The following is a 116,875-nucleotide window of genomic DNA, read 5'->3' as shown; positions in this document are numbered from 1 at the left end:
AGAGTCAAATGTAAAACACAAACAATCAGAATAGTCAAGTCTTATATAATAATAATAATAATAATATATAATAGTATTATATATAATAATATAATTCTATTTTTAATAATATAATACTTGTTTTATACAATAGTCTCAGCACCATTGTACTTTGTTGCAATGACAAATAGAGTTCAATTCTATTCCTCTATTTCCTCCAGGCTTCAAAAACACCTGGAAGACTGTTTCCAGTCTAATGTGGTTTATTTGTAACAAGTTAATGAAATAACTGAGTATAAAAAGAGCTCCCTAGAGAAGCAGAGTTTCTCAGGACAGAACAGGAAGTGGTTCATACCCTCTGAGAAAGAAGTTGAGAAGATTCAAGCATAAAGTTTCTGAGCAGATACTTGCAATGATTTTGAAGAGCTTGTCATCCACACTAAATTACATCATGAAAAGATTGTTTAAAAAGAAGCAAAACCAATGGCACTAAACTTTGACCCATCAGGCAAAGCATTAAAACAGGCTGCAGTGGAAATCACTGGGCTCAAAATCACCCCCAAAAACAATGTCTGAGCAAACTTTCAAAATGTGTTTTTATCCACATTTTACACAGCAAGAGTTGTCCTACATCGGATGAGCTCCTGGGGCATATACAAAGTTTCACTCTTTAGATATTGATTGGCTGACTAATTTAGTTTGAAATAATCACAAGTTGCAGATCTTTAATATTTAACCCAGAATCAGATCACACCATATCACCCATTTGAAATTCTGTTTCACAAATTACTTATGGTTGTTATTGATAATGAGATTAAATGCTCTTAAGGGACGATTCCACAACAAAAAACACAGCACAGACAGGGTATTAGCACGAGTTGTTTTCTCATGGAGCTGAAGTATTTCGCTTATAATCTAAGTGTCTGGGTCTGAATCATTTTACATACATATTGATTGATGCTATTGAGATACAAATATAGTTGAGACATTTAACTGAAGATTTTGCTCTCAAGCTAAGTGAAAAGTAAGCATTCAGGATAACCAAACACCAAAACCATTGCAGAAAGAAAAAAATGGCACATTCCAAAATTAGAATCCTAATTTCAAGAAAAGAAATGCCACATGAGAGATCTGCTAAAGTTTTTATATTACAAAAAAAAAAGAAGCTTCAACTGACAAATGTTTGTTCTAAGGCATTGAGAGTGCCTTGGTCGATTCTTTAATAAACTTAAACATTCCATGTTATTATGTCACAAGTTGAGCCAAACTGAAACATATCAACATCAGCTTAACTATGTTTCTTAAGTGAATTACACAGTAGCTTAAGCATTCATTCAGATATTTCAAAGTTCTAAAAAAGAAACTGTACTTGCCTGGCTGGTGGATTCTCCTCCTCAGTGGTTCAGCACTGACTGAAGAAATCAACACAAATGAGTGTTTGTCTTCTCTTATGAGCCACTCCTTAGCCATGGGTCACATGAAGTTGGTATTTTTCTCATCACATGTCTGGTTCTCTTGGCCATCTCCCATTAGCACTGTCTGAGACTCCCTTCACTAACTTCATTAAGCTTCATCATGCATAAGAGCTGTGCAGCAGTCACAGACCACATTTCTTTTTAATGAGTTTCTGGTAACACTGAGACACTTGGTGCTAAAGCTGTGGTACTGTCAGGAATCATTTTTGGACATGAACTAGAAAAAACTCCTTCTCTTCTTTTCCTTGTTCTTCTTGATTTGGTTGGTGGGTGGCAATGAGAACTCATTTTCCAAACACAATTTAATGCTATGCAGTAGGGGGCGCTTTCCCAATTTGTGCACACCTGTACGACTTTTAAACCCCGCCTTCAAAGGAGCTCAGGACTTTACAGCTGTGTTCTCCCAACACATGCAGTACATGACTCAGCAAATTTATATCTGCAGGTTTTTGAAAGGAATCCCAACAGTATCATCCATTCATCTTGAAACTTCTGAGCAGAACATGTTAAAAAAAATCTCAATATCTTAAATATTTCCAAGACACATTCTCAAAGTGAGCTACAAGCAGTTTCTCTTGAAAACAAAGGTTCAAAAAAACAACATCAACAACAACAACAAAAAGCCTGGAATAAAAAGCATTTATACAGAGTAAACAAACCTTGGAGGAATGAAGATATCAATGACTTATGTATACACACACACACACACACACACACACACATGCATATATATATATATATATATATATATATATATATATATATATATATATATATATATATATATATATATATATATATGCATGTGTGTGTGTGTGTGTGTGTGTGTGTGTGTGTGTGTGTGTGTGTGTGTGTGTGTGTGTGTGTGACACCAGTAGTGACCCAACATACGGGAGTGTCACTAGTGAAACCAATAGTCATCATGAATAGTCATGGATCTGCTGAGATCATGCTTTGTGTCTGAGTTGGAGGCTCAATCTCTATTGTATGTCCTGGTCAAGTCTAGTAAAGAATTTACTTCATAATTAACGTGTCCATATGCTTAAACTGATGCAACCAGGAAATTAAACTTAAAAGCAGTTCACAGTAATGCTTAGTACTTAATTGATTTCAAGATATAGCTCTACTATTCTTATGTTGATCTGTGTGATTATCATTATCCTTGTTTTTTCACGTCTAAAGATATCAAAGAACTTTCTTTTTAATCACCAGCTATTTGTAGTTGTGCAATGTTGTGAAAAGTAAACTTAATCAAATTAGTTTTAGGGTGCATCTACAAAAGAAACAACAGTGTGCTTTACATGGAAAATTAGGATAAATTCCTGCATTATTTTTGTTTGTATGAGGTGCTCATTTACTATTTTTTAAATAAATAGAAAAAATATAAAACAGTAGTTCTGTAAAGAAACAAGGTGAACACAGGATGTTAAAATACTGTACCTTTAATGACTTTTTTGTCTTCATGTTGTTAAAATTAGATAGTGATACTGCACTGTAAAAGATGGACCAACATCAATACAGCCCAGACAACAGGTCTTGCTCAAGCCACTAGAGGCTGCCATTGCTCTACCAAAGATGGGTGGCCTTTTACAAAGAGTTCCTCAGATGTATCATGTAGAAATTCAAAAGTTTTTTTAAAACACACATCTTTATAAATGGACATATTTTTGTGTGCAATCAATCATTGTGTATCAAGTCAGAAATATCCAAATGTACACAAACAGAACATCGTCATTGTATAATCATTACTCATGACAGAGAACTGCAAGTACATAAAAAGAAAACACAACCAATGTACTTATTGTCTCCACCATAAAAACCACAACAACCACATTGAACACAACAGCAGTTCACTGACTGTGGTTCCACAAAAAAATTTACAACTCAGCTCATCAGAAGAATCATTTTCAGACTGGCTCAAAATCTCAGGAATATCTAGAAAACCAAAGATCACAAAAATAACAGATCTCTGTTGACTGAAAGTAAGGACACAATTTCAGAAGGTTTTTTTCATATTTCATCAGACACAAGAAAGCTATATCCATGTAGAAAGGCAATTTACAGAATACAGATAAAAATGCATGCCAGTCAAGAAGATGGCATATCAAATCAGTACAATGAGGAAGCCTATGAACAAAAAACAAAACAAAAACAAAGGCTCTGTCGTGACTTTCAATGACATATTACAGACAGATAGTTCTGTCTGAAATGCAAAAACACTCTGCACATTACAGCGCTAGCTATCCACAGAGAGAAATGATAAGAAATGTGAATCCCACATCCTGTGACAAAGATATCCTTTACCCTTTTGTCAATTGCACTTCAAATAATTCTCCTGCAACATTTTAAAGCCCTTTTCTAATACTTCACAATCAAGTCATCTTCTCTCAGCTGAAATGGTAAACAGTTCTTCAAGGACACAGGGATAGCTCTCATCTCTGGACTTAACCTCATACAACTTTTATGCATACGCAATGCTTTGCTAAATGGATGCACAAAGACATGCCGTAAGACCACCACATGGGATTGCTGTGCTTGACATACCAGCCAAGAAACACACCAAGGACTTCTAGGCAAATAAACTCCACACAAACATTAATAAGGTTGTCCTTCCTTGTCCCCATCCTATGTTTGATCCTTAGACCTCATGTTTTCAACAGTTCAGACTTAAAGTCTTTTACGTGGACTCCCTGGGTATTCTTTTGTTGAAGACCACCGACTGCCTCTGCTGAAACTGCTGCTTCCTCCTTTTTTTCTGATCCCAGCGACACATCAGTATCATCTTAAAAGTTGTACGGAAAGTCTTGTTGCACAAGGCATAGCACATAGGGTTGACTGTGCTGTTGACGTAGCAGAGCCAGTACCCTACTGACCACAGGGTGTCTGGTATGCACTCTCGACAGAAGGTATTAATCAGCACCATAATGTTATAAGGTGTCCATGTAATGATGAAAGCAAAGAGGATGGCACTGAGTGTTTGAGCTGCCTTCTTCTCCTTCACTAAGGACATGCGCTTCCTCTTGGTGATTTGTGTCCGAGCTCGAGCGGCAAAACGCTTTGCCATAGCTGCCTCTTTGAAAGACATTGGGACGGAGGGGGACTTAGTAGCAGTGCTGGTGGTGGTACTGTTGGTGGCAGTAGTGATAGTTTTTTGGGGATCATCCAGAGAGCCTTGTTTAGAGTCAGACTGGATGGTAGGCATTGACTGAATCTTGCGTGAGCAGAAGCGTTGGTGATAGTTATTGTCCGAACTGTTAGCTCCTTCACTGTCAGGGGTCTCAGCAGTGGTGTTGGTGGTTAGAGTTGAGAGGCTGTCACGACTATACTCAGCTCCCCTGAGAGGATCCTCCTCTGAGGCCGCATCCAGATCCTCACATGATGTTAGTTGAGAGTTTACCGCAGCTTTTATACCAGGCAGACTAAGAACAATGGAGAAAATAGCGTGACTTTGTGAAATCACCTCTCTGCCCTCATCATCATCTGAAGACCCAGATTGGTCCAGTGAGACTGCTGCATCATTGTTGTTCCAGCTGTCACTGCTGCTCTGATCCGGATCTCGGTCCCCATGCCGGATACTTCCAGGTCGCCAAGAACGTACACCAGGCCAGCAGTGGAAGCGACCAACCAGTTCCCGGCATGTGCTCCTTCTTCTTGACAATCGGGTCAGTTCGTAGCTGTTGCAACTTCTAGAACTTCCTGTCTGGTGGACAAAACGGGCTCGGTCTCCCGCACCATTCCCACTTCTGCTACCTATTCCGTCACGTCCCCCTGAACCCTGCAAACCAGCTAACTCTTTTGACCGGTTCTGGGTCTCCTTGTAAATGCGCCAGTAAAGAACACTCATTATTGTTACAGGCAAATAGAAAGCTGCCATCGCTGTGCAGAAGGTTATAGGAGGATATGAGAGGAACTGAATGTAGCATTCATTGGAGGGTACTGTCCTTTTACCCTCAAAATACTGCCATAGTAGGATGGCTGGAGCCCACAGAACAAGAGAAACGAACCAAGCTAGGCCTATCATTAACCCAGCTCGCTTTGTGGTCCGCTTGGCTCGGTAGGTCAAAGGCCTTGTGATCGAAAAATAGCGGTCAAAGCTGATGACCAGTAGGTTCATAACTGATGCATTGCTGGCCACATAGTCTATAGCTAACCAAAGGTCACAGGCCCAGTTTCCCATGGCCCAGTATCCCATCACAATATAGGTTGTGTAAAGGTTCATGGAGATGACCCCAATGATGAGATCAGCCACAGCCAAGCTCAGCAAGAAGTAGTTATTAACCGTCTTTAGCTGTCGATTCACCTTGAACGAAACCACAACCAGGATGTTGCCAATGATGGTCACCAGTGACAGCATGCCAGTCAGCAAGACAATAAGAACAACCTGCCAGACATGGTAGCCTCTAAAGATATCCACAGTCGTTCCGTTTTGGGATTCTAAGGTCAGATTTAACAGTTGGCTGGTGGAAGAGGAATTATCCTGCCATGGGCTCCCTCCAGTACCTCCTTGGTGAAGACCATTAGATTCAGGGTAGGCTCCGTCTGCTGGGGTCGAGGTGTTTGCAGTCAGGAAGAGACCAGGGTCTGTGCTGTTTGAGCTCATTGTTATGTCCTTGCATATTCTACAGAGAGGACAGAAAGGAAAAAGAGGAGGGTAGGAAAGGGTGGGATTGGGGGGGGGGGGGTTCTTGGCACAAAGGGAGAAAAAGAATGAGGGATAGATGATAGTGTGACAGAAAAATGGAGAAAGGACACATGAATACAAGTACTTGGCATTCCTTTATTTAACCAGTAGGTGAGGCTAGAAAGCTTTGCTACACATCAGTGTGTGTCTGAGAAGGCAAAGATGACTGATTGTCATTTTTCTATCTTGTCAAACAATCCTAACACAATTTGTGAACCATCTCTATCCTCACTGTAAATGCATTGCTGGCCACATAGAAAATTACAACTTGACATTTGAATCAAGAAGGCTAGACAGCTGACACTTTGGCTGAGGGGGGATGACTACAGACTCTTGTTCTTTTGACACCAAACAAATTGCAAAGACATTTCATTTACATATTACAAGTATGGGGACTGCACCTTAAATAGCATCCAGCCATGGACATGGGGGAATTTCACTTGTCAGGCTAGTGGTGGGGTAAGGTGTTGAGGATCTTTACTCAAAGTTTAGCTCCGGTGTGGGTGACAGCTCTGGCTTTAGTTTCTCTGTCAGCTTAATAGATTTTCTGATGTTTGTATTGAAGTTATACAACTTGTATTTTGTTGATTGCTTTTTCAGAGACAACTAATTCTTTCATCCAGCTAAGACTGAAAGAGATCACTGAAAATGTTGCTGTCTAAAGCTAAGATTTATCTTGTTAAATTTGTATCGGAAAATAAAGGAGATTGGTGGACAGAAAGGAAGCAGTTAAGGCCTTGACGAATTTGCTGAGTTTCTTCTCATCAGAGTACAGAAGTTTTTTGGGTATCTTTTTGGTTTGATGTTGCAGATAATCGGTTCAGATATCCAATTGTTGACTGACCAGAGACAAACCCATCATGGAGTCGCAGACCAAGTCCTTCTGCTGGGGCTAAAAGAATGATCTTGTATGAGGTGTTGTTTGTTATGTGATTGGAGATCACTTTTACAAAAACTACAAACAAAACAACCTGCTGTTGTCTTTAACACAGATTTTGATAATTGGATGATAACAGGTGCTGTCATTTTGTAAAGCAGCATGTGCTGTACAATTCAAGTTATGCCATGCAATCATTACTAATTACTGAGAGGGTTTCGTTTGCATGTATATTTGAGTTTGTGCAGATGAAGGAAAAGTTAATAACAAATAAAATAAGATGAAAAATGCATGTCACGAGTTAAAATAATAATTGGAATAAGAAAAATTATTTAACCATGCTGATAGACATAGCTTAGTTAATGATATTCAAATATGACCAAAAAAAAATGTGTACATGACTTTCTTTACAAGATCTGCTTGGAACCATGTCAGGATGTATTTCCAAAAAGTTATTTTTCTGACTGTTTGGTTTTACCTTTAGATATGACAAAAACTGATTAATTTGAGACCTCAGGCTTCCCTTTTATTGTTAAATACATGTATAATGTATTCTACCCTGAAGTGTCAACACAATAGTTTGTTTTGACTTGTCATTAACCTAAGACAGTGTATGTAAAAAGGAATAATGATTTGTAATCATGAATGAAAAGTCAGACTATCTATATGCCATTTACAGAGATATAGTCACCAGTAAATGACCTGACAAAAACCAAGTCGTCATGACAAGAGCAGGGCCAGAAAAACAGCACCTTGGAGGCAAAGGTATTTTAGTGCACCTGTATCAAGAGAATCACAGACCTCCTGCAGAGCTTTTAAAGAACCCTGTTAGCTAGCGGCAGGTTACAGCTGTTTGTGACACACACTGCTACTACTATTACCAGGAGAGCTCTGCTGTGGACACTAAAAAGTGTCTAATAATAATTAATATGAGCCATGTTCACCTGAAATGGGTAAGAAAAAATTACTTGTGAATTATTATTATTTATATTTTGTATATAGGAATAATGTCTCAATAGAAACAACCAAATAATTAAAATTTTCTTGCTCAATTGGCAGGTTTAATACTTTTTTACAAGTAATTCAGGCAGCATCTTTGTCCTCTAATATCTTGAAATGACGTGCATCCTATATCCTGCAGCATTGCCCTGGAAATGTTGAGCTGTAGTTTGCAGCAGACTTAACATGGAGGGTTGTTTTGTCATAAGCGCAACCCCAAACTCAGCACTCACAGACTCTGAGGTAAGTGTGTGAGTGTTTGGTGCTGTCCAGCTGTCACATACTCAGGTGTGTGTGAGGGCTCTGATGTGGATTTTGTAAGGCCAAATGACGCTGTCTCTCTAAGCCTCCATGTCTGAACTGTGGGACTTCTTCAGAGTTTGCTGCAAACTTGGTGACTTGAGGGATGGGAGTGTCAAGCCACTCACTGAACATAAACAAACATTTGAAAATCAAAGCTGTTTTCAGGAAAAAAAAAAGAAGAAAATGTTAACAAAGCAAGCATGAAATAAATGATTTTTAAGTATGTTTCCCAGTTAAATATTCACAGAGGATTAATATGAATGTCTGTTATAAACACTGCACTGAGAGACACAACTGACTGGGAAGGAAAATTGTCTTTTCACTATTTCACCAGGTATCTTAGTTCCTGTCAGTGGTTGATGTCTTGAACTTCTGTCCCATTTCTTATTTATATACCATCTCAGGCCCTCACAAACTCACACACTCATGCACAGTACGCCTGACTTTATTAAAGTGTAGGAGGGCTCAGTGCTTAGGCCTTAGGATTTGGGATTGAGCATCTATGTGATTATCTTCACTTTTAGAACACAGACAAAAGTTCACTAGGTTCTGTAACCGCATATAGAAAAAACTGAGTTAGATTACATCAAAGTATTGTATATGAGAAACAGAACCAGATGTGGACAGCAACGATAAATTAAACAGCACATTGTTTGCAATGACAAAAGCTCACAAGCCTCTGAGGAATACAAAGCCTTGTTTGAACTTTTTAACTTTTGTAGAGCAAATTCTACTGAGCATATGAACCAAAAATGCTGTTTTAATAAGTGTTGAACATTCTCTGATGAGAATGAAACGTGGCTGTGTGAAGATCAGAGCTTCAACAGAAGGGAGGAATTAGTCTTTAATCTGACACAGTGACAAGTTGTCAACATGGTGTGGGGGGGGGGCATTAGGGTTGGAAAATCAAGATATGACAAAAAAAGGAAAAGGAAATTCAAATCAGACAAAGAAAACAGTGAAGTAGTGAGAAGCTCCACTTTGTGATGAAGGTGAAGACGAGTGAAAAAAATCCCCCAGCTGGAGTTTACATTTTAAAGCAAACTGACAAGAAAATGTCAAAATAATGTAAGCAGCACTGATTGGAGAAACAATACCTGTCTTTTCTCACATGCTGCCACACATAGTGTATATGACTTTGTGTAGGTATGTAATGCATGTGCATGCTGTTTATTCATGACTTAATTTTCCAGCACAAGATTGACTTACGCACCAGAGAAAATATTTACATGACACATGGAACAGGGTTGCTTAATGACCATAAATATACATGTGTAGTCCCCTGAGAGCAGAAACTAGCTGCATAGCAGAAGATAGAAGCGTTTGTTTTGTTTATTTCCCCCTTTAATTGAACTGATCAAGACTTTTTTTTCTGATAAAAACTTGTGAAAACATTCTTTTTTTTAGCTGTGGGTGGCCTAGCTCAACCTCTGACAACCAGCTTCTTTACCAGGGAATTCACTGCAGCATCCACCTCTCCCTCTCTCTGTCTGATGGCACATTGAGCTCTGTATCTTCAGTCCAACTCCCAGGCGCTTAGGTGTGATGGTTTCAGATTCAAAGAGAGATCAATAATCGTTTACTGTGTTGCAATACAATGTGTTCACTGACATTTGGAGGCATTTGTCCCAGCAGGGTTGGACAGCACAATTCAAGTTGGGTCCAAGCAGCCGTCTAAATGATTTGGAGCCTAATGTGCGGCCATTCCAGGTTTCTATTTCCAGAAACTCATCTAGAAGAGCAATGATACAAGCAGCTGATGTCCAGCACAGATGATTCATATGATCAGGTGCTTTTAGATATAGGTAATGCTGTTCAAAAATCGGCAACACTCTCCGCTTTAGTGTCACATCATAACCTCATATAAAAGGACAGTTATTCTACAATAGTAGATATACAAGAAAAATGATTAAAAAAAAGACACAAAAAAGTCTCAAACAACTGTCAAAAATATCTGGTCACCCATTGCTCATGTGGTGCTTTGTGCTCTTTAGTGCTGGGGTTGAGTGCAAAAATACATCCAGAGGCAGACAGGTATCTAAGCAGTTTACTATAATAAAGCATTATTGTGAAAAATGACTCAGGCACAAGTAACAAGGCCAACAACACACAACCACAAAGAAGAAACACACTAAAAGGCTGGTAGAGAAGCCGATCCACAAACAAAGCTTCTGTAGAGTTGGCAGATGAAACAGTTTTCAGGATCTGGCAATTCCAAGAGAACAACTACAGACTGGAAACACATATTCGGACAAACCAACAGATGCAGACAATTGGCTTTGTGATTGCAGCCATCAGATGTGCCGGGTTTCTTTGTCCTGCATAGAGCAGATTGCTGCAGTATGGCAAGAGGACAGTATGTGCAGGAGAGAGGAAGAGCCGACGACTGACCATGTGTGAAAACAAACATTTCTTTTAATAATCTCATTAAGATGGTTCATCTAGAGGAAGCAGATTGTCTCTGTGAAGGCTCAAAGCTGAATGATGACGTGATCTGAACTGCTATGAAGAGACAGAGCATGCCTAATTAAGGTCACATATAAAGGTGTAAGGATGCTTGTTCCAGGGTGAGATGTTATCTGCCAAGCAGTGCTGTAACATTCACTGTCCTGCGGACTGCTCATACTAATACTGTGCAGTATGCAGCTTTGAAGAAGTTATGAAGAATTATTGGTTTTAAAAGGAAACTTTCATTATTTTTTATTACCCTAACATTAGAATTTAATTTGATGAACAAAACTAATAAACTTAAATGTAAATGTAATGATGAATTGCAATCCACCATCAGCCTGTTGCAGCAGCTCTCTTTGACTCTTGTCTTTTTTCCGATCTTTTTGGTTATTTTGGTATTTGGAGCTGGTCTTTACTTTTTATCTCTCATTTGTTGGCTGCGAACACCAAACTGGTTGTGTTAGCAGGAGCGTTTTTACTCTCTTTTTTCTACTGCCTGGTGAACCCATGTGTGATTGCGCTTGCATTGTTTACACACAAGATTTCACTGGTTAGCAGCCTGTAGCACGTTGATGCTAACCAGTGAAAGTGATGCTAGTCGGTGCTGGGGCTGGTGTTCTCTGTGAGCTGAGGAGAAGTACGTGTTGGTGCTGCGGAGTGAGTTAAGAAGAGATGACATCAACCTGTCATTGCCTCCATGGTTACGGAGAATGTAAGATCTATCTTCAATAAGATGGGTGAGCTAGCCATGCTAACCCAGCACCAGAATGAATACCAGAGAGCAGAGTAGTATCATGCTATTCACAGACATGGCTAACAGAGCTAACACTAGACACTAGCGCCACATTAGAAGGATTTTGCTTGCTGTAAGTGGACAGGATACAGGAGAGCAAAGACCGGAAAAATAGCACATGCTGACAGTATTTAAACAAGAAAAAAGACGTCTTGAAATCTCTTAAGTCACCTGAAAAGAAGACATATTTAATAAATACAAAACAGCACTAGCTGCAGCTAGCATTTGCTCCATCAAGACTAATGACACCAATGGCATATTCTAGCCTTAAGCAAAGATAACTCAAAGCTAAAAACCATATTTGGAGCAAATTAGCAGCAAAAGATGCTGCTAACTTGCAGATGTATCCTACCTGCCCTGCTTAGTGTTATATCTACCTCTGTCAATGACAGTGAAATATTTTATTACAAATATGAGGATATCTAATATTAGTCCATGCTTATTTGATGGCCCAGTTGCTGGATGAAGACTTTGATGTGAAAAAGGCTGGTCTTTTTTTAATTTCTGTTTACATTTTTTTTTCAGTTCAAACTGAGTATAAAACAATAATATAGCAAATAAATACAACTGTGTACTTAATTCCAGCCTTTCATGCCTTCGACTTTGTATGTATCACCAAGAATAAACATTAAACTGGCATCCGTTGTTTTAAAAGGAAATGCTTATTTTAACTGGAAAACTATTCTCACCAGCATTTTACATGGTAGTTTTTTGTTTTTTTGTTTGTTTTTTTACTGTCTTTTCACTCTCTTTACACCCTGGAAAATATATTTGGAGACCAAGTAGTAGTGCTTTGTGAAAAGACAGTAAAAATACCCCCCCCCCAAAAAAAAAAAAAAAAAAAAAAAACCTTTGATGGAGGCAGAGAGAGAGAGGTGATGGGCTCTTTTTCAGTGATCGGGTTCTTTTGGCATGACTCCCAAACGGCCCCAAATTTAGTATTATTTGTTGCCTTATATTATTACCTAACCTTGCAAGTATGAATAATTTTGTATTGATTAACCCTTTTGCATTCAGAGTTTTCATGAGAAGCCTTATAACAGCCTTGTTTTGGGCATTTTTTTCTGTTATAAAAGCAGACATTCTTACTTTTGTTTAATATTTTGGTCAAACTTATTGGCACAAAAAAAACAAGCCAGAGCCAGATACTGCTTGTTTGTGGGTGTCACTCATATTTGTGTTTTTGTGATGCAACGCTACACTGACTGGACAAACTTGTGAACTTAATATGTTCTAAAAGAGTTTGAACCCTCACCCCCACAGACAGTGTGGCTGTTAGTGAAATTAGTTATTCAGACCTAGTCTGTTTTTTGATCTAGGCTTTAATTATTTTTTTTTTAATGCTGTAAAAGTGTGTGTTTTTGGCTTGGTGTGTCAGCGGTTCCCTGCCTTTCTGCAGCCTCCCAGTGACCCGAGGCATTTAACACTTTTGAATAGGCTTCATTTTCAAACAGGAATTTTCCCCTTGGACAAGAGGCTATACCTGGCTGACTGCCCCCTCTCGGCTATCACATAATGGTATGGTTATATACAATGTTGTGCATGAACAAGTAAAAAAGAGCAGCATTTCATAAATGGTGAGGTGAACTGCTTAGTTTATAACTCATGAGCAGGAACGTGAGCAAAGTTCACTCCTGAGGCAGCGAGCGGCCTCTCACAATCTGTGTGGTACGGAAAGGTGCTGAGAGATAAGGGGAGTTGCTGAGAGGTGACGGGAGGTGCACCGTGATATATGGCAACATAACTCAGATCTACCATCACTGCACTTTCCTTTCAGCATGGCTCATCCTGCAGACAGTTTACAATAAGCTTACTGTTTTTTTGTCTGTGGTGCTATAACAGCATACAAAGATTCAAATATTTGGGGAATTAGAATGAGGGATATGATTAAAGCATAGATGGCTCTACTGAAAAAGAGAACTTTAAGTGAAAAATAGTGAGCGTGAACTGGTCTATGTTTTGCACTATGAAATATAAGTTCAAAATTTTCCAGAATAAACTATGAACGTGAGCTAGTTTATTTAAACTGGTGTGAGCTGAACTTTAAGCTTGCTCACTTTTTGTGTGAGCTGGCACAACACTGATCCTATATCCTCACATGTGATCGGCTGCATGTCTGCCATGCAGTCGATCAAAACAAAGTTCTGCGTCAAGCAGTGCTGAACAACTCTGAGAGCTGAGCAACAAGAGGAGTGGAGGGGCCTCATCTCTCTTGATTTACTACAAAGCATCAGCTGTTATAGCCACAATTTCTGGGCGTGATACATCACTATCAAAGTGGGGTAAAAGAATAAATGTCAAAAACTTATGTTGAATGAAAAATGATGGTGACAACTGTGCCTTTAATGCTTTGTAACGTCAAGGTTGTAGGTGACCAAGAGATAACATGTGGTAGGAATAACTGCCCATAGATTAGGAGATATCTCCTTAAGAAGACATCTGGATAGCAAATACAGCAGGAGTCACACATGCACCAATAGTTAAGACTGACTTTGGTAACCCAAAGAGCAGTCATATGTTTGGGATTTTCTCACCATTTAGGGTTATACTGTTATTCAGCAAAGTGAAGACTTAGTACTTCAAGATGCTCACTGCAGATCCTAAACCTTGTGAAACCCTCTGTCCTAAGACCTTTTTTTTCTTCATACATTATGCATTCTCCAGCTGTACACAGCTCAGGAGGCTGGATGATGAGCTTGTTCCACTCTGCTCTTTTTTCCCACCAGCACCACTACAAACTCTGCAGTGTTGTACAAGGAAACATCTCAAACATTTTCACCACAAGACTCATAAATCTATTTTTTTTCCAGGACCAGATGGTGTAAGTGTTTTCTCTGATGACATTATATATACATTTGAAGAGCTATGTGCATCTTTGTTATTCTAATTTAAACAAAAATCCCCAAAACTCTTTACCACACCACTATTTCGTGACTATGTAAGGATGGGGCCTGATTTCAGAGCCTTGATTTAGTACAAGCAGTGTTACCAGATGCTGATAATCCTGCGATAAGATAGCAGATAAGGCTGGTAATTATGACAACAGATTTCCTTTTTTTAATCTTTTGTAAGATTGTTAAAACATAATCGAATTTATAAAGATACAAGATGCGTTTGACAAAAATATAATCTGAAAGAAAGGTTGTTAATTTTATTTTTCTGTTGTGGAGGGTTAAAAAGCACTTGCCTTGACTCAGAAAAGGAAAAGGCGACTTGGTGGTTGCACAGGATGAAGTAAATCTATCACAAGCTGCTGATGATGGTGTTTGCTGCCAGAAGATGGTGACAAGGGTTGTGAAACAGCACAGGCCATCTGCCAGGTACTCACTGCTGACAGGAACAAACATTTGGAGCCTACTTGGCGGGAGACAGATCTCCTGAAGTCCATGAGTGAGTCTAAGTCAACCCTCAAAGTTCACAGCTCTTAAGGCAGATCTTAAAACACTGTGGTGTTATTGTGTGAGGCCTTAACAGCACCTCCTCCAAACAAAGGCTGTGAAACCTGCAGACGGATGCTACCACAGTCTGTGCCAGTGAGAAATATGAAAAAGCCTGAGATGACTTGCTGGCTAAGATGTCAAGTGAGGGCTGTGTCTGATGGCGGAGGAAGACGATGGTCCTTGATTTTAAGTTTGAAGAGGAGTTGAGGAGGAAGCAGAGGTATCTGCTGCAGCTCTACCTGCCAAGAGGTGCTTAAAGTCAGAGGCTCTTCAGCTTACTGTGGTTTGAGTGCTCACAAACTGAGCATCTTCACTATTAGGCTTACTTTTCACCACAGTTCAAGACAGAAAAAAAATGTCTGTGACCTGAAAAAGCTACTCTGCGTGCAGCTTCATAGGAGACTGTTCTGTTTTACAAGTCACGTTTGACAAAAGGCACTTTTTGCCTCACCTTTACAAACTGTAATGCCTTGTTTTCCCTACAGCCTAGCAGCTCTCAGAACATGGAAGCTAAAAGTCTCTGCATGTTTCTCTAGTCCACCTGCTGGGAGAACATAGTTTCATATATTGCAAAGTCAGAGAAAATTTAGACATATATGAAGTTAAACACATAATTCAGACTAAAATCAACACATCTGTGTTTGTAAAAAGGAAGAAGAAACGGGCCAACAAGAAAAAATAGCAAGAAATATGAGATTTATTATAACTCCCCATCATTCGTGCTTACTGGATCTGAAGAAAATAAGTCTTGTTATTCCTGATACTATTTAGCCTCTGATTTTGTTCTTGTGGTTTTTAGGACAGTTTTAACAATTCAGCTGCGGCGCTGGCTGAAAGAATGAATAAGAAAATAGGATTCTGAGCAATAATGCAATTTGTGAGGCAATTCGTAAGCATATAAACAGAGAGGCTTCTGTCCCTTCAGTACATGTGAACCAGGAACACAACAGCGCTAATAACTGCACCACCAGATTAAAAACAGAGAAACTGCAGATCCTCAACATCTTTAAACAACCTTTAAAGTTTAAATGAAGTCTTTAAAAAGGTGGTATAATCTTCCACTTGGGCTATGGATTTAGATTACCTCCACTTGAAAAAGTATTTAGGAAAATGATGCATTCATTAAAAGTTGAATATTTGCTGGAATATCTGCCGAGCCTTGAGGGTTATGCTTTAACTGATTCATTCAATCAATCAGACACATTTTTTATCAAGCAACTTAAAAAAAAAAAAAAAAAAAAGTTCATTAAGTATTTAGAGCTCATTCCCTTACCGCCTGAATTAATTAACAATTATAAAAATAGATTGTTTTTTTGTGTGTGTTTTTGCATTCTTACAGATGTTAAATTAAGTGGGGATTGTAAATTTGAGTATAGTACACACAATAGTTATAACTAAATTATGTTATATAAAGACATGAGAAGTTCATCCCCTGACTAATATACTGTAACATAGTGGATCTGATACGATCTTTGGTTTGTGTAGAATATGAATCAATAGGTAATAATGAGATACAAAGGTCATTTCAGCTGCATCAAGACCTGACGGGGTATGTCACAAATTTGCAACAATAGTCATCAAGGGTTTAAAAGAAAAAAAAAAAAGGTATCACTTTATATATATAATAAGAGGTTATAAGAGGTTACTCTTAAGACCCAGCATCCACACATGTGGACATAACATTTCTGCCATTCAGACATATGATACTTTTTTTTTTTTAAACTTTGACCAATTAGCCACATTTAGGGGCACTGCCCACATCATCTTTGGGTGAAATCGCAACATTACATCCAAATTGGTGAAAAAAACAACATAATCAAGTACAATAACACAACTAGCAAACAGCTAATAGAGAACTCATACCACAAATAATCAAACTTCCTGTCCCAATGACCAAGTTTAGTTATTATACTTCTTAGGTCTTACTGAGCCCAAAAAGCGAGGTGAATTAAAAATTGCACACCAGACAAAAGCTTGGGTCTTAAGAGGTTAAGGTCCTGTAATAAGCATTAATAAGACCTGTCTAAGTATTTATAAGATGCTTATTCACATTATTATTTGTTTATAAGCCTATATTACTGCTTAACAAGTGTTTAATAAGGTTACTGTAAGGGTTAGGCGTGAGGCCCCACAGGTTAGGTTTAGGCACGGGGCCCCGAATAGTTAGGTTTAGGGGAGGGGCTGGGGTAGGGCTCATGAGAGACAAAAACAGAAGACAAAAAACAAAGAGGGTTAGGGTTAGGCTCCATATACCTTATAGATTAAGTTGTCTCGTATTAACTATTACAATGACCTTATTAAACACTTATTAAACAGTTATATAGTCTTATAAACAAATATGTTAATGAGCATCTTATATGTACTTCCAAAGGTCTTGTTAATGCTTATTACAGCAGGACCTTAATATAAAGCGTTACCAAAAAAAATAAATAAATAAATACAATTATAACCATTTTTTCTATCACCTTATCTTTAAAGCTGGAGAAAGGAATTGGATTTTCTGTTTGTGTTCATTTTAGCACCCTTGTGGACAAAGTAGTGAATCATATCTCTTTGCAGATAATTTCCTGTATGTAAGTATCTCATCATTCTTTCTGTTCACAGAAGTATAAATCACTTTGTACAAATCATTGCTGAAAAACAAACCAAAAACAAACAGTGACAGTTTCTATTAGTTTTTAGTTATCATGTTATCTAACACCTTCCCCACAGCTGTGGTTTCAGTTATTATCAACAATCAAATAGAAAAAAGTAATCCTTGTTCATTTTGCTCTTGTTTGACTTGTAGTTCATAAAGAGGGAGTCAGTGTCAGTTTCAGTCTGTTTCAATGTCAGCCAAACACTCCAGGAGCTTTAAAGGGATAGTTCTGCAGACAGAAGAATGTGACTTTATCTAAGTTAAATGAGAAAAGTCTCTGAGGCATCACCCATGTCTTCTTGATTACATCCATCATATGTCCAATAATTCACATGGACATGATCAAGCGAGAAGAAAAACAAAAGTTTGCTTGAACAGATTTGCTTTGTTCCTAACACTAACATGACATTCAAAGTGGGGAACATCTCCATCTGCTCAAATCGTGCCTGATTCTTAGAGTTGCTGATCCCTACAGCTGTCACTCAAATATTCCTGTCCAAATTTTGGTTGTGGTGTCAACACAGTCCATAAGGTAAAAATGTGAGTTATTTGACAGTAACGGAATGAATAGGTTGGACAGCGCAATGTCTCTGTGCCTTTGCCAATGAGCCAAATTGGGTGATAATCTCTATCTGCATTTAATCCTGTGGTTTTTGGGAGGCATTTTTGTTGTCCTATGTTGAGATAACAAGAAATAATATTAAAATCATACAATAAAAAGAGCTACAGTGGCTATAAAAGAGATATAGATGCAGAAAAACCAAAAGCAAAAATATCTATAACCTCTCTCTGCTTTTATCGCATTATATTAGTGAGGACTTGACAACACCAAACATGAAATAAATGACAGCTAATTTGTTTGTTTCTGCTACTGATGTGAGAAAAGAGTGTGACTAATTTCAGATTTATCTTGCTTCAGTAACTTAAGGGAACAAAATCACAGTTTATTCAAACTAAAAAGTCAGACTCTGACATTTTAAATGTTACTGAAGGTTGAATGAGGTTCCAAGGTTTAGTTCATCAGTAATCAACAACCTGAAGAACAAGGTGTCATTAAAGATTTTATCTCCGGTGCAACAGCTTGGGCAAGATAGTTTTCTTCACCACTGCCTCACAAGTGTAAAAAATATGTACTCACGAAAAGTTATAACGGGAATTGCTCTGTATTATTGGAAAGTATACCAAGTCACTTTTAGCCATTGCTAAAAAAAAAAAATTAATATATGGCTACAAGTGAAGATGTAACGAATGAAGAGAAGCTCAATGTGGAACAGACAGGAGCTAACAGGACTGGTAGAAGCTAACATGTTACTATAACAGTTGATCACAATGACCGAGCTAGCACACCTCACTGCTCCATCTATGGACATTATAATGCAAAGCATTTGTAAGTGAACTGCTCAAAAAGTTTAGCAGTTTAGTCCTGTCAACTCTTATGGTTGACATGGCTAACAAATCTCTAAAAACCAACACTAACTGCAAATTCAGTAAAGATGTATAATTGTGAGTAAATGCATAAGTCTCAACAAATGCAACAGAGTAAACAAGATGAACAAGGAAGAAAACGCAACAAAAAGACAAAAAATATTATATAATAGGCCTAGTGAAAAATAAATTACACACACAAAAAAAAACTCTAACAGAAGTGCTTCAGGCATCAAGAGATGCTGTGCTCATGGGTGGAGTTAAAAAAATAAATAAAGATGTTTGAGTTTCTAACATAGAAAACTACATGTCGCATGTTGTTTATTTTCTTTCTGCACAGCATTATGTGAACAGTGGATTATGAACTTAACTGTAATTTCAGAAGAAGAAGAAGAAGAAGAGATATAAAACTGTTTTTATGGACAATTACACCCCTACCTAAGCATTACAGTCCTTACAATCTATCTTTTAATGCATAATTTCCCATGCATTATTTTTGAATGCTTTTACAAATGCAGGCATTTTACAAAACAAACAAACCTCTGACCTGCTCGGGGCACGAGATGAAAAATGGTTACGTAATCACAGCACACTGATTCAGGTCAGATGTGGAAGTGAATCAAGTTGTAATGGAAAAAATAAAAAGTGCTGTGTATTTATTTATTTATTATTATACATGTTCACACTTCTATGAAAGCCAGCCTAGACAAAGCAATTTACATAAAAAATGTGTAGTGATTTATCACACTTTTAAATGTACATTTCACAGTGGTGTCAAGACAAATGTGAAATATGGTGAAAAGAGAGAATTATTCTTCCATGCATACATGTCATTCATTGACTGTTTAGTTTAGGCTCATGTACATGCGGAAATATCCGTACAATCAGGTACTGCATCTTGTTCTTCAACTGGAAAATGTAAACATGACGTGTGTAAACTCTTGTCTGTAGAGAAAAGCAGGATCTGTGTCTGTACAATGGAAGAACTACTGTAAGTCCCTTAATACCAGGAAGCAGCTCAGTATAATTATTCTGCCTAACCTTGTTTATTCTCCTTTATGACCGTAGGCAGCCAGGAGATCTGCTTTTATTGAGGTGTCTCTTTAGCTGCAATCCAGATTACTGCAGCAGAGTGTCTGAGTCCTGCTTACACTGGCACCAGCAGCCATAAACACAGGGCAGTTTGACTGGAGAGAAGTCTGATATATATTAAAATAAATAAATAAACAAAAACAAGCGAGGGGGATGAATAATAATCAGTGTTAAAGAGCTATGTGGAATGCTAAGGATGGCTGGGCATGGGACACAGCAAAGCCTGAAAAAAAAATCATCATTTCAAGTTAGAGGGTCTGTGCACAAATGTATTTATTTTTTTTATATACTTCTTGGACATTTTCACTCTTACTGATAAGACAGCAAAAGGCAGACAGGAAATTCAGAGAGTAGACGCTGGGGAAAGACAGACAGAAAAGGGTTGTGGCTAGAAGTGGAACTAGCAATGACTGAGGACAGGACTATTGTCTGTTTTGATGCAACACACACTTAAACCCCTAGGCCAATAGCACCCCTGTACCCCACTTTATAGTTGCAAAAGGTCAACTACTACAGAACTTTTTTTGTTGTTTTTATTGATGAGGAAAGAGCAATAGCATGAAGTCTTATTCGCCATTCCTGTTTTTTGGGGCTATGAGTACATTTCGCTCTAAATAGCTAACAGTTCTGTCATAGATTTTGGCATTATTCAATTTTTATCAACACATACAGATAATGCTTGCTGCTCTTTTCTTTTTTTAATGCTATGTTATCTTGTGATAATGACTTATTATCTTGTTATCTCAATATAACAAAGATTGTTTTCTGGTGATATTTTTTTTTCATTATCTTGATATAAAAAACTTCTGATTATGTAATAGCTACATTTTGGGCTGACCATTGTGATGCTGTGCCATGAACCATAATATAAACACACCACATTTTAAAGCACTATAAAATAAATGTTTCCATACGTTTCACATTATATTGTAACGTTAACTTTAGCTTACATTTATGTTAGCTTAGCTTAGCTGGTGTAGCCAGAGAGATAGGAGTTGGTCATGCTCTCATCTGCTAACTGGTAGCCCCTAAATAACTCCAGGCAAGTAAACAAACTAACGTCAAGTGTGGCTTACCAGTAGGCTACAGTGACAACCAGTGGCTGGTTCGTTATTATGAGATAATAATGGAAAAAAAATAGAATAGATAAAAATCCATGTCCATTCTCAGCTTCCATAACTGCTACAGCTGTATGAGCATGCATTTTCTTGTTGTCAACCTCAGCTGGTGCAATATAGTAGTAAGGTGAGAGCAGAAAAAAAAATCCACGTAGAAAGAGAAGTAGGATGTTGTTTTGCTTCAGACCTGCGAGGGCTCAAGGGAATTTCACACACATCCTCACCTCTGCGGTGGGTCTCTGTGCTTTTTGACAGCCTCAGTAACAAGCTGCTGGAACTCTTTAGACATGGCACTCTCAGACACTTAGACATGCCTGTGTATTGTGTGTGTGTGTGTGTGTGTGTGTGTGTGTGTGTGTGTGTGTGTGTGTGTGTGTGTGTGTGTGTGTGTGTGTGTGTGTGTGTGTGTGTGTGTGTGTGTGTGTGTGTGTGAGAGAGAGAGAGAGAGAGAGAGAGAGAGAGAAAGTTAGAGATGGGGAAGAAAAACAGAGAGGCAGAAAGAGAGCGAGGCAGTGGAAGAATGGCTCAGGAATATGTCAGAGCAAAAAGCTGCAGCCACTTGAGGATGACTGCACGGAAAACCCGGGAAGTTATCCTGTCTTTCATTCTCACAGTAAATCTAAACCTGGATGAGGTCCAATGCATACCTGTGTTTTAAAACAACAGCTAAGTTACTGTCATTGATATTAAGCTGAGTTTAGTGGAGAGTGTCAGAGTGGAACTGGGAGCAAACAAACCTCAAGCCTGTGCATTAAATTCACAACTGTGACAGCTCACTCCTAACAATTCCCGCAATCCAAACTATGAAATACCTAGCCTTGGAGAAACACTGTTGTTATGTGTGAGGCTAATTCCAGGCATGACCCTTTGCCTCCGCACTAAAAAACAAGCCTACACAGATGCTACACACATGTACAGTAAGTGATAGGCTATCACGATCAATCCTTAAAAGGAAGAGCAACCATCTGTCCATTGAACAGGCGCTCTGTAGAAGAGAAGAGGGAGAAAAAACACACTCTCTCCACTGTGTAAACATGCTTCAGAATGAGGAGAGGGGTCTTTAAATGTGGATGCAGAGTTGAGGGGTTTTGCAGGGAAGGGTTTTGTAGGGTGGAGGGGCTGGAAATGTGTAAGTAGTGACACCACCTGCCTGGGGAGTAGAGTGGGGGAATATAGTATGTTTATGTGAGAGAGAAGGAACATCTCAGCTCAGGATAGAAGGCTGTCAGGTGATGGAGACCATGTCTACAACTGTCCTTTGTGCTTCTATAATAAATTACATTCATACATGTGCACACTCTTATGCAGCACTGCTTATGCAACAAATGTAAGAGGGGTCACAGCACAAGTATTACAGATGGAGGCAGAACATCAAAGTACACCACTTGAAGGATTCTTTTTAAGTCATTTTGTTTAAAGTGGTAAGCAGAAGTAAATGCCCCGCAGTGATCCAGATTAGTCCTGTCAGGTAAAACAGGCTGTGGATGCATAAACGTGGCACATTTCAAATGCATCCGGGGGAATAATGCTAAATTTAAAGGGTTAAGACTATTTGACAGGAAGATAAACAAGCTTTACTACCATTTAATATTTGTTGCCAAGATGCATCGTTACAACCAAAAAATAAGGAAACATAACTAAATTAGATAGGGACAGTTTTGTAGGTAGACTGTCTGCAGGCAGTATGACACATACATTTTCTGTGTTTCTGTGTCTCCAGTGGAAAGGGGAGTAGGATGCTGTATCTGATCCTTATCATGGACTGCAAAACAAAAAAAAAAAAAAAATGGACGTCATCTTGCTCGATCCAAAGAGAGGTAGCCACAAAAACTGCTCCCCCTGGTGGCCGGCTGCAGTATAAATCAAAAAGTCTGACTCTCCAGTCATTCCAGATGGGCTGTGGTCAAACTTTAAAAAATTAATACACCTCTTAGAAATGCTTCCCATGTCCTATTATTGTGGTGATTTGAAGATATTATTATCCACTCTCTATACAGTCAATGATCCTTATATATTAACTTCATGAAGCTATACATTAAGCTGTGGGCGTGGCTTTAGATGGAATTTACCCCACAGTAAAGCACAAGTGAGGAGGGTCAAAAAATGTAGAATGTAAAATGCAAGCTGCTGATTTGTCAGATTTTCTCTCATAGTTTAATCCAGGGATGGGCAACCTTTTCCATGACTCATGCAACTTGAAATACACTTATGCTCAAAGTGCCGACACTTATTTCCTCCATAAAATCAACAGCAGTCTATAGGAAAGTCTCCTTTATGCATTCCCCATCAGTGAATGGTTTTTCCATGCTTTGCTATGCAGTGAGAAATGGTATAACTTTCCTCTGTTGCCTGAGTTTTAACAGTAAGTTTTCAATGTGTTGCTGTTAAGCATACTTTGCTAATGCTGTTTTCATTCCCAACAAAGCTTCACAATTGATGTCCTACATACCACACTTTTACAGCAAATGGTGCTTATCACCCAGTCTCTGTCAACCTCTGACAAAAAATCCATACTCCTTTGTCCAACTTTGTAGGACAGAACAACTGGAACTTGGTTTTCTTGATAACACCACTAAATGGATGCGATTGCGAGCTAGCAGACTGACCTCCCAAGAGATTTGCGGTGACGCACTTGCAAGACACATTCAAACACTTGTAACGTCGTGATTTAAATTTATAATTGAAAGGTCCCATATTGTGCTCTTTTTCTGCAGTTTAATATGGATCATTGATGTCTTCATGAAATGGTAGTAACATGTTTTGGTCCATTAAGCCAATAAATCAAGCACAGCAGCATTGCTTCCGGGCTCTCATAGCCCCTCTGTTCGGAACGGTCTGATTTAGTGGGCGTGACCTTCATATGTAAATGAGCCACTCTTGATACCACCCCGCTCTTCCATGTCACGAGTGCGGCGCCACTAGCTCCGATTGCACAATGTTTAAAAAATAGCGACGCTCTCTAACCGTAACATTACAGGCTAAAACAACAGGCTTACCGCAGCTAAAGTTAGCATCATGAAGCTAACACGACGACAGGGGGGGCACTGAGGAAAAGCTCTTACATCTGCTCCACAGCACATATCACATTTTGTGGCTGGGAGGAAAGTCACAGACCCACAAATTTCATTAAAAGACTTAGTAAAGTGATTTTTGCATAATATGCAACCTTTAATGTTATTTTTTATTTTTTTACATAAGACCATTTATAATGTACTCATTTTCTTGAGAAGTGTTAAATAGAATACAATTCCATTGTTTTGTCAATATTTATTTGTTCATTTTGCTCTCTGCTGCCCTGTAATTATTCTCTGCGTGCCAACATAAATAGCCTCACGTGCCAGCTGTGGCAACTGTGCCCTGGATTGCCTACCCCTGGTTTAATCCCAGAAATTTGTCACCAGAAGAGGATGATAAGGGCTACTATACTGCAGAAGCAAAAACAAGAGATCAAATTTCATAGATAATTTAATATAAAATAAGAAAACACAGTGAAATAAAAGGACAAGTGAAGTATTTTTTTTAACCCTGCCATGATTATAAAGGCTTGACCAAAGCATGTTCAAACAAACTGTATCACACACTGTTTCTCCTGCACAATACACACTCCCAGAAACCCACATTATCAATTTTGAAAGCTCAACACTCGAGGGGGCACTGAGTCAACAAGGTGATTACAAGAAAGTCTTGAAACTGATCCAAGGACCGTCTCATCACAAAAAGACGAGGCACTGACTGAACTAGTTATAATACAGTCCAAACACTTCTTCTGGAGGATGTCGACAGGCTTACACAGACAGTTAACAAAGCGGCAACTGCATTACAAACATGCACGCAGACACACACACACACACAATCTCACATCTCTGGCTGTCTCCTCTGTCTCATTCACTCAAACATTGCTGGCCTGCAGCTGCCCCACCTCTTCCCGCTCTCTGGCTGCTCCTTTTCCCCAACACACACTAATGAACAAACACACACAGACACACAGTGACCTGGCAGAGGTTGTATTCTATTTCATCCAATAATATCAACCCAGGTGACGCGACTGTACCTGGCACTGGAGACTAAAATAGCTTCTAAATTTGATTCACTGAAGTCTCAGGGGGAGTTTTAGTGGTCTCATCTGTCTTTCTCGGTATCAAAAGCCAGCAGATAAACCAGACCCAGACATGCTGTTCTGGAAAGAAAGGTCAGATTAAAGAAAATGCACTAAAGTATTGATGGTTGAGTTTTACACTTGCGTGCACTCAAGATTTTGAAGCTCATTTCTCGGTAATTAACATCCGCTCGACAATCCAATGAATAAACCTACACTTCAGGTAAAGATATAGCACATTAGAGCTTCTCCTGCACAGAACTGATGAGAAAAAAAATGTTGTTTACCTTGAGATATGGATTGAGTCCAGTCTTATCTGATTGCATTTCACTTCCTTTGATCAATAGTTAATGCCCCTGCCACACAGCACCTCATAGAAAATATTTATCCTGCTTGATTTCCTTTCTTGTGTTTACTCATTTTATAATTCATGTCCTCTCCTCTGACCTTGAAGTATAGACATGTTGTATTTAATTAACTGAGTTCAAAAGCAAATCGGATCGAGAAGTTATAACCTGGAATGATTGAGTTCAAACAGAAGTTAAAGCTGGATCTTTTTATTTATTTATTTTTTTAACAAAATTGGCGGCTCATTGAACAGACTGTTCTTTGAACTGTGGAATGAACGAAAGAAGAGGAACAATATAAAGTAGTCAAAGCTTCGCTATGACGGATGCAAATTTTATCTAGGTCGCTGAGACTGAGTTAAAGGTATCTGTATTCACCTGAGATATGTCACAGTAAAAGAAGTAAATTCAGAGAATTCAAGGTTGAGGATCAAATCATAAGTAAAAGAGAAATAAAAACAGGGGGGAGGATCCTGATCATTCTTACTGCAGTCAGATTCTGTGCTTTTGCATGAGCACACTAACAGGTACGACGGATGCGCTGATTGTTTTGAAAAAAAAAAAACAGATTGTGAAGTCACCTCACCTAAGTAAACATTCGCTCCAAGTTCAGCCTGAAAATGGAAGACAGAAAGGTAAAGTCTGTTATTTGAAAATCAAGAGAAAAGACACCTTTATGAAAATAATTATCAGCCACAGTATTTGGTAATAAAAACTCCTGTGAGAAGCTATTAGCAGGTTATGAGACGCTCAAATGAATGAACTGCCTCTGTATGTCCTTCAAAAGCAAACAAGACCATAAGTGATGGACCTGTTCATTTTGTTTAGTTATTTCCAGTGCCTCTTATCGCTGTCATCTGCTACATGTCAGTTAACGTGACAGGCAGCACGTTGCAGAAACAGCCCTTGTTTACAGTTTTCGTGGTACACTTGACTCTCTGAAAACAACACAAGGACTTCTTTACTTCTAAAACACAACTTACTTCGAGAACCAGATCATTCAAGGGACAGTACAGAGACTTTTGTCCATCAGGGGTCAAGACAAACAGAAAAGTTCATCACAACATTGCTGTAATGAAAAGGTTCAGTCAAAAGATTCATTTGCACAAGCTCAGGGTACAAAGATTTTTAACTGAAAAGGACACAAGGGTGACAAAGTGTTGTGAGTAACAAATTGGGCCTCCCACTCTTCGGACTATCCGAAGAGTGGGGTATTTGAATAGCTGTAGTTATAAATAATCAGATAGCTTATATGGCTATTTTTCTACCTTTAGGGCATATTTTTTCATCATTATTTCTCAGGCCTGGCTGTTAAAGTGGCACAATCCCACTAAAAGCTGTTAGCTCACTACAAAACAAATTAAGTTGAGAGCAGGTAGTCATAAAAACCGGTGTGGTTTTGTGAGATTCAGTACCAAAACCACCGACTGTTGGTTATTTAATGTCTCTGTGAAGAACTTCTTTGACGTAATAAACAAACTATGGTCAAGTGCAAAGTTTGCTTGGCTAAACTGGCATAAAACACCTACCACAACTAAGCACATGGAGCGAGGTGCCCAGCAAAAGGGGCTGTTACTGTAACAAGAGTTTCCATTGACTACTGAACAGTGGAAATGCTGATCTCTTGTAAATGGGGCATGGAACATAGAATGAAACAAAACAAAATAAAACTTTATGAAAAATAAAAAAGTAGGTTTTGAAAATGCACAATCAAATAAAGTAACAATACAAACTTAATAATAACTTGTATTACTGAAATGCAAGCCTGCAGCGTCATATTGAGGGTGAAAACACCCCAAGATTCAGCTCTAGAGCCTGTTCAGCCAGCAGCTGAGAAAAGACACAGTTTAATCGCCCACTATTATAATTTTATTGGGTGCTTGCTGGCTAATGAAGCTTGAATGCTAATGGCGACAAGCGAGTGATGGATCAGCCGCACAGACAATCAAGTTTGCTGCTGAGGCTTGTTGTTATAAGTCTGTCAGAAAACATCCGACACCAAAGGAAGGCATGAAGAAGAATCCTGTCATAGTAAGGAGTCTATTCTGGCAGGATTACAAAGGAGGTGGTAAAAGAAGAAAAAAGATGCATTGTGGAATACAAACTGAACAGCGTAATCCGTTTGACTGCTGTCATCTGTCCAGCCAACAACAAAGCACATACAGAGATTAGCATAACGAGGCAGACCGCTGAGCTAACACACAGCCCGACTAATATCTTGCATAATAAAACTGCCAGCATTTATGGAGGGTGGGGTGCGGGGTGCATCTGGTGAATGATGATCTGTGGCATGTAATAGTTCTCATCCGGCTCTCTGACAGGAACATTATGAGGATGGAGAGTGATGAGGTCCTCATAAGCCTCTGACTCTCTGTATGGAGCCATGCTGAGTGGAAAAAGCCTCTCTTTGACTCCTCTTGCACTTACAACACAGCTAATGTGAGTGGGAGAGACAACACAGACCAGAGCAGGCTCCCAGAATATTACGTGGGTGGTTGGGGTCATAAAAATCATTCTCAGGCTATAAAGGAATAATGCAACCAAATTATGTTTAGGCTATGATGACTGTAGGACTATCCAACTGCTATCGATGTTCCTACTGTTTCAGATATCTTCCCAGGCTTAGAAAATGCAAAATGTTTAATACCATTCTCACTATAAAGGGTAACACAGGCAGGTAGTGTAAATACATTACAAATCATTCAGTAGTCCTGCACTTTTTGTCTCAAATTAACCCAAATCCGAGAACTTCTATCTGTCATAATTACTTAGTACTTCCATATCTAAATGCTGGGAGCCACATAACTGGCTGCACAAACTGTATTCATTGCTATTACACTGCCTGACTCCCATTATGTTGTGATAAAAGCTGTTACATTCTGTCACTGTGTCTACTTTTCTGCAAAGATGCTCTAAAGAACCGGGATGGTTAAATTTCCATTCAATTAGTATATCACTCCACCAGAAAAAAAGTCTTCTTGGAACAAAAAGAATAAACTATTCTGGCTCTTTAGATGACAGCACCAAAAGAGAAGGTTCTGAGGTCCTTAAACTCCTGTAAACAGTGCTGAGAGGGAGCGTATTACTCAGCGCTGAGGACAGAGAAAAAGCCACACAGGTATCTCACTCTTTGGTCCAAAGAGTGACACCAGCCACAGGCCTTAAAGGATGTTAGTTCTTATATGGAAAAATATCATGTGAGAATACAGTTCCTGTTATCATCTCCTCCCCTGTACAAAACTTATAAGCATTAAGAGAGAGAAAAGCACAGAGAATGACAGGAAAGCTGGAGCTAAAAAGATTCAGCAGGAAGGAACATCCCCCAGAGGCCAGGATTGGACAGATATTATTCCACTATCTCATATCATCCCCACAGTGACCTCAACCTATAGAATGTGGGAATTGATGTTGCTGGGGGTTGTCATCTCTGTAAAGCTTCACATAATTCAGCACTTCCTCTTTGTCTGAGTCTGTCTTCATGTGTGTCTTCATGCGGAAATACAAATTACCATATCATACATTATAGACAGACACTCCCTTGTGATTCATGCTGAAAATTTACATCAATAAACCAAAGAAAGAATGCTCTCAAAGAATTCTTATAAAATCACAACCAAAAGTGGTGCCATTTTGGAAGGGTTTCACCTGCTGTCAGTGAACAGGATACAGGAGAGTGAGACTGAACAGACTGGTGAATAGGGATGGGTACCTTTCACATTTGAAACAATACAGTACCGGTACTCAACGGTAGCAACTTTTGGTACTTTTTTGTGTTATGTGGTAAAAAAAAAATATTAATTTGTTTAATAACAAAACTTTTTTTTTAATAAACATATTTATTTTTTAATATATACCCTTAAAATGCTGTTTCCATGCCCAGCATGGCAAATTGCCTACTCTTCCACTCCCTCACAGTCACAAGGATGCATTTAGGTACCTAAACATGGTACCTTTTGATTTTATGTGAATCGGTACCCGCTACTTTTGACAGAATTCGGTCAGTACCTACAAAAGTACCAAATTCTGTACCCATCCCTACTGGTGAAGCAGTCCAGCTCAGTCCTGGACCCTGTGGAGGTGGAGGTTGAGTGAAGAATGATGGCCGAGCTATGAACATTTTTTTTTGTTTGCACTTATAATATTATTCTATTTACTTATTCTTAAAAAAATGTAAAGTACATACTTTCTTGTATTGCTGCTGTGACTCTGAATTTCCTTTTTGGGGATTGATGAAGTACACTCTATTCTATTCTATTCTATTCTATTCTATTCTATTCTATTCTATTCTATCCTACATGAGTAAACGTTGTGGTTAATGTTAACTGGTCTTGGGGTCAGGAAGTAGTGACAGCATCTCTGATAAGGAAAAGTGGAGCAGCATCCTGTCCTGCAATCCAGACATTGACAGTCAAGCTAGTGAGTGAATCGACAAAAGAAAACAATGTCTTTTAGAACTGACATTGTCTTGAGTTAAGATCCATCTTCCCTGAGCATTCAGGTGTAATTATTAGCTGTTAAATCGTCATAAGGTGACATGTGTTTTCCTTCCCTGACAAATGAGGCGTGAATGAGGGGATGACAGCCCGAGCAGACAGCCCTCTGAGTCTGAATCACTGAATGTGATTGATGTTTCTTGGATTAGCTGATCATCCGCTGCTCATTGCACATGACTTACAGTGTATATCCTGGCTGAATTACTTCAACGCTTCATTAACCTTCCTTATCTTTTCTCCCCCCCAAGTCCCAAAATGGCAATAACTTGTTCACTTTACTACTTCAAAACATTTTTTTAACGTAATGTACTCCCCTCATGTGAAAACACTCAGAGGAAAACAGGAACCCCACATACTTTCATCTGTTTTTCACAACACATCATAGGGCTGTTTTTGGAGAGTTGGTCATCCAAATAGAGCGGAAAAATTGGGTCAGAGAAGATAAAAACGTTTTCCTGAGGAATTGTAATTTATGTTTTTACAAGCAGCAGAAGAATATTGAACCTCGGTTGGCGAAGATGTCTTATAAATTTCTTGTTTCACTCGGTGACGGCAGCACTGAAAACCAAAAGCAATAAAAAAGATTGACATTGTGCCGCTTGGTGTCCAGGATATACAGGAGTCGTGAAACAGGAACAGATCAACATCTGGGGTCAGCTGCATTGAAGGATGCATGTTTAACTGCAGACCTGTTTGTCCAAGTGAAACAATCCATGTCTGTCTTTCATGCATCATGTACCTGCAAACAGTAAACTCTCTGTAAACACAGTAGGAATCAAGCACAAGATACAAATCAGGTTCACGTTTGCTAATTGCGCTGTACGGTTGCATAATAAACTGTCCTTTGTTATTCCCTCGGTTATAAACTTCTCCAGCTTTTCTCCTTGTGATGTTAGGGGAAAAAAAACTAATCCGTGCCTTTATGTCATCACGCTCGGATTACCTCAGCTCTGTATTCTCCTGTGAGAGCTCCAGCTCCGTCAGCCCTGGAGGCAGAACCACAGAGGATAAAACACACGAGCTTCTCTGCATCAGAAATTCAAAATGATTTAAGATTGTGCAGTTTTGTAAAGCTCAATGTGCTTCACAGTCAAGTTCAATCATTCTGACCTCATGACAGCGAACATAACCTGGCAGCAAATTTGTTCCCAAATTTGTTTCTTTCTACTTCAAAGTGATATTTTCTGTTGGAGCCCTTTAGAAGCTGGAAAATGTGAAGGTCTAGGTTAACTTTTGAATCACTGATTTTTAAAAAATGTTCTTTAGAGAGAAAAGGTTCTTCACCTTTTTATGTATTTTATTCTGTTGACTTGTTTGTGCTTTTATCTTTGGCTTTTAATGCCCTCTGAGACACCTTTATCTCCAGAGGTAAACACAACCAAACCGAAAAAACTGTCATAACTGTTTCCTGCTCAAACAGAGTCTGTTTAACATATTTATGGAGGTGCAAGTGTTCTCTGGGGAAGAAAAATAACAGAATGTGTAGACCTGATGTTTCTACTTTTTACCATGGAAGTCAGAAAGCAGGAGCCTCTGTAGTTGCAGCCTCTGAGCTGCAGAAAGGAAACACCTTACTGGGGGATTAAACCTATTTAATGAAACACAGATACACCACAGTACTTGTATGGAGTAGTTTCATACAATAATTTTTATTTGACTTAATTTAAATTGTTTAATCATCCAGATGATCTCAGATTTTGGTAATCTGACAGTAAGCATCAAATTTAGTCAAATGAACATCCTCCGCTGTCACAGTAGTGTTAAATTTAGAGCCTGTCGACGTACACTTACCAAAAATACCTTATTGCATTCACTGTCAGCGCTGTTGAAATTTAATGACTGGTTTTAAAGGAGCTCTCGCTGTGGGGGCGGACAGATTGAGGAGATTTTGGAAAAGAACTTGTTGTCGTTGCTGATGTACGACCCATCTAAATTCAAATTGCTGCTCAGGTTTGCCACCTGTACCATGTATTCAGTATGCCAACACGCTAAGACAGAAGCTAACACGCTAAACTTATAATTAGACCACACAAGTGGATTTTGTAGATGTTTGTTCCTGCCGATGAAACCACTTGCATTTACCTAAATGTTTTAAATCAATAGAACAACAATCCAACTATGCTACACTGGATCTAACCGTCTCATTAAGATACACCGAACTTGAAATTCTAAGATAATACAACACATTTTTTCAACAATTTACAAGGGTTAAGAGTTTTTCTTGTCAGATTTATCATTCATTATTTTTTGCTCCTTCGAAGGTAGAAAATTATCCATGGCTAACACACAGAAGACTGAAAATCAGCAGGATTAGAAATCTTCCAAGGAGCTAATTTCAGTCTTCTTTGTCCTGTTTTTATTTAGCCTTGCTATGTGATATGCCTGCTGTCTTGGTTTACTTGTCTGACATTTGGGCGCTTGTGCAGGTTGTGTTGATTGTGTGGAACAAAGAGGGGAACAGTGACAGGTTGCCTTTATGGACAACAAGAGAGACGTAGGCTGGTGTGAAGTGACAGTAATGCTGTTATTTACACTTTCTCACTTCTCACCTTCACTTGAACATGCATATTCTTATTATTAGACTGTTGGTGCTGATCTCCTTCTGTTTGTCAGAAGTTTTGATATTAAGCATCTGAGAGATGGAATAAAATTACAATTTTCTTTGTAAACAAAGAGGTCTCACTCTGGGTGTCATGCAGATGGTGCTGGGCGTGTTTACAGGGTAAAAGCTTGTGCAAATGGATGGAGAAAAAACAAAAGCGGGAAGAAAAGCTTTCCCTGGCTAAAGTCTTTTATGTACTTGGGGTTTTCATTTAGAAGAAACGATAAAATCTAAAAAAAAAAAAAAAACAAAACAAAAAAAAACAGCCATGACAAAGAGTCAAGCACCTACTCCAGTGAAAGAAAAGGAGATATAATTCAGCACTTTGATGCTCTGCAGGTGGTGTTTCTCTGTTTCATGTGGGAAGCTGTCACCTCTGCAAGCAGCCTCCACTCATTGTCAAGGACAACGCTCACACATTCCTACAGTTAACAGTTTACTTTCCTCGCAAACAAACCACATGATTTGCTCCTGGGTTGTTAGAATGATAGGGAAATTTCTTTTCATGTGAGATGTTTATTCTCAGCTTGTTCTTATACATTCACTTTTTGGGAACAGTAATTGGAAAAATAACAAAGATTGTCAGGTTTATGCTCAAGTGACTTTGATGTGATTCATGAATAAGGATTTATAACACATCAGTGGAAAGAAAGAAAGCTGATCTTGTGTAAAGTCTGAGTCTGATGTTAGAGTGTCAGAATTTGAAATTAGCCATCATTTTTTTTCTCCTAGGGGAAGAAGCATCTAACGTAGACATAACATTTGATTTTTCAAACCTAAAGTGAGAACCATTTATCTTTACACCCTTTAATCTACAGTTTATACTCATGTGCAGTAAAAACAATCTACACTTAAGAGAAAGAACTGTAAAGCAGAGATGAGCCCCCCGCCTGAGCTACGCTTTTCTTGGATTGTCTCCAGGAAAATGTGGACTGCTGTGAAATAAAAAACATGTCTTTGGAGGATGGAGACTCGTCCATCAAACAGACATCAGATAAGCCCTTCGGCGTTTGACATTTTGGAGTGTGTGTGTGTGAAGTTACCACTGAAATACGAACCCACACTGGGGGGTCTGGAGAACACATTACGCTCACAGGATGTGATGTAATTAGAGGTCGACCAACACAATGCAGTCGCCTTTAGGTGGTCCTGTGTCATGTTGGCTATCCGTGCCTTTGTGTCCCACAGATTCATGACAGAATTGAAGCTGGAGAAATTCATAAGTGAATTCATCTTTTGTGTTTCTCAGAGCATGACTTCTCTTCATTCCAGTTCACTTCAGTCAAGATTAGCTGCTTAAGTTCTCTTTCTGTGTGTTCAGTTCAGATCCTTCAGTTACCGTGCCAGTGGAATTACACGGTTAGTTTTTTCCTTCCTGAGGGAGAGCATGTTCAAGACTTAACTTAAAAATGTATGAAATATTTCTACTTTCTGCACTCGCTGGTGTGTTCCCTCCTTAGCATGTTTACAAGTAAGTGGGACAACAAAATGAACCCTCAACACTTCACAAGTGGCTTTTCAACTGTCCCAGTCATTATCTTATTATAAACACGATGACTTATCCCATATGACAGACTCCATTTACCTAATCAAAGAAAACAACATCATAGCAAATACTGCTGTGTAAACATAAATTATGTTGTACTGATATTAAATCAATCTAATGTAGTATTTGTTTAGCTTTAAGGGATTATACTAACATCAATAAAATCAGCTCTCATGGTAAGCTAATGAAAGCAGCAATGATTCAAACTGATAATGAGCACATTTAATTATCAGACGGCTCTGTAAGAAGAGGCTTTTCAGTCTTTTATTCAAAGTCAAAGATGTCTTCATGTAACAAAATAACCGTATCCTCACTTCAAAAGATAGGCCAACAAAGTGTCTATCCTGACAGCTTCAAACAGACCCCACAGTTTGTCCCCTCAGGGTTTCTGTAGTACTTCAAGGCTCTGTGCTGACACCTTGCAGTATGGGCAGTCAGGCCCTGGAGGAAAGGAGCTGCTGTGCAAGAGAGCCAGCCTTCAAGGAATCTCTGTGCTGGGACTCATCATCCCATAATCTGTCAGGGGAGTCTGTGGTGGTCGGACAGAAGTTTTTGTCATGTCCTTATGTTAACCTGGGGAAACTAGGCTGTTACACTTCATGTGTTACGTAATGGTGTGTTTTTTTTAAATGACAAAGTATGTCATCCTGCTTGCTCTTCATATTTTAAGTAATCCATAGGCTGTATATAGAATGGACAACATGGCTCCACTTTTTACCATTGTATGGTTTGGAAGACAAAATACCCCCATCTGAGGCATAGCCATCCTGCAGCCAGAGTCTGCACAGTAGAAAATCTGTAGACTGTATAAAACATGGACGTACTCTCTCCAACGTCACCCGTCTGTTTCTGAAACGGAAAATGTAGCACATCGGCTATCGCGGGCATGTTGGTAGTGGCAAGGGCTTCACGTAAAGCTATAGGGCGCCTGTGGGTCATGTGACCCTGAGCTCTGCCTCTGATAGGGTGAGCTCACGATCTTAATATCCACTAAAAGGCCTGAGTGAGAAATAAGATTTGCCCGCCCCACAGTGTGTGCTGATAGTAAAATTAGCGACTCAGAAAGGAGACGTTGTAAAAATGGCTTTTTTTGGCTTGGTGTCTATGTGACTTCCGGTACTTCTGGAGCCAGCCTCAAGCGGACACTCAAGAAACAGCAGATTTTAGCACTTTCCGCATTGTCTCATATTCTTAGACCGGAGGTTGGCGCTTGGTGGAACTGTGTGACAAAAAAAGTATTTTTTCTCCTTCAAGAGTCTAATCTCTCCTAACGTATCTCACTATTCCCGAAATTCAAACATCATTGTATTTACATTTGTATTTACTGAACAAGCTCTGTTACGAGAGAGCAAAGAAAACTCTATGTCAGCAGTTATAGTCTATTCAGGCTCCCTTCATAACTGATGTCAATGTTCCCAAACAGAAATCACAACATGTATTAAAATACCAATCACAAAACTCGAATGAAGCTCGAAATTGAATTTTTTGCTTCAAAAGTATGAAATAGTAAATTGTATTTTTTTTCATTTAGCATAACAAAACAAAGTGAATAGTAAGAACAGAATGTATTTAAGCCTGATTTCCCTGCTGTTATTAACTTTGTGTTTGCTTCGTGCAAAGAATTGATCATAGAAATGTCTGAAACCAAAGTGACAAACCGGATTAAAAGAGCAGATACCTCTTTTAGTCTGAGCTTCAACCCAGGACCTTCATTAAACCACAAATCTCAGGAAACTGCCAAAAGTGTATCAGAAATGAAGATTTTTCTTTTATCATTTTTTGCTTCCTCTCATTATCTTCTCAGCTCAAGTTCTGCATCTAAGGAAGAGTCTGGTGAAAGAAGTAACTAAAGACAGGAGAAGCTCACTTTAATAAAAAGAGCAGGCATTGTAAAGCATTTGTTTAATCCTTTTGTGTCTTTTCTTTTCCTGTCTCTCCATCACTCTCCTCATGTTTCTGTGCGCTCCTCTGACTGACACTCTGTTGCCTTCACTTCAGGGATTTGTGCAGTGATCTTGCTGTTCTTACAGCCGGGTTAGATGGAGGAGAGACATGGTTGGATGAGATTTCATTGATCAGACGCGACTGTCTGGAGTGGATTTGCTTTTATTGGGTCTGGGCTTCAGCTGTGGGCAGTAGAAGCTTTAGTGGCCTGTTTCATTCTGTGTGTTGCATTCAGAATTACATTTATAAAGCGGTTTCCTGACAGCACTCCTACGCCTCCTCCACTATCACAGGCCGTCTGCACAGTGTTTGTTTTGAGTCACAAGTTGGGACAAGGAGTGATATTAAATGTTGTTTGTGCACACAGTAAACATTGCTCAACATTACCAGGATTTATTGCTTTCTGGGTTGTAACTGTTTGATTGTTTTTCTAGTCCAAAAGGCGACGTCAGTGTCCCAAAGTCAGTCTGCTTGGCTGGTTTATTATCCAAACCAGCCAGGCAGACTGACTATAGGACACAGAATCCCTGTTTTAGAGAAAAAAAATATGAAGCGGAAGTCTTATAAACCTCAAAATATATTTAATGCAGTTTGTTTTTTGAACGTCTGTGCTAAATATTAAGTTATGTTATTTGATTTAGTTATATGATCATACATGATCTTATCTTTCCCTGAATGCTCAGAAAAAGTCTTGTAAAGCCAGAGGTTTGGCAGTAACCCAATAAATTTTTAGCATTTTAATTCTGATGTTATTTTACTATTCATGGCGCTACCATTCAGATACATGACAAAAGAAACTATTTTAAGTTTTTAAAGTACAAACCTCTGAAGGTGTCTGTGTGGCAGAGATAAAATCACATGGAAAGAAATAATTAACTTCCACTGACCCCACCACAAAATGAAATGAGGAAGACAAAGTCAGACCAATGCTCAGTGGAGCACAGTCCTAATGTTTCTTAATCATCTTTTATCTATCTGGACAATCAATCCACATCACTGTTTTCTTTCTCTTACAGGGTCTTGTCATGGGTGACAGAGTCTATTCTGATTGACCTCACATCCTCTTCTAACTAACCGCAATTAGGTGAGGGAGAAGTCAATGGACACCAGCAGCAATCTCCTGTTTCTAGCACAACATCCAATAATGGATAGCTTTTGTTTGTTTCAAAATAAAACTAGAGTGACAAGCCTTCCAAAGTGAGGACACAACCCACAGTTTCCTTAAGGAGTTTTCTTATCGAATGGAGAGGGTTTTTTTTCTTTTGGATGGCATGAAAGCTGAAGAGAGACAGGGAATGGAAATAAAAGACAGAAAGAGTGAGGGAAGACATGCAGTAAATACTAGTGGCCAGGAATGGAACCAGTGACCGCTGCAACAACTATAGCCTCTGTACATGGTGCACCACTTAAACCTCAAAAGGCCAAAAGTGTCCCAGTAACAGATCATTAATGCAGGACAGTAGGTTTAAGTGCAAGATTTGCATCAGAATACTGACTCTGTGTCAGCCTATGTATGGTGCAGCAGAATTTTAAAAGGATCCTTAGCTACTCTGATATGTTTGGTGTAGTAAATGTTATTTTGAAAATTGGACTTTGTCCAAAATGTTAAAAGCCACATGAGAAATTCAACAACATCAGCCAAGATTAGTCAAAAATCAGCCTCTGCTCCAGTGCATCTCTCCTCTCTGAATTTGTCTCACTCCAACACACACAGACACACACACAGATAGATGGGTCCCAGCACACAAAAAAACATATTTGGACCTAACATCAAACATTTGATGCCAGATTCAATTGGAGCCAGATGTAGTTTGGTAATCGATGCTGATCAAGTTAACAAACAGATAGGCATCATCCAGCATGTTTGTTCTGATTTGTAGGGAGAGAACATGATGTGAACGTGTAAAACAAATCTGGTTCTTTGACATTTGAAAAACAATCTACCTGCAACTACATAACCTTTATTGATGCCACACAGCTTTTTACAGTCCCATATTCAGTTTCTTTTTCATGAGTTATGAGCTGAATGTTCATTTATGTATGATTTTTTTTTTTTCAATTTATAATCTCAGAGTAGCTCTGATGTAAGTTCACATTTGATTGTTACTAACAAAGACACAATAGCTGATTAAAACGTCCAAGTAGCTGCTTGGAAACCAGTGCTGCACACAACAGTTCAGCAAAGGCAGTAATTCAATATTTTTCATAGTTTTTGTGACGTGATTTAAAAGCACATTTTTCAATCAAATAATAGCACCATGGGAAATCTCGGGGTTCACTTGTCCAAACCATGTCCTTTCTACTGCATTTCCACTGCAATACCTTTGAATGATCCACCAGAGACCATGAATGAGGGAAAAAAAAATTCATGGCAATCCATTTAACAACTGCTGAGTTAATTTTAGTCATATCAGGCTGATAAATTGTCTACTGTTAATTGGAACAATTATTATTATTAATATTTTTTGCGTTATGATACTACAAAAAAAAATGATAAAAATGCTTTAACCTACTTATTTACCTTATTATAATTTAGAAAATAAATTGGCATTCTAATGGTATTAGTCATCATGAACAAGTTATTGGTGAAAATAAACCCACATCATGCATCCCTTTACTACAGACCAACTAACTCTCGCTTTCAGCACATACTTTCCAAAACCCTTTACACCTTATCAGCAACAGAGAGGACTCAGTTGTTCCTGTCCAGGTGAGTTTGCTTCCTGTGGTGGTGTCCTTTGTGTTTTTTAAGAGAATACAACACAAGAATACAAAAAACTGAACTGTGGATTATGTTCAATACAAAGCTACAGAGATCAAGAACAGATGAAGAAGAATAGATCATGTTTTTCTGAAGGTGACATGTATTGCATATTACCAGTATGATTATATAGTTTTGCCATTTGATGTGTGCTTATATAATTAACCTGGACTGGTGATGAAGAGTCCATCAATACTCAGCAGATGACATCAAAGTCAAGTTTGTATTGACTATTTCGTCAATATGAAAAAGCTGTAATGTGATAGAGGCTTGATTACTGCGGGAGGTTATGAACTCGACATCTTTGAAAATAAATAAATAAATAAATAAATAAACAAGGCATGTTTGGATTAGTGAACAATGATTTCTAACTCAGTACACATCATAAAATAGCTGAAACTCTTCTGAGATATCCTTCAGCTGAGGTGGATTCATGTCAGCAGAAAGAAAATAAGACAGCAAGTCTTGTCTTCTTCTATAGTCATCCGAATGCTTATTATTATAATGACTGTAGAAATGTGGAAGTGAAAGATACTTTGGTAAAATTAAATTTGATGATGCCTTCAAGATGATGCAATTTGGATGCAATTCATTTTGAGGTTTTAGTGAACTACACTGGAGAGTCAGATTAAGACGGAGAGGAGAGTTGCCAAATCCTCTTCAGTTGAGAGTCACTGTCATGGATCCAGAAAATCGAACTAAGTTAAGCAAGACTTATTAAATAACGGCTGTAATTTGCGCAGACAATCACGGATAGAAAAAGAAAGACAGAGCTTAGTTTTTATTTCTCGCCCAAGTATTTCAGAGTCAGGATGTTTTTCTTTTTAACCAAACGACAGCATCAGTGCAGTAATTTCCAGTGGCATAATAAATCACCTCTACCCTGGAGACAGACTAACACAGCATGTGTGATGGATAGCCAAGCTGTTAAAATGTGAAAATGTGCAGTTTGGAAGCAGACAATACAGCGCCACAGTTTATGCCAAAAGGCATTTTGCCAATATAAAACTACCCATTATGATGAAGAATAATCTCAAGGGAAAAGGGTGATTTAAAACTATATTGCTGAGGGTGATGACAGTGATAGCTCTGTCGGTGAAAATATCACACAGAAGATGTTGGACTATGTCGTTGGTGTCATAAACACATAAAAAGCAAACTATAGAAAGCCACAGTCGATTTAACCCAACGCCAAGAGGGAAGAAAAATGAATTAAAAGAAAACAGTGGGAAAGTGCAAACAGGTTGCTGCAGCTGCCGACAGAAATATCACCAAAGAGGATGCCAGGGAAAACAAAGGTAACGAGGCATGACATGAGGCGCGAGGCGAGGAAAGGCAGGTCAAGGTAAGGGGCGAAAATAAGTGCGTAAAAAAAGTAGTTGCGACCTGTAATGGAGTGAAGTGATTATGTGGTTGTTGGAGTTGTGATACACTGCGATGCAGGAAGTGGGTGTTGAGGCTGAGTATGGATCATCTCTTCCTCGGGTAAATTGTGTGTGACTGCTTTGCGTGTCCATCATTTCTCTCTCCAGTCTAATTACAGCCGGTTCCACCTGAATACACCGCTGTGTCCTGCTCAGTGCACAATGACCGTAACGTAAGACTGCACTGGGATACAGGAATGGATGCTTGAGCTGGGGAAATTTATGTTGCAGTATTCAGGTTTTTTTTTTCTTATACTCACACTTACGTACCAAAACAATAAAAGTTGAATCAGCAGCTTTGTGTTGTGATTACTTCACAATCTCCAACCATGTTTTTACTTAATCCAGTGGCATAAGTCCTTTGAAACAAAAAGCCGACTACATATCAAAACAAAAAACAAACATCCTCAGCAGCTGTAACGAGCTTTGGTGTTAGTCAAATAAAAAAGGGCTGTGAACGAAAAAGGTTTCTTCTCTGCAAGGAAAGCTTAAATATAAAAGGATCATATGCCAATTAGCTTGTTGCATAATTCAGCATTACCTTAAACACAAAGGAGCTTTTGATAATAGAACATTACTGTATGTAGATACACGGGTTTTATTGTGACTGCATTCACAAGAGAAAATCCTCAGTGTTTCTTCACTACTGTAAGCTGTCAGCAGGAGATAGCAGACAAGTCTTACGCTTCATGGTATCAAATGAGGATATGCCAAAATCAGCATCTATGATACACTCACCAAACGAAGGGGACAACAAAAATCTATTCTTTTTGATAGGCACATCTAAACTTGGTGCTGTACAGTCTCTATATAAGCTGAGCAGCTCACAACTCTCCAACAAGCTAACAAGCTCTTAAATCCTGTAAAGCTTAGCATAGCTGGCGCTAAAATTTGCAAATCAAGCTTCAATTGGTGGTACAGTTGAAACCAGATAAGTCAATTATTCTTTTTGTATATAAAACCTGGGGAGTTACACTCTCATACTGTATTTTCAAGGCCTCTCACCGATCATTGATCTTTAAAAAGCCTGACCTGTCTATACCAATTTGGGACGATTTTATTTTTTACATTTGACAGCATATACTTTCAATGTTCCAATCTCACTTTATTGAAAATCGTTAAATAATACCTGTGAAACAATAAAATCTTTATTTTTTAAATAACCAATAAAGTGTCTTGAGTTTTAGGTCTCAGAGTAAAAAGTGAAAATGGCTGGCTGTCAGACTTTCCTGGAGGTATAGAAGATCAGTTTCATATGTAAAGATGGCCAATCACTGATCCCCAAAAAATTAAGGAAATTGGCCCCGATTGATCGGCTGACCTAATTTGTCTAATTTTCAACATGTCCCAGAGCGCTGTTTCCTTCCAATAATGTGTTTGCAAGTCATCTAATGTTTAAGGGATACAGCCACAACATTTCTGTGTTTATAAAAATATGCGTAAATTTTTCATTTTTTATGCTTTATGGCACTCTTTGGCAATTTATTTAGTTAGTCAAGACCATAGACTGTAAAAAAATGGACTTGCTTGGCCCGAAGTGAGGTCTCCAAAAAAACTGCTCCCCCTGGCGACTCATGGAAATGTTTCTCACATCCAATTGTTGTGGTGAGTTGAATATATCATTTGGCTGACCTGTATTCAAGTCCTCTTTTTTCTGAAAAGTATCTTTTTCATTAGTTATACGAGGTTAAAAATGAGGCTGTACGTGAGGTTTAACGATGATTGACAGCTGCCGTTCTCATGTATTTTTTTCGGGGGTTGTAAAATATGTCAGTAGAGTCAAGAAGTGATTAGACTCTAGAAAGAAAAAAAAAAAAAGTATATTATTTTTGTCACCCAGCTTCACTCAGATTCTCCCAGAATCTCTCATCGTCTCTAATGTGCAGACTCTGGCTGCAATTGCTGCCAATGGTTGCGCCTGTGACGCAAAAATTGGGATATTTGGGTTGTATTGATGTACAGTGAAAGTTCTACCAAAAATAATGACCCTACAGGATGTAAAAATGTAAAGATGTGCTTTAGCAGACTTGGTCTGGTAGGTCATAACAGATTAAATCCAAAGTCACACACCTGTGTTTGACCTGGTATACCGGGGCCATGCTTATTCCCCTGATAAAGTTCATATTGATGTGTTTTTGCCCAACAACAATCTTCGTAGCACCTTTACTTTAATCTGATCAAACTGCATCTGTTTCATACTGTATGAAATGATTTTCAGAGCAAGCAATCCTGAGTGGAGCCAGGACTTTTAGAGCTCCCCATGGTGACTGGCCTCAGTAGAATGAACCTGCCTTCTTTATTATAACAGATGGCACATCTGTAACTACGACATTAAGCACACACCAAAAAAGTTTTTTCCAAAAATGATTCCTGTCATTAGGGATCACGCAGATTTATGTGTAAGCACTCATTTTTTAGTTTTAATTAGATGTATGATGTTAAAAGTATGATTGACTAGTAGCTCTACTGACAAATGTTCATTCCTGCAGTGTTATTAACCCGATTAGCAGAGTAGAGAAAGAGCAGTAACACTGAATTTCTCACAGCCAACACAAGAATCTGTTTTTGCTGTGGGCTGTGCTGACCCGGGGGATCTTTGACATTTTATTGGTGAGTTAAGCGCGTGATTTGGTTTGCAGTGGGGGTGTGACATCAATCTTGTGGCTCCACAAGCCAGGTCAGTTCTGCACAAGCCCTGGCTACACCTGCACCTCAAAGACTTATTTCAAGATATTACATGACAAAAATGACGCCTAAATCACTTCTAAAGAATTAAAAAAAAAAAAATCAGAAAAAGAATCTGCCAATGGGATAGAAAAAATGTACTGATTTAGTTTCTTATGCAAAGACATTCTTATTTCAAGAACAATCTTTTTTGGGCAGATTATTTTTTTCTCCATAGAAGCAACTCAGGAATCATCTTAGATTTCTGGTATCTTGAAAGAAGAAATTTTCCTCAACTTGTTAGGTGAATGTGGCTCATATTGAAACAAATAATACATTTTTTTTTTAAATATAAGACATGCACTTGCTTACATTTTAGTTCTTCCACTGTGGAATATGTTAGTGACTGTTGGGGTGTTACAGAGAGACTGTAGACTGTTAGAGGAGATAATAACCGTTTCTTTTATTGCTGAACATCTAATGGTCTTTTCTAAATCCTTGATGCTGAAATGGCTTGGCTGGGTAACATTTTGATTGGTGAGCAATCTAATTATTGGATTTACTGGCTCTCTCTTTTCACCATAGTACAAAAAGGTGGCAGTTTCCTGGAAAAGGATGAAACTCGGGGGAAACGGATCCAATGCTAATACTAATACAGTTTTATGTGTTAAATCTCTCACTGTCATTATTTTCAGCTGCATCTAGCAGGTATGTGTCAGAATAGTAAGACTGACAGCCTTAGCAGCTTGGACCAACCCTCTAATCTCTGAACGTCCACTAGCTGCTGCTGCTTCACTGGCCATTTTCTTTCAATGAGAGTTATTATCCCAGAACCTGCTTGCAGCACCCACATCAACATCAAGGCTTCTTTTCAAACATGAGCTGCATCCCATGAAACTTCTCAAGATCTAACACAACTGATCCCAGGATGTGCACAATGAACAGTCCCTGTCTTCACCATCTAATGAGAGGAGTACTTTTTTCCTTCTTCTTTCAGAATAATGATGAAGACAGGCCACGAATAGAGCTGTGAGATTTACTTCATCAAGCAACAGATTCTTTCAACTTTGACTTTCTGTTATCATTATCCCCTGAAACTCATTTCAAACCTGTCTATCAAAACGGCTTTAAAAGAAGAATTCACCGTTAGAAAAAGGAGAAGTTGTCCAGGGAAATTAAAAAGGGTGATATCCTTGAGGAGAGGAGAAACAAATATATGAAAAAAAAAGGTTTTGTGAATGCACAGAATTGTTTCCTATCCGGGGACTCTTAAGCATGACCTGCAGAAGCATACAGACAAACAGCAGAGAGAAATGCCTGAACACATTTACACTGTGGAAAATTAGTCATTACAACAGCTTATTATTTTAAGACTTTCAGTCTAATTGCGCAACAGGGGATGATACTCAGAATTACCCTGCCTTTAGTGGGCTCATTAGTCGGAAAAGGATTCATTTCAGTCGTCTATGAAACTCCCTCCACCTCAGTTGAATAGCAAACACATCAAAATGCATGGTGAGTATTAGCTTGACATTACAGAAGCTTTGGCAATCACCCTTCAAAATAATAATCAACTCATTAAGAATCTTAACAAATACGAGCAAGTGTGCTGATTAAAGCAGAGACAGCTGGCTGCCTGTTTGAATCAAGCAACAGCACTAATTTAACAGGACAAGTTTGACTGCACGTGGTACACTTAATAATACCTCTAAAACACTGTCAGTTATCATTTGCAGTATAATAGAGAGATGTAAAGCAAAATGGAGTGCATCCGACAGAGGATATAAATACAGAATGACAAGCATTAGTCCCCCAAGTGTACAGTAACAACCCCAGTGATCTATCAAAGGAAGCAAATGCCAATAAATTTAACAGCATCCTCTTAAAGTCCCAGGCAGCAGCTCAATGAAGAGACAAGATTACTAGCTGAGGCTTACACCCATGTACCTCCAGACACTGTCGTGACAGGAAAGTTTTCAGCTGTCTTCAAAGGTTGTACTGAGTGCCGAACAAAACGACACACCGCGCATCGTTTCACCAATCACAGTCACAGTGGCTCAGGGAGAACAAGAGAGGACTTCCCTGAAAGTAAGGAAGTCTTCACAACACAGTGTCACTTCAAATTCAGGCTGAGAGAGTTTCAAGGCACTGGATTGAGAGCTACTTTCGGAAAATCCTAAAAGATGAAGAGTACTTTCCTCAGAGGACAGTTGAAGAGAACTGAAATGAAATGCCCTTTAATACAGCCGTATATTTTATATTATGTCTTTTATGCTTGCCTACATCCATCACGTGGACTGAGGGTTGGTGTTCAGCTCTTTTTATGCTGACTCATTATAAAATCTATATGAGGTGAACATGCATTTAAAGTGTTGAGGACAGCCAGAGATAAGGTTTATTATGAGGGATGATATAGTGTTGTAACTGGGGGGGGGGGGTGAGACAACAGAATCAAGTATTTTATGACCTGAGCTGCTGGCCTAATGAAATACAGCCATGTGAGACAGTTATTGCTGTAAAACTTAAATTACCCATGGAGCCATTTGGAAGTCAGATTTCCAGCCTGTGTGAGTAAGGACATATTTTATGCTCCTGCTCTTCCACTTCCTCACTAGCGGATTGAATTTTGTGTTATTACACAGCACATATGACCTGTATTTAGTTTGGGAACACACAAATGATGAACTATTTTTGGCTGCTAGGTAGGTCAGGTGTTGGTTACAGTGCTGTCCTGCTGCTGTGATTGTGTTAGCTCACAGGGTGGCTTTATTGTGCGAGTGAATAGTAGCACCAAACCTCACTTGATTATGAAACACCATTCTCATCAGCCACGTCTGAATGCTAGCCGCTAAATCACAAGGCAAGATCATGGCTTGTGTTTGAACTGTAAGAGATTAGATAAATACACTGACACACACTGATAATGTCTGTGATTACTGGGAAAGATTAGAGCTTAGGATAACAAAGTACGCAAACAAATTACACAAACACATCTCAAAACATCAACAAGCTACAAGCTGTAGTCCAGTTTCTCATCATTCTGGACTCGTTCCAGTGCTGTCAGCAGTATGTTAACATGCCACTCTTTGTCTACAGTCACGCAAAGTCTCCAGATTACATGTGACGTGCAAGACGTGACTAGACGTCTACAAACAGTAAGACATTACCATGTCAGTGCAGACCTGTCAGGCACAACATATATCAGTGATTTTGAGCTGATTGTGACTTTTTAGTCTTGGTCTTTTGACAAATGCTGTTAATTCCATCAAATGTGCAGCTGCCTGGTAATGAATTTTTTTTATTCTGTGTCTTTTTTGTCTCAGAGCTTTTGGCAGAAGAGTTGAAACTTTAAAACAGATGGGTATAGATTTCTTTTCAGCTAGCATCCTCTCTGACAGCAGCACTCTCGCTCCTGTTCTTCTCCTTTATCTCATGAACCCACACAGACTGATTGTCAATCTCTCCGTCTTCACTCAAAGATCTCTGTTCTTTTACTTTGCAGTCATCAAGTTTCTCATTTCCGCCCTGAAACTTGTGAAACTCCACAGCTTTGACCCACTTTTTTTCTCTCATCCAGAGAAGCTGACAACAGTTTTAGTGCAATTCACGCTCGACCGCAGACTTACAAATTACTGGGAGCTGATTGCTGAAAAGGGCAGGAATTCTGAATTAAAACACTGACAAGTTGGGGCTGGAAACAAGTGACTCTTATCTCTCTCGACTTCATGTCGTGGATTTGATTAGAGCAGCTGCATGGGTACACATCACGCATAATCAGAGACCGAGGGTTAAATACTGAGAGATGTTTGTCGTTTACATTCCTCTCTGCTACATCTTGCAAGGAACGATTCTTAAGCAGTATTCAGAAGCTTCCCTGTGGCATCGGTTTTTGCATTATGTTGTCCAAGTGAAGCCATTAACATCATGACACCTGATCGTTTCTCTGTCAGCGGCGACTCACAGAGGTGGAAATCGGGATTCACATCAGATCGCATCAGAGCTCATTGTCTCAAACAGCAGCAGCAGGTGCTGCGAGACAAGATTCAATGCTGGTGGTCTCACTGAAACAGAGATTTCCAATCTTGGGTCGACTTGTGCAGAGAGACACATTGCAGTTAAGGCGAGATGAATGCACAGACTTACCAATACAATCTGGAAACTAGGCCAGACAGGAAATCAAGACAGAAATCCATTAGCTGGTAGAGGCGTATGGGGTTGTTTTATTGATACTAAGTTGGATTGATTGCATCTCTGAAGCGAATGTGCTTTGCTGTTGTGTACTTTACAAAGGTGGACATACTTTTGAAAGGCAAACTCTTCTTACTCCTAAGCTTTAACCATCTCCTTCCACAGGTATCTGTCAATACACATCACTTTAATTTATACCTGAAAAAACAGAAACCTACTTCTTTATGGTTACAGATAACACACATGACATCTGAAAATTAAGCTAGCAGAAATTAAGGCAAACTGAGAAAATGTTCACACAGCACCACATGGTCAACGAAGCAGTGATTCCCTAATGAGCTGATAAACCAGGAAAACTCTGCCGGCGAGAGGAAGCCCAGAGCGTTTGTCAGCTGTGAAAAGTGAGTCATCGACCATCCCAGCTATCACATTTTTACTCACAGGATGTTGAATAATCTCTACTGACATATTCAATAAACAAAGCAGAATCTAGAGGCATCAGACAGTACTGAAGTCTTGTCCTGACGTTAATAGGTGGACTGTAAGACTGTAGAATTTTTGAATAAAGACCTGAAAATTACTCTTAAAGACATTTTATTAACAGGAGCTAAAGCCAGGAGCTCTTAACTAACGTGACGTCACAACCAGGGATGGGCCATTCAAGAAAAAGATACTTCTTGTCATCACTGCATATCATTCACTGATTGTTTTAATGGTTCCCAGCTCCCCATGCAGATAGAAGGAATTGAAGTTCCATTTAATGAGTTTGCAAAGCTCTTAGAGACAGTATTGGAAATAATGACGTTATAAATATTGGCATCACTAAGGCTTTCATTGTTTTCCAGTAACAGGTAATCTAATTAATCAGTATTTCAAACGTCATGATGTCCCCGTTACCAGTAGTGAAATGTGGTGCATTATGATGCTCTGATATCTAACAGCTTTTATACGAGCTGGCTCGCTCAGCCAGGCACAGGGCAGGAGCTGCAAATAAAATGTATTTTTTGTTTTTGTTTTTTTTTTCTAACTGTGCTTTTTTGATGAGGGGGGGGGCAACAGACACATAAGTAATAATGTTAGGCTCAGGTAGTTGGGTGTTGTCATGAACCTCGACGCGCCGCAAACAGCCACACAAGAGAGCTAAATGCAACAATGGTGAGTCCAGAGCAGTCCATCGAGTTAAAACAGACACAGCTTCAGAGTCATTGATGTTAAAGGCAAGAACATACATGTGAAGTGTACAGTATGTCTCAGAGTAATATCTGCTCAAAAATCCAAATTCTTTTCAAATTTGAAGGTTTTTTCAAAAAGTAATGCAATAATTAATATCCCTGGTAACTAGTAACATTAATGAAGGAGTAATTTTGCTACAAATTCAATTATTTTCGGGGGAAAGTGACAAGTAACTTTGACTAACTACTTTTTAAAGTAATTTGCCTAACATTGGTAATAGGTGAGTTTGATATTATATACAAACGGAGTGTCTCTGGGTTTTCCCTTCAGTTCTGATTCTCACAGTACAACATCCTGGCACTGATGCCTTCTTATGTAATTTACTGTGTTGTGATGTTTTCATGAAAGCTTTCCGTCATTTAAAGGCAAAAAACAGCTTTCGGATGCCCTACAAGCATCATTTGAGATGGTATTATAACATTACAACCAGGGGCAAGAAAAAGAACTATGAAAAAACATTTTTAGATGAATCTGCATTCTGGCTTCAACACACTGACCTACAAATAGTAACTTGAGCATTTATTGAGCCGATAATTCAGGTGTGGCAAACACGGTTCACCACTTAGGTGCAAAATAATCAATACAAGAAATAGTTAAACTTCACTTGTAAGAATGTGTTGATGTCCAGCAGACAAAAAACGGTTCCCAACCAATGACCTTAACAATTCTTTAGAGTAGTGTTTCGTGGAGTAGTGAGGTATGAAGACCAGTCTGTATACATGTTCCTAAAAATCAACCAATGCAGTATTTATATTAACAGTGAAAACACTGATTTTCTCTTTTTCCAATCCATCATCTTTTCTTTGATAGTTACACTATGAAACATTCCCAAGAGCTCACTCATTTACCATTTTATATTGAGTTGTTTCTGTTGTTTTTTTTAGCCCATAAACTGTCTGTATGCATTCAGTGTACAACAAGAGCATTTGGTAGACCTGAAATACATAATATTTTCTCCAAAATGGGAAGATGTAGAAGAAAAGTGAAGCATAAAAAATTTAAACAAATGCAATAAAAGTTGTAGTCTGATATTTTCCACCTACTGCTGCCAACATAAAATTGTAAAATGGCATGAAAGTTGAAGGAACACCAGGGAGTGAAGTACATCATTTATATAAATGCAGTATTTTTACATCACATTTTCAGCTGCTTGAGGCCCCCTGCAGTAAGAGTCTGTTACAGTGTGTACAGATCGACCCATCAGCACGGTCACGAAAGGGAAGAAAATGCATTTGGGTTGATTCAAGGTGAATCTTTAATGCTCGATGTTATAAGTTTCAAAAGTTAGCAGTTTTATAGCTGAACACTGCTCCAAACTCTCTCCAAAACTCTGTCCTTTATCTCACTCAATCCATACGAGGGCTCTTACTTTCCTCTCAAAAGCCTTCGCCTCTGGCTCTTGCTGCGGGATTCTGTGTCCCCCTGTATTGGATTCAGACCATAACACTGTCCCCTGACTTATACTGCTGATGGAAGGTTTTCTGTGCCTTCTGTCAGCCAGTGCATGTGTAAGGGTTTTTCCTGATTAAATACGGCGTACAGTGTGCAAAAGCATGAGAAAAGACAGGGGAGGAATAGTAACAGGCAGAAAATGGACCACAAAAGAGAGAGCGGCACTGGTGGAGGATAATGATCATTTTTTTCTGAACCCTGCTGCCATTTCTTAAGGTAACAATGGAGAGAATTATCATGGTACTTTATAGGCTGGCTTCAGCCTTCCTACTGAAATCCTCAGGGATAGGAAATAATCCAGCCTGCTATTTAAATCTTGGCTTTCAAACCAAATCATATGAATACTCCTAAATGAGCTGGTAAAAATGAATTCTAATCCAACCCTGACGGTACTTTGAACTAATCATGAATATTCAGATGTCAGCCAGCTTGAACTGACCTCCGTCTCACTGGGTGAAATGAAATGTTGAAAAGCAGACATGTTTGACTGGGCATAAAAATCCACTTTAACACAACAGTAGCTTTTGCAAATAATTCACACAGCACCCTCCTGCAAAAGAGACGGTGAGCACACTCTTGATTAAAGGTGTGTTAAGGTTCATATTTTGGTAAAGCTCTGCCGCTTTTCTTCCCGAGGGAAAATTTAAACTAAGTGCATTAAGCAATAAAAGAAATCTGTGATGGACTTGTGATTCCCCTGGGAGGAATAACCCTCTGGGAGTTTTTCTCTTGCCAAGAGAAATGGACTGAATCAATGGAGTGTCATTAATTGCGGGGCCAGGGTGGTATTCTTGGCTCCGATAATTCACGGAGGAAATGGCTGTGAGTATTATTACACCACACAAATCACACTGGCAGTTAGCTTAGCTTGTGGCCAAGGGAGAGCCTGGCCCAGAGGTCGAGGGAGAGCCTGGCTCACAGGTGCACGAGTGCTGAACAAGAAATCATACTGGAACTGACTCTCTATTAAACTTACATCAGTCTGATTTTATGCCAAAAGTTTGAAAAAAGGACCATGGATCAATCACTCTGTCCTTGTCATTGAAACAGCACAGAAAAAGAAAGGAGGCAGAGGAAAGGCACAAAGACTGAACAAGAGAAGACAATGGAAAGCATTAATTTAAAGTATTGTGCAACCAAAAGTATTATAAAGAGAAGAAGTTTTATTGAAGTCCAACAGAGAGAAAAGAACAAAAACGTCTTTATGTTTTTTTCATCTCTTTGTTAAACTCTTGATATAATGTGAAAAACAAGTCAATTTTAAAAAGTTGTGTACAACGGTTTCTCTATATGGAACCTAAGTGTCATCATTTATTACTTTGCCTGTTTCAAATACATATTGGTCTCAAAAACATCAACTAAAACATGTCCATTGTAATTTTTTTTTTTCACAATCATCCATCTTCAAATATTGGTTTAGTCAATCCAGTGGGTTTATAGTCAATGATCATCATCTTGTTTCAATCAATTCTTAATGATATAACACCAAATACTAACCAAGTTATCCTCTCCACAGAGAGAACAGGTCTGAACCCCCATCTGTATAGCCACGTTTCCACCAAGCAGACCGGTTCGGTTCGTCTCGGCGCGCATTTTGTGGTATTTCCACTGACTTATCCCGGGACAGATCCCCAAACAACCGAAACGAGCCGTCCCACTTTTTGGGACCCTTTCGTATGGGAGCCAGAGTGAACCGATCCACTCTCGGAAGGTGGAGCAACACACTGCAGACCGTTGATTGGTCAAAAGAATCGTCACTTACCCTGACAGCAACTGCATTTCTCCTAGCGGCACACAGACTTCTCTGAACTAAAGCTTGATTGCGTTTTGTATCAAAGAGCTACATGCCAATCACAGAGAGGATGAAATGCAGCATGTCTTCCATCTATGCTCTTTGTTTAATGTGTTGCGTTTTTCTTCTTCGATGGATTTATTAGCGGGTTAAACTGTGTTGCGCTGCTACTGCGTCACACCATTGTTTAACAGCTGCAGCTTTCGGCATCCAGCTTACACGCCGCCCACCACGAGAGGGCACAGTTTTGCTGTGGAAATGCAAACGGGATCAGGCGTAACTGTACCAAATCGTGCCGAACCATACTGAACCGAACCGGACTGCTTGGTGGAAACTCAGCTTATGAAGTTATTTACAGATAGACCAAACACAGACCCACCTCCAGCCAGCCTTTGGCAGTACTTTGCACCAGGGGCACGAAAAACTTTCCCCTGTCAGGCAGAAACCTTGGGTAAAACCAGACTCACAGTGGAAAAACTGTCTGATGTGACACCATGAGCTGTGAAACTACATTCTGCTTACTGTCTCAAAGCTCGCTTGAGCATGTACAATAATGAAGAGCACAGCAGAAGAGCTGCATCATCACACTGATGCAACAAATACATATCAAGCATTCCCATAAAACAGTGCTGCATGCATGAAATAGTTTTCACTACGCTTACAGAGAGTACTGACATAAAGTAAGTGCCACAGTAAAAATGACAAACAGCAAAACTCACAACACTAACTCCAATAACACTACATTAGATGGTGATTAAAGTGTGTCAGAGTCTGAATCAGCACACCACATTCCTCTTGGAAATCAGCATGAAGAAAATATAATATTACTTGGACTTAAAAAATAGCAGAGGGTGAAGCTATGCAAAAAGTAATGTTATGCACTCCACAGCTTCATTCTCAATAATTCACGTTATTTCAAATGAATACCCTTTCAAATTAATAGAAATCCAATTACTTTTCATATTTTTGGATTAACTGCAAATGAAAAGTGAGAATTCAACTAGAGTTATAGTTTGTTTATTTTTTTGCTGCAGCCAACGATGCAAATAGGGACATTCAGGCTCTTAGCTTCTTATCAATGTTTGGAGACAGAGGAATGCTATTCAGCCTGAGTGATTGCTTGGCACCCACCCGCCCACACACACACACACACACACACACATACTGGGTACCTCATAAAGCATGGCGGCTCAACAGCCTATAGCTGCTCAGGCATAACACTTTGCAAGCATACAGTTTGGGGAGGTAATGAGTTGAATTACCTTCTAAATGGAGGGGCCTGGTGCTCTGGAGTGTAACACTGAGCAGAGGTGACCTCAGGAGGCCCTGCACTTTAACTGAGCTCTGCTGATCGGCACCATTCAGCCGGGATGTTATCAGCAAGGTTAAACAGGGTCTATCCCTGAGTGGAGGATTACAGGTAACAGACTGAGCAGGGAGAGTATTATACTGAAATGTCACATGCATTTGCAAGCAACTAAAATATTACAAAGAAATATCCGTAAATACAGCACTTTGGTCCCTAATTTTATTACATAGAAAGAAAAATCATCTGTATGGAGATTTGTATCAGCAGCAGGGAAATAAAAAAGTTATACCAATCACTTAAGTTTCTTTCCCAAGTTACATTAACATAATTGCCTGGAAAATTTTAAATATTATTTCCATTGATGAGTTGATTAAGGAGACAAAATAGAGACAAGAATAAAAGCCAGACTGGGGAGTGGATAATTAAGAGCATTAACTTCATTGGGCCTGAGTTGATGTAAAGAGAGGGAGGATAATGCAATCATTGGCTTTCTGTAAAGTTGAATGCTCTGCGAGTCTGATTTAAACGGCCACATTAGGGATTTAGGAACGGCCGCACAAGATGGATGGAATCTTAAACATGCAAGTGAATTGCTGTTTGCCGTAAAGACAGATGATTCATCAACATAGATCCAGATCACATGACAGTAAACAGGAGACTAATACACCAAATTCCAAAATCAATCAGAACAAGTCTTAAACATGTAGCAAATTGTGTGTGAGTAAGACAGAGGGGCAGCAGGGCTTAATTAGATGATCGGCTATAGCTATATAATGATTGATGACAAATTAGTTAAAACGTTAAACTTGAAGGGTTGTTCACAAGAAAAACTCTGAGGGTGATTATGTTAATGAGAGCACATTTCCTCTCGGCTGATTCAAAGCAGGGTCCACCTATGAGGATGCAAACAACGCAGAAGACGTGTAACAAGCTGGACTGCATGTGTGCTCATTCATCTATCTATACTTGTGTGTGTGTGTGTGTGTGTGTGTGTGTCTGCATATTTCATCAGGGTCTGATCTGAGAGCCTCCAGATGCTAGTGCCATTTGCTCCCCTGCCAATCAAAGGCCGCAGTAGAATGCCAGTCCCTCTGAGCCCTGCTTTACAGGCAGCTTACCTGTACGCCACTATAACTGGATGCATGCAGTGCTACAGCCTGCAGCTGCAAAAACTGACAATGGCGAGATTTTGTGAGGGATAGCCGTATGTTTCCGTAGTTTAAATGCGCTGTGTTCAGTAATTATTGAAAACCTGATCAAAAGAAGATCAATACAGGAGTGGGGGGGGTTTTACTTATCAATAAAGCTATGAGTTCTAACTCTAAATGCTAATGAACAACCGCTTAAGTTAAATTGCACAATGAGGGATCATTTGTTATATATAAATATATATTTATATATTTTTTTAATAATGCTTTACATTTAGTTAGGGGTGGGATTGTAAGCCCACATTTCTAAGATTTTCTCTAGTTTTGTTAGTCTGACTTAAAGAAATGAAAACAAGGGTTCAGCATGTTAAAACTGCTTTGGGCCAAAACCCCTTTCTATCAGCCAGATTAATTTGTCCTTGCAATGATTGTGATGATTTCTAAGCTGTGGGAACATAGGGTCTGATTGTCCGTGGAAAAAAAAAAAAGCCTTCGAAATGTGAAATAGGGTTGACCCTGAATATACACGTTACAGCCCCTCTGTGTGTTCAGGAAGCAGCTCCTCACTATCAACAGATCAATCTTACCACAAAGAATGCAGCCACATGTCTTGTGAGAATCAAACTAAGCAACTTGGAAATAGCTAGCAAGCTTTCCAACAACCATCTGACAAATATTCATAGCACTCGACAAGATGGAGCTTGACCATTTGCTTGAAATAATTTCAGCATTTACTTGCAAATTAACTAGCTTACAAACTAGCTCAATGCGCTCAGTGAGCAGTGAAGACTTTGATGATTTAGACCACGGGTGGTCAACCAGTCAGAGAGCCAAGAGCCACAAAAATGAGCGTGGTACTACGGAAAGCCATGCCACACAAATGGTCGTACAAACACACTTCCTCTCACACATAAACAAAATGACATAAAATGAGAATCATTACATTTCCAATATTCAAAGCGAGGTTTATTGTGTTGTTGTAAATTTGTACTAGAGAAGAAAAACTGAAACTTCAGTATCAGTCCCAACTGATCCCAACGTTGGCATCCATATAGTTTAGATTGATCGGCACACCACTACTCATAACTATATATACATACATTTTTTGAATGGATCGAAGAGCCACACACCAAAAGGCAAAGAGCCACATTCAACTCGCGAGCCACAGGTTGGCCACCCCTGTTTTAGACGGATAGCAGGATTCTCCCAAACTTGGATTAGAGGAGGGAAGAAAAACATAGACATTATCAGTTGTCATTCCATGACTTTCCGTGAGTACAATGTGAGTGTGTATTAATGTGAATCTTAATAAAAACTGCAAACAGCGTTACTAACAATGCAAATCCTATGTTGAGAACTAGATAGTGCTTAAACATTCAAAGCAGAAAGAATGGCAAGCTATAATCAGGTCAACACAGTGGATTTGTTAGGAGTCCAATTTAAGGGTCCAAACCAGGCTGAAACCTTAAGAATCACTTCTATATGAAATATCTTCTTATGCATAAAGAGCAGCACACAGCCTCATATATTCATCACTGTGAGGGTCAAACCAGCCTTTGCAGAGATAATGATTTTTCAAAGGCCTGGCTATTAAATTAAGCGCCAACAGGTTAGGTCCCTCTAACATGACAGGTTAATGGAAAACACAGCCAAAGAACATGGCATCAGCTCCTGGAGCCAGCACTGCCCATGCTTTTTCATCCCAGTGATCTTTCTTACACAACATCCAAAGGTGAAATGAGAAAATGAGAGAGGAGGAGAGACTGACAAAATCTATTGACATTTACACTCATCGAGTTGTGGATGTCTCAGGAAAGGCCACTTGATTGCAGCATCGAAGACATATAAGGCGTCTCTTCACTGGCATTTTTCATCTCTGTGATTACAAATAGCTTGTCTGCAGACCTGCACCCTGACACACGGCCTTTATCAACTTCCATTTTTTTTATTTTTGATGAACTATTTTTTCTTCCTGTGTGATATTTCAAAGGATGTCTCAAAACTTGTGATACATCAAAAGAAAAATTCATGAACTGACAGCAGTGCAATATACAGCCTTTTTATACGTCATGGAGAAATGCTTCCGTCCCAATTGCATTGCTGATTCTGGCACAGATTAGCATAGCCTGTAAAGAATTGCTGACATCACTAAAACAGGCTATACTAATTAAAGCCAGAATCATCAATCCAGATCTTCTGACACCTTGACCTACAGACGAAAGGGAGTTTGGTTCCAAGTGGAGCTAAAGTTGGAAACGAATCAAACGTTAGCGTGAGGAGGTGAGTATGAATGGAGGATAAAAGGAAAGCACATGAGAAAGTGAACGCTCCCCTCGTATGAAAACGACAAAATGTTGAACGTTGAGCTGAATGAGAAAAATGTGCTCTCTCCTGTTGAGGGAATATGGGAATTAAACCTGTGTTGTTTCTCTCCGCGAGCACACATGGTTTATTTCAGTTGAGAGCAGCACAGGTCCACAGCACAGATGTCCCCTTGTTCTATAAGTGGTCTCTATCACACAAAAGCCAAATCTGTGAATTACACCACAATGCATCACGACAAGACTGGCTTCTCCTTGACACTCTGCCTGTAGTAAATGGCCAGTGAAAGAGAAATGAAGGGAGTATGAGGAAGAAAAAGAGAAACGTGTGGTAGATGCAGGTGTGAGACCAGGCAGAGGTAGGAAGGTACAGTTTGGCAGAAAACAAAAGGAAAGCAGAAGCTGTGTTTTGTGATAAGGAAAACATATTTTGCTTCAGGACTCAGTTTAACTCAGACTTGCCCGGTGTGGCCTCGGAATTTGAGGACAAAATTACAAAAAGAGTGTGTCAAAAGCTCCAACATGACGGATGTTTTACCAGCTTTGACTTTCAGTCTTATATCAAAGAAATGATGTACACAGTGTGTGGTTTGGCTTGCCCTTTGAGACATTCGAGAACAGAACACCTGAGTGTATTTTCTTCGTCCAATGGGAAAAATTATCTCTGCGTAGAAGTCTCAATCATTCATCCTCTCTCTACAGGCTAGAGGATGTGGAAGCTGTTAAAAAGTATCATCATAAAAAACAGTTCTAGGATACAAGCTCCAGCAGGTACACTTTGATGATGCATCATCACAACATCATGACGCATGCCCAGATTTCAATCATCAACTTCACAAAGGGAAAAAATTCCTGAGAGGTTGTGCAAACCAAATAACTAAACTGGTATGACAGTGGGTCAGAGACGAGAGCAAGACAGTGTGTTGCCCTTCTTTGATGTTGTGTATGAGGTGCTACTCGTTCATTCGTAACTTGAAAGACGCTGGAGGAAATTTGTAAAGTTGAGAGACATGCCTGGCTGAAAACTGCTCATTTTCCTTTGAGCTTCTCCTTCTTTGGTCTTTTGCCAGAAAACCAATGAAGATGTATGGACCTAATGGAACAAAAAACTTAAATACATCAGCCCAACATGTGAGACCTGCTGCTCCTGATTTGTGTTTCTGAGGTGTGCAGGAGTTTGGTTTTGTTCTAAGACAAAGCTCCCGTGTATTGTACACTGCCTCGGGATAACATTGTGACATTTCTATTAACAAGTATAAAATACTACAGCCATGCAAGAGGCTCTTTGAGACCCAGCAGGGTTCTTTAGGCAAAAATAAAGCCAGCAGAGTCGAAAAAAAATAAGGTTCATCGAAAGGTGAGTACTAAAGCAAGTCATAGACACCTATAAATAAATGACACATCTGAAATCAATATAATTACAGTCAGAGAGAAAAAGGAGTTTGGTGTCTCCAGCTCTTTCCCCACACATTTCACAACACAAGAAAATGAAAGTCGATGATGTCTCAGCAGAGTCGGTGGGCAAAGATTTTTTAAAATAACTATATTGTTCGCAGTGGGATACAAAATCTGAGTTTCATGTGAAAGCACAAACTAGTATGTAATTATCTATCCTGAGCATAGCTTGTTAGCTTCAGTAGATTAACAATTGCAACTGTCTTATTAGCTGCTAAGGATTTAGCCTATAGCTTGTATAACATGAAAACTTAAAGCTCCTGTAAGCCACGGGGGCATTTTGGCTGGTCATAAAATGGACTGAAATGAACACTGATGTTATTTATTATATCTCATTAAAGATATAAAGATGAAAATGTTTTAAACATGTCTGTATAAAGACAAGATCAAAAAAAAAAAAGTTTAAGTTGCCAGTTTGAACACAGGGGGCACAAAAATCAAGAAGGTGACAAACCAAGACGCCATATTTGAAACATAAAATTGTTCACAAACCACTGCCGCTACTTTCAACACACTCTACATCATTGGGCTATTGAGGCAGAATTTCATGAGAGGTGCCATGATCATCATAATCAGCACACTCAAAATGTCCCAATGCTTCTGAGCTGATGTTTACCAATCAAATAAATCTATGCTCACCATTTTAGTTCTACATGCTAATATTAGCCGAGGAAGTGCAATTAGCTCTGCTGCAATTATTAGATTTACTACTATCTTTAACCCTGTAAGACTCAGCTCTTAGTAAATTTTTAGCACTAACTACTGTTGTTGAAGGTTGATGTATATTGTACAGCAATTAATTGTAGTTAATTGGCTAGATAATTCTACATTATTTAAAAAATAAATAAATAAAAGAAAAAAAAATCCTGCACTTAATGGCAGCACCTGCAGCCGAATAACTTGTAGTACTGTTGTCACACTAACTAAGGTTTTCCTTCTGTCTGCATTCTTTCTTGTGTTGTATGTCGCTCTGGATAAAAGTGTCTGCTAAATGAAACTGTAGAACTGTACAACTATAAACAAATGATACATGTCCATATGTAACTTCAGGGCTTTCAACAACATTTTTTATCTGGCGTTGCTAATTTCCCTCACAGTTTTAGAGATGTCTCATTAACGTTGTGTTACAGGAACAAATTCTTTGTACAACCACACTCCCACAGCACATCACAACAGGGGCAGTGAGACTAGATGATTTAGAGTCACAGAAATTCAGAGAGAAAGAAAAAAAAAAAAGGGGACTAATAACCTAAAGCTAGGTACTTTTTGTGTCTCACAATGGCTGCTTTAAAGTCTGTTCTAACAAGAAATGCTACCTTGTTGCAGGCAATAAGTTTTAGTGAGAGAACAAGTAAGCTTAGTAGGAAAAACTCATTATGTGCACATGAATGGTAAGTGGTTGTCCTCAATTTAATGTTCCTTCCTTCAAATGGACTGTTTTAGAATATTTTCTGTTTGTTCCAGTGTGTAGACCTAAACTGAGCTTTTGTCACTGCTTGTTCTTTAAAGTCTGTGTGAGGTCCACAGGGACTATAAAGCATAAGGAACGAGTTGTCAACACTTAAGTTAAATGAAGCAGTAACATAAAGAACCTTGATGATGTTCAGATCCTAGCTGAAATTCTATACAGCTGAAATTCTTTTTGTGCGACCAGTCAAGAAGTATTTTATGTTCTGCTTATATAAAGCTGTGTAAACACTTTTAAAGTTGTAAAGCCGTTATGTAAAAAATATGACACTGTACGGTAGGTATCCATTAAAATTCCTCTAGCGCTCTGAGAGAGGATGTATGTATTGAATATTTTAAAAGAATACAGAGGTTATACTACAGCTCTGTTTCCACCAACGCACCCCAGATATCTACAGGATAACACACCTGCAGGTTTGACAAAGAAGCAGCGTGCATCGAAAAGAAGCCACATGAAAATATATTTATGCCACAGGAGAAAAGTTGGAGAAATACGTCTGGACACTGTCTCAGGCAGGTGTGAGACTGTGTGTTCTGGCAGCTGGAGTAGGAAGGATAATAAAACAGGGGAGTTTTGTGGAAAGGGGGGAAAGGGTGAGGGAAAGTGAGGAGTTGTGGAGAAAAAGTTTTGAAAGATGGCTGCACATGTGTGGGTGTGCAACATGTGAAAAGTAAAGTGCACAACTTTCCTTGAAGGTTTTACTACAAGTCAAATGAAAAGAAACCGATTAAGTAATCACAGCATAGCCTTGGCCTCTTTGACATAATTTAAAAAGTGGTTAAAGCTCAAGTTGCAGGTGGAATCTGGAGGCTTACTTACAGTAAAACCTAGAAAGTAGATCCCAGTTAATGTCCCCCATAGGGTCATTTGCTTTGTAGTTGTTCTTAACCACACAACTGTACAAACATATTACTTTTACCACTGATACTACTCACAACATGGCAAAAGAAGGAAGTACAGTCTGTGTCTGTCTGTCTGTGCTGCAAACAGGAGGTAAAAGTCATTAAGAGAGGCACCAGTGATCTGACAGAGGCAGCACTGCCTAATGGTTTTAACTAGCTTTGTCTTCTTTTTAAGAAAATACTGCCAAACCAGCAACTCGCAAAAAAGAAAGAACAGGCTAAATAAAACCTTCTCATCAGAGCAGGATTCACGTTTAAACAATGCAACCTTCTTAAAATGAACAACTGCTGCCTCTCTTTCCAACAACAAAAGCACATCAAAACTGAGTTTTCATTAGGAACAGTTCTCAAGTTTTTACAATGCTGCTGCATCGCCACCAGCACATTTTTAATCACACATAAAGAAAGACAAAAGAAGAAAAGAAGAAGAAGAAGAAGAAGAAAATAAACATTTCTCTTAGGGATGGGTACCTTTCACATTTAAAACGATACGGTACTGATGCCCAGTACCTGGCAATTGGTACTGGTACTCTGGTACCAATTTTCTGTACTTTTTTGTGTTTATGTAGTAAAAAATATCAATTTGTTTGATAATAAAGCATAAAAGTTTTTCAATTTAACACATTTATTCTTCAATGTATACAATGCTGTGTTTATGTCCAGCATGACAATTTGCCTACTTTTACACTCCCTCACAGTCACAAAAATGCATTTTGGTACCTTAGCATGGTACCTTTGGATTTTATGAGAATTGGTGCCTCGTACTTTTGACAGAACTGGGTTGATACCCATAAAAGTACCTAATTCGGTATCCATCCCTAATTTCTTTTGTCTGTGTCGCATTGATTCAGAGGATGGATTGCCCAAACCAGTCAATGCCCAATCAACGCTCTCTATTTGTTAGTGTATCAGTAAAGACAAATTAAGATCCAGACAAAAATGAGATAAAAGCCCATGAGCAAGAACTAAAAGAAAAAGAAAAATGAATCAATAACCATGCAGGATTACTCTTTCCTTCGAAGTGTTTCACAACAAGGAAAACTGTAAAGGGCCCAGCTCCAGTCGGTGTGATTACTTGCATCAAAATGGTGTGTGGATTATAAAAGAAGCAAAAAGGGGCAGCTCCTACTCCAGCTTATACCTACTGAGATGAAAAGCTGACATCTTCTCTGTGCTGAAAGAGTCATAGGCAGCTGGAGATTAATGTATAAGAATCTGAGATGTTTTAGAGGATAGGTTGTGAGGTTCAATGAGTGGCCTTTGCATTCCAAAGCACTTTAAGACTTCCTGTATCAAGTGTCTGTATCAAACACCTGAAAGGCACAAAAACTGTGGACATTTTTGGACAGGTACACCAAAGGCACGGAAGATTAGCGCTGAGCACAGTGCAAGCATTTCGCAGAAGGATAAAACTCAATCTCGGGATAGGAAGATTGCTGCGGAGCAAACATATTGATGGAAAGAGGCAGCAAATTGAGCCAAAGCTGCCTCTGGACAAAGCAGCCGGTGGATGAGGTGGTAAAGTGCAGGACAGGGACTTGGCCAAAGGGTTGTGCAATATGGCAGTAGACCAAATTAGACTCATTACAGGCAACATAATTTGTGCAATCACCCACCCTAGAGCTCAGTGGATGGGAGAGAGGGTGAAAAAAGGCTGGAGAGTGGTGGAAAAGAGCAAGGCAGGGCATGAAATTTACCAAAAATACTGCTTTAGCTTATTATTACAAACTTTCTTAAATGTTACAAATTATCTTACAAGTTTTAAAAATGGGGGAGCTGTAAAAACTTGCAATGAATCACCTCTTCCATCAGACCCCAGGGCAAAAGAAGTCATCAGTAACACTGTTACAGCTGTGGTTCCTTTCCTCTAAAACCCATGACTTCCTCAGTCTGTCCCCAGAGGCTACACCTTCTACCCATGGGGCCTCTCTGCCTCAGCACTCTCATGTTTGTGAAGTTCACCACTGTCCCCTAAAGCAACCAATACATACGTTCATACATACATACATAAACAGCTCTACGCAGTGAGGAAGGGGCAGGAAAACAACCTGTTCATACACAGGAGGAGAAAAATGTTGCACAAACAGTGGGTGTACAATGTAAAGAAGTATTTGGGGTAAAAGCAAAAAATATCTTTATAAAGCATAAAACAATAAGTTGACAGTGCTCCAATAACAAATTTATGTTTGGTCAGGGTTAACATATCAATCTAAAATTGCCACTTTGGGAATGAAATCACAAATTTGAGCAATTCCAGCAATCCTAGAGATGTACGTGATGAGAGCTCCAACAGAGATATCTTTTTGAAAAATCACTTGTACAAGTCATACAGACACTGCTCAAAATCACATCATTCGCTCATTAAAACCCATTTAAGCTTCTCCAGAGATACAGTTTAAATGAAATGGGCGAGAAGAAAGATAGAGAAAGGTGAAAATGTCGCTCTCCACTTATATCAGTGAGAGTTTTGCAGCACTGTGTTACTGAAGTGCTGCATTTAATATTCAGCATTAAAGACAATCCAAACCTTCCTGTCCCTGCGGACACACTACTTTTAATATATTATGCAATGCAAAGAAATACTGGATCTAAAGATGATATACAAAATAACTGTGAGACTATTTTTACTCAAGAATTTTGCACAATGAATAGGTTTTGTGTGGGTGGGGATATGTGTGGGGACAGAGAAAGGTTGGAGTAAAGTAGAATCACACCACAGATGACTTATTCTAGCATGCATTATTTAGCACAATCAGACCTCTGGACTCATAAAACACTACAAAACAAATTACTTGCATCAGGACTGAGGCTGAAAAAAACATGGTCTGTGAATTCCTAGAAAAAGAACATCTGCTTCCACACGCTAAGCTTTAACTGGGAAATTATTAATGAGTGAGATACTCCTTGAGCACAGATGAGGAGTTTTTAAGGAGCATGAAAACAAACATTCTGCTTTTTTTAAGACACTTATTCCTGCTGCAGTGTTATTAAAAGACTGTGCAGACTCGCAGACTTCAGCAGAGTATGGTTTGTGTGTCTGTGCATTCATGTGTACTTTAATAGACTTGCTAGATCAGAGATTTCTTCACTAAGTCAAGGATTATTCCGTAATTGCAAATTTAAGTACCAAAAACTGCCGATGAATACCAAATGGTACATCTAGTAATATTTGAAATGCCATACAGCTCTCTGAACTGGTCTCTCTTGGTATTTTTCATCTTGTGTTCTGCCAAGTTCCAGTGTGAGATGCTTGATCAGGAAGAGAGGAGCTATAGCGGACATTTAATGATGGAGATTGGATGCATATAATACTTGATGTGCAGTGATAGCAGAGGCAGGGTGCTCAAAGGAAGCCTTTCTAATCCTTAAGAGAGCAGAAAGAAATGATTGTTTTCATTACGGCCTGAAAGCAGCCCAGAATACAAATTCCTTACCTGCTCCACATTTTTGTTTATCTGTTGTCACCATCAGAAATTGAAAAACAAATGGCCAACATGTTTTGTCCTGATTTTCTCTACTCCTATGTTGTAAATCTATTTTATTATAAGATTCTGACAAACACGTTTGAAGCCGCATTGCATCATATTTCCCTTGCTTGTTTGTCTTTTCTATACACAATTACTCTGTACAGATATAGTTTAGGTATCATATTTCAATATCCATTAAACACTGATTTGCAACAGTGTTATTCCCACTATGAGGGCTGGCTACTGAACTTCGGATTTTAATGGCACTGACCAAAACGCAGCAGTAGTACCAAGTATCAAACATGCCTCGTCTTTCAGTGGCAAGTTTTAGTACCAGTTTTGGTTAATTATGTCATTGGTTCTCAAATGGGGGTACGTGTTAGGTTTGTCTGTACTCCTTCCTTTATCAACATTTATTTAATCAATGTTTGAATCCAACATAAGTTTAAGTTCATAAATTTAATATCATATTCAATAGACACTGAGAGTACAGTGCTATGTTCTTGTTTCCATCCAAAACTGCTTTGTGGTTGTTAGGGGGTACTTGGCAGAAAAAAAAATATACATCATAGGGAGTACATGACTGAAAAAAGTTCGAGAACCACTGAATTGTGTGATCAAGATCTGATAATGCCACCGGTGATTGGCTATAAAGTCACACATGGTTGCTGCATGCAGATTGTTGCCAACTTAGCGGCTCTGTTGCTGTATTTATTGACATGTCAGACCTCTCTAGCATCTTTTTTAGTGGGAACAAAAGCGACTACCAACAAACCTAGCGTCTTTGATGGAGTTCAGGGACTGATGTGAAAGCATGTATTCATCCCCAGCACACCCCTACCCTATCCAAAACAGACAGACAATTCCTCCTCACTAATGTAGCAGCACCTCTCAGAGAGCAGTCACACTGGTCTTCCATACCGTTACCAAGCATGCTTTAACCCTACAGTCCACTTTGTTTGGCCAGTGTGACCGCAAGTGTGCCATGCTCAGGCACAGTTCACTTCTCTGATTTGGCACACTTCAGAAAGGTGCACTTTTTAGCGTGGAACACAGCATCTATGATTTATAACGTATGCTGCAGCCCCAGAAGACGTCTGCATGTAAATGAATCATACTTTACACTTGTCTCTTTTAGTTATTTTTGGTGGTTCCGACCCTGGACACAGGAGGAGGATTATTTCGTAAAATTCAGCAGACTAAAGTTCATTTACAATTATAAACTCATTTAAGGTGCACTCATACTGACCTGTCACTTGTTTGCGACTGGTCTTTTGCACAGACAGATATTCGTTAATTTTTTCAAAAGAAAACTGCATGTGTGATATTATTTCCTTTCTGTTAAAATTGACATTATAAATATAATAATGTAAACTGGTACTGAAAACAGTACTTTTTGAGAAACCAACATTGAAAGTTTCTGAGCAATACCCAGCCCTGCCTACTACTTTGTGTACTGTAAGGTTTACAGATTTGCTGGAGTCCATTTTTATGAAATTTCTCACAATATGAAGACATCACTCTCCACTTCGCTGTATATCGTCCTTGATTATTAGTAACAATGCTTGAGGGGACTCTTTCATAAATTATATGTTACCTTGCTTATTATTGACAACAATGTCAATGACAACAATCTGCCTCTAAACATCTTCAACATTCAAACAAATCAACCTGCATGTGACAAAAAGATAAGAAAGATTAAATGTGGGATGAGCACATTACTTTCCACAGGTAATCGTATGCTAAGAAATGAGGTGACAAAAACACTTCTGTGCCCTCCTACACTCACACGCCCAAATGTGCCAGTCCATATCTCTTGTATAACCATGACTGTGCCTGCTGTTACCACGAAGCCAAATTAAATGCACGCTGACTGAGTTCCATCCAATGCTCGAGTGCTTTTAACCATCCTCACTGTTATACCCGCACTCACAGATATGCTGTGAGACTGTCCACCCACTGAACTTTGAGTGGAGAAACAGCACTTACACTGTGCATTTGCACCATTTCTTACATGCGAAATGAGCCTAGTGTGAAGGCAGCTGATGAAAAAAAGATGTTTTTTAGGTGTTTACTTTAATTTAATGTTTATTTGTGTTCATTTTCAGAGACCACATCAATTACTGCCTGAGGCTCTTCACTTTCAAATGGATGAACGTCTGCTATCAATCATCTTTTATGTGCGCTGTCATAGAGCAGCACTCTTGCAAAAAGTTATTAAATGAAGGTTAAATATATATGTATGTATGTTTTATTTAACTCAAAGCACGCTTTAAAATAGATGCATCATAGATATTACTCTGTCCCATAAACTCTACTTAATGTGTGTCGCATTATCTATAAACCATAGATGACATGACAGCACCCAAAAAGTGAGACCAAAACATTTGAGCTACCTCCTGACCAGCTGCTCTACAGGTCATAAACCACTCATCTTCTATGTTAAGAGAGTGAAATCAAACCACATCAATTATTTTTTTTCTTAACACAGTTTCTGTCATTAACGCCATTATTGTTTAACATGCTATTCCTCACAGTATGGTTGACAGCTCTGACAAATACATCCCCTGCAGTGCTGTGCACATCAGATTTGATGACTAGAGACCATAGTACACAGTCACTGGACTTCCTGCAACTGTCTCAAAATGACTCAAAAACCTATCCTGCTGTTGGCTGTGCTGACAAATGGATCTTGTTCTTTTATGTTATACAGATAAGTGTATGCTAAGTGGTGGCATGGCTTTTTTTACAGCAGTTCCACCAACTTATCTCTGATGCTTCATTTCTGGCTCCATAAATGTCATCAGTAAGAATGTCATTTCATATTTTACTAATTATCATCAGGGCATTTGGTTTCATTGATTAAAACAAAGACTAATCTGAATGGAAAAACGTTTATGTGGTACAGTAATGAAGAAAGAACTTCAGGCTAAAAAAAATAAAAAGCATTTCACTACATTCTCTTTATATGTTCTTTTGTCACGTTGCCTTAACCTCCTTGAAATCAGTCTTTGAAACTGTAGCAAGGTTCCCAATTTTTGGCCTGCAGGAGAGCAAATCAAAGAAATACAAGACCTGTCTGCTGCTAGGTCACAAGTGGCAATTCAAAACCCCTGCCTCTCCACTCCTGAATCTAACTCCCATATCTATTTCAGTAGCTGTGAAGCAGTCTGTTCACCTCCTGTGGTGCTAATACTTCTCCAATGACATATCTAGGGTGCTTATTTGAATTCAGACCACTTGTTTCAATCAAACCACACAAATGCAGTTCTGCACAGCTTCCAGTGCACCACATGCTCCCTGTTTTACGGGCAGATCACATTAGTTGTTGTAGTAGAAATGGGGATTTGGTCCTATGGTTGTTGCAGTGATGTTTGTTTATCTTGTTTCATTCTGTCTCACGTGTGCCATTAATTAGTTTCCACAGGTAATGGGTTACAGATGCTTTGGGCCGACCACTGAGGACTGCTGCCCTATATGGGCTGTTACTAATGCTAATAACAAACAGCTTGGAGTCTGCATGAAAATCAACATTTTCATTTGCTTTCATGGATGAAACACACGGCTTATTTTTCTGAGTCCAATTGTTAAAAAAAATAAAAACACTTAAGCCCAGTTATGTTCCACAGTTCTGCACAGAGACTAACAACAATCCAAAGCCTCAAGTATTTTTTTCCAGTGTGTCATTATTTTTGAGATCTCCCCAAAGACGATTGAAAAACACCCATATGCCACCCTATGACATGTTCCCACATAAGTATTAAGTTGGACAATGTTGTTTAATTTAAATCTGTCTTACAAAAAATATTCAGCTGCCAGATAATACATCCAAACTCAAGGCCCACTTGGTCCCAGATAAGGGCTTCACTAAGCACCTGTGGATAACAATGTATATGGAGGAATTTGATTTGGACGTCTTCATAGCAACACATAACTAGTATTGCTCCACCTCAATCCATTCTCTTTAGTTCAAACAACAAACATTAGGTAAACTAAATATGTAACTAATTCACATAACATCAATTTGTCTCAGGCTGTGTGGCATATTTGCCTGCTTCAATACTCTGAAGCAAACCCATAACAAGCAAAGAAGACTGACTAGATGTATATCATTGCTATGTATGAAATTACACCTGCCTGTGTCTCAGTTATTAAATTATGCTCAAACTAAGCATCTGTTGCTGTTAACAGAACAAATAACATTCCATCTCTCATGAGAAAAAGTGCAACACTTTGCATTATACTGACACGCTCCATTCTTCCAGGCAGTTTAAGAACTCAAGCATGGAAATAAATAAAAAAACATATACGTTGTTGCAAATTTTATAAACAAGGCAAACTTTAGCCAAAGTCACCCTAATCTCAATCAAAACACTGAGGATTCACAGATTCTTTGCATAGAGGCTTAAGCTGACAAGCCTTTCAATCAACATAGCTGCTGGCACTACAGTCCTTCCTGTCAGCTGCATTTTGAATTAAATGACATCCAGAAACTGTTGAGCATCAAACACACTACAGCACTCACTTTTACACAATTTTGCCTTACTGTTTTTCATTTGTTTTAGGAAACAGAATAAACACTGCATCTTACACCTGGGTCCTCAGTGTTTCTTTTTTAAGGTCCCCAGTAACACATTTGGCCCTTTTCAGAACTGCTTTTAACAGACAACTCTAACACAAAGAATATTCAGCTGAGCGTGACAAGAAAAAGGAAGTAAATAGAGGTTCAGCTGCTTGCTTAGTGCAGAGTGACAAGAGGAGTGGCTGGGGAAATGTTTGTTTAATAGTCTGCAGCAAAGACGAGTTTCTATACAAATACTAACAAACTAATAAACTCCTGTATGACTTTGCAACTGACTACTGTGTCTGTTAGTATCATTAAAAAGATTTGTTGCCTAGCTGAGTTAAATATTTGATTCGGAGTGGTCAAAATCCCAGAACAACAGTGACAAATTCTCAATAGCAGAAGCAACACCAGGGACATCCTTATATCAAGTCATATCAAGTTAAACCACAGGGTGTATTTTATCTTTGCCTGTTGACACTGTGACAAAAATGTCAGCATTTGTCATATGTAGCATTATGGAAAAAAAGTGGTCTTGAGATTCAGAAAAAAATGACAGTTACTGGGCACAGTGGGGAGAGAACAGCTTGAGGAGCTACAGGGACAAAACCACCATCGCTGATGGTAGGGAAAAATGGATCAGGTCAATGTTCTGCAATCCAGGCAACATCCAGGCTGGTGGATGCATCTTCAAGTTGCAGATTGCTAAAAGTGGACCATTTAAAGCAGGAATGAAAGAAAAAGTGTTTAAAGTTTTGATCTCTGATTTATCTATGATAAAAGATGTGACAACTGCAAAACTCTGCAGTTGTAGAAAGTTGAATGTGTATTGATGTCAACACGTGGGGGTTAATCTATGTAGTAGGGTAGTAGGGAGAAAAACACTTAGTTGCTTTAGATGGAAATGCCTCACCCTGTCAGGGTTTGAAATTGTACTCCTTGCTTTATATAAATGTCAATTAATCAACCCATCAAATATTTGTTTATAAAGCCCTTTTGGTACAAAAAATGTCACACAAAAAGCTTTACAGTCTATTAAAAACAATCCCACATGCCCTTCAACTCATCACCCTTCGCCCTCACAACCATATAACCCACAGTCAACAGTTATATACACACTCATCCAGAGCAGCACGCGCGCGCACACACAAACACACACACACACACACACACACACACACACACACACACACACACACACACACACACACACACACACACACACACACACACACACACACACACACACACTAGTGTACTTAAGGCTGATGACAGATGAACCAGTTGAAAAAGCACCATCAGGGGAGCCGTCTGCACCAGGAGCAGAGAGCCGGCAACAGCCACAGGACACCGACACAGGCCCAGAGGAGAGGTGTAGCAAACACCAACCTCTACCAAGAGCCAATGTGACAAGCCCCTGCAACCACAGTCGATCACTGCTCCAGGTGAAGATGGCTGCCCAGAGGAAACACTGGGGTAAAAGGATAAAAAAATATAAAAACTAAAATACTAAAATATGAATAAGACACAGACTATAAAATAATGAAGGTGTTATGAGAAACCTAAGCTTCAAAAAGAAATTGATATAATAAAGATAAATACTAACGAAAAGCTAAGCTAAATAAGGTGGGTATTGAGCCTCTTCTTAAAAAAATAAATGTTCTCTATGGCTCTGAGGTCCTCTGGCAGGCTATGTCGCAGGTGGAGCCGTAATAGTGGAAAGACACCCTGCCTTGAGTGTGTGTCCTGACTTTGGGAATGACTCAGAGCTGGCTGCCAGAGGAGCGCAGGGTCCGTGAAGGTAAAAAGCGAATCCCCGGCAAAGGTTCTTAAGGTACAAAAATATGCCACAAGAATATTCATTTCATTGCTTTAAAACAGGTTTTGGTTCTGATGGGAGCACATTCAGTTGAAACAGGCAGGGTATGGTAGTGAGAACTTATGGTTTGGTAGTATGCTAGTGTGATAATGTGTATGTAAAGTACTTGAAAAGCCTTCGGAGTGGATATCAAACAAGTTCAAGTTAGGTATGCACATAAACACACACATACAGGCATGAACAGATGTTACATGCGAAGTCTTACTGAACATACTGAAAAAATTTTTGATCAGATATTGTGATTCCTTGAGAAAAAGCCATGCTCTTAATTAAAAAAGAAAGATTTTCTTTTTCCAAAACCAGATTTTGCCTCTTAAGTCAAAGGAGAAAATAGCAACTCAAAAGTATAAATGAACCAATCAGTGCCTCAGAAAGATGAAAAAAATCACACTGAATTTTTTTTTTTCCCTCAAAGTCAGTTTTGACGAAGTCCTGAGAGAAACACATTAGTTGATGTCTTTTGTTCCACAACCCCCCACTCACTGGCATCTTAGAGGACAATGGATTCTCTGAAGCTTAACTCACCACAAGTTTTGGGGAGGTGAAGTGTCTGGAGGTCACCTTTCAGCGGCATGCCTTTTGGTGTCCATGCTGTCTACTGGGGGTGCATGATTATCCTCCTCCAGCTGGATCATGGCGTCTGGGAGTGAGACAGGGATCAAGAGGGCAGAGGGAGAAGGAGAGGACAGGAAAGAATTAGTTTAAGATAATGTGTCCAAATTAGGAAGTGGGGCACCTATAGTTCACTTACTTTTTAACATTAAAAAATGAGACAGGCTTAGACAGATGGGAGTGAAAAGAACACATGGATTAGTAATTTTCACCTAAAAAGGTTACCTTCTCCAGAAAATATACCTTTAAGCACTCAAAGATCTTTTCTCATTAACTAATTAATATTTATTTTCATAAATGTCACTGGCAAACAGCTCATGTTTCTGATCTGGATTACTGTTACAATCTTGCTTTATGCTTTATTTATTCAACGTGTTTTAATCAAGGATCTACTCAAGTGTTTCAGCCACCATTCCCCGCTGGATAATATCTGTCAAAGGGAAGAATGGCATGTCTTCATGTGTAGGGAAGTGTTCATGCCTTATATAGTCTGGGTCTAGTGGAGTTGCTTGCTGCACAGAGCTGAACATAGCCAGGGGCTAGCAGAGGAAGTAGACCTTCAGAGAGCTCATTAAAACAGTCTTCAAGTATTAAGAGACAAATATGATTGTACCATAAAAAAGGAGTTTGTTGTTATAAATAATCAAAGGTAATGGAGGAGTTTCCGGAATGAGGAAGCGTAGGAAGTCAGAGCTGGTTTGGATGGGTAACCTCCTCCATAACCTCATTTAAATTCACAAGAACCTCAAGTTTTGTTGAAAAATAGCCAACTACTCCTCTTTACATGTTGGGCTTACAAATTATACATCAAAGGTCAATGGAAGAGACATTCCTCCTCTAATGGGAAGCTGTGTGACATTTCTAGGCAAGGATGATTCTCTTTGCATTGGCTTCCTTTTTTCTTAACGCTGACATTTTCACTGAAAGCACCCAGACTAAGCAGAGAAACAACACAAATCTAAACTAAATCCACAACTGTTTGTGAGTATTTTATAAAGGGCATGCTTACAAGATGGATTACTTCATCGTAATGGTGATGACCTAAGATGGCTTATCTGCTCCAGATTTTAGCTGAGTCTACAAGACACTTCTCAAGTGGACAATTACCACTTCAGGTTTCCATTTAAAATTTCTAGCAAGATTTGATCTGAGTCTCATTTGCATTAAATACCTGATGAATGAGGGGCCCTTTCCCACAATGATGTGAAATGGTAATTATCAAGATAGTGTGTGAATGTGAATGAATAATAGCTCATTACCAGAAATGTGTTTGGCAGCACATGTGAGCCCTGCTTCCTTACGGCAACAGATAAAAGGTTACGTAATTATACGAGTTTTAGTTGTAAGTTAGAGCAAATTGTTTAGAAAAGTAACATTTCACAGTACTGTCTTAAAAAAAACAGATGTGAGGAATATAATGAAGGAAGCCACGTTTTATCAGAAAAAAAACTTTACTACATCAACTCATCAACTCCCAGTACCATAATACTGTATCATAACTGTGTGGTCAGTGGAGGTAAAAGACCTTTGTAGTTTAATAACTCAGCCCACTTTCAAAACAGGGTCCATTTTCCATTTCATGGCACTGGAGAGATTTTAAATGTTTTGCATAAGCTATTTGCAAATTCACTTGAAAAGTGTAAACATTAAGTTCTCATGACAGCATACAGCTAGCACAGTACTGTGCTAGCTGTATGCTGTCATGAGAAGTAAGATGTAAGATGTCAGTAGTGAAATCTTGCTCCAAAAATTAGTGTTTCCCTTCTCCAAAGATGGTTAACCAAGGAGGAAATGTTTGGAAGACTTGTGGTATTTCTAAAAGCCAAAGATGTAAGGAAACACAAACACAGGGACAATATCTTTTACGATCCTTATTAGTACTGATCTGAAGCAGAAAAGGCTAACAGACAGCTAACAAAAGTATTAAACTTGTCATACTAGATATTAATAGCTAGTTTTGGTGAGGTATACAGACACAAATTTGGGATTATGTAATGACTGGGTGGAATTGTATTACAAGATATGCTTTTTGCTGCAGAGTTGGCACTTCCCAAGCTGTTATGATTGTTCCTAACAGACAGCTAGTACGTATTTGCAAAAGGCTTCACATTGCAGTTTTGCAGCTTAGGGGTAGTACTTTACCTAAAGTCTTACTTAGTCTTAGAACTTATCCAATTTATATTTTACCTCTAAATGATATAATTCAAACATTTAACATAAAATATCTAAGAAATAGCAGCTGTTATCTTCTTGCACTGACTGCTAATAGTGAACTTAGACTCCCTAACCCAGGTCAACTTCTAGCAAAGTTTGGTGCTTAATTTAAATGTCAGGGGGAGAGATCTTAACATCACACATGTTCAGTACAGTCCAGTCAAAACAAATAGATACAGAAAGAGGAGTTTGGGGTTAGCTTAGCAGGCTAAATCACATGACGTTTTCAGAGTACTCAAAGAAATTTCATGAACATCAAAATGGAAAACAAAACTTGCGCGCTCTCAGAACAAACTGTAATCTACTTTACTCTTTTTTAAGACCATCATACCATTGGTTGTGGTTATCAAGCTCCAACAGATTGTAAACAGTGACTACACTCATCTACCTGATGTTTTACTCGTATTACTTTAATACATCATAAATCTTTCTTGTTCAAACAGCATTTTATCAAGTGACAGGGCAGTTGTGTTGACAATGTGTTATTTTATCTCTTTTTAACAAGAGTAAGCTAGCTAACATCACCTCTTTAGTAGATAATGATGTAACGTTCGCAGTACACCTATCACTACTTCTGAGTTATAAATATTCACAACAATTAAAATAAACCTGTCAACAAGTACCCACAATGCAATCTATTTTATTACATGAATGTATAAATGTCTGTGCTTCATGTTAGACTCCTGTTTTACAGAGGGTAAGTAAACCTCTACAGGTATTGGGTAACAGGAAAAACCAGCAGGTGATTTTATGTGTATCAAAGGAGGAACATGGGAGACAGTCTCCTCAGGTCAACAGAGGGGATTGCAAGTGCAGCACACTACCACACATACACATGGCCACACACACACACACAACAGTGGCAACAAATATAACATGATGGGTCGGATGAAATTACACAAGTCAAACCTCATAACACTTCCACTTAGAGTCCGAACACTTTCTGCCTCCCTTGTTTCTTTGAGCTCAGAAACAATTCTCCTAGCGAGGCTCTTTGGATTTATTGCTAAAAAATTAGACAATATCACTTTGCACTGGCTGTTTACTTTATCCTGTGAGCGCAGCAAAGCCAAAACAACTACACAGAGACATGATAAAAACCTTCAGGGATTATGTTACATGAGTTATATACCAAGTGAAGGGTTTATTTATGAGCTGTGAAATTATCTGTGAGATGAAAAATAGAACTGCAACTTTATTAAATGTGTAGTTTACTGAGTTTGCTTCTGATAATAACTATAAGGTAACATTTTGACCTCGCAGAAAACACTTTATCTGACTGTGGTAAATGCTAAGAATGACTCAGTTTCTAAATGGTCGTACAAGAATTTTCAAACACTCTGTGCACTCTTACGAATGTCTCTTTTTTTTTCCTGATGAAGTGAAAGTGGACTGTGGAGGAGTGTATATTGTCTCCAGCTGTAAATCTGTGTACAGGAATGTGTAGGAGCAAGGCGGTTTATGTGTGTGAGGCAGAAAGACAGACACACAGAAAAAGAGACAGAAGGGCAGAAAACTGTGTGGTTCTCAGGATTGAACTGTGGTTCAGCTTCAGCCAAGGTCATCCTCTTACTTATGACATACATGGAGTCAGACTGAGCCTCTCACTTGGACGCTCTCCATCTGCTTCCGCTGATAAGAGCGGCTACTTCATGTGCAGCAGGCAGACACCGTGGCTCAGCATTGTGTGCGGATAAAGTGTGATTAAAAAGCACATTAAGATTCTGCTGGATCACAATTAAGAGGAGGGTTTTCTCACACGTACAGTGAATGCCTTTGTAAAACCCAAGGAGGGCTTCGACAGCTGGTTTAAATGTCATGTTTTACCACATCCACAGGGGGTATAAAACTCAGACTTTTCCGGTGCATATCTTTTAATAATAGCAGGTGCTGCTGTGGCTTAATGAAATGTATGCTGAGGAGCTTTTTTTAAAGTGGGAAGAGCTCATTGTGTTCTCAGTTGGAGTGATAGTGCAGAAGAAATATTCCAGCTATTAAGATGGACACAGATATTCAGTTATGTGCTCATGCATGTCAGCTGGAACCTGTACTGCAGGATTTCAGGTTTTAATGTCAGTTATTACCCCTACCAAGGGAGTAAAATCAAGTTTTCTCTAGTCTTTATTTTCTAATATTTCCAGGTACATATGTGGTATAACAAATACAAATTTGGGGGCATTTAAAGAGCAGGAGAAACACACTTTCTGCATAGTGAGGATTCATTTTCCAAAAAGGACTTCTCCAGTTTGTTCACAGGTTAAAACACTCCAGCATGGAAACTCCATTACAGGATTTCAAAGAGGCCTGAAACAGCTTAACCCAAATAAGACCTTTCTGGACTGTGGGGACTGCCAGCAGTCTTCATGTTTTCCCTCCCTGGCTTAAGTAGCACATGTAAAACAGGGGAGGTTAATAGGTGTAAGAGCACCTTTTTGACCAGTGGGACTGCCCTGCTTCTCTCTGATCAACACTGACTCACCTTCTCTGCCTGCAGGAGTTGCCTTTAAAATTTATGAGAGAGGACTGAAAGATATATTTCTAGCACACAAGTGAGGATTTAAGTTTGGATTTTCTGTAAGCCTTTCTAAACACATAAATTCACAGCTAGGACAGCAGCTCTGACAGAGAACAGAAATATGGGTGACAATAAATACTATACGGGTGAGACATTACTTTTTATAGGGATTAGATAGGCCCCATGCTGGTGCCAGTCGTAAACAAAAGTGTGATGATAGCAACAGATTACACAGTGTTTCAACAAGTGGCAATAAAGTAATGGGGAGTCGTGTTTGCTGTACTGGGAGGATGGTTTGTTTTTTGCAAACATTTACATGCGAATCTGCAATTAAAATGAAGTGACGGTGCCTGAATGCAGATTACAGTCAGCTGTCTGTGCGTGGCTCTCAGCGTGAATATCAAACAGACACCAGGTTCATATCAATAAAGCACCAAAACCTTGACAACAGCCTGACCACAGGCACAGTATTTGCTCATTAAACTCTCACGCTGTTAAAAACAAGTACGTTTGTGAGCCATCTGCTAAAATGTACACCATCTCCCTGTGGTCCTGTGAAGGGCTACATCCAGAACATCAACCACATGGAAAAACTCCAGGAAAGCTTCTGCGATACAGAGAGGATCATCACTACAACTGCAGCTGATGGACTCAACATGTATTGCTTCCTTAAATGAGGCATAGGGCCCATGGAGGTGGACCAATTGGCGGGAAATGAGACCAAATTGATTGGGGAGCAGATGGAAGAGCAGAAGCCACTGTGAGACTCACAGGGCTGTAAAGGAAGAAAAAGATGAGAGACATGAGCTGATGTGAAAAGGCTGGAGTAAAGGCTGGATAAATTGGATTTTGAAACACACTTTTAAAAATGTAAGAATATATATCAGGCATTAATACCAAAAATAGACCCTGTTTCTATCTCAAAAAGCATAACTTCAGACAGAGATAATAAGGGGTTTTTGGCAACACATTCTAAAAGCCTCATATGTTTCACTCTCTAACAGTTATCCATAAAACTTATATTTCCTGTGTACTGTTAAGTAGTCTTTTCAAGAAATAAGATAAAAACACAATGGCCTTGAAAACCTACCAAAATAAAAGCCTTACCATTAAAGTCTTCTACCACAACAGTTTACACAGAGTCAAAGTCCCTTCAGGCACAGCCAATTTCAAGACATATTCAAGATTCATTCAGTCTTTGTTTTCGGACATATGATGACAGAATAGGTCTCTCTGACCGAACAAAAAACCTGCATCAGTGCCAGACAGTTGCTCTATTTCAAAGGCCAAATCCAGTCCAAGGATCCAAATATAAATCCACAGGTCAAACGTCCACATAACTCAAAAGAAAGCTGCTTTTTTCTTATAAGATGACAAATCTTTGTTTTATACTACCTCTAGACAGCAGCTTCATCATAGATATTAATGTTGTCAGGAGCTGTTCTCCATCAACGTTAAGACAAGTTCAGTTCAGCTCATGCTTAAGGTCAAAAGAAAACAATTTGTGAGGTTAAAAATCAAATAAATCTTGTTACTGATGGAGAAACTTTGCAGCTTCCAAGATGCATGATCAAGATCCAAGAGGTGCCTATCAGAAGAAATGGAGAAGAAATTCAAAAGCATTCTTTTCATTGGCAGACAACATGAATTGGTGTGGTTTTTTGTTACCTGAGTAAGATCTCCTCTCTGTAGAGGTCTACAAATCAAACAACATGTTTTCACAGCAGCAGAGAATAAACAAAACCACAGTCCAAAAAAGGAGTTAGAAGAAGCTCGCATGCACATAGTCTGTGTTTCTCACAGGACATTTCACATCCTCAAAAATTAATTTTTCTTAATTGTGTACAAAATTTCTGAGAACTGTAAATTTATAATATAGCAGTTTTTAACAGGTAGTTTGCATATCATATAGAATGAACATTAGTCTGAAACCAGAACATACAAACACCACCTTGGGGGTCTGTGTTGTTCCCTCATTACAATATTCAACTTCATAAAACCATCAAATGGAAGATACCTTTGTGCAAAGAAAATGTCACCATTAAAGAGAAACATCAAAACTGATGTAACAACAACTTGCAACCTCACTGGAAAATGCCATTAACACCTACAGTGGTGTTCCAAACAGCAACCTCCAGTCTTTAAATATAAAGCAAATGCTGAAGTGCTTAAAACTGCAGTTCTTAAAGTATCCACTTGAGACATGCTCTAGAAGCACTGGCAGCCACATATACTGTATATCCATTGAAAAATGCTGATCTTTACATGATTACACCCTGGTTTGTTTCTATTTTATTACTCATACATTTTGAAGGTTAAGTTAGGTTAAGGTTACGAGTTTTGCATTATTAAAGGCACGGCCGACTTAACTGACAGGCAGCCCCATTGTAGTTGTTAGCAAGACGGCACCTCCTTCAATGTTCACAAGAAGTTAGGCAGCCACTGTCATCTGGCTTCAGAGCCTCAGAAACTATTAGGTGATGGTGTTCTGGGGCAGGCGATGCTGGAAGAGAGGGGGCAATGAAGTGCTGAATCATCGAGACTTGGAATTGGTTCATGACCAGTGGAACGAGGATCACAGCCTGTGCATTTGTGCTTCAACCACAGAGCTATATAGGCCTCCTCATTTCCAAGATTTTGGAGGTAAATGACCCTATGATGCACATTTTTTGACTATCACTTTCTTTGGCTGTCACTACTGGACCATAACTTACCATAATGGCCCTGTACAGCGGCTGACACCCATACTAAAACAATAAATAGCACTTGGTACAAACTGTAATGACTACTGGTTTGATAGTACCCTTTCTCTTAATTGCCACTTAAAATAAAAAAAAACTTCATACCAGATGACTTATACACTGCTAATGGATCTCTTGGGTTGACCTTACTAAATTGAGGTTTGTGGATTGTCATCTATCAAATGGGGCCAGAAATTAAATCTCCATACAAATCTCTATAACAGGGTTCAACAGCAAAGTTAAAAATACAAGCACTTAACTTTCAGACATGCAGAGGCTGTTGGGGTATTATATAGCTGCATTGCTGTCCAATACAGAAAGAAAAAGCACGCTGGATTTGAATTAAGAGAACCACTACATTAGACATTATAGAAAAAAAAACAAAGATATAAATCTTGGATAAGATCTCAGTAGCATGCCGCTGCAGCTTGAATTAACCCCATGTCTGAGTGCCACAGGCTACTTCTTAATGTGCTGTCTACCTCATGTCTGTCATCTTGAGAGTCTATAGATCTTGATGAAGTAGACGGTGTCAGATAACGACAGATCCAAGCCATGTCTCTTGAAATCTCTGTCAAATGTATTCAAATGAAGTGCTTTAAATAAACAGGTTGTTCACAGAGTGCAAAGTGCATGAGTCATCAGAGAAGAGATGAGACTGGAATACGGTTAAGGGTTATTATCTGCTCAGAGTGTGAATTAAAAATCCCAGCACGGCTCTAACATCATTAACCCTACGCTCCTACACTGACCTTAGATGTTCATTTGATCTCATCCTGTTTTCTGTGTGAGTGGAAGTGGAATAGGGGTGAGGATACACAGGGGAAGGGGTTGGGGTGCACCCTTTGATGTTGTAATGCAAAATTTCTTTTATCTCCCATGGAGCGTTTGAGAATGAGCCCTGCTGTCCAAAAACTCAATTAGAGCTATTCTGAATGTGAAACCAACAGCATAAGAGGAGGCGTGAGGGAGGGAGGTGTGAGCGATGCAGGGGAAAGAAAAAATACATAAAGGCTTCTATTAGGAACACAAACTGAGCAAAACCAATTCAAAAAGAGCAAATTTTAAAAGAATAATCCAAACCCCTGCTTACAGGTGGCTCAGGATATGAGATAGCAGCTGGTGCACAAATAAGCTTTTCATCTAAGTTCATGTTAAAGGGGCTGTGAGGAGTTTCTTGCAAAAGTCTTTCTTCTCTCTCGATACATTATATGCCTGATTGTAATCCACACTTTAAAATGATATCATCAGCGTCGATATCAAAGGTAACAGGTTATTTTAAAATGCTACTTCTTAGTTTCCCCGATCAGGTCGAGCATGACCGCACTGATTTACAGCACGTCTAGGTTTCTATGTCATCACCACTCCAGCTAACGAAATTTAGTTGTGAGAAGTTACAACCATGTTTTTCTCTGCTGAAAATGATGTCTCTGATTGTTTTTGGTAGTGATGGTGGACACGGGAGCCTAACTGTCAGACAGAAAAAGGACAGAAGAGCAGAAGAAAGCTAAACAGGAGAGTGATACAGCCCGAGCTAAAGGCTAATAGGGTTAAGTTGTTTGTGATAATGTTCATTCTAACCCACATGCAACAGTTATTCTGCAGTGGTCTGTTCAAACTTGAGAGTCTATCAATAAATTGAAGAGTGAGGTTATGTTAGCTTTGCTAAGGGTTGCCAACCGTCCCTTGAAAAACGGAATCGTCCCGTATTTGGACTCAAGCATATGCATCCTGTGCTGGACCGATAAGGGACGCACTTTGTCCCGTATTTCTCTGATGGTCAAACATAAACTGCTATATGGTTTCAATGAAAAGCAGGGCGATTTTTACGAGAAATTACGGTAATTCCATCCCATACCCCTCTCCCGCTCTGTGGCCAATGAGCTGACTGAACACTCACACGTTGCTATGACCTGACCAATGAGCTGACCGAACACTCACACGTTGCTATGACGCCACAGAATGCGGCTCGCCTCATTGGGAGAAGCGCTGTCACTTCGTGTTGTTTGGGAAGAAGATAACACTGCAGCATGGATGTCACAGGCATGGAGGCACAGCTCTTGGATGAGTGTAGCGAGCATAGACTGTATGGTAGCTAGCTTTGCGTGTTAGGTGAACACAGGATTCACTGATGTTACACATTACGGACATGTCTTAGAGCCCTGGGCTGCCAGCTGCACTAAATATAGACAGCTACCAAACTACAAACTAACAGTGTTTACTTGTTTTCACGCTAGCCTACAGATACATCGGAGCACCGGGCTTCTGATGCTGCTAACATATAACCGGCTGCTATGTTTGCTTGATGTTGTTTCAAACAACAGCGCTATGTAACTGTACAGATAAATACCTTACCTTGGCATGTTATATCAAGTAAAAAATTGTATTAACAAAGAAAATTTGTTTCGATCCAATCTCCATTTTATTCCAAAATATACACACACCTTGTTAAAATAAATCTACAAAAGCCTGCTAAGACTCCAGGCCAGAAGATGGTGAGGCAGTCCAATTACAACAGATCCTGCTCATAGCATCTTCAACAGTTAGCACCTGTTTTACCGGGTAATTGAAGGCAGCTTGCTTGACAAATGTTGTGTATCTTTGCTGCACAGAGAAAAAATCCTCTGCCTTTTTAGCCTGCTGCACTCAGGGTCTCATCAACACAAGTACCACAAAGTAGCATAAAAGAATCCCAAAAGCTCAAAGCTCTTAGCGTGCGCATTCAGCCAAATCTGTGTGGGCTGTTTTATGCCTCTGTGAAGTACAGTCTACCTCAGAAACAAGGTGAATGTGCGAGTAGCATCCCCCACTCCTTTTGCATTCCTCCATGTTTGTCAAAAGATGTAGCTGAGGTAAATAAGAAGAAAGCAGTGGGGGTTGAGAGGTGTAGAAGCAGAGGCATTGCTTTTTACATTTGGTCTTTCATCTCTCTCCTGCCATTGGTCATCAGAAACAGGAGAGAAAACCAACTCCCCAACATGACGTATCGTTCCAATCCCATTTAGCTCAAGAACCAGCAGACACAGGAGAATGAAAAACTAAAGGCATTATTACAAAAAATCTAAGTAAAGGGAATTATTCAGGCAGAAAGGAATTTCACTGCATTGTCCCAGCGCCAAGTTAAAGAAAGGAATATTCTTGGTTTTCAAACAAAGATGATCTTCAATCAGGAGAGAGCTATTTGCAAACCTCATCTTACAAGACCACTAATAGTCATGAAATACTTCCTGTGGATGGGGGAGTCCAAAAAAGAAGCCAACAATCCAGGCAAAAGGTCAGAGCTAACTGCATCAGGAGAGGAAACTTCTTAAAGCTTTCTTCTCCCTTTGTTTCATAACTGAGAGTATACTAAACTGTATGTCCCCTCAAACAAACATATGAAGACAACATCTGTTCTCACACTCTAGCCAGACTCACTATATGATTTTTCAATGTCTTATAGGCAAAACAGTACATGCTTAATGCTGAGAAGTGTTTGTGTTTGTGTTTGTAAGGAGTCATATCAGAGGGAATCATACATTTACTAGTGTTGGGAGCGCTTGCCCTCAGGAATCATGGGAACAACATCTCTGGGATATTTGTTTGCCTTCTTCACAAGTTATTTGTCCAGTTTGACCTTTTAACGCTGCACAAACAGAAAATCATAAACAGTGAGGGGCAGAGCCAGGGTTTGCACTGACAGAACATATTGGAAAATGAAAAAGTGATGGAGGGAAGATCAGAGCTGTGTGTGTGCAGTTTATTTAAAGAGAGAGTACAGTTTGAGTACAGTTTTAATGAAATTAGTTAATGCTGTAAAAACATGTGTTGACAGCAGAACTGTTCAAACTAGCTAGATTTTAAACTTTGGTACAATATTCACATGAAAAACGTAAAAACTCTAGGAAATTGTGTGTTATATCAAGTCGACTAAGATATCATTTTCCATATAAAAATTGATAACACATGAAGAAACAAACATGTTAAAACACACTTTGTGTTCCCATTGACTTTGGTACTTAATGTGAAGGATTATGAACAGTAAGCAGATGGCTTTAAATTATTTCCAGTTAGGAAAAGATTGCCTCCCAAAAAATTAGGGATGTCCCGATATTACATTTTCACTTCCGATACAATACCGATACTGCAGCATTGAGTATTGACCGACACCGATATTAATCCGATACGATATCAGCATTAAACATGCATACTTTTTTTACTTATTTTGTAGCATGTCTATCATGTTAGAAAAGGCTTGATTAAGTGATATTATTCAAACAAAGAACAAGAATCAGCAACAGTAGGTATGAGGAAAAACTGACCCATTTATCATTAACCATGGGTAACAGAAATTTTAACATTAAACATAAGATTATACTAGTAATTGAATAAAACAAAGAATAAATTAGAAGACCCAGAAAATAACCTAAATAAATCAAATAAAAACAGCAGGAGCGGGGTCTGGAATGGACTGCTTATATCAGAGATTTTAGATGCATTCCGATACGATACCGATATTTGTTTTTTTGCTGACATGGGACCGATATCCGATATCAATATCGGACCGGGACACCTCTACTAAAAATTGGAAAAGTTTCCAACGCAACGTCTTCAAATCAATGTTTGTCTGATATTTTTTAATGAAGATTGAGCCAACTAGCTGGTGCACTAACTGCCAAATATACTCTGCACCTTCTGAGAGTTTTAGAGTCTTCATATTTGGACTCAATTTGGCCTCCACTTTGGTGTTAGTTGTACATGTGGCACATAGGATGGATTTGTTATGATGGGGAAAAGCATTACATTTTAGACCATTTATAGTAAACTTCAATAAAGTTTGGCATATAGTCCCCGGTAGGAAAAGAAGGGGACACTCACAAGGCCCTACACAGTCGCACATGCTCTTCTAGAAGAAATATGTTGGATTTCCCTAAGAACATGGCTCTCCCATAACCCTGAAAACTGAACGGCAGTGTGTGGACATTTCATCCAGATTCAGGGATACAGATATAGCCCTGTGCGATGTCATCGGTAATAAAACAGCAAACAGGTTTTCGTTGCTTTTTTCCTAAAAAGCAGTGGAGAGCCACGGTTTGTGACAGCTGAAGGGTTATTACCAATTAGGCCAGCTGTGTCTCTCTGTCTGCGTGATAGAGGGGGGACGGGAGGGTGGGGGAGCACAGCTGAGCCTCGGCAACAGGAGGTGACAAAAGAAGGAGTCGCAGCAGTCGACCAGACCTGTTTGACAAATTTCCTCCTCAGGACCACAGAAAGAAAACAGAAACGTGAAGAGGAAAAGATTTAGAGACAGAGCCTTGCTGCTGGTAAAAAAATAACGCTGGCCCCAACCTCCTGACGGGTGTTTAATGGAGCAGCCATCTTCAGAAAAATATGTGGTCACAACTTCAGCAACATTATCGTAATGATAATGTCATGAGATAAGCTTCAAAACACCATCAGCGAACTAAGAGAAACTTTGGCCATTTGAGGGTTTTTGGTGCTTAACAAAAGTGCAAATTTCATTTGCAGCTGTCGAGTGGAATGGTAAAGATGTTATGCAGCTCATAATTTATCATCCAGACAGGAGATAATGGTGTTGAGGTACATGCTAATATCTACATGACAGCTACACTCTGATTTTGGGCATTAATGTCAGATTTCAGACAGATCCCAGACCCAGACCAGGACTCAAACACCCACAATCACTGGGAATCAGTGTCTGAAATATGTTGTACAAATAAAACCTGCTTTTTACCTCAGAATAAGAATATACAGTATGTACATTCTTAACATGTTTGATAGTAAAAATTAAACATCTTGAAAGAGCATAGAGGAAAAACTGGTCTCATGAGAAACTGGCTCTTTAGGTTGACATACACCACACACACCACTGCTACCTTTTTTCACAGGCTTGCAGCAATAAAAATCCATATGATTGACCTGTCAACAGCACAAGTGCCCCTTGGGAAGTCAATGCCCTTTTTTGCAATCGCTCATATATAACCTATTTAGGGTTTGAGCGGCTCTTTGTTATGAAAGGGTAAAAAATATCACCCTCAGAAAAATTCTAGGACCCACCGCAAAGCAGAAACTCATCATCTTCTAAAAGCCTGTCGCCTACATGAACAGGAGGTTGAGGAATAATGAGAGACACTGCAATTATAAGAAATGCAAAACACAATCACAACAACATGCATCCGAGAGAGCAGCATCACAGAATTATTAGAAAATACCAATCCTCTCTCAGCTCTCGAACAAATCCGCGGTTTGTTGTTCGGAAAGAAACAAAAACATCGACAGGCTCACGCTCCTTCATTTCTTTGTTCTTTCACCACTCGGCTGGATCAACAGTTAATTCAGCTCAGTGACTGTGCAGGCTGCAAGTGACAGCGGTATATTAATGATTCATTATGCACAATGTAAGCAAATAGTGAGCCAATACCAGAGGAAAATGGATTTACACACATCCAGGGCCAAGCATGACATCTCCTCAGCTGTTAAAGAAATATCCAGATGCACACGTGGAGGAATCTAAAAGCAGCGCTGCTCTGTAGGGTCAAAAGAGGAGAACATGTCCAAAGTGCTGCTCTGTTTTTCTGAAAACAACTTTTTTAGAAACCTTAAACCTGAAAACAGTCATTATCATTCATTATAAATGTGATATATTGCTTGTTCAGCCTGCAGCTTTCTCCAAATGAAGTTTTCCAATTATTCAGGCCAGTCACTTGAGTCCTTTATCTTTGCCTCGCCATATGTCCAGAAGTTCACGCTGAAGTAAAACTGTAAAATAATATTAAACCTCTGATGAATCTGCAGGGAGCTTGATGCTGCTCTGGACAATGTTAAGATTTAATTCTGGCATGAAAAAAAAGAAAAAAACGCTGTTTGGGTTTATTGAAGGTCCCATATTATGCTCCTTTCTGCAGTTTGATGTGGATCATTGATGTCTTCATGAAATGGTAGTTACATGTTTTGGTCCAAAAAGCCAATAAATCGAGCACAGCAGCATTGTTTCCAGGCTCTCATAGCCCCTCTGCTCAGAACGCTCTGATTTAGTGGGCGTGACCTTCATATGTAAATGAGCCACCGCTGATACCACCCTGCTCTTCCGTGTCACTGAGAGCGGCGCCACAAGCTCCGAGTGCACAATGTTTAGAAAACAGCGAAGCTCGTTAACCGTAACATTACAGACTAAAACAACAGGCTAATGACAGCTACAGTTAGCATCCTGAAGCTAAAACAGAGACAGGGGGGACATTGAGGAAAAACTCTTACATCTGCTTCACAGCACACAGAATTTAAAATACTCATATTTCCAGGGTCCAAGGTTGGTGGCGGATGGTTGGTAATGCGCCTGGATTCAGGACCAGCCCTCTGTTGTACTGTCCAAAAGTTGGAAAAGCAGTCGGCCGTGAAGTAATTAGCACACACATGCACAGTTTTACTGAGTGTAGCTGGCACATTTCCTTGATAAATAAACTCTAGCCTCAAAGACTTGTCTTCTTCCAGGATGGGAAGCTTGTGCATGGAACTATGTGGGTGTTTACAGCTAAAAACAGAGCAGTGATGGCTCTTCAACTTTGGCATTTTCAGCATCTGCTCCGGTGGACCAATCAGGTCAGACTTGCTCCTGATTGGTCAAAAAAAGGAATCGCTGACGTCAGCAAATTCCCAGAATCCAAACAGCTAGTTTTAGGTCAGGATTTTACATTCACAAGCAATACTAAGTACAGATTTGGTCATTAAATATCACATTTTGTGGGCTGGGAGGAAAGCCAATGACCCATAAATTTTACTCAAAGACTTAATAAAGTGATTTTTGCATAATATTGGACCTTTAATGCATAGTACATGTATATTCCATTAAGAGAGGGCACAGACTACTGAGGATGTGCCTTGAGAGAGTGTCTGTCTAACAAATCTGACTACACATTCTGGTGTTCAAAGGAGCTATGAGAGTAACCTTAAAGACTCACACATACAGATCCATTAACAACTTCATCCTCTGTGTCCACAGAGATCACCTTATAGACTGTAAATTCAGCTGAGCAGCACAGATTCAATTCTCGCTTCTCAAATGTCTATTTTCGCAAGTATTTTTTTCAAGTTCACAAATGTTATATCATATCGCCCGCCTACCTTTTCCCATTCCACTTTTCCTCTGTCTTTGTCACGACACAAGTAACTGCGTATCTGAATCTTTAAATTACATCAAAGACTAGTTCAATTAATGTGAAGAAAGTGTGGGATATTAGGAGCTTGAAAAATCCAACTGATGCCCTTTTGGTCTTAAAAGATTAATATCAGTGGTGACACAGCTTCAAAAGATTAAAAAAAATACTTTGACGGAGCCACAAATCGTTTAAACTCCAGACATTTGGATTATAAGATGGATGGTTTTACTTAGACAGGACTTATGAGCAGGTTAAATTTGGAGACCCTGATGTCTGGACATATAGCGAACCATCTGCATATGTCACTGTGATGGATGACGTGGGAGCAGAGATCGAGCGACCTCCCTGCTTGGACAAGCTTTCTACCAGGTCGCTCCCCCCTTCTGTCACTTGTGCTGACTGATGGCTGCATTGAACGTGAACACACCCATACAGTCACAGCGACAAGACTTCAATAATGGCTGTGAGGGATTTTTTTCTGTTCCTGACTGACGGGGGAGGGGGACACTGGAATCAATATGAAGTGGGCTAACATTTTTTTTTTTTTTTTTGTGGATTCGTCAAAAGGAAAAGAAAACAGACAGAATGCAAGTTCTGCAAGTATGTGTTACAGCAAAACTAAAAACTCTGAGAAAAGCGGCCCAGTGGTCCTCCACGGATAAATAAATCCAGAACTATTAAGAGATGAGGGAGTTACTTTTTGTTGTTCCATCACTGTTCTCAGAATTATGTCACAGTAAATTGCTTTTCTCAGAGACATCTGGACTGCTTAAAACAGAATATGTCCCAAAAGACACAAGTGGTTCTTAAAACATCCATTAAAATCTCCTAATAGGGACAAATTTTCAAAGATGATTCATTCACAATATGAGATAATTCAAACTTACTTCCATACTTTCCAGGCTTGCAAAGTCTGTCTTGAATGCCAAGATGTCAGTGCAAGTGCGAAAACTCAAACAACTTCCTTACAATGACAAAACTTTGCAGTTATTTTCTTTGAGGTATTACGTTGTTGCTGCTCAATCAGATTGGACATCTTGATGACAAACTTGTATAACTAAGTAGAAAAAGTCTATTCTTTGGCAACAGCTGTGTGTTTTTGATTTTTTTTTTCTGTTGAAGAAAGGAGAGTGACTGCAGCTCCAAATGGAAATATGTCTGGCACAAAGGCAGCCAACTGCACATGAAAGTGTCATTCTTTTTTTTTCATGCCTCTTTGAACAATTTCAGAATAAAGGGCAAACAGGTTTTATTCTGCCTTTTTGGTCTGACAAGGGTTTGCAGAGTTTGATTTGTGAGGGCCTCTTAGGAATCTGAGGAACCAGTGTTATTGTCTACACACATTTAAGGAAAAAAAAAAATAACTACCACTACTTTTTATTGTATTTCAAACATGGAATCTATTCTGCATGAAGGTTAGGTACAGTGCAAACAAGCATGCTGCTGAGCCAGTTTAACAAGTTCTTACAAGAGGCATCAAAGTGCAATTCCCCTTAATTCTGCAAATCCTATCAAAGCAAAAACACTTACATCACACTGAACTTAAAGAATGAACAGCTACATCATTTCAACAAACAAATACTTTGAGTTAAATAACAGGATAAAAATGCAACTAGGTGTTTTTAGCATTTCGACAGATTTCTCATTTCACCCTTCAGCAGCTCTCAGACATATTTAACAAAGGGACAAATCCATTTTGTACTAAACACCTGGTTCCGCAAAACTGAAAAGAAACAAAGCATAAAAGTGGAGAAATTTCAACTGTCTGGAGTCTGTAGCTCTCATTACTATTCTGGTCTTGTTAATGTAACTGTTCAATGACAAAGCTTTTCATATTTGAGCCAAATAGTGTCAATTCCAAATCCACCAATTATAACAAGCAGATTTGTCTTTCTTCACATTAGCAACACACAGCAGTTGGAACAAACCGTGGAACAAGAAGAAAGTTAAACACTGAAATGTGAGCAGTATAAATAATCTCTGTCTCAACCTGATTATGATATATGGAGAGCACAGTCATGCACTTAAACATGCTGCCAAAGCTGAGACACAATCAAAGGAATCATTACCAAAGCAGGGAAATGACTCACATTTACTTTCACTTACCCTCAAGAGCCACAGAACCATGTTAACTCATTATATCACCTAAGATCCTTGAACTACATGTATAAATAACAAACAGAGACGCGGCCAAGAGGTCACAGGGTTATCCTACTCTCTTGGTGGTTCTCAGCTCAGAGGGATTAAGCAGGAAGTGACTGATGTAATGATAAGAGCTTAAAGAAAATGAGGCAGATATCTACATACTGTAACTGCTCTCCTTCACATCTGTGCTGAAAAGAGATTTAATAAGATTAATCTAAAGAGCTTTAGTAAGACTAATCTGGATCAGAAGAGCAAATAAATATGAACAGAGAAGAAGAGGGGAAAAGGAGGTAGCCCAGCCTGGGAGAAAACTTGGGAGAGTTTTTGCAAATGTCATCAACAACATGTAGAATTTTAAATAAAAGACTGTTTACCATGTTACCAATTGTGTCTGAGAAGAGGGTGTTTTTTCACATTCACATTTGCTCCTGTGTTTAAATAATGCTTCTTTTCTGGTGTTTCAATTAACTTGAAATTTGGAAAACTTAATCATGTTAGTTTTGCAGGTGAGTATTTAGCTAGTGGCTTATTAAACTATCATTTTACAAACTGGTGGCCTCGCTAAATATTATTCCACTCGCTTGTGCTTAATCAAACTATTATTAATTTAGCCGTTGACTTAGCTTAAAATCATGTATTTAGCTGGTTGCTAAGCTACCTATTATTTATTTAGCTGGTGACATAGCTATTATCTATTCATATTGTGACTAAACTAACTTTTTATTTTTATTCATTTATTTTTTTCAGGTTGTGGTGGCTTAGCTAACTATTATCAATTTGTCTCGTGACTAAACTAACTCTTTTTTTTTGACTAAACTAACAACTCTTTTTTTTATTGCCTGGTGGCTTAGCTAACTATTATCTATTTATCTCGTGACTACCTATTATTTGTTAATCGGATGGATTAGCTTACTAACATTTGAATCGCTAATGGTTTCCCTATTTTTTATTTGGCTATTAGCTTAGCTAACAACTACTCATTTAACTGGTGGCTTAGCTAACTATTATTCATTTAGCTGGAGGTTTCCCTGACTATTATTTGTTAAGCTGATGGCTTAGCTAACTATTACTTATTTAGCTGGAGGTTTCCCTGACTATTATTTGTTAATCTGGTGGCTCAGCTTACTAACAGCTGACTAGCTGATGGCGTTGCTAACTATTGTTGGTTTAGCTAGTGGCCTAGCTAACTATTAATTGTCTATCTGGTGGCTTTACTAACTATTGTGTTTGGCTATTGAGTTAGCTTACCATCATCGACTAGCTGGTGGTTTAGCTCACCATCATTCAGCAAGCTTTTGGCTTGACTAACTATCATTTCAATAGCTGTAAGTTTAACTTTAACTGAGCTGGCTTGGCTAAGTTTTATCCGACTGATGGCATGGCTAGCTATCATTTTAGCTGGCTAGTAACCAATGACTAACACAACAGTGGTAGTGAACATGGTAAACACAAAAGTTAGCTTTATGAATTGGATAGTGGAAATAAAGATGGCATCCAATTACAATTTCTGTAATAGAGCACATGCAAAAATATGACTTATAGAGGTGTTGTCACGATACCACTAAAAGATTTTTACACAGGGATGGTTTCTTAACTGTTTGTTACTCAAATCATACCCATGAGTAAAAAGTTTGTGCAAAACTTCAAACTGTTAGCATCATTATTGTGGGTATGCTAGCATTATAACAGTGATAGCTAGTGAAATGCCGCCTTTCCGTTCTGCTGTTCAGTGGATGTAGAGGGATTCGTGTTATAGTATAACACCATGGAGTCAACTTATGTGCATACACTTCTCCAAATATTATCAAGACAACTGACACATTTTGTTTCTGCTGCTGTTTAAAAGCCATGGGCCAGTAATGGATTTATATGATTTAGTGACAAATCTTTCATAGAAGAACAACACACACTTGATAAAAGTAGGTACAGAACAGAGGATAGTTAAAAAGGTATTAGCTGTGCCCTATCACCCTTCACAGTGAAAGTTAAGTTCCTTTGTAGTTATAAACTTAACAAACTAAGTTGGTGTCTTGCTTTGTGTTTCAACCAGCTCTGCCACTGCTCAAAACAAGAGTCTACAGATTGATTTGACAGCATTCAAATAAAGTTCTGCCAGGAAGCTATACTTTTTACAAATTGATCTGATTTTGCCACTGCATTTTCATGTTTACACTAAGCTGACTAAATATTGATAAATAACAATCTCACTGAACTCCACTGAGTTGCCTGTATATGCAATAAATATGCCCAGCCTGGGTTATGATTACATTTCATTGAAACACATAGGGTTCATAGCCAATAAACAGTTTTTTCTTTTCAACATGACGCTGCCAAAACTTTTGTATGGAGACATGCCAGACGATTCCATCCATCCTCTCTTGCTTCTGGCCTGCTTTTTATCCTTTAAGAAAACAGTGTCTGCTCCTCTTCTATATTTTCCTGTTTCTTTAAAACCTCAGAATCTGTTGTGCAACACTAATTTGAAAACAAAGGTGTCCAAAAATGCCTTTAGAACTTTTCTCCTACTGCTCTGTTTGATGAGGCATATGCTGTGTTTTTCTTGATTTCTTTAGGGGTTTACTCAGCTGATACAGGGGAACAAAAAGCAGATGACCAATCCCGACACCTACTCCAATGATTCATGTCATTGCACCCCTCCTGCAAAGCTTTGATGTCATGCCAAGCTACACACATTCCTGCAATGAGCTCCAGATTATTATCACTTTGCTAAGTGGAAGTAATCCTCTGGGAGGTTTTAAAGGTTTACACCGCTCCATCCAAACATGGAGGAGTGAAAATACCATCAAGGGATAGCAGGCATTCCCGGATCATGATCAGGAGAGTGATCTCAACAGACTTCATCAGAAATGTTCTTTTGAATTACTTCTCTTAGGTGTGCCACAAGGTAGTTTTAAAGCTTTAATTCTCATTTTCTTAACTCAACTTTTGGGGTCTGGAATCCCACTCAGCTTGAAATATGCTGCTTAATATGTATTTTTACAGATGTGAGACACAGATGCACAGTGCACCGGGTGGCTGAAATTACAGTAAATTATACACGGAGGAGGAAAGTAACTGAGTGCTTCACTTAACTCATCAAAGAGCCATTCCTTAGATTTTATGCAACCACCTAAGAAGCACTTGAAGAACTCATTAAAAAAAAGGATTTTTGTTCACCTGCTGTTTGGGACTACTTTTTTCAAAAAGTGCCATAAGACAGTTTACCTTTCAATATTAACTGTTATAAACAATCTATCACGTCATCATCATGTGGGTTACTCCAGGGTACCCTGGTCCATATTTATGCTAGGGAACAATGTTGTGCCCTACACTCAAGTCCACATAGCCTTACTGACTGGCGTTCTTCATCCTTCCAATTTAACACTAAACTAGTAAAAACCTAAACTAGGATGCATCTTTCTGTGATTCAACAGCCGTTCAACAACCACTGACACATTCATTCAAAAGTCTTACGTTTACAGGGTTACTCTTTAAACTGTAGCACCCAGAGCTGAGGGATCCATTTCACTATCAGGCTCATAGAAGACAAACATTAACCCTTTATCTCCTAACTGTCGGCGCCAACACATTTGCACAAGCGCACATTGAATGACCATTATTCCTAAATAGTTTGAAAAATTCCAAGAGATTGCAAAAGTTGAGACATTGCTCTTTCAGCAAATCTGTAGTTTTTATGCAAATCTTACTCAGGCATTTCAGAAAGCTAATAGATGAAAAGAATGCACCAACAGGGCCGAGTTTGTCCAAAAAATGCCAAAAAAGAAGATCCTCCTGGGTTATTTAACCTTCACTGAGGTTTCCACATGATTTTGAGACCAAAGAGGTAGCTAAAGGAGAAACTTCATGTGAAAAGAAGTAACATTAGATGGGTTGAATTTTGAGATGAATGAAGCTCCCTCTATCCAGTTCTACTTCTTAAATGAAACTGTATGTGTAGATTGGTGCTTGTATTGTGTGGTGACTTTTATAGAACAGTGAGCAAAGCCTCAGTTGTATGATATGTGCAAAATTTAATGTTGATGATATGAAGTAGCCTTTTTAGAACAGAGCTGTGTTTGTACAGTATGTGCGTCACACACCAAGAAATATCGCACTTGTTTTTTGTGCTATTTTAGAATAGAGCACTAAGTGGTGTGTATGTACTGTGTGTGCATGATTTGAAGCTTGTATTGTGTGCTAACCTTTCTATGTGTCATGCTTTATTTGTACTGCACAGTGTGCGCAACCAGCTCAATATCTTTATCCACTACTTTCAGTTTGTCTTGTGATGAGGAGCAGCCATCCTCAAGTGGCTTGTATGCTAGGAGTGGGGATGCTGTTAGAGAGTTGTTTCAAGAGGCAAAGACTCCCAAATGTTATTGTGCATGTGTTTTATATAGTCAAAATTTTAAGTTTATCCTGTAAAATGTGTTATCTATGTTCAATTGCAGTTTTTTTTTTCCTTCACTGAGCCTTTAAAACTAAATTTCATTTTTGTGTTTTTCATCATTTTATTCTGTTTTACTGTCATATAACATGGAGTAAATTGTCAATAAGTCCAAGAAATCAAAAGAGACAAAAATTTAAAAAAATGGGCCTAAGCGCTTACTCGAAGATAATTTTTAGCCTTTTAATAAACAAAATAAGCAAAAATTAAAATCAATAAATAAATAGATTAAAAAAGTCAAGCCAGGCATCCTGAGGTTCAGATGTTAAACGGTTAAATTCAAGTGAATTACAGCTGTGTGCGATGTTACTGTGGGTAGCTAAAATAAAAACACTGTGGGTGCTCTACCAATCATAAACTTCTGATGTACTGCATGCCCTGCCTCCAAAAGTTCATAGATCTTGGGAAAGCGGTCAACTTCACACCAAGCAGGGACACTCTGGGGTAGATCTATTACCCTGGGACTAACATTCATCTTGTTCTTGAATTGCAGAGTAAATCAAAATGTCCCTGGTTCCTGCTGTCAGTAAAAAGTCTCAGGTATATTTTTAGTGTGTGATATTTTGTGCTTTACAATTAGTTTTTTCAAGTATTTAATGACAAAGATGCATTTTTGTTGTAACTGTCACACTGACAATTCATGTGATCCTAAATTCATACATTTTTTTCCTACTGTTGTTTTTTAAAAGCATTTTGATTAGCATGTCTTTGTAAGGCAAGAAAATATGCTGCTCTGTATTTTAAAAGTAGAAATACATGAGGGTTGAGCCCAAAGGCAAAGATGGACGGAGGGCTTCACTTTCTCTGTCTTGTATCCAGGCCTTGTCTGCTTGTTACTATTGTGAAACACCTCGAATCCCCTCAGGAACATTGTACATCTGTGTCCTTCTTGTCTAATTCTGTCCCAGCTTTCAACCTGTCCGATAACAAAACCCCTGTGTGAAGTAAAACTGTGACAATAAAGTATTGAACCAAACACTTCTTCACACACACTGACAAGAGAGAAAATTAGAGTTTAAGTTTTGCCCCCTTTTGTTCCTGCAGACTCATGTAAATGTCAGTTGAGGATTTGATTCAATGGCCTGAGGGCTGTGGGTCTTGTTGGCATTGATTAATTTTTCTCTGCTGAGTTTAGCCAGCAGGCTTGCTCTACATCTTGCCCTCGCCTGGTTCTACGACTCCCTGTCTCTTGTCAAAATGCCAATCACACTGAGGAGGAACATTGGAAACAGGATTTGAAACAAAGAAATCAAAATTTCAGCACTTTTCATTTGTTTCAGGGATTTCGAATATGTCAGGCCAAATTTAACAAATCAAGTGAATTCAGGCAGGGAATGAGACTGAGACAGAAAGACTTCATAGAGCGTGGGTTGAATAAACTAACTTTAGTTAGATGGCCTTATATACGAGGGTTTTCAGCATAGTCAATGTCTTATAAAAACTACATTTTCAGATGCTACTGGTATCAACAGCAACCAAAGAGAATGAAAGCATTCAAGATTTATACAAAGATAACTAGGATGAAAAATTTAAATCATTTTATTGTAGAGCAGCTCATCTCCGTAACAGTGATGACACTTAGACCCCAGGCACGACTGAAGCCTGTGCTTAAGTCTGAAAAAGAGCAATTCACTGGAACAGATGTTTCACTGAAGGGCTTAATAAACAAAGTTATCCTTATCAAATTGTAGTTTCAGCAAAAAACTGACTGAGGCCACAGCAGCAGGACAAGTGTACACCCACTTGTGCACACATGAATATATCGTGTCTGCATTTTCACATTTAGATATATAAAAATGGCCGAAGGCTGAAGTATGTCTAAAAGGCTAGAACACACCTCAAAATTTTGTACCAACAAGGGCAAAAAAATAAAAAATAAAAACACATTAACAACATCATTGCTGAAAGGTCAATAAGTGCTTAAGATTAAGTCAAACACAGGTGCAGGATTTAGAAACACAGCAGGCTCAGTGTAGTAATTGAATAGAAGCTCTGCTGTTTTATGCAGTGGCTCTGCCCAAATCCCATCAAGAACACAGTTGGCAGAGACACAACAGATATTAGCTCTAACAGGTTGGCACAGCAGCCAATCAAAAACTCTATTTCCCCTAAAGTCTGCATTCTACAGATGTTATGTTACTTTGAATACTAAACAGTGTTCTCTATCTGAACAGAGAGACATTGTAGACACCATAGCAAGCCTTTTCTGTCTCTCTGGTGTAGGTCTTGTATTTTGTAATTTTTGATGAGGGCTTATTTCATAAAGAGTCATCATTATTTCCCTCTAAACTTTGAAAGATACAATAACGAGCATGGTATTATATTTCCAGTCAAAAATGACGACTTTAATCACTTTGTGATGCTACTGCCACCACTTAAAACTTACATTTGGCTGATATAAGTCATCGACTAAGTGAAGCAAGCATGAAGTAAGATTCCAAGGGCTGCCACCTTGAGATGTCCATTGTGTCACAGGCAACAGAGTCTTTGTGACTGATTATGCAGTTATGAAGTATATTCCAATATTGGTACTGCTATTAACAATAATATCCCAATTATCAATGTAACTATCAATATTATGGTTACCTAATGCAGTAGAAAAATTCTGTAATACCTGTTATTGTTATCTTTGTTATTATCTTGTCTTTTTTTTGTTAAGTAATCTTTAGTATTATGTTTACATTATTGCCACAACCATCACTGCCATCACCACTTCACTACCCTTTCGTCTATCTGTGTCACTGTCTATGTCATTGTCTTGTATTGTTGCACAATACAGAAAAAAATAATTGACTCAGCTGTGAATGCTTGAAGAGACAGGAGTTTGTTTTTCTTTTTTTCTTTTTTCAATTATTGTCAGGATCTGGGTTTTTTTTTCTTCAGATTGATTTTCTTTATTTAGATCTCCTGCCTGTGTATCACGTTTGCTAATGCAAGCCACTGGAAATACCTGTGTGACAATACCAACAAAAATGCTCCTTAGTCGTTTAAATACCAATATATGCAGCTCTAATTACACAGAGAAAAAAAAAGCATCCCACTTCTTTTACTTTAGCGTGCATGTGCACGATAACATACATGGATATGGAATCAAATTTCATGTATTGGCCTGAGATCAGACCCTATCGTCATATTAACACATGTAGTTCTCCAAGTGTCATTTATCTAACTCCTTGTATCAGAAGTCCAAACACATGGCTGAACATTTCTGCACAGAATGATCCCTAAAAATAAAACAAATGTTTCACTACCACCCTCACTTGTTCATGGTTTAACTTGCCCTCCTGTCTTGTAGATGAACATAGAAAAACAAAATTTGTGTGAAACAAAAAGGACGCTGAGGAGCAGATATAATCATTCATGTCTGAAACTCTGCTCCTCGGTTTCAATCAAGGATTTGGAGATGGAACATCACAAAGCTGCCAAAATGCGATTTAGTGATAATATGTGCAAGAGGCGAGAGCTCGACACACAATTTGACTCACATGATGTGTTTGATAAGCTGCCTTACGACAGCAAGAGGGATACAGGCAGTACCAAACAACTGGAAACAAACAAACAAAAAGCTGCAGGGGAACTGTTCTACTCTTGTAAAGTGACAATATACCAGCAGATTATTAAACAGAAAATAACTCCAGTCAGTTAGGTGTGATTAGGATTTAAAGGTTTTAGATTTAGTTTGAAATTAGGAGGCAGATGTGGTGACATAAAAGTAATTGTGACAAATCCCTCATCATGTTGCACTTAGTGCTCAAAAAGCATCAGGAATATTAGTGCCAGTATGAAATCAGAATGTATGTTCCTGAGGAGTCGAATTTTTATATTGAGCTCAGATCACATGTAAGAAATCACTAATTATACCCTGTATATTAGCACTCATTTAATCATGGAGCACATATAAATCCTGTCATTATATGTGCTATTCTTTGGACTCCTGTTGTTTGACGTATACAATCTAATACCCTGATGACAGATGCCGTCCTTGCATTGCAGTCTCAACCTTCAAATTTCAGTCTAGTGTTGCTATAATGCTGAGGAATTGTTTCCATGTCCTTGGCAGACAGTAAGCCTGATGAATGAAAACATTTCAGTGCATTGTGAACCCATTTTGCTCAGAAAGAGCTTTTACTCAAGACAGCTTATCTTTTAGTTAATAGAAGACCATTTAGAGATGTCAGACAAGTGTGCACATGAATCAGTAACGTTAAAACAAAACTTTACCCTCAAATACTGAGACAGTGTTGTTTTCTAAAGGACAAAACAAACAAAGAAAAACGTCACTGTGGTTCAACCTTGATTTTTTAACACTCTTAAAAAAGTCTCATTTCACTTTCATCCTTCAGGGAAATGTTCAAGTAATGTTCTCCTCTTTGTTCTTTCAGTTTTCCCTCATCCACACCAGCAGATCACCCATATTTGCAGGCGTCAACACATTGTGCTCTAAACATGATCTTGTACTTGCTATTTTCAAGACTATTAGCCACAGGGTGTTATGAAACTGAAGCCAATACGAAAGTGTCAGCAAAGGTTAATTGCTATCTTATTAAGTCTTGAAAAAGTGAACACAGAAAAAAAATTAAAGCTTGTGGCCAACCACCGGGTTTTAATCAGAGGGACAGATATTTAGCTCACATTTTACTGAAATGTTAAGATCAGCGTGCTGCAGCAAGGAAACGGAGGATACATAATGATGCATGTTGGAGTGAAATAACACAGGATCTTTAATAAAATCAATACTGTGTGAAAGTGTATTAACTCAGAATAATAAACGAGGCAAACATGATGGGAACATTAATCGGAACAAGGGAAGTACATACACACACACTAAGAGTTAGAGGCTGGTCCAGGCTGTGTCAAACATCCATCATTATCATAAATCCTGCCTTTCTGTGCGTGCTTCTTCAACAAGAACTCTACAACACCTGCTTTGGAGCTGGTGCATTTTTTTTTAACTTCCACCACACACATTTCAGCAGTTTTCTATCATTCTTAGATGTTATACACCCTCCTCTTTCTCTATCTGTGCACAGTTCAGCTCTCTTTTTATCTTGATCCCTCTGGACTTACGGTGAACATGATGGAGAGCAAGTTGTTATCGATTTATTTGCTTAGAACAGACACCAGAGAGCAGCCACATATTAGACATGAATCTGAATTCCCTAAAGTGGAAGGTCAGTTTGTGAAGTAGAAGAAGTAAAAAGATGAAGATTACTGGAGCGGAGGTGTTTGCCAAGGCTTGCTGGACAAATGCAAATGGTGTTTGGATGGCTTTTTCTTTAATACCTAAAAGACCCACCGACCCTGGTCCACAGCATCTGTGACCTTAACTCTGCCTCCATAAATAACCCTCCTTCTCTTCCTCAATGCCTGACCTTTGAACTATAACACACTCACATTATCTTGATTTGTGTGTTAGCATTGCCATATACTGAGCATACACAATATCCTAAGGTAAACAGAGAGTAGTGTGATTAACAGCCCAGAAGTGAGCACCTTATTGCTTCCAATAAGTGGCAGCGGCAGCGACGCTTATGACAACCTGTGAAGGTCAGAGTGTGTGGGATTAACACACATTTTCTAAGCTGTAAAAAGTTGGATTGCATCCGCAGGGCACCATATTCACAATAGCAAAAAATCCAGTGTCAATATCCCCATATTTGCTTTATCACCAGTATAACCATAAACGAACTTCTCTTGTGTTTGAATTAGTGGACATGTAAGATGGGTCCTGCTTAAATGTCCGAGCTGCTTATGCTAATGAAGTGTATCAGTGTGTTCCAGCACTGTCACTGTGAAGTTAAGCAGGTGCTAAGAACAATGCAAAATACCAGCAGCTTCCCAGAGCTTGGAGACAAAGACAAAGACAAAGAGGCACTCACGACATAAGCCTTTACTGTATCAGCACCCGAAGGCGACATGTCCACTCACTGGAGAAACAACAGAGGACAGCGGGCCGGAACAAACACATCGTTTTATGGACAAGCTAATTGAGAAGACACTGATAGACTGCTTTTGATCTGATGTTGAGAGGACTTTCACATCAATGCAGGAGATTAGACGCAAAGTTTTCACAGTGAAACTCTTGAACTTAAACTTTGAGAAGGACAACTACAGGGGATTTGTGTTATTGTTTTGATAATTAAACTTGGATGGAAAGTTTTGGCTCATGCACTCCCTTAAGATAGACGCTCTGATTCCCTCTGTTGTGGTCTGCGTGACTGTGAAAGTGGATTAAACAGGCTTTAACATCAAGACAGGCTCTAATGAAACCCAATGGGGGAGTTAGCCTGTCTGTTTGGCCAGCTGACTCCCGTAAAATAGCTATCGCTGTCTCCTGTTGCTGCCTCTAAAGTAGCCTGGTGGTGCCAGTCGGTGTAGGCTGCAGCCTCAGGGTTATACTGCATGTTTGATGCTTTTGTCATCACCAGACAGGTACTATAATCCACTCCATCTTAGATGTCTACTCAGCACTTGTGCTTTTTTTTTTTTATTGGTTTTTAATTCATTTGGCCTTTTGTTAAAAAAAATAAATAAAAACAAACCAGTGTCAGCGTCAGCCTTTGCCATCTGTCACATTTCCTTTAGAAATGAACAGTGTGTTTGCCAAAGAGAGGCGGATATGAGCAGGTTTTCATGATTGTTTTATAGGAACGCGCCATATCTGCTCTTATGCATCTATAGCTGTTTAGCTTTGCATTAAGAGGGCAAAGCTTAAAAGCTAGCAATGATATCCGGAAAAGGTAAAAATTTCAGCATAAAACAACTTTGAATGTGTTTTTTCTTTTCCTTCAAGTTGTGGTTTTTGGGGGGACTCTGGCCTGGAAGCAGTGACTGTCAGAGGACTTGTCACCCTTTGTGAGCTTTATGTTAAACCACACTTTCTTTATATATATATATATATATATATATATATATATATATATATATATATATATATATAGAGAGAGAGAGAGAGAGAGAGAGAGAGAGAGATAGATAGATAGATAGATAGATAGATAGATAGATAGATAGATAGATAGATAGAGAGAGAGAGAGAGAGAGAGAGAGAGAGAGAGAGAGAGAGGGTAAACAACAATTGAACAATAGTCAAGGGCTCCAGACACCAAATTTTGTCTTTTTCTTTGTTTATTTCTATAAAAAGTAAAGATGTGGATTTATGTGCAGTTTTACGGGGACTCTTGGCGGGGAGAAGTGACTTCCTGTACTCTCGTGAGCACTCTGAGGTTTACATTACTGAACCTACACACTGTATTTTGTATGGATCAGACAAACATGTCACAACATTCAGAGGTGTGGATGGTATTTTTCTTCAACTTTTAGACAGAGCCGGAGTAGCTGTTTCTAGTCATTGTTACTAAGCGAAACTAAATGAGCGTATCTTTTTTTCAGAATCAATTAACCCTGGTGGCACGCCACATGTCAAGGAAAAGGAAAGGGAAGAATTAGAAGTAGGAATGAGCACATTCCCACAAATTTGGATATTTTGAAGGCGGTGTAACAGATTTCTATACTGAATCCAGACAAAACAAACTGTTGGAGTTCAAAAAAGAAAGCTTTGAAAGTTTTCTGTCTTTGTGTTGAGCTCAGACCTCCAGCTGGCTGTAGCTTCATATTTACTATGCAGAAATCTGAGTGGTATTGATCTTGTCATCCAACCCTCAGTCAGAAAGTGAGAAGCTATTTCCCACAAAATGTCAAAGCATTTTGGTAAGAGTCGACTGGATTTCACAGAAACATACTGAATTCATGTTAGAGAACAATAAAGCAAAATGATACCCCACATATAATGTCATGCACTCTGTTTTTTTCAACATTAATAGATAGTCACGAGCTGGGGACTAATGAAGCAGAAGCCTCGGTAACAGAAGCCTCTGTGAGCACGCCAGCACCCACGCACAACCACAGGTACAGCAGAGGGTAAAAAGCAGAGACATTCTCATCCTCCTTTGGAGCCAGCTCTGCCTCTGTCACCAGGGCCAGCAATATCAATGCACTATCCTCCACCCACAGCCTATTTGGGAAAGTCATAATGATGATCAATACGGTAGTGGCAATGTGCACAGCAAAACAATCTATCAAGAGGAGAAAGTCTGAAATAAATATTAGTCAACGGATATTGACGGGGGTTCAAACAATAAATCATGCCATGAAAGCTCTGCTGCTGTTCACCTCTCTGTCATCCTCTCCTTCATGTGTATCTTTTTCTCAATGTCCTCCACTGCGCCTCTCCCCACAGCAGGCAATGGAAAGTCACAACCATCCAAACACATTCCTTTGACAGACTAGTAACAGACTGTGCATTCAGAGGGACACACAACTCGTCTGCACTGTTCCCTAACAATGCCTGTGTTGATATATTGATATAAAAACATGCTGGTGCTGTTGATATATGCAACATATTAAAATGTTAGACTACAGAGGTTTGCAGCCACAGTGGAATAGTTTGTGATTCATATGCAGCTGCTGTATTGTCAAACTCACACTGTGGCTTCTGGGATGAATAAGTGCAGCCATGGACTTAAAGGAAAATATTTGCACCATGGCACAGATGCCATTCCCCCTGCTCTTACTCATTATCCAGCACGATGTCAAAGTAGTCCAGGTCACTGCGAGGGAACATTCCTTCACTTTGCCATCTATGGGCTTTATAAATAAACACCTCATTCAAGAAAGCCTTTCACTTTCCATGTAAGGACACAATTAATTTCCTCCCGTGTTCCCGAATATCAGATCTCCAAAATTACATGAAGCCAAGCGTGCCACATGAAGAGGAATACGCATCTAAGACTTCCTCTTTTGGTGACAACTCTTTTCTGTCTGTTGATAACCTTTCAGTCTTTTGGATCCAAGATATGAGAACAAATTAACTTCACATGAGTAAAATTGTTTGTAGAGCCACGTACGCCTTTTTGGATGAGAGGCATCAGAGCGCAGAGGGCTGGGCAGCAGGGATGCTGAGCCAGACAACGAAAGGACAGCAGCCGCACTTCTTTGCCAAAGTTAGACAAACGCACATTTAATACGAGCGTGTAAGAATATGCCAGGAGTGATATATCAGCTTCAAAAACCACCACGCATGATCAATAATTATCTGAGGTGTGCGCAACTTCTCAGTGCAGCGACAAGCGGTGGAAAACGTCCCAAAGAAAGCAGCTGAAACCCGTAACTGACTCTTTAATGCAATTAAACATTTCCATCGTTTTACATTTTAAGTAAATTCCACCTACCGCATAAGAGTCATAAGTTCGCCGGCGTAAAGCCCCACACGAAGAAGAGAAAGCAGCGATCCTGACAAACTTGTCACAGGTTCAGTTTTTGGCACAGCTGTACTTTCAATCCATTCTGACCAGTAGCGCTTAGGGAGAATTCAGTCAAAGAAGATCGGCACCTTCTGCTGTCACCGAGCCGTAGGTTGGACAGCAATGTGAGGAGAGCGCCGCGGGATCTCTGAGGGCGCACGAAAAATCACTGCGTCGGGATTGGTCAGCGCAGCCGTGACGCACCGGCAGGTGGCACACCCGGCGAAACAAACAAACAAAAAAAAGAGTCGTCCAGATTCATTCAAAGAAAAGTTGATGTACGTAATCATCAGAGCTCATCTCTCTTACTCTTGGGTAAACCCGAGAGAGGAGCTCTGTGGAAGTCAGACGGATCAAACATGTCAGAGTCCTCTTTATACCGCCTCCGTCCCTCCACAGGCGATGTCTGTGCTTTTTTTCCAGTTTTAATAATGTGACAGTGCCATCAACCAAAGCTTCAAGCTGTTTCATTTGGCTCACAACATTGAGTTATCTCATTTTGCACAAGCAATGTCTCCCCTTCTTTTTCTAATTGCGGTCTGCTTCCTTAAAACTCTCCAGCAATTTGAAAATGTAATATCACTCCCTTTCCCTCTGCAAGCAAATTATCTTTTTGCAGCACACGAACAAGCAGGCAAAGTCATCCTGAACGATTCTCCTTTTTTTTAGCTGTTTTTAACAAGTGATGAGGCAAAGGAGCTCATGAAAAATTCAGGTTTAAAAAGGGGGAGGAAAAAGTGCAGGAAAAAAAAGAGAGGCAGGAGCATGCACACAGAGATGAAGCCTGAGTCAAGGGACTACACACATAAATAAAACAGAAGCTTTAATTTTACTTGTTTATGTCAGCCTATGTGGGAAAAAAATGCACAGCAAGTGGAAACTGTGTGTGTTTTGACACTTGTCTGGGTGTAAGTTAGGGAGCCAAAGCAAATGTAGTACTAATTCTTTGTAAATACCAGTAAGAAGTGAGAGGTAGTCCTTGGAGAAATTGCATTAGGACTTTCTGCAGGGACTCATGGTATGGAGCCACGCAGCTTCCTGCTCAGACTCTCTGCAGACCCTGGAACCACATTTCCTGTTTCCAGTGCACAGGCAATATTTCTATGAAAATACAGAGCAGTTAGAGACACGACTATAGGATATGATGCTGACTTCCTCCAGTCGTCTAATCAAGCTAATGCCCTTAAGGCTATTTGACACTGTGTCTGTGAGTACTTTCCCATCAGCAGCTTGTTTGCATCCTGTAGGTATGGAACCAGTTCTTTCCATGCAGATACTGGTGTATATATATGAAGGCGTACATAATACTGTGTCTGTTATTGGCAGTGGAGTTGGATTGCTAAGACACTGCTGATCTTGTGAGTTAATGCTGAGTAGTTCACATTGGGTACGTTTCCATCTCTATTTTGGACTCATGGATACAAATCAATGGTATTAAAAGCGTCTCTGTAGAAGGAAGAGACAGATAAATTAAGGCTAGATGGGAGCAAATGTCGAGCTAAAAGCCAATTTATTTTATTCTTATGTGGAAAACACCCGGGGAGAAAGAGAGCGCACTGAAATGAAGGTTCCAAATGACATCTGGGACACTGGGATGATGTAAAGTAGCGTTTTATACGCCATACAACAAGTGTGAGTAAGCATTTTCTGGGAATCTGATTAAAAAAATGTAATAATATAAAGTGCCAGGCATCTCTAAGTGAAACATACAACAGCTTAAGTTTGGTGTCAGGATATTTCATTTCAAATCATACTCAATCAAATGTTAACGGAAACCCAGTCAGTGGTTCTAGTCCAGCACACCTGCAATGTAGGCGTGGATAAACACACACTCCAAGCTGAGTCTCAACATTCACCTTCTTGCAATTTCACACTGTCTGATTCCTCGAGAAGTGCATGAACACACTGATAAACAAGTCACTGTAGCCAGCTGGTCTACAGGGACAGATTTACTTCATAATGGCCTCTCAAATCCATCTCTCCATCCCAAGAGGGTCAACAAACATACAATAACACTCACAAAATAAATGTAAAGGCAGCGTGGTTATTTTTTTTTTTTTCCTGCTCACAAGCTGAGCAAATGTGTGCTTTAGGCTGAAAAAAAAAATCAGAGAGTTGAGGCTTCTTCTGTCAGAATTTCATCTAAAGTAAAGTCAAATTTGGTAAAACAAACAAAAAAAAAACACGAGATGCACTGCGGGGTGAGAGTTGCTGGAAGTTGCATCATCAATGAGCCCAAAAGCCACCACGAAAGCTTGCGGATTCAAGCCACATACAAACAGTGATGGTGGAGGATAATTCATCAGTGTCCATCAGTGATTACTAATCACATTCACAGAAACTAGGAGCAATTTGAGGTTTAGTGTCTTGCCCGAGCACACTTAAGCCTGAAGACTGAGGAGAAAGTTTTGCCCCCACAGACTTTCCAAGAGATAGAAAACCGACACAACCACCAAACCACGGTCTCAGAGGATAGAAGTTTAAAATGCTGGCAGGCGCGATGTATAATGAAACATTACAACATACATACATTATCATGGCGTCACACAAAGTAGATGTGAATCTGTTAAAATATTAGAACATTAGAACATTATTAGGAAGATTAAACTCATACAATGGAGTGGTAAAGCCTAAAACCACAACATCAAACATGTTTTTTTGTTTTTTTAATCTGCTTAAGGCTGGTTCCAGAAAGACTGGAGGTTACACACCCAGCCAAAAAAACTGACTTTTATGGCATTAAAAAGCCAATTTACAGCCTGGTTCAAAAAACTTCTTTGGTCTGAAACTGATTTCTCTATCAGCACACTCTGTACAGTGGGTGAATTTTTTTCTAAAGAAGCAGTTTGGAAGCTATTAGGATCGTTTGATTGTCCAACCAGAGGAAAAGCTAGCTCACGTGACTGATGGGCACCCTTTAGCTGTTGGAAAGGAAACTCAAAGCCGGTGTCATAACCAATGTGGCTGTGCCCACAGATTTGCTTCATTTGACGGTTTCAGGAACAGACAAGTGACGTCGCAGAGACTATGTCCATGTTTTACACAGTCTATCTTCAGTTTACATGATTAATTTACAGCGTTGCCTTGAAGTGATGCCATGGAGTAAAAGATATTAATTCAGCCAATACCCCTACTTGTCTTCCATGTCTCTTTCTCACTTCTCTTTTGAAATCTCTCACTGAAAGGAGCTGACACCTGGGATACACCACATGCATCCACAGTCTGACTCCTTTCTATTGCATGTTGACTGCGTACTTCCTCATCATTCATCAACTCACACCAGCTGCATATTCAGTCTGGAGCAGAGTCAGACTGCGAGATAGCTGGAGTTACAAGACCGAGGAGTTCCTGTGCTTCCTGTGCTTCCTTCCCAAATAATATTGTTTTTTATGACTATGTAAACACTAAAACTACTGAAGAAGAGTGGACCCTCTTCTTTTATGTCTCTCTCCCTGTTTTTGATCCAAAAAACAGACAAAACATACGTTTTTGATCTTGTTCACCACGGGCGCTCCATCCATTGATCCTCTCGATGGTCGTCTTTTCTCACGATTGAACGTCTTTCTTCTCTGTGAACTACCTCGACACATCATCTCAGATTATTTTTTTGCTTGTTTGTTTTTTTTACCAATATTGAAATTGGTAAATACTGTTTATCTGCCATAACAGCAATATTAATATCGGAAATCGGTATTGGCCAAGATCTTCATATCAGTGCATCCCTAATAGAGACACAGTGAATTAAGAAGAACCACATCCAGTCTTTATGGCTAAGTTTTTCTCATAAAAGGTATATTACCATTAAAGTATTTCATTTGCTTTAGAGGGAAGTGTGAATAAATCATTTTATACTTTTCTGTGAATGCTGTGTATTTACCAGCTTAAAAGCATTAGATGTGGCAGTTTACAAGGAAAAGAAACAACTCTGCTAGTTCCCATTGATGAAAACCCAGGACTTGGAAATACACTAGATAGTCTCTATTTCATTTGAATAATTTGCCTTAGATTTGATAATTACAGGTTAAAAGAAATAGGTGACAGCATGAAAGCATTGCTTATTACTGCTTCAATCCGGGAAATGTTTTAGAAGAACCACATGCAGGGTTTTCAGGGTGAAACTCAGAGGAGTTTGACTGATCCTGCAGCTCTGATTTCACAACACGACTAATTTAGCCAATAATTACAGCTCAGAGAAAATGTTACAGAGTTTTAAAAAAAGAAACCCTTACTGGGTAATAAATCACCTCTTTTCACAAGTATTTATTTTTTCTTGTAACCCTACCTTTAATTTCTACATGAGCAGTGTTTACAGAAAGCTAAACAAAGACCTTGTGATTCAAACTTAGTGCTATTGACGAGTTGAGATACTGCAGGGCTTTTCAATTTAGACTGCATGCATTTTTTCCTGAAAAATAATTAGAAACCAACACCCTCAGGGAGATTACTCCATGTTTGTGTGTAGTTTCTGTGTTCATGTGACTGCGTCTGTGCCCCTCCTTGACATATGCATTGAGCTATTAGGATCTGAATACCAATAAGGAGTTGAATTACAGAGTATCATCCCTTTTTTCCCCAGCACCTACTTTCATTCAATTTGTCTTACCTGAAGCACATGCAGTCACTCCAGAGCCTCTTCTCTCACAGGTTTCACCCTGTTTCACATGAATATAAACCCCAATCCTCTCATTATGCTGAAAAAATTCAGCATTTCACAGACACTTTAGCTCTGACCTTGATCACAGCCTAGCTTGTCATCTCCACTGTCATCCCTGTCCTTTAGCAAGTTGTTAGTAGAAAACACAAGCAGTCCCTGACTCTTCTTTCTGTCTCCCTGCTCATCTTGTTTGCCTTACTGGCCTGTCAGCAGGCCCTTCAGCCCTTCACTACAAAAGCACGTCAAAGCCAAGATTTCTCAGTAAAATGTCTGGCTGCATACTTCTCATTACAACACTATGCATGCTTTCAAACTTCATACACAGACAAGCAGAAATCACTGAGAACACAACAAAGGATTTCAAGTGCAGCAAAAAAAAATGAGTCTGGCTTGAATTTAGAGCTCAATATTTCATCTATTTGGGAAACCCCAGGGTGAGCAATCAGTCAGCAAATCGCTCAGGGGTCAACAGCCTGCGGTTCAAACTGGTGCCATGTTGCGACAAAAAGTAATCACAATCAAAGTAAGTTAAGTACACCCACAGGAAATACGTCCTTCAGCTTGAAGAGATGACACACACTGACTAATGGCTGGAGTCAATCATCCTTACACTCAGCTCTGATTCAGAAGAAGTGGGTTAATTAAGGTAATACTCAAAAACAAGTCAATACAAGCAGCTCTTCTGGAGAAAAAAATCTGAGGAAAATGACAGAAAAATGGGAACAACTCAAGCTGCAAGCCACAGCAGAAGTGGAGGTTTTACAGGCTGCAAACGTAACATGTCCAAGCACGCTTCAACTATAAAGTCCTGTTTGTTTGGCCAGTGTGACAGCAGGGTACCGTAATCAAGCACGATTCACTTCTCTGCTTTGGCCCCATTTGTAGAGGTGTGCCACGTGGGGGGGCAATGGTACCCAAGATCAGCACTGAATGGATGGCCAGAGTGACCACACCCTGAGTGTCCACTTGGGGCTGGTTTCTGAAACAAGGCATGCCAATTTTACTGCAGAAATTCACATGCTTATTACCCGATGCATAAATTTATTTCATGTCTGTGGCCCAACTCTCAAAAATCCTTTATATGCACCCATTGTAATCATCTAAATGCTATGCAAGCTGACTTTACCAGAATGTTTTCATGACAGCATGCTCATAACATGTTTGCAAAAAGTTGGGGATGAATGATCGTAAAATGCATGTAAGAATCAGAAAAAAATCCCTTGGCGCTGGTGGGAGGGGAGTGATGACTGATGGGACCAATCTATAACAGGTGCTGTTTTCATTTACAAAAAAATGTACCATATAGAGCAGGGGTCACCAACATGTCGCCCATGGGAACCTGGGTGCCCACAAGAACCAATTAAAGTGCCCACGAGGCATAATCCAAAATACAGCACTGGTCACAATGGAGGTCCTTCCTACCACCATTAAAGTGTAAATCATTGTGAAACAATTACCACTGACCTGTGTGCAGTTTCTTCATATAGTATATCTGTTTCTACTATGATTTATTTTATTAAAAAGAGATCTGTGCATTTACATTTGGATAGTTTTTATCAGACAAGTAGCTCTTCGTGCCACTTATTTCCCGTGAGGTAGCCCATGGTCAAAAAAAGGTAAGTGACCCCTGATATAGAAGGTGTACGTAACGTCACAGCAAGCTGAAGTCACTGGGGTTACGTCCAATAAGAGGCAGAAAGAAGGAGATGAGTGGCAGTGTTGGTTTAAATACCGTCTGAACTCTTAAATAAAATCAAAAAGGGGGAAGAGCTGTTGTACGATTGATTGAACAAACATGCTTGAAAAGTAATCAGAGCTATCTTTGACAGGATACTGAAAGACAAAGAGAGGAGAAACAGATGGATTGCTGCAATTTTCAGAAACAATCCAGGGAACTAAAGCTGGATTTGCGGTTCTCATTTTGTGTCAGTTAATGTTAAGTCATGATGTATTTTTGTTTTTAATCATTCCTTAAATTACGAAATCTCCAAATGTCAGCATTTTCATTCAACATATTTTTCATCAATGAAACATTTTTGTCTTTGTGTGATTATGAACCCTGTGCTCAACAAGATTTGTAAACTAGCTTAAACTGAGGCTAACCCAGTTTTTCCAAATGAGCGTTAACTCCAGCTCAAGCAGCTGTAGCTGTTATGTATAAAGTATTTGATATTAAATATACTTAAACACTGTTGGGGAGACTATACGTCTATTAATTATACAGTCTGCGTCAAATACCAAAAGTACGAATAGATTATATGTATATTCACTTGGGTCAATCCAGGTATACTGTTAATTGAATCATATAGAGGCTTTCGTCACTTCAGGCTTTGTGTTGTTTTCCTGGCGTTGAAATCAGGTATAAATAAATGTCAGGATGTGATTTCTGGCCTCATGTGGATGTTCACGGACCCCTGGTTCTTTGGTAGCTTTAACAAATCAATGTCTAGTCCAACTATCCTTAATTTCATGTCATATTCCACATTTTTCCTGATCTCGCTGTGTTTACTGCCTCTAATGCTAAGTTGGGTTTGTTTTGCCACTCAGTCCGACTGAAGTGGGCGCTTCCCAGAGGGGAAAGTGACGTAAATGCATACCCTCTATATTGTTTTCCATGAATTATTTGGATAACACAAAGCACTGACTATAAAAGACAACAAGAATAAACTGAAAATAAAGACATTCCCCAGTTGTACAATGACAACTTTAGTTAAGAACACATTTAGAAGACTTATGATGGCACTTCATGAAATCGTTGTAAAATGCAATCAGCCTTTATATACCAGTGCAGTGCATAACCTGATAAAAACATACCCCAGTGCAGAGGTAATGACACATTTTAATTCTATTTTGTCTCAACATGTGTTCATTGTCAAACTCAAGGTGAAGTTCATTGTGATGCACATTACATAGTGTCCTTGGTAATACCTCACATATTCTATTTAACATAATCAGATGAAATCAAAATGAACTCTGAGAAAAACCGCGTAGCAACCCCTGCTTCCCAGTCCATCCATAAGAAACGTAACTGCACGTTGACAAACACAATCAGTCACCCTGACTTTCCTGTTTCACCCTGTTTCTCCATGTGTCCCATCTGTCGCTAGTCAGCAGCCATTCAGTCAGAACAAAAGTCAGATTATCGAGGGTTTTAATTACACTGAAGGCATAAGCTAATTAATTATCGCTATCACTGGTATGGAACATCCCTTTAGATAAAGAAACAGGATCTAATTATCTTTTGACCTCTCGCTTTCTCCTCAGAAAGCTCCTCAGCATGTGCACAGGCAACACACAAAGTCAAGCATTAATATTCTGATATGTTCCACTGCAGAATTCAGCAATACAACACAGTCACTGGCGCTCATTGTCTCCCCAACACACAGGGGATAGACTAAAGCTTTTCCATGCTTGAAATAACTTACCAGCATGGCTCAGAGCTTTGACAGACCCAGTTTGACTAATTCCTCCTCCAGCCACATAAACAGGGCTTTCCTCACATCCAACAACACAACACCAAAGGGTATAAATCGCTTTTTTTCCACCAGAATGCCATGGACCAACCACTTTCTCTCCATATGCTGCTTTGTTTCTCATCCCTGGGCTCCGGCTTCAATCCTTCGCTAATGATTCCCCAGCTATGCACCTGGATAGTCTAACACTGATCTCCCAATAATCATAAAGGAAAGGCACCAAATAGGGGATTTACTGGGTACAGTTTGAAGCGCATGAACTCATGGGGCATGTGTGTGTGTCTGTGATAAGGAATGAGAGTGTTAGAGTGAGAAAACAAGTGATGGAATAACAAGAAGTGGAAGGATGTGTAATAACAGAGTTTTGAATCCTTATATGTACTGGATAATTGTTGAACCTCAAAGGCCAGAATAATGGTGCTCATCCTTTCTGTTAGCCAAACAGATTCTTGGCTATGTTCACTGTTGTGAATTTAACATCCAGATGTCCAGATGTGAAAAAGTCCCAAAGAGATCTAAGGGATAAGAGAATTAATCAAGATAAGTACTGTCAAAAAAAGTCTGCTACAAAATAATGATAAAAGTGCGTTGGAGCGCAGATGGCCTGGGTTCGAATCCAGCTTGTGGCCTCTCCCCACTCTTGTCCTGTTTCCTGCTCTATCCACTGTCCCCTCTACTATCCAACTAAAGGCATAAAAGCCCCAAAGAGGAACTTAAAAAAGTGTGTGCATCTGTGCTACCTGCTCATTTACAGCACAGGTTTCTCAGCATGTTTACCTTAAAGCATTCAAATTTACTCTGTTTATCTTTTTCAATTTCAGGGTAAGTGCAGATGAGTTCCCTCCTCCTCCTCTCCAGCCCTCTAAAGAAAGAAAGAAAGACCACATCTGGTCTTGGTTGTTAGACTGATATGAGCTCCTCATGCAGGACTAATCAGGGCTATCCGAGCCAGGCTTACAGGATAAAGCTGGATCATACCGTTTTGATGGACTGGAGGACAAATCTTTCTTAACAGCCCATCGAGTCGTATTAGCTTGTGAGGATGCACTGTAGAGACTGTAAACCACAATCTACAACACAGCATGGATATGGCACTTTTCTATCAATACAGCATTTATGCTTTAACATCAATATGAATATAACATGGGAAATTCCTATGATTTTCAGATGTTAAGTCATAAACCAAAGCAAACAGCAGATAAATTTACATTGAAGGTCCCATATTCTGCTCCTTTTCTGCAGTTTAATATGGATCATTGATGTCTTCATGAAATGGTAGTAACATGTTTTGGTCCCAAAAGCCAATAAACCAAGCACAGCAGCATTTTTTCCAGGCTCTCATAGCCCCTCTGTTCAGAACGATCTGATTTAGTGGGCCTGACCTTCATATGCAAATGAGCCCCCGCTGATACAGCCCCACTCTTCCGCGTCACTGAGAGCGGTGCCATGAGCTCCAAGTGCACGATGTTTAGAAGACAGCGAAGCTCGTTTACTGTAACATTACAGTCTAAAACAACAGGCTAACCGCAGCTAAAGTTAGCATCCTGAAGCTAACACAGAGACAGAGGGGACACTGAGGAAAAGTTCTTACATCTGCTCCACAGCACACAGCATTTAAAGTACTCACATTTCCAGGGTTTAAGGTTTGTTGGCGCCTGGATTTAGGACCAGTCTATTCACCAGACCTCTGTTGTACTGTCCAAAGTCGGCCGTGAAGTGACTAGCACACACATGCACAGTTTTACTGAGTGTAGCTGGCACATTTCCTTCATAAATGAACTCTAGCCACTTGGTCTTGTCTTCTTCCGAGATGGGAAGCTTGTGCATGGAACTATGTGGCTGTTTACAGCCAAAAACAGCCACACTCAGGTCAGACTTTCTCCTGATTGGTCAAAAAAGGGACTTGCTGACGTCGGCAAACCCCGGAAATTCCAAACAGCTTGTTTTAGGTCATGATTTTACATTCACAAGCTCTACTGAGTACAGGTTTTGTCATTAAATATCACATTTTGTGGGCTGGGAGGAAAGCCAAAGACCCACAAATTTCACCAAAAGACTCAAAGTGATTTTTGCACAATATGGGACCTTTAAAGCTGATGGTAAAGGCTAAGAACGGGTATCAAACAAGTTACCACAATTATACAGAGGGTATGAAAGTGTAATGAGTGACACTTCTATCTATTCAACAGTTAAATGATTTTACCCAAAACGACAAATGTCAGCCTCATAATGGGGTTGTCAAGTCAAGGGATGCCCAAAACCACAACTAGTCCTCTGGGAGTCACAAATAGCTACATAGAATTCAACAGTATTTCATGTTATTTGGGGAAAGAAACAAACACAACTTCTATCCATTTTCTTTTGCTTATCCACAGTCCTGTTTCAGTGGCAGTAGGTTTAGCAAAGATGCCCAAGACATCCACCCACCAAGCAACGCCTTCCAGTTTATCCTGGAGGATTTCAAAGGCGCTTGTAATGCCACACGGGACATATTATCCCTCCCCCGGTGAGATCTGGGTCAACCCCGAGGTTTCCTCCCGGTTGGATATGACCGGAAAACCTCCAAAGGGAGGTGCTCTTGATTTGTCCTTATCAGATGCCTCAACCACCTCAACAGAGAAGTAGAGTTGTGACTCTACTTCTCTGCATCTACACATTTATCTGCGGTCGTATTTTTCTGGTTATTACCCAAAGTTCATGACCATAGGTGAGGATTGGAATGTAGCTCAACCAGTTGATAAAAAGCTCGGCCTACAGGCACAGCTCTCTTTTCAACACAACAGTCCAGTAGAAAACACATGTGTTAATCTGACCCACATCCTGACCCACAAGCTGCCTGAATGCCTTCGAGTTCCCAGGCCTACGAAGCTAACACAACCACATCATCTGCAAAAAAGCTTGGCTCATGTGGTGAATTTAAACACATCCAAGTTCAGACACTGACAGGCATCAGGCTTTCCTTTTCCATGTCCCAATAAAACCTGAGCAGACTTCAACTTCTGTGCCAAGATCATACTTTCAAATACAGAAAGTGGCTCTTCATAAGACATTCAAAAGCTAAAAAGAGCAAAAACACACCTCATTTAACCTAATTTGCAGAATACTCACTTCTTACTGTTAAATAAAAGTGTTAATCTCAAAATTTCTGGATGTAAACTGCCACTTTTATCTCCTTCTTGACAATGCATCCACTGTAAAATGTTTAAGATGTATTAAAATCATTGAATGTTTGCACTAATGTTAACCACTGTTTCTTAGGATGAGATATACCTTCTGCTCATTTCTCATTTGGATTTATATTTTATGCAAAAATGAAACCCACCTCTCAGTGAAACACTTTTGCAAGGATGCAATCCCATCATCTGAGCTGCCTCATCAAACATAAAATGATTACGCAAGTAAATATGTTGGCATGCAAATGGAGGACCTTGACTGGGAGAAAGATGAGTGGAAATGGAAGTGAGCAACATGAAATCTGTCCTGTTGATTTGCCCTTAACTGAATGGATTAATCAAAAAAAAATAGAGAGTGAATGAATGCTGTCTGGCTTTTGTGAATGTGCTCAAAAGGCTGTTAATGTTTTGTGTCAATTTCTATCTTTGTTTATATCCCTTTTGTATTAATACAGAAAGAAAATCCTACGATGACCAAAACCCCAGACTCAAAAATATATCCACGGTAAAGGGAAGTAGAAAGGTACATTTTGTGAATGTGTGAATTAGTACCATTTAGCCACACTGCTGGGATCCTGATGTGTTTATGGTAACACCTCCATGTTTTTGGCTCTCTATCAAGGACTTCTAAGACACTGCCACCAGTGTGAGGATGGACGCAACATGAAGCACAGGTGCAAATAGCATCTGGGTGGGAGAGAGCCAAAACTTAGAGGCAAGGACTGAAAGACAGACGGAAGACAAGACAGGAATAGATTCAAACACCCACATACTTTGGCAGTGATGCACACATTTATTTTTCTGATGTAAATAAACTTTAAGAAGTACATGCAAAGTAAACAGAAAAGGTGGTTCTGTGGGAAGTTTGAATTCAATGTTCATCACTCAAGTCAAAATGACCAACCCTAGCTTGAGGTGCCTGGGTCAGCAGGTGTATTAAGCTGGCCAAAAAGGTCCACATCTTTAGGGGGAACAGATTTCTTCACTCACCAGTGGGTTTTTGGGTTGATGAATCCAAGATGCATGCAAGAAGCCTCTGAAAATGCCTCAATACCCTGTCTTCAGCTCCCTTTTGCATGCAGTGCAATTGCACCTGGGATGCAAACTTTTGGACCTTGCAGACAAAACTTTCTGTGAGATATACCCAGCTCAGTCACTGCAAGTTTAATACTCTCTGTCTCTCTAACTTTCTGTAAGGTAGCAACAAATCGACAGCTCTGCTTTTCCCTCTTTTTGAACTTTTGTGAAGTTACTGGAGTGCAACTGCAAACTGCTATTGAACTGATTGAACCCGTCGCCATCCTTTCCATGTGTTTTGTTTTAAATTCAGTCCACCCTTGTTAGCCACACTATTCCCGCACCCCTTTGTAAAGGAAGACATTTAGCAGGTTGGGGGGTTGTTAAGTTCAACAACATTTAACTCTCTGATTCAATTCAAACATTCATCTCCCTCTTGTAAACAAACACGGGCACGAGAATAAATTGGACTCCCCTCTACAGTAAACAAAACCGAGCCAAGTTTCAAAACCATTAAATTATAATGCTGCTAAATTGAACAACTCTCTAGCAGTTGTTGGTGTGTGTGTGTGCGTAAACCTTTATGTGTGTAGGTGAGTGCGCCTTAAATAAACAAAATGATACACCCAGGCAGGGTGAAATGTTCCTTATTAGCAAGACGAAGGGTTGTGACGTGCCAGTTGCTCCCTCTAAATTGGGCGAGGTGAGGAACCAATTAGTGTGGCATAGAACAGTTAAAATCCTCATCCCCTCCTGTGCCAATCATCATAACCCAATTTCAGCTGACAAATTAAGTCCAATTTGTGGAGACAATTAAAGTAACTAAATTCAGAAACTGGGTTTGCCCCCTCTACCCGCTCTCCACCCACAGGGCTTGAGTGACAATCTGTGTATTTCCCCCTCATTGTTTGAGAGCAGAAAATAAATAAAACCTTATCCCGAGCCCACTCTGTGATATGAATCCTCACACTATCCTCTTACATAGACATAGAAGTCAAAGGGGCAATAGAGGAGGAGACACAGTTAAGGGAATCACAATTGGATCCAAAACAGTTGCATTTCAGATGAGCAGCCACAGGTCAAGGTAAGTGAACAACCGTCTGTCTGCCAACTCTGAAGCTTATTTACGCCATACAAAGGATATAGATAAGAGACAAAGTGGAGTAAGTGTGTTTGTGTGTAAGAGCCGGTGAGGATGATAAAGGCATGAGAGCAGAATCCTAATGGAACAGAGAGCTGACAATGAAAGGCAAGTCTGGTCTGATAAAACAACTAATCAACGAAAGTGAGAATGTTGGTGTGGAATCTGAGATAACAGTAAGGAAAGGTGTCTTTATCTCAAAGGACACAACAAGTGACTGGACCAAGACTCTTCAGGTTTGTCTTTTTGGCTTAAAAACGCAATTCCTTCACCCATGCAGTGAGTGAGTGAGAACACTTCTGTAAATATAATTTTTTGGAGTGTATGTTATTTTTAAGTAAGTCAATGCAGTTCACCCTGATGTCAAATAGCGATAAGATCTTTTTTATTTACATTCTTTTAACTAACATTTTGATCATTCAGGACCACTCTCATTTAAACTACTTATTATTTGAATGCCTTTAGCAAAATTTAGTGTGTTTCCTCAGGACTCCCTGCCCTTCCATGTGCCAGTGTGGAATGCCAGCACACTCACTCTCTCCGTCATGTGCATTAGGGATGGAACGGTTCACAAAATCCACGGTTCAGTTCTTATCACAGTTTTGTGGTCAAGTTTTTCGGTCCAGTTCAGTGTAAATGGTTGTTGTTTTTAACACACTAGATTACCATAATCCCTAATAATCCACCATCAACAGATTTAAAACATCATTGAAGCGGAGTGAAACATCGCTGTTTTAACATGCCAAATCCTCAGTAAGGAAATCACTACTGGCTGTCCCAGAAATCACTAAAAGTCACTAAATGGTGGCACAATAATCCATTTGCATGTAATTGTCATGGACTCAGTAGGAGACAGAAATGATGTGGGAGAGAGGGAAAGCAGCACAGCAACATAACTATGTTTAGAACTATAAATTAAATTTCTTCTGTCGATTCTTGAGGGTTTTTTTTTTTTTTTTTCATTT

The 116,875-nt window shown here is 39.2% G+C and overlaps 1 protein-coding gene across 1 annotated transcript; it reads right to left on the bottom strand.

The window, feature by feature from the left end:
* Positions 1-2,878: 2,878 nt before the first annotated feature.
* Positions 2,879-102,784, bottom strand: chrm3a (cholinergic receptor, muscarinic 3a). Its single transcript, XM_074675784.1, has 3 exons — positions 102,381-102,784; positions 70,852-70,966; positions 2,879-6,073 (listed from the first exon to the last, which is right to left on the bottom strand). Exon 3 carries the CDS (start codon positions 6,052-6,054, stop codon positions 4,132-4,134), a length of 1,923 nt encoding a protein of 640 aa, XP_074531885.1. The 5' UTR covers positions 6,055-6,073; positions 70,852-70,966; positions 102,381-102,784; the 3' UTR covers positions 2,879-4,131.
* Positions 102,785-116,875: the final 14,091 nt, after the last annotated feature.

Source organism: Halichoeres trimaculatus, unplaced genomic scaffold (assembly GCF_033239565.1).
Source record: "Halichoeres trimaculatus isolate MK-OKI-2021-1 unplaced genomic scaffold, fHalTri1.1 fHalTri1_scaffold_8, whole genome shotgun sequence".
In the NCBI taxonomy this organism is placed as follows: domain Eukaryota; kingdom Metazoa; phylum Chordata; class Actinopteri; order Labriformes; family Labridae; genus Halichoeres; species Halichoeres trimaculatus.
Note: the sequence above shows the minus strand (reverse complement) of the source record. Positions and strands in the feature narration are given on the sequence as shown.

Bases quoted from the DNA above. Each gene is read 5' to 3' on its own strand.
- chrm3a (XM_074675784.1), bottom strand. From the start codon at position 6,054: ATGAGCTCAAACAGCACAGACCCTGGTCTCTTCCTGACTGCAAACACC.